The sequence below is a fragment of the Lissotriton vulgaris genome, chromosome 11 (genome assembly GCF_964263255.1).
Source record: "Lissotriton vulgaris chromosome 11, aLisVul1.2, whole genome shotgun sequence".
NCBI lineage: Eukaryota > Metazoa > Chordata > Amphibia > Caudata > Salamandridae > Lissotriton > Lissotriton vulgaris.
Window position 1 is genome coordinate 929,196,899 of NC_141699.1, and position 144,179 is coordinate 929,341,077.

A 144,179-nucleotide genomic window follows, 5' to 3' on the forward strand; every position below is an offset into this window, starting at 1 on the left:
TTAAAGAATAAGAAAGAAGTAGGATGAAGGGAAAAAAAATAGGTGAATATTGTGAGAACGAAAAAGAAAAAAGAAAGGAAGAGGGAGAGAAATATAAAATATTATCGATGTTAACTTGTATCTTATCTTGTGCATTCAGCATAGGACTATTCGACCCTGTGATTTGGGTACAATCAAAACTCCTCTATCCCTGTGATGCTACAAACATTATCTTACTGGTTTATACAGAGTCCCAGAAGAGTCTGGAATCTAAAAGATTGCAGTTATATTTATTTTATACTCTCAAGGTATTCTTTTGCTTTGATCTCTGATGTAAAGTATTTAGTTTGTCCACCATATATAACTTTCAGTTTGGCTGGATTGTTCAAGTATACCACCGCTCTTTTCTCTTGAAAAGGCTTAATTAGCTGTCTGAGTCGCCATCTCCTTTCTACTGTGAAGTGGCAAAAATCCGGGCGTACAAAGTATGAGATAGAGTCTTTACTGCGGTGCTTGTCTGGTGTAACTTTATCTGAGATGGCCTGTCGGAGCGTAAAATTCCCAAAATAGACTAAGACCGCTCGTGGATATTTCCCAGTTGTTGCTATGGTTTTTAAAGTTAGTGGTACCCTGTGAGCCCACTGTATCTCGTAGTTCCAATCCCAGCTAGCGAGTTCAGGGAGGGTATCGCGCAGCAGCTGTACAATGAATGATCGGCAGTCCTCGCCTTTAGATTTTTCGGGTATGCCAAGGACGCGTAGGTTATTTCTCCGCAGCCTATTTTCATAATCCTCAAGTTTCCATCTTATGTCCCGGAGTTCAGCTTCATGAACTTCTACGCGCTCGTTAGTCGTTGCTGCCTCTGTCTCATTCAAAACTATTCGATCTTCCATATCATTTATTCGTTCAGTGAAGGCACCTACGGTTTTAGAAAGTTTGCGTACAACACCTTGGACTTTTTGTAATGCAGCCCGTGCCTTGCGACCATCCTTAGATGTTTCTTCGCAGTGAGATGCAATGGCCTGTAGTACTGTGTCCATGACTTGTCGGGTCAGGTTGATCCGCTGTTGATGCCTGGGTTAGGAGTGGCGGTTGAGGCGTTACAAGAGTATTACTTTGGTTCGAACCCAGGTTTGTTGGGGTATAGTCCCATACCAAGTTGTTTGCCCCATGGTGCCCTCCTTTTTTCGTTTTTAGTATGGTCCTCCTTCTGTCTCGCGTCCCCTTAGGGGGATCTGAGTCAGTTTCTGAGCTTATGTTTGATTCGGGATCTTCTTCTGCTTCATCGATCTCTCCCTCTGTATCCCCCGACCAGCTGATGTCCTCCGAAAATGAGTAAAAGTCTGTGGGGTCTGTTAGATCTCTATCTGTCTCTGTTGTCTCAGCCAGATCGATCGCTATAGTTTCTGTCACAATATCAGATGCACTAGCCCTTTCGTTTACTCCTACATCTACCTTCAGTTCGGTGGTTGCTTGTTTGGGTTTAGTGCCTGGCTGTTCAGATGTATTTCCAGAAGTACCATGCCCCTTAGTGGTGTTTTGTGATAGTAGGGGGGATATGAGTATAGTTGTGAGCACTTCCATACTCTGTTGAGCGTTGCTATCATTAACATCACCAGTAGGAGCAACAATAGTTAGGGGGGTCTGTATTACAGGCATTTCTGACATATCTGTTATCGCCGCTGCAGCACCCGTTGCTACGATAGAAACCGTGTTAGACACTGCGCTGCCATCACCCCCTAGGGACATACCTTTCTCAGCTTGTGGCTCCAGAAGGTCCGTTGGAGCTGCTGCAAGGTTCAAAGTCCCGGGAGTCTCGGGAGCGGCCACGGCGAAGGTCCCTTGTCTCTCCATTTGTTCCACAGAGGCCGAGCCTCGAGGTGCCCCCATACACTCTGCAGCAGGTACAGACTCTATACAGACATCAGATATCCCAGTCAGTGAGCGATCTTCCGCCAGAGTAGGAATTTCGACAGCAGGGCCCGCTTTCAGAGATTCAGAGGGCATAATTATTAGATCCTGCTGTACATGTTTGTTCGAGGCTTTGTGGCGTGCTGCTCGCTGCATCAGTGATATCACAGTCGGGGCAGGAGACAGGGCAGTAATGGATTTTGCCATAGTTTTCCGAGCCGGTGTTCTTTCCGCTAGCCCTCTCGCGAGCTGCCTTCCGTATCACAGTGACCAGCTCCGTCTACTCATTGCTTCCTGATCGTGGAGAGCTTGTTTGGCCGCTCTCGTTTTTTTGCTGCTGCGGCTGCAACCGCGACTGAATTCTTCGGAGCCATGCTAGCGGGAAAAGTGGGGTCTTCCGTGTTTTCTGCTTGCTGCTGCCGCTGCTGAGAAAGCTGGACACCTGGAGAGGGGCGGTTACCGTTCAGTAGCCATATCACTGTGAAGCCGATCAAGGAGGCTAACAGTGAAAGTTGAGCTCTCAGTGCCGAGGTTTTACAAACGGAAGGTGAGTCTACTGACTTGGTGCTCTGTCCACTCTGCACCACGGACATACTTTCAGCTTAATTTCGCGTCGAACATTCTTGTTGATACAGAGGACAGCACGAGGTTATTTCAGCTTATTTATATTAGGTTTCCAGCCGGTAGTTAAGTTGAGGCTTTTTCATCCGTTTTTTCTCCCAAGATCGGCATGTTCATCTGGAGCCGGTCAGGAGCTGCTAACGGCGATATAGCCAGTCGCCGCCATCTTGCTGCCGGATGACCTCGGTTAAAATCCCTTTATGGTCACTTTCCAAGAAGACGGCTGAGCAAAAGCAAATTTTGTTTGCTGCTTTGTCGGTTTTTGATCAGTGAAAGATCAGGTAAATCTAACAATTTTATTGGAGAAGTTGAGTTCATTGGAAATTCCATAAATAAATAATTACATCCATTTTAACAGAACTACACAGAGGCCATTGGGCCAGAGTCTAAGTAGATAATGAAAGGCCCATATCAAGGAAAATGCTATTTAAAAATGCTTTAAAACAAGGTTATGTGCTTGCTCTAATTTAATTTGTGCTTTTTTTTAATAAAACCTCCCGGCAGCACCTGCCAATGCAGTATTATTTTCTCTTATTCCTTGACTGCTGTATGCAGATGATTTAGTGGTTATAGATGCCACTCAGGTCCGTCTGCAAAGTTGCTCTCTAATTTGTTTTATGCATTGTTCAAGTAATTGATGCTAGGAAATAATAGAAAATGCAAAGTTTTCGTCTTTGTTATGAAAGCTGTAGGAAAGTTATAGTCTTTGTTATGAATATGAGAGCAAACTATTTGAATGGAGTGGATTTGTTCAAGTATATAAAGACGTGGTTCTTCAAAATATGTGTTGGACCTATCACCTAAATGCTTTAAAGATAAGAATGTTATTAGCTGTTTCAAGGTGAAAAAATGAAACTGAGTTTTTGGGGCTACTCGTCTCGACTGCTAATTTTAGTTTACTCAGCCATTATATACCCCAGATTTTATATGGTGCCAAGCTAATATGTTTGAGTGCCACACAATCATTGGATGTAATTGAGAGATGTTGTTTGAGAAACTTGCTGAGTTTGTCTAGTTAATGGATTATAATTTGAGAGTGGCAGACAATCCTGCATGATCTGCTTCTAGTTGCCCACTCCATCCCCCCTTGTCTAAACATAGCGTTTCCACTTCCGGAACGCCGACGCGATGTGGGGAGATACCGATGGAAGCTTTGGCCAACGAAACTGAGCCGGTTGGCCCTACATTGAGTCCATGAAAAAATGCTTACCGGTGGTGCCTGGGGCAGAGACTGCAGATCAGAGGATGAAGGAGCAAAGGAGTTGCCTGCTGAAGGACTACGCCATAGACAAGAGGAGCCATCTTCCCCCATGCCCTGCATAGACTGCTGAGAGCGCATAGCAAGTGAGGGCCCCTCCTGGAGAGTGTCAATATGAGGGAACAAGGCCCATTGGCTGAGAGGTATGATAGGCAGCAACAGTGAATCTTTTCAGGTAGGAGCTACCATTGAGTCATAACCAACTTGGACATGCAGGTACAGGTGCTACTATTCCAATGGTGGGTGGCATATAATCTCTGGGGGATATCAGTTCCTTTGGCAGTGTGTCTGAGGTGGCATCCCTCTGGAGTGTTTTTTTTTTTAGCTCACCTCCCCGGATTTTCTTTGCCTGTTTCAGGCTGATGAGTGCGGGTCCGGCAATACTGAATAAGTGAATCATTGAGCTTGACGGCTTGCTGACAAAGTGGCAGGGGTTTTGTGTGCATTCAATCTTGCACGGTCTGAAGCTGTTGGAACTGTTCTACCCCTCATTAGGAAAATACTATTGTGGCTTGTTCTTTTTAGGTCTTGACTAGAGTAGGCTGCGCACATTCGCAGTCTCGCTGGCGAGATTGAATGACTTGGAGTAGCGAGGTGAAGCCCCGCCCCTCTTCTACATTGGCTGGCCTCATAAATGGTGGCCAGCCATTGGAGAAGAGGTCCCAGTGACAATCTTCTTTGGATCTAAGCCCCGTCCTTTTCGGATTGGGGGTGTTTTTTTAATTTTCTTTCTAGGCTGTAAACAACAGTCAAAAACACGCCCCCAGTCTGAGAAGGACGGGGCTTACAGGCAAATGGTGAGCGCTTGTTTTAGGAAGCTAACACAACGACGAATGCTATACTGTTTGAAGATTGGGCACATTGATGTTTAATTTGGGGCGGGGTTAGTTATTTCTGATGCTTTCACTGATATTGGTGTCCATTTAGGGTGAGTTCAATCAAAACTCTGCTTAGGCAGCCTGGATGACCCACCACTATTCTTCCTGCCCCACGCCCTGTGATTTCTGCCCTCTACTAGGCGGTGCCTTCTAACAACAACGAGCCACCTGCCACAAGGACCTCTCTCTGTTCTTCCATCCATGAGCCGCAGTGTTATGTGCACGTGCAGGCTGTTTTTGTGTTCCACCCCAGGCGGGGCTGCACTGTTAGGAGATCTGGTCTCCTGCCAACCAGGGTGGTGTAACCCGCAGAAGATATGCCTGGGTTTGGTGGCACCTGCGAGTGAACTGATTTGTTTAAGTTGTTGTGCATAAATCCCTGGAATTTCTTGCACAGTGTGATCTTCACGGCCGCCTGGATTGAGGACAGGCCGTGCCTGAGGGCCTGTTTTTCACGTATCCCTCACTGTAGGCTTGTGAGCCACGTCACTGACTCTGCCCCGGCCCCACTATGTTGATATGAGAATGGCAGGCCTAGAACTACTAGACTCTAGAACATAGCATGGCTTTTTTCTGCAACACAACCTTACACGCCCTCTAATGTGCTCTCAGTATGTACAGCAGAGACGTTTTGAGGCATGGGCAAAGTGGGTGCTGTCCCGGGCCCCACTGATAGAGCAATCTCTGTTCTGCAGACAGTCTTGTCCTGATGACCGTGGGAACATTTCTTAAACACCTTGTTTTAAATATCGTTTTCCTTCATTTATTTATTTTTATGTGGGTTTTGCTGAGAAATGTTGTCTTTCATGCAACATCCATGACAGTTTATTGTAGATCAAAAAAGAAACTTGCATGAGAAGTGAGAGGGCGTCACCGATTATTTGCAGTAATATTAATGCGCTGCTACTGTGTTACACTATTGCAAACGCACATCAATGTCCCTGAATATTCAATGTAAACACATTTAGAATTTGGATTAGTTTGCCTGTGCATTATCAGTGACCTGGACAAAGAAGGAATGAAAGAGCTGAAACTGGAGCAAACATTCAAAGCTGACAGCCCCAACCCCCTCCCCTAAATTCACTTGCTCGGGACCCCTAAATGCCTTAAGATCTCTTAGCCTGGGGTCAAAGACGAGGTCATGCGTGGGACCCAGGATGGGTACCCCTGTGTGTACCATACCAGGTTTCCAGCTCTTTGAATCTGTGTGTCCCATTAACTGCCTTCTGTATATGGACGCCTTGTGGCCTGGAGCCTCTCCTCCTCCACATGCCTGTGCATGTTGGGACAGGTAGGGCTTCGAAGAAGGTGCTCGGGGCTTCCCCATGTCAGATCTGGAGTGATAAGGCAGGTGCAGATGATAGCTGAGGTGCAGGGGAGTGGCCATGATGCTTCTTTAGAGAAGTCTTCTTCACGACCTGGAGCACGTACATAAGCCCAAAGGCACTGCAATGGGAAGGAAGCCATGGACGTGCATCACAATGGAGCCTCGATATGGGTGCATGCTCAACACTGGCCCCAGTGGTAAGATCTGTCATAAAGACACAATCAGTGGCCAGAGGTACCTTTTTGGAAGCCATTGTGGTTGGTACACACATCTTTCTTTGACGTGCATCTTTCTCAGGACTGCCAAGCCTGACAGCATAGTGGTTATTATTGTGATGAAAGTTTGCAGAGTCCTACGGTGTCCCCAGAGGTCCAGCTCCTCTGCTCCTGCGGGTATTTCTGGGGGGAACTTTTACTGGCAGTTTATATTTCGAATCCCATGCACCTACAGTGTCCAGAAGCAACCTGTCACTTGAGCAGGGCCTTTTTAAAATGACTGAGTGTACTCCCCAATCCGAAAACTAGAAGTGGGGGCCCTCCTCCGCCATGCCCCACTCAAATCTGTCTTCTAAGTAATTCCATTGCGCTGGGCCTTGAAGTGTCCTGGGCATGTTACAGTCGTGGGTATCACAATAGAAGAGGGCCACTGAAAGGGTTGCAGAGTGGGTCAGGTTTTGCGTCGACCAATAGAGCGCTCTCTGCATTTCAATTCATGGCACTGGCAAACTGACCAACCTGCAGCTTTGGTTGCATCCTAGGGTAGATGTCAATTCTGGTGCAGCCATAATCGTTGATGGAGGATCACAAAAGGTGCCTGAATTTACAGAGCAGTGCATTAAGAAGTCTAATTTCAGCAGAACGTACCAGACCACTCGGTGCCCCTTCTTGTTGGCAACCCAGGAGGGCTCGGGAAGGTGCTTGAGAAGGTACATTTTTAGTCAGTGGATGCTGCCTCTTAAGGAGGAGAAGCATGCTTTACGATAAGGTGATGGCTGTGTGCTCCACCATGGTCTGTGGCGTAGTAAGGGGTGAGCAGGAGTCACTGTGGCTGACCGACACAAAGTGTTTGGTGGGTGGTCCGGCATTTTAACGAGCTCATAAGGTGTGCAGACGGAGGATGACTTCCTAGGAAGGTGCCCTTATTGAGTAAAAAGCCTTCAGTACCACAGTTCTTCTCCAAGAGTCACCATATACGAGGCAAAGCACCCGCCCTCCGCCCTTGATACACTGGCATCTGATGTTCCCAAGATGGTCTCCGCGTGTGCATCTCTGCACATCCGCAGTGCTTACTGCATCAGGCTTAGCGCAGCATGCCAGCCTCCTTCCCAAGCGTATGTCTGCTCCATGAGCGTGTACCCAAGGCCCTACTTTCTCATCAAGGGACGATGACCCTAATTTGAGATAATTAGGGTACGGTCTCTGCTCGACCAGCCTTGACCATGGCAGTCAAAGGGGGTCTTTACAGTGTACATAGGCTGCTCGAGACTGTTTTTCTGGAAGGAGAGTGTTTAAAAAAAATATTTATACACACCATTCCTCTAGGTATCCAGACATGGCGATGGGATCGGTGAGTTCATAATTGATCGCTTGCCCGTGCAAGCTTCAGGCAAGGTTCGGCTGGACGAAGTCTCTGGGGATACTCGGGGGCTGTGGTTGAGGTGGGGATTATGGTGCTTCTCAACTTTGAAAATAGCCCAGCCTTCAATGTTTCCCTATGGGAATGGTGATCATTGGACTTAGTGTCATGGCGAGCGCTTGTTTAAAATATGGTCGCCCCTTAACGATGCAGGAAGTCCCACACCGATGCGGAGATGTGTCCTATGGATGGAACTACTGATCTTGGCACTGGTGAAACAGGCTCCAAACCTGACACAGTATCCAGTCATTCTGGACAAAATATGAATCCTCCCGCGTACCGGTAAAATTGTTTAATATGTTCTGGCGCTTATGTAAATTACTGTAATGCCCTCGGGCCACCTTAGCACTATATCGCATAGCAACATGAAAAAGGGCAGAAAGAGAAAGAACTCTGTCACACTGGGTGACTTCATCTTCCAGTCATTTTCTATGTAGGAAGCGTTGCTTAAAAATTCGTTGTACCAGCTGTGCTGCTGACGATTCTTTCACTTAGAGTGACCTTTCAGTATACTGTCTAGCGTTTTCCATTATGGTTGGCTCACGCGGCGCAAGATTTCTTTCTTACCTCATCATGATTGGCTGCAGCTGGAGACCATGTGTTTCTGGTTTGTTACTCGCTCTGTGATTGGTGGGCGTGGCCGGTGCTGCATGCCGGCCACTCAAGAATAATGGCAGAGGTCTACCGGAGGTTGTTGTGGATCCTGGCGCCCTGTAACCAAGTTGTTTGCATGAATGGGCCCCAGGAATATCATAGGGAAGTATTAGGGTTAACGAGTTCTATCGAGCCCACTCCGGTGAGCAGCTTGAATGGGAGTGGCACATGAAATGTAGACGCGAGGAGCTACAACGGCAAAAAAAGGGCGTCGGTGAGCGGTGGCAGGATAAAAGAATCTGTGGCTTGACTGTTTTCACAGGCGCTCCCGGTTGCTGCCTGCCAGGGTCCTGGCGTATGCTCCCTGAGATACTTCTTATTGCTGCCTGCCAGGGTCCTGGCGTATGCTCCCTGAGATGCTTCCTAAATGAAGGGTCCTTATGCACCTGTTATTTTAATGTTTGCCCTCTCAAAAACAATGTTACAAAATATCCAGGGTAGTATTTAAACGTGTTTCACTCTTCCCAATGACTTTTAATCCAACACTAGAGTTCTCTTATGAGGCGGCAATTGTATGCACAAATTGCACACTGTGCTGCTACGAATTGAATGAGTGTTAAAGCTTTGATTAGCAAGTGCTGCATGGCCTCCACTGTGATTCAGTGAGTGTGAGCTGCTACCGGCGGTGTGGGCTTGATGTTCTCTTGCAAAACAAGGTGATCTCAGTGACAGAAGCAGGGTGGTCTCCGACTCGTATCGTGCTCTCAACTTTTGTTCCTAGTTGGGGTGAAATTGAAAGGGACTGTTGACGCTTGTTTGCATCATAAACTCAAGGGTTCTGGACTATGGGGATTAAACATTTAAGGAACTACTAGTGTTGCTAAATGTTCATTGTAAACCCATTTGTATACTATTTTAGGTAAGAGTGTGTGTGGCTCTGTGGCTGTGTGTGGCTCAGTGTCTGTGGCTCGGTGCTCTGTGCTCTGTGTGTGTGGCTCTTTGCTCTGTGTGTCTGGCTCTGTGTGTGGCTCTGTGGCTCTGTGTGTGGCTCTGTGGCTCTGTGTGTGGCTCTGTGGCTCTATGTGGCTCTGTGTGTGGCTCTGTGTGTGTGTGTGGCGCTGTGTGTGTGTTGCTGTGTGTGTGTGTGTGGCTCTGTGTGTGTGTGGCTCTGTGTGTGTGGCTCTGTGTGCGTGTGTGCTCAGTGTGTGCATGTGTGGCTCAGTGTGTGTGTGTGTGGCTGTGTGTGTGGCTGTGTGTGTGTGTGTGTGGCTCTGTGTGAGTGTGTGTGGCTCTGTGTGTGTGTGGCTCTGTGTGTATGTGTGTGGGGGGCTCTGAGTGTGTGTGTGTATTTGGCTCTGTGTGTGTGTGGCTCTGTGTGTGTGGCTGTGTGTTTGTGTGTGTGACTGTGTGTGTGTGCGCGCAAATACAATAGGTCTCGCATTTTGGAGAGATTAAGCTATTGGCATTGTAAATGACAATGCCATTTATTTATTTGTTTTCAAAAACAACACATACATAAAAAGTTTGTCATTTACAATGCCAATAGCTCTAACTTTTGCAAAGGCGAGATTGTTGCCTTGTAAATGCTTGTTTCCTTCTTTTGTTTAGAATTTTTCTTTTTGTTGCTGCTGGCACAAGTTTGGGGGCAGAAACTGTCAATAGGGTTGCTGGCTTGATTTCTCCAACTCAATTAAAGTGTTGGGAGGAATAAGGAGAGCTATAATAAAACAAAGCATTATTGGAGCTTGATATGATGGGGAAGCACATAAAAATATCTAATATTATGGCTCATGTTGACACCACAGTGGGCCTTAAATCTAAATCACTAACAGCTCACATGAAGGTAGTGTCAGCTGCAGCAAGAGCTGATAGTCAAGGGTCAGCCGCAATTTCAAGTCCCTTGTGCTCAGAAGAGGACATGGTGGAGCATGAAATGGAGGCTAAAGCTGGGCGCCCAGTCATGGAAAGTATTCTGCAGGGACGCTCAGAAGAAGAAACAGGCTCTGATAGGCAGCCTGCTGCTTAAACTGTTCAAGATGGTGGATATTTCTAACAAAGGTCACTGGGCAGCAAAAAATAAGGACGAGGGGATGAACCAAGGGAGCCCAAATGAAGGCTCTACCAGCCTGATCCAAGGAAAGACTAAGGAATACCCATTATTTATGAAAGCAAAACCAATCCTAACGTCAGTAACTACAACACAAGTACAAGGGCCTGCCATCGAAATGCAATTTGGATTGTCACAAAAGGATCAATTTCTCACTTTGCCTTGGATTTCATTGGAAAGAGAAAAGAGGGGTCATGGATCTCTTGAAAAACAGAATGATGCTTTAATGGAATTCCAGCTATGGCCTTCGCCTTTTATCTCAGACAACAACCCAGGTGGGGGAAGCAAAAACAGGCTCAACAAGTATAAGCTGCAACCTCAGAAAAACAGGCACTAGAAATGTTTAAAAAAGGAGGGGGCGTTGTCCAATATGACATTAAAACTATGGTAAATCTTTTTATGGTCGGGATATGTGAGCTAAAGGCAACACAAGCAGTGAGATAGCATCTTTACATCATCGTCTATCGAAAATTGAAGAAGCAGTCAGCAGTTTTCCAGCCAGAATGCAAGAGGCCGAATCTCGGATCTCCCAGCTTGAAGATCAGATGATCGCAATGTAGCAGCAGGCTACTTTTTAAGTTGAAACCCTTACCAGAGAGTAAGCTGGAGAAGCTGGAAAATCATTCACGATGCTCCAACCTGCTTATGGTTGGGGTTCCAGAAGGATGCAAATGCTCTCAAGTACTTCAATGGGTCAAAATATTATTGAAAAATAATGTTTTGCCAGAGTATAAAGGAGACCTCACAATTGCAGGAGTACATAGGGTACCAGCACAGCAGCACCTGAATTCAAAGTTTCTTCAAACAATCTTAGTCAATTTCGCAGATTTTTGTGTCAAAGAGCAGATTCTCACCAGAGCATCCAAAAGAGACAATTTTCAACTCGCGAAATACCCAGTTGCTGTATTTTGTCCGACATATCAGCAGCAGCTGCACGTCTTCGAAAGGAATTTGTTTTAGGTACAGGGTGCTCAGGCAGCTATAGCTCAGCAATGTAAGTTACGGGTGTTGGTGCAAGGGAAGTTTCATATGACTGCACATCTTGATAAAGCCCATGAGCTGTTACAAAAAATTACTACCAAAAAGAAGATAATGAAGGATAAATCAGGGTGTTTTTTTTAAATTCTTTTTGATCAACAGGGATGAGGTGTTTATATTGTTAACACAAGGTGTCACCCAGAATAGGTGTTAAACACGGGAGGGAGGGCAGGGGTATGGTGGACAATTCTCCATTTGCCAGGGGTTGGGAGGGACATGGCGGTGGCGAGGGGGGTAGGGAGGGTGTGGGAGAGCATAGTGAATGGGAGCACGTATAGTAGTTAAATTGAAAAAAGAGCAGAATTATAGAGAAAAAGCCAATCATGAGGGGGAAAAACTACAAAAAACATTTTTTTCATGAAGAAGCTTCAATCTCAAAAATGTTGCTTGCTGTTTGTATTGTTAAAGTGGGAAGGCTCTTAAAGTACGTAGAGCGTCTGTAAATGTAAATGGAGTGTCCAGTAAGCAAAACTATGGGGGATTGATTAGATTGTTAACTTCCCTTTCTCCTCAAATTCCATTTCTTCAGGAAACCCATTTAAAACAAATACACCAAAGTTGTTTAGCACCAAATATTATTTTAAGGTGTATTTTGCCTCTGCAGCGCTGGCAGTAAGAGAGGGTTGCCATTTATTTTGGGCAAGGGATTGATTGGGAAATCTCGCGAGTTTCAAAAGTCCCCTAAGGCAGGGGGATTTGGGTTGTTGCTGGGGTGAATGGGATGTTTCTAATTTCGTGCATTACTATGCCCCAGTAGAAGATGATCCCAAAGCCTTTATGAAGACTAATGATCTGGTGGGAAGGACAGTGTGTCCCATTATTAGAGGTGGGGATTTTAACTTTATTCAAGATTTGAAAAGGGATGCTTCCAATAAAACAACATCAAAAACTGAAGACTAATACTAAAAAAGTACAGGTTGTGATGAAGCAGGACTACCAATTAATTGATCCATTGCATAGGGCCCATCGGGAAATTTCACAATTCACTTGCCACTCTCGCCGATGTCAGTCAGCTTCTCGCATTGATTTTTTTCGTACGTCTTGTTCTATTAATTGTCTTACCTCAGAAACTGGGGCTAATTTACTCTCAGATCATTAATTGGTTAGAATTGATATTGTAATAGAGGCAAGAAGGAGGGAGAAGTCCAGGTGGCAGATGGATCTTCTCCTCATCTCAAACACCCAATGGGTGGGGAATACAAAAAAAATATAAATGTGTTTTTTCAGGAGTATAAAGGCAAAGCAGCACTCTTCTCTTTCTGGGGGGCTTTTAAGGCTACAATGCAAGGGCAGATGATGGCTTTCACATCCTCACAGTTTAAAACTCGGGGCACGCATAGATGAACTTCAACAGGCAGTCGATACAGATTTAATGCATTGAAATAGTGGTTTGGAACAGCATTCAGTAATACAGGAGCAATTAACCAAACCTATGCAGGAGTTAAGAGAATATTTTATTCTTGAGGAGATAAATATTTCACGGATGTTTCAGCAGTGTGTATATGAGGAAAGTCAAATGGTGGGTACGTTATATTGTCTTGGTCAAGTAGGGTTAAGCAGGAGGCTGCATTAATAACAGAATTGGAGGTTCCAGGGACCGGGGCCTTGGCTGCCAATAAGGAACAGATTGCCACATTTTTTTAGAACATTATCATCAGCTGTAGGCAACAAAATATACTTCTTTAAATGAGGCAGTAAGCCAATATTTTCATGGCATCAAGCTTTTGCAGTTAGCAAATAGTCAGGTAGAGGAAATAGCAGCTGAGATCACAGTAGCAGAAATTAAATGCGCCCTTTCCTCAATGCCCGGTGGGAAGGCTAGTGGCAACAATGGCCGTCTAACTGAATTTTGTAAAGCATTCTCAGAAGAACTAATACCATTGTTAGTTGAGCTTTTTAATTACGTGAAAGCAGGAGGTGAGGTTCAATCTAATTTTAAAGAATCTACTATAGTCAGCTTCGTCAAGAAAGGTAAGAACCTCAAAGATGTTAACTTATACAGACCGATCAGGCTGTTGAATGTCATCTACAAAATATTGATGAAAATTTGAGGGAATCAATTAATTCCAGTAGGGCAGAAGGTGATCCACAAGGACCAGAACGCATTTGTGGAAGGGAGATAATTGTCAAACACCGGGTTTCTAGGTTCACGCACTTGATTTTTTTAATATCAACCAAATACCTACATTATTAATGATGGTCGATGCTGAAAAAGTATTTGATCTTGTAAACTAGGATGCTCTTTTTCATTGCCTTAGAAGGGCAGGGTTCCCTATACAAATAACCAACATGATCTGGGGCCAAGACTCATGTACCTACTACACAAAATCCGTAGAACACTCAATACAAAAGTAACATCCATGTTCCTGGACTTAGAAATGATAGTAGCCAAGAGGTTGATAACAAAAGAGAGCAGGCACCAGACCCCCCCACATGTAGAGGCCTGGCGTAATTCTTTGCTCAAGTGGGCCAAAGCGGAAAGTCTCACTATTAGGCGCGAAGAAGCCCTGAGACTGCATTAAGTTCTCATTGCAACATATTGGGATGCGCTCCTCACTGAGCAGCGGCGAAGTGTGGACGAGGCTGTAGGAGACTCCTCTGCTGAGTAGCCCATGGGTAGACACCATGTGCACATGCCACAGCTGCGTATACACCACAACATTTTTGCTAGCTGTTACACAGTAGTGGTACCAGTGGACAGATGCACACGTCAAAGCGGAGAGCTTACGAGCAGTCGATGAACACAGAAGCAACACACATGATCTATGTAGGGAAGCATGGGGGCACTATGGGCTCAGTGAATGTTTCTAGAGTTCCTTGGTATTTTTCTGGTTTTCTTTCCTTGTTAATCTATTATTGCCTTTCAGACATTTGCATTAACCAGTGTTTTTATTTCTTCTGTGTCTATGCAAGTATAACTACAAACAGCAGCTGGTATGCAATAATGAGCATAGTCTAAAGGATGGTAACGGTTCTGCACTAGTTGTAGCTGTTAAGATGTGTTGGGTAAACATTTAAAGACCAAGGATTAGTAAACCAGCTATATTGCCACCTGAAGTGTAACATAGACTTGCTAATGCATAGGTACCATACCAATTGCATTTACTATTAGAACAGCAATGTCTGTACGTGCAAATTTTGAAAAGACTGCAACATTTATGAAAATAGATTTTTTTTTTAAAAAGGTGGCCCAGGCCTAGTTTTTTTGAATCCTCGTCTAGCAGGGAAGGTCGATATAAATTAGGGAACCCATCAGGCTTGTCCTAAATCCCCGTGTTGTTTAACTTTTTTATTGAACCACTGGCTGCTAGGATTAGGGACAATCTGGGGATAAAAGCACCAACAGAGGGTATGCCCATTTTAAAACCGTTCGCAGACTATATTATTTTGTATCTTAGACCTGAAGAGCAGAATATAGAAATAATTATGACAGAATTCACGCAGTTTGAATCAATTGGGGTATACAAAATCAGTCATAACAAAACCGAAATCTTGCTACTTAATACCGATTGCAAAACCCTTCGGCGTAATCTTCAATGGCAGGTTTGTTCCCCAGAGCTGATTCGATACTTGGGGATGAATAGCACTCGTTACAACACAAGTTGTTACAGCGACGTATTAATACATTGCATGCCAGTACAACGCAAGTTGTTACAACCCCTTGCTGTGGGAAGGGGGGGGTTGCTGGAGTTTGGAATAGTATAATTTACTATTCCAACTCCAGTATGTGCAACAGTAGGGAAGGTGTTGCCTTCTGCCCTTACAGCAAGTCGTTGTAATGACTTATGTTGTAATGGCATGCTATGTAACAACGAGTCGTTGTAACAACTTGCGATGTAATGGCATGCAATGTATCACATGCGTTGTTAACAATGTTTCCCATATAGTTACTAATCATTATGCGGAACTCTTCAGATTGAATCTTGAGGCAATGTGTATTCAAATTAAAAACTTAATAGATTGATGGACACTTCTCCTGCCTACATTAATTGGTCACGTTGCTCTTCTCAAAATGTCTATTTTACAACTATTTTCTCTTTTAACAAATATCCCGATAAAATCAATATGTTTTATTTAAAAGAATTAGAAGCAATTTTTGGCCAATTTGTTTGGAGTAAGAAGGTTTCAAGGGTAACATTTTCAGTGCTTAAACTTGATATTATTCAAGGGGGGCTGGCAATCCCCCAAGCTCGTACTTACTATGAAGCTTCTTTTCTGGATAAAGTAGCTTATTTGATTGACTACAAGGGTTCTTTGGATAGTTTTTTTGGGATAAAGTGGTGCAGGAAGCAGGATCTCAGATTCTGGTTTTTATTAAGACTGCCAAGCTCCCAAAGAATTCTAGATACAAGACTCTACAAGAGTATGAGGTTAGATATCGTCATTTCCTTCTAAGAAGACTTATACTGCTGGATATGACTACTTGAAGCTGTCAGAAAGTTTGGGCTTTCATATTCAGAATAGCTAGATAAGGTTTTGGGAAAGTAATGTTATTAAGGAACTGGGCACCTTTATAGTAGGGGTATATCAATTAGCAGTAGATCTAGGTTAGGTGTGGAGTGTGGTGTAAGCTCTTCTTTCTAGGGTACCTTCAGATTATGCAATTGCTGAAAAATGATTGCCCCATCTAGTATGGCCTCTGTATCTGTACTGGCTGCCCTTTTCAGAACAAAGCTAAGGGGTGGGGTGGGGGGATTTGGTACAGACATTTACGGAGCCAAGTGAAGTGGTCTATAGTAACCAAATCTCTAGATAAAATCACTCAAGAAACGCAATGCACTTTCTAAGAGTTTGAGTGGTAGGTGATTTCGCAGCATTGTAATAAGTCATTACGAGCGACACATTTTAAAAGAATTTCATTTTTATCACGCTAGATGGAACATTATACTCCCCAAGCATTATGTAAAATGCATCCAGAAATAGAGGATAGATGCTTTCGCTGCCATCAATTGGGACAGGGTGGTTGGCTTCATAGTTTTTTCACCTGCCCGGTGTTAGCCCAGTTTTGGGAGAAAGTGTTTTCCGCCCTTTGATGTGGCCTACAGAGAAATTTAGAACCAGAGACAGAAATAGTGCTTTTTAGTTTAGTAAGGCAAAGGCAACATTTCCCTATTTCTAAGGGAGAGGAAGCATTCATAGCAATATCCTCTCTAATGGGATGGTCACTGATTCTTCAGAATTGGAGGACAACAAAAGTGCTAGATTATCTAAATTGGCATAATAAAATGATTTGAACAAAAACATTTGAGGAAGCCTATGCCAGAAGGGTGGGGGCTACTAAAAGATTTAAGCTGTATGGAAGCATATGGATAAAGTACAAAGTTAAGTAGTTGATTCAAGCTAGATTTTATGAGTATGACAATGGGGGAATTTAAAAAAGGGAAAGGGAAAAGAAAAAAAAATAGAATAAAGAGTAAGAAGGAGGAAGGGGAAAAAAAAAACCACACACACACACAAACACACACATATATATATATATATATATATATATATATATATATATATATATATATATATATATATATATATATATATATATATATATATATATATATATATATATATATATATATATATATATATATATATATATATATATATATGTGATGTGATCAAGGCTCCGCTGAGCCGAAACGTCGGTGACTCTTTCTGCTAAATAAAACCTTTTTATACACCTCGAGGTCCGTGTCCGGAGTCTGCTTGCTGTGTTGCACGAACGCGCGAGTTTGGAGACAAACGGTGTACAGGATATATATATATATATATATATATATATATATATATATATATATATATATATATATATAGTATAATAAAAGCACTGCACTTTATTGATAAAACCGTGTTTTCCCGAGTTCAGGTATGGTCAGGAGTGAGTTTTGAGTGAGACAGGGTATTGGATTATAGAATTAAGATCCGGATCAATCTTATTGAGCAACAGAAAGGAAAGCCCTTTATGGGAGTTAAATGTACAGCACTTTATCACAAAGTAGTATTTTGAAATTCACTCTTCCATATGGATTATTACCTAGGGATAAGAAGCAATAATGAACATAATATGGAAGGATTAGGAGATTTTAATTTTACAAATTGGAATGATATGTACAATGATGAAATCTATATCGTGATCATATATGTGATGGAATGGCCGTGTTGATGCCTTTTTTTTTCTAGTGCAAAGTAGGGCTAAACTCACTTTAAGGGTAGCCATTTGCACAATATTTTATCACTATTATATATGTTTCTCCGAATCAAGTAACTAATTTAAGCGAGCATCCCAATCAGTTAGTTCAGAATTTTACATCATGAGTAATTTATGGATAAGAGTGAAACATGAGGTGAAGCACTTTAATAAGGTACTGAATAATTTTTGGGGAGCCGTTACACTGTATGATGATTTAGATCTTTTTTTATTGGGAGATAAGAAGTAAAGCCGTTTATGGGACCTAGTCTGAATTTTGTAATTACCATGTTTTCAAATATGTGTTCACTAAGAATGAAATTGCCAAATGCTGGATCTACTTTTTAACCCCTTCGATGCGGCCGCGATTCCCCTGGTGTGCTGTAAACAGCAGAAACAGGGGCGGGCCGTGACGAACCCCAGCCGTCATCAGCACACGAGCACTGTAGTGCATGACGGCTGGGGTTCGTCATGAGCATGGAAGGGGTTAAGATAAAAAAATGTATTTGATTTTATGAGCGATAAATAGTTATGTTTAACGGTGAAACCGATTTTCTGACGATGTAATGGTTCTTGTTATGATTCTGTTCAATATTTTTTTAGACAAAACAAAAAAATAAGAGGTTGAAAAATTCTTTAATGGTTCAGGCAATAAGAATGGAATTAAATGGAACAACCTGTAGTTATCTGGCAGGTTCTTCTAATCTCTGTATTTGGATGAGGCTCCAAAGTGGTCAACTTCCATGCCTTTGTCAGAAATTAGGTCATCTTAAGTTAAAGGAGCTTGGAGAAGGAGGCAAGGAAAAATTTGCTTAGGATAGATGATTGCTTGAATATAAAACTTCATGTGCCCAAGTTGATTATGAGCATATACAAAAAATAATCGTGACTTAAAACAAATCTGGAATCAAGGCTAAATGATAAGAGATATTTAGATAATAACAACTTAGTTCACACCTTCAGGGATACATGGGAGGAGCACTCACAGTACCCCTATATAGGTGCTTTTACTTTGCTGGAAACTGAGAGAGCTGATTTTAAAACTTCACATTAGTTGTTTCCTCTTTTTGGATTTCAAGATTTGGTTTCCGCAATTTGGGATAATGGACGAAAATGTATTTGTGGATTATGTCATAACGTCAATCTCGCACATCTTCCGTTTGATTGTTTATTTTTAAAACATTCAAGAGTACGGATTTTAAACCCTATTTTATTCATTTATGGATAAAGGAAACTTTTTGAAGCTGTTGTTATAATGTTTAAAATCCAGTTTTTGATAGGACTACAGTGGGTGATTCTTAATTGCTATTAATAGAAGAGAGTTTTAGTTAACACTTAGAGGTTTTGTCAATTGATAAGTTATAGTATTGTTTTTACCTTGGCAGAAGACATACTCAGATTTTGTATTGCTGAATCGATTTTTTTTTCGATAGACAAATGCCTAAAAAACTAAGGCCATATTTACCAAAAATTCACACAACGCAGCAAGCCACCTTGCTGCTCTGAACTGCATGCAAGGCAGAGGGCAGGAATGCGCCGTATTTTACATTATACAGTGCACTCTTGTCGTTCCCAAGTGCTGGTGCACTTTTGGTTGCCTCGTGCCAATGCAGGCGCGCTTGCATCACAGTGCAAAGCTGTCTGCATTGTAGACAGGATTGTTTTGTGCAGGAAGGGACACCTTCCTGTACAAAAAAATCCTTAGAGGCTTGTCCTCCTTCTATGATAGAAAGAGGAAAAAACAAGAAGAAATAAACATACTTCACTTGTTTACTCCTCCCATATAGAGGCGTAGCATTTTGACGCATTGCCACTTTTACCACTAATGGTAAATCTGGGAATGCAGCAAAATACAAGGGTGAATGTGTGGGAACACCTATGCTCCAGCCATGTAACACCTAACTGGGGCACAATAACGCAAGGCAGCAACCTGCACTGCCTTGCATTACCTCTCATTTGCCAAGCCACTCAGGGCCATGCAAGGTGGCCTTGTGTGGCTTGGTAAATATCATTCAAGGGTTTGTGTTGCCCTTGCACACCCTTGCATGGTGCAAAGGCAACACAAAACCATATTAACCCCTCCCCTGCTGATGACGGAACCACTCCGTCATCAGCTGCCGTGGCGCTGTGCTGATGACTGAGCGGTTCCGTCATGGCCCTGCCACCGCGCCTGCGCAGCGCTGATTTCGCGCCTGCGCGGCGCATTCTATTGAGCGGGCGGGGCTGTGACGGAATCGCTCTGTCATGAGCACAGCGCGACCAACGCTGGTGACGGAGCGGTTCCGTCACCAGCATGCGCATGCCGCTCTGCCGCCCTCCCCCCTTAGCACTGCGGCGGAATAGCCGCAGCAGTGAAGGGGTTAAATATGGCTACAATTTTTTGACTGTCACAGTGACTGACTTACTGACCTTGAGTATTTGCCTTAAATACTGCAGCTTGCTTACTGCAAGGTCATATCTCCGACACAAGGGACCTCTATTGACTACATAAGGAACTGCAGCCTGATCACAGCAATTACATGTGTCTTGCTCTAAGGACTTCAAAAACCAGCCTAAGGTATTGTACTCTGCTTCATAAAAGACCTGACTCTGACCCCAGGTACCCCTATCATTGACATAATGTACTACAGCCTGCTGCAGAAAATATTTGATTCAAACTCCAAGCACCTCTAGAAATAACTTTAGGATCTGCAGCTTGGAAATACAATGATTTGACTTAAAAGACCTCTAGTAACGACCTCTGGAATTTGCACCTTGGTTTAACAACAATATGCTTTAACGTGGGGGGCGTGGCTTAGCGCCCGATGCGGATGGAGGTCCCGGGGTAGAGCTCCGTCTCAACCGGAGTTTCGTGGCGGTTCTACCCTCCGTAGAAGACAATGCTCTACACCGAACGACGTCGGAACACTCCGTCTTCCTCCTAAGCTGTCTACCGCTTCCAGACTCCCTCAGCCTCGCACAGCAGCTCCCGTTTTCTTTCGGTCGCGGCTTTGCTTCAGCCGCGACCGCCATTTTGTCGTTTCAGACGGCGCTCGTCTGAGGAGCGAGTCTGCGACGGTGACAGCCTCCTGACATCAGCGCTTCACCGAAAATGTCGCAATACACCAGGAAGTGAGGACAAATCACCAGAACCCTCACAGGTGACTTTATTCTTTTTTTTTTTTGAACCGTTTTTTCTTCTATTTTTACTTGGATTCCTGCCTTCTCATCAGTATTGGCTTGGCAGCCATTTTAGGCTCTCTGTTACCTCAGTTGTGAACTGCCTCTACTGCAACTTGACTTTCCTCAGTTTCATTGCCATAATTCACCGACTCCTTCGAGTATCTGTTGCATTTGGTGCTGGCTCCTCCTCCTATTGACTCTGTTGCGTCTTCCAAATAACTGCAGTGCTCACTAGCCCGTACTTTATTGCTGACTCTTTATCTTAGTGTTCTCATGGCGGAGGGCCCTGGTAAAACCCCTAAAAGGAATTTCATCAAAAATTCAAAGCTTTTTACTGCGTTGGCTAATTTAGACGCTTCTGCAGAGTCCTCCTCAGGTGAATCACCTCTTACCATGGAAGTACCTCCGCAACCAGGGTCGAAAAACACTATCAAGAGACTGAAACAAAATCCACCGTCTCCCCCAAAGTCAACATCAGCCATTTCTATAGAATTACTCCTCGAGGAAATAAGAGCGCTGCGCCCATTCATGGAGGAGACAAATTCCAAGCTGCAAACTTTGACTGACAATTGGTCCTTAATGGACACTAGGGTCTCCAAGGTGGAAAAATCTGTCTCATCCTTCCAGGAAGCTACCACCAAAGTTGTCCACATGGAAACGCAAATCTCGTCACTCCAGAAGCAGGTGGAGGACCTTGAAAACAGAAATAGGCGCAATAACCTACGCCTCTACGGCCTGAAGGAAGGTTGCGAGGGGAATTATGCCATTGCCTTCTTTACATCCTTCCTGCCCAAGCTTTTGCACCTTCCTGAAGGCACCTCTCTCAATATTCAACGAGCACATAGGCTAGGCCGAGCGCCTTCCACCATCTCCCCTACGACAAAGCCTAGAGGTGTAATTATGTATTTTCTTGAATACACAGATTTGCTGAAGGTTCTACTAGCGGCTAAAACTATACCTCATCTCAAATGGTCGGATTCCACCTTATTCTTCGCCCAAGACTATGCCAAGGCTACTGCTTCACGCCGCAAAGCATTTCTCGATATGAGACCGGAACTGCGTTCCATTGGAGCCAGATATGGACTTTTCCATCCATGCTTATTCAAAATCACTCATAACAACAAGACTATGACTTTTGAGGATCCTCTCCGACTTCGAAGTTTTCTGAATTCCTGTGGTACAGCTGACATGGAGTTTTCTGGCCCTTCCTCTTCATTTCCACCTTGACTCTTGTCGTTGATATTTTTGGATTACCTTGAAACTTATGGTTCCTAGTTCTTAATATATTATTATGTTCTTTTTTTTTTCCACAGGTTCCTCAGCTATCGCATACCTTTCATGTTCATTGCCTGTGTTGGTCCGTTCCTGTTACTCAACTGTTTAATCTTGTTTTCTCCTCGTTCCCTTTTCCTTATGTACCTGGAAATACGTCGTTCACCTGGTTCTAATATTATTGTTTTCCTTATCTTTCACAGAACACCTCCCTATGTTCCGTCACGTCTCTCCGGTTGGACGTCTTGTGGCCCCGTTTACCTACCCGCCGTTGGTTGGTCTTCCCCCCCTCCTCTCATCTCCATTTTTCCCCTTGTGTTCAGTCCTCTGAACGTATCCACTTCCCACCATCCCTTGTAAGTATCGCCCTGTTTTTTTTTTCCTCTTCCATTGTTGACATGCTTCCTATTGTTTTACATGTTCTTGTCTTGATTTTTACATGGTTACTGTTTAATCCTTTAACATCACTCTCTTACAAACCACTCTTCTTCTTCTTTTTGATCCTACTATTCCATTCTCTTATTGTCATTCTGCTCCTCCTCCCTTTTTCTAGTTTTACTCTGCAACTTTCTGCTACACCCTCTTTACTCTTGTGTAATATTCCATGGTTCTCTCCAACTTATCTTCTTTTTCCAAAACTTATGGCTTACTTCTCTTCTTGCCTTATGTTCTCTTCTGCTCAGTTTACTATTATCCTCTTATCACGATTTTCTTCTCATCTCCCAGCGCTCCTCCTCTCCAATGCCTTCTCTCATTCTCTTATATCTGTCCTTCTCTTCTTCAGGCTTTCTTATTCTTTTTTCTCGTGTTCCTCCTTTCTCGATTTATATGAGGCTTTCTTCCATTTCTTATTTACATTCTCTCTCTCTAATTATTCTTAATGTCAGTGCGCATTGTTTCTTGGAAAGTTAAAGGTTTAAATTCACCTATCAAGAGGCAAAAGATCCTTTCCCATTTAGCTAAACTGAATGTAGATGTTGCCTTTCTTCAAGAAACCCATTTATCTGACACTGAGGCTGCTAAGCTCCAAAGAGGTTGGGTGGAAAGGGTTTTTTCAGCTCCCGGTGATGGCAAAAGAAATGGTGTTGTTTTGCTAATTCGAAAGTCCTTTTCTCACTCTGTATTGCATTCTGAATCTGATCCCGAAGGTAGATGGTTATTTGTTAAACTTTCCTCTAAAGGTGTCCCTTTTTCCTTGCTTAATGTTTATGCCCCCACAGGTGGAAACCCTACTTTTTGGAGTGCGTTTGCCTCTCGTATTACTCAATGCATTGAAGACAACTTTATTCTAGCAGGCGATTGCAACCTGCCACTGGATCCCTTTTTGGACAGGAATTCCAAATCTTTTTTTGTCCCTAATAAATCCCATAAGCTCTTCACACACGCCATTTCTCAGCACAAACTGATAGACGCCTGGCGACTATGCAACCCAACCAGCAAAGAATTTACATTCTATTCCCCTGCTCACCACTCCCAGTCACGTATTGATTATATTTTTCTCTCTCACCATTTATCCCAATCCCTCACCCAAGCTGAAATAGGCCCCATTGTGTTTTCGGATCATGCCCCAGTTCTAATCAACATTGACATCTTACCCAAATCCACTGGTCCCAAACGGTGGCGTTTCAATAATGCCCTCCTTCTTGATCCCAAATTTACGGCCTCCTTTATTGAGTTTACTACCGAAGTTTTTGTTATAAATGATACCCCTTCCTTAGCTACCCACACTATATGGGACGCTTATAAAGCTGCAGCCAGAGACTTTATCCTCAGACATGTTGCTACAAAGCGTAGCCTTGCCCGTAAACGCACCAATGATCTTTTATCTCAGATCAAAGCTCTGGAACATGCCTTTTATACCTCTCACACACAGGAAAGTTTAACAGCTCTTGTTAATGCAAAAATGAACTATAACAAACAGTCTACTGATGATGCATCATTGTACTTATTGAAATCCAGCTCGAAATTTTATGGTGGGAAGAATAAGGCGGGGAAAGTTCTCGCTAACTATTTGAAGGTTAAACAAAATAAGCTGAATATTGAATCTGTTTTTGATGCTAATTTAGTTCTGCAACATAAAGATGCGGATATTTTAGAGGAATTTTCCCGCTTTTACTCTACACTTTACTCTTCTGGCACGCAACCTTCTGATCACTCTCTTTCCACTTTCTTCACAAGCATTCAACCTCCCTCCAACTTTCCCGTTGACCTAACCTCCCTTGAAACTCCCCTCACCGTTCGGGAATTACACACGGCACTTCAATCCCTTAAGAAAGACAAAGCCCCAGGTCCTGATGGTTTCACTGTCGAATTTTATCAACATTTTGCCACTCTTCTATTACCCAAATCATTTCACCTTTTGGAGTCTTTTAAAACTAACGGAGCCTCTTCAGGCACTTTTTCTGATGCTTATATTTGTATTATACCAAAAGAGGGGAAAGACACTCAACACTGTAAGAATTACAGACTGATATCATTGGTCAACATCGACTACAAGATATATGCCAAATCTTTAGCCATCAGATTAGACTCCTTTCTCCCAGAACTCCTTGGCCCTGAGCAATCTGGATTTGTTAAAGGACGCTTCATTTCAGACAACACTAGACTCCTCTTTAATGTCTTGTCTAAGTCATCACGCTTCAGTAATTCCCTAGCCGCAATTGCTCTTGACGCCGAGAAGGCATTCGATAGAGTAGAATGGTCATTCCTATTCTCCGCATTAAAATGGTTTGGGTTTGGCCCTAATTTTATTTCCCTCATCTCCTTTCTTTACGCAAACCCTAGAGCAGCGGTTTGTGCTAATGGTTTAATGTCCTCCTTTTTCAACCTTGGCAGAGGAGTAAGACAGGGGTGCCCCCTCTCCCCATTTCTTTTCAACCTTGCTCTAGAACCTTTCCTATCTAAATTACGTCAAAATCCGAACATTCACGGCTTCCCTCTATCCCATTCGCAAATCAAATTAGCTGCCTATGCTGACGACATTCTACTTTTCATTTCGAACCCGTCGGTTTCCATCCCAGCTTTTCTTGCCGAAGTTAATGTATATTCTCATCTTTCCGGTTATAAATTGAACAACGACAAATGCGAAATTTTACCCCTCACCAAATTCACCTTTAAGCCTGACTTTGCGGCTTCTAACTTCAAATGGAGCCCATCCCATATAAAATACCTCGGTTTGCATATTACCCCTTCTGTCTCGGATACTATCTCCTTATGCCTTACTAAATGCACTCAGAAGTTATCTGACCTCACCTCCAGATGGCATCCCTTATATCTTTCCTGGTGGGGTCGACTTGACACCATTAAGATGATGCTCTCCCCAATTGTCCTCTACACCATTTCGAATATCCCCGTTTCCATCCCTGCCAAATTTTTTGCCAAAATCAACACCACCTTATCCTCCTTTTTATGGTCTGGAAAGAAACCGCGCATGTCTTTATCAAGATTACGCCTCCCCAAAGCGGAAGGAGGGGTTAATTTTCCAAACTTTCCCGCTTATCATAAAGCCTTCCTTCTAAAACAGGCCGCTATCTGGCTTAAAGATCCTACCGAACCTCTTCCCCTTTGGGCTAACCTTGAGCACCTTTCTCTCTCTCCCTTCTCCTTTGCCGAGTATCTCTCCTTTTCTCGCAAACCCCAATTTGTATCCACTCCAATCCACAAATACACCACGAAACTACTTTTAGCCTTCACCCCACCTCCTCCCTCTTCTACCGCTGACCTTCTCACCTCCACGATTTGGTATAATAGCAGTATTCTTATCAAACTAAAACCCTTCTACTGGAAATCTTGGAGGCAACGTGGTTTAATATGGATCTCCCAACTTTTTACTGGTTCTGTCTTCACACCTTTCCCTGTTCTAAGTCGAACCTTCTCTCTCCCATCCTCTTTTACCCACAAATATATATTACTCAAGACTGCGGTCATGTCCGCGTACGACTCCCATTCTCACTCTCCTCCACTTACGAATTCTACTTCTCCGATTTCCTCTTTACATTCCCAATTGCGCTCCAACCCTTCAGCGTCTTCCATTTATCATTCCTTTCACAATCCTCCATTACCCCGGCCTAAAACTGCGGTGGAGGCGCAGTGGGAATCTGAACTCGAAGTCTCTTGGCCCACCTCTTTATGGGATAAAATTTGGATTAAGCTTCGCAAGTCTTCCAGAGCTGCTTCTCTTACACAAACACTTTTCTTTCTTTACAACCGACTCCTTTACACGCCATCTCTCCTTCACAAAAGATTCCCTACAACTCTGGACCTTTGTTGGTCTTGCTCCGCCCCCAATGCCACGCTTTTTCACATGCTTTTCCTTTGTCCTCTCACGCAAGCATTCTGGATCAGAGTATGGGACCAAATCAATTCTATCTTTCACACTTCTATCCCTTTCTCTATCACTGACATTTTCCTCGGTTCACTATCCTCTTCCTGGACTGAAGTTGAAATGAATATTCATATTATTGATTTGCTATTAGCTGTTGCGTTTCAACAGATTACTGTTAACTGGAAGAATTCTGAGGGTATTACGTTTAAAGCCTGGTGGTTCAATGTATGCTATAATCATAGATTAGATACTGCATTTGTTTATCCCATTACCCTGGCCCCGAAAAGACATGCGTTGTGGCTTCCTGTTACCCTCTACTTGAATGTTTGCGCCAAACGCTCATCTCACCTTCCCCCATTGCAGCAAGAGGTTTCGAAACCCCCATGAATTACCTTTTGTTCCCTCTTTTTCTTTAATACTTAGCTTCCCGCATATATTTGCATTGTCTCCTGTAGTACAAAGCCTGATCGAGTGTACACTTTTCATCCCAAGCCTCATTTATTATTTTTTGTTTCCCCTTTTCCTCTTTTTCCCCCTACACTCTTTAATTTGATGTAACTTATTGTTGTTATCCTAGCTTATTATTCTTATTGCTACTGTTGTATTACATATCACTTTTTGTAATGACAATTTTGTTTACCCTAATAAAACTTTATTTGAACTTAAAAAAAATATGCTTTAACGTCAAGGACCTCTAGTGATGACCCAAGTTATTGTAGCCTGCTATAGAAAGGATTGTGCTTGACTCCAGGGTAACATCTAAGGTAATCTCCCCGGCTTCAGGCCTATTTATTTAACTCCAGGTACCTAGAGAAACAATCTAAGATACTGCAGACTCAAACAGAAAACATTTGTGTCTGACTCCAAAAACCTGTAGCAATAAGTGCAGTCTGATTAAAGCAAGAAGGTGTGTCTCATTCAAGGAGCCTCCAATGCCAACCCTGCAGCCTGGATGAGGAAAGTGCAGCATTTGAAATCTAGAAGTACATTTTCTATTTGTATAAATCTTATACCTTTGACAACTGTAGAGTATGAGGATGCAAGAAGTGGGACTGAACACGAAATATGAATAAAGCATGAGCAAAGCTGATAGATCTGGCTTGCATTTTCAATTGTAGGCCAGACCGCTTAACTTTGGCAATGCTTGTTTAAAAAAAGGGAGACAGATTGGCTTTGCCAATGCTTGCTTCTTCTAAAATTAACCTAATTTATTTTGAGCAACCAGTGAATGAACATGTTAGGTATTGACGTGTCATGCAACCATGCACTGGCCTTTACACCAGAGGTGTATCTTGCTAAATGTAAATAGCTTTCTCAGTTAATCTACGTTTGAAGGGTCTCTCGAGATATAAAGCACCTTTTAATGGGAATAATAGCCTTGTTTCATATAAGTAGGTGTTTTTGGGTCATTTTGCCTATAGGGAAAATGGTCAACATACAAACAATTTTTAAAGTAACGTTGTGCAATGATGCTAAACACCTGCCACTAGGATTGTGGGACCGTTTGTCCCCAACCCATGACTGCAAGCCTGACTTTTACTCCCTTCAACATCAGTTATCGATGTAATATAATTTTGTTGACTTAACAATGATATATTTCAGGCTGGAGGCTACGTTGCATTTTGCATTAATAAACTATTTTGAGACGGGCTTAAGAGGTATTCCATTTTAAAAGAAGGGCAGCCATAAACCATGTGTTTGGTGGTCTGTTTCATCAATGTAGCTCTGGCCTATTTACGAGGACGGCATTTGTCAGGGTGACAGGAAGTATTGAGCAAGTGACAGACAGCTCGTACTTCTCCTGAAGCAAAAGTCCATGTTCTTCATATTCCTGAACCATGGGAAAAATGCACTTGGTATTTTCACTCTGTCAACTGCACTGCTGTTCATAATTTGATGGAAAATTGATTAATCACACTTTTAACTCAATGCAAGATCTTCTGCACTGTAATAAATTATGGCCATTAATCAATAAGTACAAAGTAATTCCGTGAGTCTGGAGACATGCTGGTTTCTAATAGAAAAACTTGTGCCTGGGCCTATCTGCCAGTGACCACTTCATCTGAGGTATTTCGCACCTGCCTCAATCCAATTAGATGACATAATTAATGAACCCGAAAGCCCTTGATAATTTGTTATACAAGAGAAAGAATGTTTTGGCACATCCATTAAAACCTGATGTACAACACACCGCAAACAAAGAAGGTGAGCGGGAGAAATAGAAGTCAGCGCGCGAGACATCTTTTGAGAGCGAAGCAAAATGCATTCATAAGGGAATTATTTATTGCAGATGTGCGCGGCCTATAAAAACCCGAGCTCGGCTTCAGAAAATTCTCGAAGCTTAGGAGCTGCCTGCAGCACGCGGGAAAATGCATTCATGTCTACGCGCTTCTTTTGTGACACATTAAATGGCAAGCTTAGTAAAAGAACCCCGAAGTATTGTTTCCCAGGCAATGTAGCCAATAGTCACCAGGCTAAGTATCGGTTGCAAATTATTTATTTTCGTTTTTTTTTTCTACATTGCAGGCGTCGTGCACCTGTTATATGTGACTAACAAACAGCCACTCAAAGTGCTGCAATGAGAAGCATCGGTGAAGGTAAAAAGAAAGGCAGGCAACTGCTAATTCTGTCACTAGGAGACGCCACGGGCAGATTTTTTGCTAAGGGACTTTGAAAAACAATTAGCCGAGGATTATAGGACTAAAGGGCCTTTTCTAGTTGTACCTGAAAAAAAAAACCTTTGCCCATTTAATGCCTTCTGAGCTGTCATTGTGCCTGAACTTCAGTCCTGGTGATTAATGAAAAGCTGCAGGGCACAGCTAGAAGCTAAAGTCTCAATTATGAAAAAGCAGTAACTAGCTTAATGTGCTGATGCTCCTATACTTACACTGACAGCTGTGAAAAATGGCAATATTTCCAATCAGCTTTTAATAATTTATCATTCACTTATTGGCATGTCCAATCTACTTTACCCCCACTGTTACCTCTTCCCTCCAGGGCCCGTGGCATTTTGACTTTGAAGGATATAATCTGTTGTAGACCCCAGAGGACCTTTTGATGAGTAATTGTTTTTTTGAAGTTAGTCTGGCGTTTGCACACCCGTCACACCATTGAAACCAACATACTACAAACTACTGCGATATGTTAAAAGTGCAGCGTAAACAAAATCGCCTCTAAGGTTTCTGCAATGTACAATGCAGCAATTTACAGCCATTGTTTAGGTTGCATGTTTTGGACCTCTTGCATAGTATTACATTTACAAAAAATCTGTGCAATCTTGGAAGCAAAAGTACAAAATGAAATGTTTTCGATTTTTTGTTCAGTTACCCAAACATTTAATAACAATTCATAGCTTTGCAATTCCCTTTCATTGTGATAATTTCCTTATGCTTTAAATTTACGATAGTGCAATCATATGTGTTGACACCAACATGCCACCACCCTCTTTTCATGGCGGCAAATGAGAATAATACAAGGTGAAATGCTGTGCTTTGATTGCATTACACTTTACTTCTTGATGTTTCTGCTTTTGTCATGATTTTCAATAAAGGTCCCATTCAACTAAGTAGTCCTTGCTGTGTTGGGAACGGTACTGGTTAGGCGCCTCAGTTGAGGGTGGCCCCTCAAATTCCATTACAGAGGTAAAACATCTGTCTGGGATTCCCATTGAAAGATGAATAGGCAATTGAATGTAATATTTATTTACTTCAAGGCCACAGCAGGAAATACTTTTAAACGTATTTTTAGAAGATTAAACAGGGACAGTGGCTCAGCTGGACAAGCTCTCTCCACTGCAATCAAGTATGGTGAATTGGAATATTGGCAACACTTTCTCAGCCTCTCATCTTTCTCAGGTCCACAACGTGAGCACCACTAAATAGTATAATTTGTATTTATTTATTTATAAGTTTTATATAGCACAAGCAAGACCAATTCTGGTGTCAGAGCGCTGTACAATGGGAAAACAACAGAAAATGTACACTAAAGGAACATATGGAATCACAAGGTGATATCATGAACAATATCAATTCGGGTAACTGGGTATTATAGTGCAGTATACATGTACGTGGTTATGACAGGAAAGTCTTTGAAGATCACAATTGGTGAGGTCATGAAGATAATCGATCGAACGTCAAACATGGGAAGCTAAAAGGAGATAAGTTATCAGGATCACTTCGATTCACAGCTGTAAGGATAAGAGGTATCACATGAGTGGGTTTTTAGTCTCTCCTACTGATCCTGCTTTCAGTGATCAGGAGAGAAAAGGACATGTAAAAGTTCACTCGACGAACATCTTCATGGCAGGCATCAACTTCTATCAGCTCCTCTGCACGTATCCTAGAACACATGGGCGTCTGTTATCACCAATGTCAGGATCCTCAGTAGGAGAGAGTAAAAGTAAATGAGATATCGGCTTTGGATTCCATGGTGATATGGAGGGATTTACCAACCATTGGATGTACAGGAGAGCCAATGAAGGTCTTAATAGTACATTAGAGGTTTTCGGAACTATAAAAGTTGATTGTAGACAAGACTTCCCACAAGTTGGAGTGTTGCCCTGAAAAAGACCCATGAGAACAGGGATGAAACGCGTAGGCTGTTCCCAACGTACATTTGTCTTTTTTTGTTTTATTATATGTTTTGAGAAATTCAACAATAAAGATGATAAAAAACAATCTGGCTGTCTTATTATAAGTTTTGAGAAATTCAACAATAAAGATGATAAAAAACAATCTGGTGATTTGAGTGTTATGGAAATGGTGCAAGTTGTCCTGCAGTCATTTATCTAAGCTTAAATGAGGTTGCTTGAACAAAAAGGGGAATAGAAGCATTACAAAATATTGGATTAATTCTGGACTCTTTGTGTAAGAACTATATTGTGCTCCTCAAAATTGTGGAATTTCATGAAGAGATTTGGGTTTTTTCGGTTGACCCAAAAGAGTGAGCATTTTTCTGAAAAATTACTAGGGACAAGCAGTGTGCAGGCAAAGTTTAGGCCAAAACCGGTTTCTTTTTGTGCTATAGCAATGTAATGTGATGTGAATCTACATATGTTCCATTCACTTTGTCGTAAAAAATGAAAGACCTTTATGTATTAGTCAATGTTGGACCTGGCATCCTTTGCATGGTATCCCCCACTTTTTTGCCTTCAATCCTCCTGTGTTTGTGCTGGCCTTAGAAATCGGCACACTTTTCCGCTGCTAACCAATGCCTGTGCTCTCTCCCTAAAACCTGGTGACATTAGTCTACACCCAACTAGCACATGTAATTTACTTATAAGTCCCTAGTAAAGAGGTCGTACATATACCCAGGGCTTGTAAGTTAAGTACAAATAGTGGGCCTGCATTTATGACCATCCACTAAAGTAGCCTGAAGCTTGTCATTCAAGCCTCTGTGTGCAGCTTGAAACTGCCACTTCTACCTGGAAAAAAAAAACCTTTTGCCAGGCCTAAGCCTTTCTTTTTAATACATATATGACACAGCTAAGATAGACCACAAGCAGCTCATAGGACAGGGTGCAGTGTATTTTCAAAGTTGGACATGTACTTTTTACTTTTTCAGTCCTGGTACTGAAACACTCTTAAATAGATGTTTAACCACTGCAAGGTGTACCTCACTCATAGGATAACATCAGCTTACATTATTACATTTAATAAGGGATGACTTTCAATTGACAGCAAGTAGGAATGTTGAATTTGATGTCTAAAGAATTGTAATTTAAAATCCTCTTTAATGGTAAAGTTGGATTTTAAGTCACAATTCTGAAAATGGTACTTTTAGAAAGTTGTTATTTTTTGTTCCAACCATTCGATGCCCGTAGCCTGCATCCTGGGTCACTCGCATGACCAGATGTAGCTGGCAGTTGGTCTTGGTGTATTGCTCCCAGACTGTAAGTCAAGGGGAGAATAGGTGTTGGCAGGATGTGCTATCTCTGACTTTGAAGGGGGGCGGAACTGTTACCTACCTCACTTGCACATCACAAAGGCTCTGCCTGAGCACACTCAAAAAGGATTTGACACTAGTCTTTTGCGTCCCCAGAAAAGCTGGGGCCAGATCAGGGAGGTAAAAAATTCCAATCCCCTCTGGGGGTGGAACCCCCTAGAATGTTCTCCGACTTCAAGGCTAGCACCAAGGATAAATAGTGGACCCTCAGACGCAGCCCTTCAGTACACCTTGGAACTGTGGTCACCAGAGAAGAAGGACTGCTGTGCTGCTCAGCTGCCAGAAGGATTGCTACTCTGCTGCCCTGCTAATTTGGTGCCCAGCTGCTTTCTACCCTGCTTTCTGAGAAGGAAGACTGGACCTGCACCCTTCATCCCAGGCTGAAGTGTCTCCAAGGGTCAGCTGACTGACCTCCTGCTCAGAGCTATAGGGATATAACAAGCTCCAGAGGTCTCCCTGCATCTGACCAGGTGACCTGCTGCCTATGCCTGAAACTGGACCTGCCAGAGCCTTATTGGCCTCTTCGGGAGTCCTGGACCCTTGGCGGGGCATCAGTTGAGCTCCTCCTCCAAAGAAAGGAGAAATCCTAAAGTTGTGGGTTCTCCATGACTCTGAACAGACCTGTTCATGAAAAATCTTGCCGCACATGACACCGGACAACGCGAAGGATGCACTTCACCCTACAGCATCAACAGCCAGTGGTGACTGCAAATGCAAATCTCCAACACCGACCATCAGCGATGCTCAACAGGATCTTCATGATACAACGAAGACCATCAGCAGCGCTCACCCTGCTCCTCACTGTCCCCTTCCACTGTCAACAGAACTGGGCATTATGAATTTGCTAGCTTTTTTTTAATATGTATGATATCTTCATGAGAGCAGATGCAGGTGTTTCATAAGACCTAGATGCACTCACATCTGTTCTAAGAGCATGTAAGATACCATACTGGAGTAATAATAAATTGGGAGGGTGACAGTAAATTGATCACTCATCTTTTTGATAAGAGCAATATGTGAAAGTATCTGGATGCCACTTGTATCATACATGTGTAACAGTAACGTGAAAGTCTCATGAAGGCAAACTATCTGGACACATAGGTCTTATTCAAGAAATGTGTGTAATTTATTATGTTATAGCATAATAAGTCTTGTTGAAGGCCACCTTTTAATAGTGTGAAATGTTAATAAGTAAAGAAACTGTTGTTCTGGGTGGAAAACATCACATTTATATAAGCTTTCAATGAGATTTTGTTCAATGCTATAAGTCTAATAGTTTATAAAGGTTACCTACTCAGGAGAACACTTTCTAAAAAAAATTCACCAACATGAATCAATAGCATTCACATTACCTTCACATTATAGCCTTTAAACAGTCTCACTGAACTATGAGTCAGACTGAAACAGGTGTAGGGTGAACAAGACATACAAATGGTTCCTATTCTGTTTGGATACACCTGAAATACGTTTTTAGAAAACATTATTAAAGTCAGAGAACAAATAATTAAAAAACAATTTATTACCTAATTGGATGATGAATTTCGGTGTCCAACTGCGAAGTGAGCTTAGATCTAATATCCTATGTGTTATTTAGAGTGCTTAGGAATGGCAAAAACGCTAGATGACATTTTGTATAAAAACAAAATGTTAATCTGAAATGCGAGCAGGCCACCGTTCATGAGTTCATTTTTTTTTTCAGCTGCTGACCACATCAGATTCATAACACTCAATATACAAAGCAAGAGTCACCCATAATCCTTAAAAGGACCTGGGCAGAACTGGGGGCATCAACAGTGACCTAAAGGTTTGATTTTTAGATAAGTTTAAGAATAATACAATACTGTACAACAGTGATACCCAAAGCATGGCCCGGGGCCGCATGCGGCCCTCCTGACCTTTACAATTCGGCCCACTGGGCAGCAGCAGCAATGGACTGCCATTTACTCGATTCAGCACTAACAAGGAAAAAAAAGTTAAATATACAGAAAACACTTATTTAAAGGTTAATTGATGTTAGGGAAAGGAAATAACTAGGCCCTTCACTTTAGGAACAGCTTCGTTTTTAAAGACAGCCTCTACATATACATGCTTTCTTCCCCTACACCCTCTTTACACCCCCGCTGGCATCAGTGTGGCCCTTAGTCACACCATAGACCAAACTTTGCGGCCTCTGGGAAAATGTTTGTGAGTGCCCATGCTGTTGAATGTTTTGTTAGTCACCACAAGTCTATGAAAAACAAGACACGGCTAAAACAATTGTCCAAAAAATGAACACACTTTTGTATTTAATTAGGTAAAACTATTACTATTAAGCAGTGATAGAAATGGGATTTCTGGTTGGCTGAGGCTTTCGCCAAAGCCAGGCAGAAACCACCAGTCTAGTCAGGGCAAGGGAGTTACAAGCTGAAGATAACCCCTCTCAGCCTCTTGGTAGCTTGGCACAAGCAGTCAGGCTTATCCCAGAGGCAATGTGTAAAGCGTTTGTGCAACACACACACACAGCAGCAACCCACTAGGCACACTACAAAAGAAACTCCACACAAGGTTATATAAAATAGCCTTTGTATTACCATAAATTACATATAATGGTAATCACACAACATACACTGTGCCAACTGGCACCAGGCAATATTTACAGGGGATATTATACACACAACAGGGCCAATTGGGCCACTGTCAGAAATAGCAGGAAATAGCAAATGTAGGACTTATAACAAATGTAGTACAAATACTAGATGTAGAACACCAGCAGTAATTCCTGGCAACCACTGTACTCAGGATTATCCTGCAACAGAAATCATAGTATGCACAAATCTCATAATCATACCCCCCCATAGAGGCATAAATCACGGTGCATAAACCCAGCACATAACTCACATGTCCTTTGCACCTACATAAATCACAGTATGCACGAATCAACTTGCCCAAGAATCACATTAGGCGTAAATCACATTTTGAAATAGGCCTCCCTAGCCCGATAACCTGCACACAGCACCTTATCAACTAACCCCAGGCCAACTGGCCTTCCTTGGGGCTCAAATGCCCTATGTCCAGAGAGTCAGAGTATAAGCTTTCAAAGTAGCAAAACAAAGTGCGCACAGGCACTGGCTTAAACGTTGCAGCTGCCCACTACTTGCTGGGCAGCTGGGGAAAACTCTGCAGCTGGGCTCAGCAATGAAGCCACAGGCACCCTGGTACCACTGGACCTCCACTGGGGCCCTAAGAATAAATTATGGGCACTGTTGCAGCTGCCTGCTATGGCGGTGCAGCTGTGGTGAGGAAATGTGCTCTGGAGCCCCGCTCGGAGACCATAAAGGTAAGCCAAAATGCCCAACTCTTGGCAGTTGTGAAAACGACCAAAGCACCAGCCCAGGGTGACGGGCACCGACAAAGTGCCCTGACAACCCCCTCAAGCAAGCTTTTCACTCAGCCCCCACTCACCGGGCTGTTGGGGGGACTCCTTCTGTGCTGCTCCTTGCGCGTGCAATGCTCGGTGGAGCCCTCCTCACCTGGGCTCTCTGGCAGCTGTAGACAGAACGCGGGGCTCTCCTTACAACATGGGAGCCCCGCTTCGATTCCCGCACAGTGCTACCTGTCTTCCTTTGCCCGGTCCCCTTCCTGGACCGGGACTGCGCAGGGACGCCTGCAATACTTGGGACGCCATCCTCCCGGCCAGGGGAAGCAGAAATGGAGCCTGTGAGGCTCCTCTCGTTGTCCCAGCAGGCCCCACCCACCGTCAGGGGCAGGCGCCGGCTTTGGTTCTTCCTTTTCTACGTGACAAGAGGGGGTGGGCACCCGCTTGTCAATTATTCCATCAACGCAGGGTGGGCACCCGTGAAGTAGCACTGCATCCGGGGTGGGCACCATCTCGTTGGAAAAAGAAAATCGCTACTTTGGGCTAGGCTCCCGTCTTCCGCACAGGAGGAGGAGAGGAACAGGATCAACATCCAAGCTCATCCTCCTATGCAGTAAATTTTATCACAAAAGGTGCTTGAATGAAAAAAGATAAACCTACAAAGAACTTCCTCAGTCATGATTTGCAGTAATTACTGTAGTCCGGAGGTATCCTAAAGCTGTAGGTGGGGACGCCTCACCCACAACTTATTGTGGCATACATCATCATAGACAGACATTCTTACCACACCACAGTAGGTGCATACCAGTGTGGCGGACTCAACCTATAATAAGTTCCTGTATAATTGTTACTCTGGACTTGAATATTGGTTTGATTCCTCCAGCACCTAAAGGAGTTACACTCGAGCCTTTATAATGAATTTCTTGGTCATAACCTTACATTGGCATGTGTATTTATTATATTGAAAATATGCAAAACGTATTTAAAAAAATTCTAATTTAATAATAGTAAAGCTAGACTTTAGGTCTAAACTTAGACCTTTGGTCTAATCTTAGACCTTTGGTCTAAGTTTACTTTTGTGAATCAGGCCCTGTATCTTTATTGGCAGGTGCTTATTACAAAACAATATTTAACAGGACCAAGTTTGCAATGTGAACAAGCAATGCCAAATCTGTTGGCTCTGGTTTGTATTTTCATTTACAGGTTAGATCTATTGACCTTGGCAGTGTTTGCTTAAAAAACCACAAGACCTCTGATATTTGTCAGTGTTAGTTTTAAGTGAGAGGGTTAGCTGTTGGGTCATCAGGACTGTATGGGTTGTGTGATGTCCTCAAGAATTTGCTGCAGGTTCACATCTCACCATAACTCAGTTAAACCAAAGTGAGGTTACAGTCAACACAGCACCTGCAAAAAAAAATAACAACCGAATCAAAAAAAGGAACAGCCAACAGTCGATCCTTGATGCCCAGGGCACAAAAATAATGACATACTATATTTAAGCAGTAGGTGACTGAATTTCAGTGCTTTAAAGGATGATTTCCAAGTTCATGACATTGAGTTTTTGTAATGAATTCAAGTTGAAGAAAAAGAGCTGGAAAATCAAATCACTGCATGATGAGTGGAACAATGGTTGCTGAAGAAAAGCAAACAACAATACATGGGAAGCAATTCATAAATCAGTTCAGTAATCAAAATTTTGTAACAGGTCCAGATGCCAATTGGTGAATATTCCGAGAGCACTTTCCCAAAAATTCGTAGATGATTTAAAAAACAAAACAAACCCAAAAAACATATTTCTTGCAAATACTGCACACATCCAGTAAATTAATCAATCACATAAGAGAAGACCGTGTTAAAGTTTAAATTAACTGTAAACTGAAGGAAGTGGCAGGCAAAGGATGAGGTAAACCTTAAGTAGAAATCAATTACATTATTGAGGAAATAGATTAGAAACCATAAGGAAAGTTTGAACCTAACTTAAGCATAACAGCGACACCACCTGTATGACCTTTTAGAATGTGTAGATAAAGAATAGTGTTAAACATGAAAACGCAGATGGACCGCGAAATCCGGCCTTCTTTTGTGACTGAAAGTGAAGATATACTTCTCACTATAAATCGGGTAATACCACCTCACATCATGGGGAAGCTAAGCCCATTAGCAACAGCAAACATTTAGTGCTACTCCTGTAGCTTTGAATGGAAAAAAAAGATACTCTTGCCTGTATTCCCTATTTAGAGCTACAGGGAAGGTGATACAATGATTTATGCGGTCAGTGACACTAATACTCAGTTGTGGAATTACCATACATTTTCCAGCCAACTCATAATTGGATAGCGCACAGGAATAACAAGTTGAAGAGTGCAGGTACAAAGTAGGCAAGACTCAGAAAATAAACAAGCATTGGAAGGGCAATAGGTCTAGGCAGTTTCAGAGCTATTGTCGTTGTCAATGTCAATGACTTTTATCCATGTTGAATAGCAGCACATCTGCTGTTCAGCATGGCTGAAAGTCAAGGAAAAAAGTATGAAGGCTGGGAGTAACAAAACTAGCTAGTGGATATGCAAATTGCCAATTTACAGCACTTCTAGCACTACGCAAATGTGTAGGAGAGAGTTACTGCTCACCAACAGTGATATGAGGCTCGGAGAGAGAGCCTTCTACACATTCCATGCTTGCCTCTCTCCAGTTCAGCTGTTTGTTGTTCTCGCAGTACTTCCCTTTTAGTTTAACGGAGGATTAAAACACACTACAGTAAAGAGGAAAGCTTTTAACAAGCTAGGATGCAATCTTTTCCCCTGCACACACTTATAACAAAGAGATGGCAGGGTGAAAATAAATATCGGAGGTGGTAAGCAGCAATCATTGCAAGAATGAAATGAACCCAAATATGCCCAGAATCACAGGATGTTGAGCCTCCCAGCGAGACACGAACCCGGTTCCCCAGCTTCAAAGTCCGCCACTCAAGCAGTTATGCCATATCCTCTCCCAGTGTTTATAAAATGAAGCATAGGGGAACAGTAAAGAGTTAAGCTTCTAACAAACTAGAGGGCAAGCTTTTCCACTGCACACACTTATTACAAAGTCCTGGTCGTGTGAAAATAAATATGGGCGGTGGCAAGAAGCAAACATTGCAAGTATAAAACGAGCCAGGAATAGAGGGAGCTGGGAACAGAGAAGCACTAAGGGTAGAGAGAGCAATAGGGGTTAAGGTGAGGGAGAGGGGTGAAAACAGATATTGAAAGCAAGCAGCAAACATTGCAAGAATTAAACGAGCCAGTGATTATGATGGAGCGAGGTGAGAAACAACATTTTGTATACCTCTCGTAAAATCGTAAAATCACTTTCTCATAAAAGTAACATGAACTAATCGTGTGGTTTTGGAAAAACTAATCAACATAGAATAGAATAGAATGCACACAAAAAATACTTGTGGGATACAAAATTGCTCATGTTGTAACCATAATCGACTAATTAAGTGAAAATGTCATGTCTTAAATTAAAGCAAAGGCTATAAGTTAACCAAGAGTTGCATATATGTGCTTATTGTCTGTTTATTTGTGTCAATGAAGACAGGTGAGCAAATTACGCATAAATGTAGCTTTATTCGCGAGGTAATAACTAACAGGGATACCTTAGTAAAGGGGGAGGTAAACAGAAGGGCTATAATTCAATAATTAACATTTAATTGTGTTTGTTTCTATGATAGTTCCTGTTGTGGCCTGTGAGGCCTACTTAAAGATGGACGATTTTTGTGACTCCGAGATTAATGTGAACTACGAATGTGCATACAGAATGAAGTCACAGACGCATATGAGCTGACTGTGCTGAATGGAGTGGGTCAAGGACGATACATTCTGAAAACCTGACTGACTTCCAATAAAATGGACACCAGTATTGTAAACCATGGGAAAATAATGAGATCTATCGACGAAAAGGACATAACGGAACTTGTAACCTTAAGGACAATGGACAAATTCATTCAGCTGACCCTTGGATTGACCAATGAAATGCAGAGCAGATCCTAAATGTTACAGATTTTAGACAGTTTAGCTAGGGGAAAAGGGTATAAAAGACTAGGTCCGGAGTTAAGAGAAAAAGCTCTCTTTTCAATTTCTATCTGCGTATCCTGACATGCTGCTGGAATGCTGATATGGCTGAGATACCCGCCACCCCCTCTCAACACAATCCCCAAGGATGGGAAACCGGAAACGGTTCTGAACTTTTGGAAGGCGGGAGGGAGTGACCCTCCCGGCCGTATTTATTAAAATATGAAACAAAATCAAAACATTAAAATAACAGTTTCATATTATGTACAATTTCATTTCCACATTACGATGTTTGGCTAACCTTAACAGATCTCTAATACAAAGGTTCTCCTAGCCGAACTAACATCCTACAAAACATTTGACTTGAAATTGTACATCCTAACGTTAAGGGCCAACGGCAAGGTCGTAACCGGTGTCAGATCCCTAAACCAGAAATACCACCCTCACTTGTGAGGGGACCAACCGCACAGAGGCGTACCTCAAGTGCATCTACCAATTTCCCTTGAACTTGACGGGGGCCCCAATGAACTCGACGCCATTTAACGGTCATCCGAGGACTCGTGTGAGGTGTCTAAAAGGTAGCGTAAACCCCCTCCCGAACCCCACACAACTTACCCATCTGCCGTCGCAGATGTCCTGGCCCCGGGAAATTCCACAGGAGGGCCCGTAGCCCCTCCTATCCAGGAAGGGGCCTTGAACACCTTTCCTTTCCTTCCGGCGGCCTATCCTTAGACGGGACCGCCTCCCCGTTGAGGGGCCAATGGCCACCTCCCCCGAGCGCCCCCATCCGTAATGGGTGACGCCCCCCCCATAGGGATCTTCCAATTACTGCTCACCGATCATGACCTTACCGCCCGACAATAAATACGACAAATCTACCTAAATTACTAAATTACAAAAACAACTATAACTTATTACAAGCATGATTACTGATCAACACTAGTGCAAAATACTTTATTTGCAAAACATACTGAAAGTGACCATCTTTATTGCATATTCAAAATTATCACGACAATCATCACAACCTGCAAGAAATAGATTTACCACATCAAAACTTTATTCAAAACAACTAGCTGTCCTCAGGGGCTGGTGGGTGGGTCAAAATTGGCTCTTCGTTCCGTCTCGAGCTCACGTGCAGCGGGGAGGTGCAGCTTCAGAGCACAGGAACAAGAGGATGCTTTCTTGGCTTGTTGCTCCTTTTATCCGTCTTCAGGGCGGGCGTAAACCCGCCCCCGCCTGCCTCCGAGGGCGTGGCCGGTCGCGTTAGTGTCTAGGACAACCCACTCCAGGGCGGGAAAAGGCGCGCCCCGGCTACGCCGCTTCGGGCATACCAGCCGAGACTCGCCTCCCGCCCAAGATGGCTTCCCGGGGGGGTCGTGGTACTCCACCATACGTTCGGGGGGACCGAATGGTCGCCCCTTTCCATATGGCTGAGATACCCGCCACCCCCTCTCAACACAATCCCCAAGGATGGGAAACCGGAAACGGTTCTGAACTTTTGGAAGGCGGGAGGGAGTGACCCTCCCGGCCGTATTTATTAAAATATGAAACAAAATCAAAACATTAAAATAACAGTTTCATATTATGTACAATTTCATTTCCACATTACGATGTTTGGCTAACCTTAACAGATCTCTAATACAAAGGTTCTCCTAGCCGAACTAACATCCTACAAAACATTTGACTTGAAATTGTACATCCTAACGTTAAGGGCCAACGGCAAGGTCGTAACCGGTGTCAGATCCCTAAACCAGAAATACCACCCTCACTTGTGAGGGGACCAACCGCACAGAGGCGTACCTCAAGTGCATCTACCAATTTCCCTTGAACTTGACGGGGGCCCCAATGAACTCGACGCCATTTAACGGTCGTCCGAGGACTCGTGTGAGGTGTCTAAAAGGTAGCGTAAACCCCCTCCCGAACCCCACACAACTTACCCATCTGCCGTCGCAGATGTCCTGGCCCCGGGAAATTCCACAGGAGGGCCCGTAGCCCCTCCTATCCAGGAAGGGGCCTTGACCACCTTTCCTTTCCTTCCGGCGGCCTATCCTTAGACGGGACCGCCTCCCCGTTGAGGGGCCAATGGCCACCTCCCCCGAGCGCCCCCATCCGTAATGGGTGACGCCCCCCATAGGGATCTTCCAATTACTGCTCACCGATCATGACCTTACCGCCACAGGCCGGATAGTTGACCGGCTATCCGGACCCCCCACAACCACTCCTGCCTAAAGGTCATGTTATAAACTCTTTAACCAAGCTATGAGGTCTCCTATGAGTAACTCATTCCCCACCCGGGACAAATGAACACCATCCCCCAAATACATACTGTCCCCTTTGATACAACCATGCGAAACAGAATGCAGTGTACTTGAACGAAACAATCTACTCACTTTGTTATTTATTTTCCTTACTGAATGATTCAGAGCAGAAACCGAAATAGCCCCCCGCCATACTTTTCGTGGGATCATATGGGACCACGCAATTGTGCACCCTGGAACTCTTCTTGCCAACCAACTTACTGTGGAAAGCATTGCCTCAAGAAGAAGTCGTCTACCAGTGGCCACCAAATCGTTGCCCCCAAGATGGACTATTATTATAGACGGCGGTGACCTTGTCCGCCCTAACAAACCCTCGAAAAAGGATTGAAACTGGTCAATACAGAGCCCGCCCTTTCCGTAGAAGGACACACTGTACCCGTATTCCCCAGCCACGTGAATCATGTCACCTGCTTTGAATACGTCCGCGGCACGCCTCACGTATGAGTGGCCCACGACCCACACCTCCTTTTTCACAGCCGGTGATGTCTGACCGCTGGTCCCCAGGTGTCGGGTCGACTGCACAGTCCGCCCCGCCTTCTAGGCTTGCGCAACTGAAAACCAAACAAAAACAAGAAGCGTGAGTACATCATTACAGCTTCACAACATGTGCAACCGCACATACCTTTTATAACAATTCGAGGACCAACGCCCCACACGTTTTACTTCTTCTACACTCAGACCCATGGCTGTAGCCTCTGTAGCAGCCCCTATCCGAAAGGAATGGGTCCCAAACTCGCCGGGGTTCAAGCCCGCGGCCGAAATCGACATCGCAAGCACCCGCTGGAACTGAAACCTCGTCAGTGGGGTGGCGTCAGCGTGTCTCAACAAGGCCCCCCCCCATGATGCCACCCTCTGCGCTAAATATTTCTCTACGCAAACAACAGGGCACATGGAAGACCCGGGATTCCTCTGTATGATTATGCAGTCCCCAACCGCACCCTGATCGGTTTTGGACCTGACAAACGAGACAGTCATCGTCTCCCCCTTGACCTGAATGTGTTCTCGGCACAGTCCCCCCATCGTATCCTGCTTGTTCCTCGCCACTAGTTCGCTTACCCGCATAGCTCCATGGAATGCCAGCGCAAAAGCGGCTCGGAATAACACTGTTTCATACTGGGATGAACACGTTGCAGGGAGTACGGATAATAACAGGGCCAACCTATCAAGACCTATCGGGTGCCTCTCATCTGCTCTGCGACCCTCAAGGCGTTGCCACCCACGTAGCGCTTTCTGTACCACGAAAGACGCTGTCGGGTCCTGGATCCCATGAGCCTTTGCCATAAAGGAAATGGCAGCCCGATGCCTCTGGGCCGTAGCTACTGATTTGCCTGCCTGATGTAAAGACAGCAAAAATTGTACGACAAGCTCATCCTGGCCCCATAACTCCCCCCTAGCAGAACCCAAAAAGGACCAATAGGAACGGAACGCCCCTTCATATGCTTTCCTCGTCCTGGGTGCTAAACTCTCTCCCACGAGGTTTTGTAGTTCGGGGCACCGAGAGACCAGAGAGCTTCGGGAAAGGGTGCCGCCACCGGGTCCGCTGTGGGCAGAAAACCCCAAAAGGCCTGCATACGGAAACGAGAAAGCGCATCAGCCGCTTGGTTCAGTACCCCCGGGACATGTCTTGCCCTAAAGAAACCATTCAATTGCATGCACAATAACACAATTTCTTTAAGCAGTCTCAGCATCCATTTGCAACGTGCTGCCTGACTATTGATACACTCAACCACGGTCATGTTGTCAGACCAAAACACCACAGAGTGATCCCGGAACCCCTCAGGCCAAGTTTTCAGGGCCACCAAAATAGGGAAAAGTTCGAGAAAAGCAATGTTACTCGTCAGTCCGCACTCGTGCCACCACGACGGCCATTTTTGAGCCAACCATTGTGTGCCGAATATGGCGCCAAAACCTATACTCCCCGCCGAATCTGTCCAAAGCCCCAGCTCCTCAGAGGAAACCGCCGGTTTGTTCCAGACAATTCGACCATTAAAATCCGCCAGAAATGCCAACCAAATGCGCATGTCCTGGCGAACCTCTGCCGAGAGCCTCGTGCGGTGATGACCCTCCTTCAGGCCGACCATGGCTTGTGCAATCGAGCGGGAAAAGGGGCGGGCCATCGGCATTACTCTCAGGGCAAAATTCAACTGGCCCACCACTTGTTGTAATTGGTGCAGTTTTACCTTAGTCTCACTAATACATGTTTCAAGGGATGCCCTGAATTTCAACACCTTTTCTCTTGGTAATCGAAAACAACCTTCTACCGAGTCGAGCTCGATCCCCAGAAACTCGAGGGAAGTCGAGGAACCCACGGTCTTACCTGGCGCCAATGGCACACAAAATTGGTTCATTAAGACACAAAATTCATTTAAAGCCTGTCCACATTCTGGATCCCCGGCTGCCCCCAGGAACAGAAAGTCATCGAGATAATGCATAACATGTTGAAAACCCGTCTTCTTTGTGAAGACCCATTGCAGAAAACAACTGAACTTTTCAAAATAGGCACAAGATATAGAACATCCCATTGGCATACATCTGTCCATGTAATAGCGACCCTGAAACCTGAAACCAAGGAGACGCTGATCGTCTGGGTGTACCGGGAGCAACCGGAACGCTGACTCGATGTCTGATTTTGCCATCAGCGCCCCGGGCCCCAGGCGATTCAACATGGCGATGGCCTCATCGAAAGATGCGTACCGCACCGAACACACTTCCGGGTCTATCGCATCATTCACGGAAAGACCACGTGGGGCTGACAAGTTATGTATCAGCCGAAACTCACCCGGGTCCTTCTTGGGGACCACCCCTAGAGGGGAACAAACAAAGTTAGCAACTGGTGGCAAATCAAATGGACCGGCGACACGACCTCGAGTCACCTCCTTCCCAATCTTTACCTGTACCACAGCCGTATGCTGCAAGACCGATAGTTGATTCTTACAGTTTGCTACCCCCTGAAAATTCCCCACTGGGATGCGGAAACCATATGAAAACCCTTTTCGCAACACCCCAGCGGAATCATGATCCGGGTATTCGCTGAGCCAAGGAATCATTGCCATGGTATCAATCGGAGTAGGTAAAGGCGCCCCTCGGATTATTTCAGACCTGTTTGGCGCTTCCCTTACCACCGTTATCACCCGTTTTGGCTCTGCACATGGACTCAGGATGGGATGGCTGCCCACACCCCCCACATTCATGTCTGAACTTGCATGACCCCTGGGGCCTCGTACATTTACCTCTGTTAAAATTCCAACAAATCCCCCTTTTACCTGCATTGCCACTCGGCTTCGAGTGGTACTCGTTACCTGCACCCATCCGAAAGGGTGTCCCGGAGTATTGGCGGGAAGATTCACCCCCGTTACTCCCCGACAATGGCACTTTTAACATTCCTGTACTCTCCATTTTTTGCCATGACACGGAGTCGTAACAATCCCAAGTCAGAACTGGGTCGTGTTCCTTAGCTTTTCTAAAAATATTGTCATAGCAGAACCACTGATTGCCCCCATACGCTACGGAATACTCCATGATACGTGATTGATAAATAGGCAACTCGGTCAGCAACTCGGGCCTGCGCTCGCCCATGATGGAGGTAAAAATGCCCCACGCTCTGCCCCAAGTACCAATGTTTTCGTCAACCTTAAAGGCGGCCATTTTTGCGCGCCAAACACTCGGATGCATGAGCTCCTTTTGGCTCTTAACATGCTCCATCTCGTAATGGTCGGTAAGCAAAGAAAAAATATTAACATACTTATTTGCCCAAATCTTTTCCTTAATTTCCAGTGGAACATGCTGAGCCACCTTCTCCCTTCGTGAAGGTACAGACCCCTCCCCCGCGATCGGCAATGGCCGCTTACCTGAACCAAAAGCTGCATTTGCCGCCGAACCTGGGCCTGTTGCATTTTCCGCCGCTGGAACCGGCGGGGTAACAGAAGATGGTGCCTTCACAGCCTCCCTAGATTCCCGCAGTTGTCTCATCACTGCCCGGGCGTCGTCAGCCGTGGTGCCCTCGCTATCTTTTCCCAACCACGCTGCCAATTGTGCCGCTAACTCGGGAGGCATATCATCCCCGGTCACGGGGGTGACCACCACGGGGATCGGATTCCCCTCTTTCGGCACCGGGGTTGGCTCCTCAAGTGGGGTATCGGGAACCGGGGTTTCCCCCCCAAGCGCCCCCCTTCTGGACCTCTTGCCTCTCCCACCGGGGACTACTCCCGGCAAAGGCCGTTTCGGTCCTCCCTCCCCGTTCTTAGCCGCCATCTGCTTCTTCAAATCGGCTACCTCCTTCATGAGCATGCGGAGCATCTGATCGGTACCGACCCGCTTTCCGACTTTCTAGGGCATTCTCAGACGGGATATCTGTAAGACAAAAGAAATGATTACAATGCTCAAAATTGGCTCTTCGTTCCGTCTCGAGCTCACGTGCAGCGGGGAGGTGCAGCTTCAGAGCACAGGAACAAGAGGATGCTTTCTTGGCTTGTTGCTCCTTTTATCCGTCTTCAGGGCGGGCGTAAACCCGCCCCCGCCTGCCTCCGAGGGCGTGGCCGGTCGCGTTAGTGTCTAGGACAACCCACTCCAGGGCGGGAAAAGGCGCGCCCCGGCTACGCCGCTTCGGGCATACCAGCCGAGACTCGCCTCCCGCCCAAGATGGCTTCCTGGGGGGATCGTGGTACTCCACCATACGTTCGGGGGGACCGAATGGTCGCCCCTTTCCAATTTCCTTGGAGAGTAAGAACTTAAAAAGTCTAACTTTAAGTTCAGTTTTGAATGAGCACGGAATCTTTAGATGAGGGTGAATATCTTGAGGGAATAGAGATATAGAGTTTGGGAACTATTTGTCTTTCACAATGTTTTATGCTTGGTAAATGTCGAATATTATATTCATTCCTTTCTGAACTTAAATTTTAAGAAAAAATAAATGTGCGAGTTAAAATTCTTTCCTTATGACTAACTGCAAATAAATGAATTTAAAGTGAATAAAACTGATTATGCTCGGAGAAATTTCTTTAAATAAAAATTAGATACATGAAGAATTAAGCTGGTTTTGTTCATCCTTAGCCTAATTCTTTACTAGCAGATTCGTCGCCAACAATGGTGGCGTGTTTCAATAAATATTTTTGCTGATATAAACCATGGTAAATGAAATTAAACTGCAGATGCATATATTAAAAATAGTTAGTTTGTTTAAACACTCCGCTAAAAAACAGCAGCTCTCCTTTGATTTATACCGATCCATGAAGTAGGGATAAAGTGTGAATGAATGATTCACAGTGTGATAGGCCCCACTGGTGAATAAATGTATGATTATATACTTTAGGGAAAGGTAATGGAGCTTTAGAAATTATTTCCGGAGTAGCGCTGCATCAGTTATTAGCTTGGTAGCAGAGCATAGGTTGCTATAGAATTAGCTAGGATAATGTATAGAGTGATCTATACAGGATTTGATGTACAGAATTTATGAACTAACATCTGTTGAGTTCGTATTATGTTATATGTAGTCCTGAAAAGGCTTCCGGAAAGTGTGGGAAGCTAGTCACACTGTCTGCAGGCAGAAAAAGTGTGGAAAGTGAAGTCGCACATCACATAGTCTGTTTCAAAAAGCAGTGGTACCGTTGTATATCACAGTGGTGTCGTCGTACATAATAAGTTTAGGGACTTTACGTGCAAATGGATAAATGTAAAGCGAGGACAGTCTAAAAATCTTAGCCTTCAAGTACAGGGATCATTGTGTATCCTGATTTAAAACTTACTGCTGAGAGAGTAATAGAGTTTAACCCGAGCTTGTGAGAAGGGTAAAGGTAGAGGTAAGCGCTGCTTTATCGGCGAGTGTAAAATTCTGTGGTAGAGAAGAGGTAAGCGCTGTCTACTGGAAATACAGAATACTTGTGCGATTGATAAAACTATCACTTTGGTTTAGCGAAACAGACAAATGGAGTTGTTTTGTTTAAGTTACTAACCGATTCAGTTGTATAAATTGTAAATACTGCTTCTCGAAATTCCTTTTAAAGGAAGGGTCAGTCGGCGCTGCAGACGTCAAAAATGTCACGCAGGGATTGGTCCACGTGACCAAGATGTAGTAAAGGCTGATTAGTGCATCACGAAAAGCAGTGAGCGTATTGGTAAAGCACTAATATAACGTATCTTGTTCTAATTGGTACGATAGTGTGAACCGCGCTAGGTTGGTGTTACGAAGCAGCATACGGAAGAGTGAGCGATCTTTTGACAGACAGGAAATTATCGGAAAAATGTAGTTTTATTATGGACAAGAAAAAGAGAAACCTTCATGGTTTAAGAAATTGAAATATATATTCAAGAAAGACAAGGCGATAGTAACCAGAGAGGGAAATGTACTTCCTCCGCCAAAAATGCCTACTTTCTATATGGTGACGAAATATGGTCATCATACATGTATCTGGTTAGAGAATTGGGCTAGATATACCAAGAATGATGTTGCGTTAGCATATCCAGAAGTAGGATCATTTAATTTGGCAGTTCTACGGAATTTGAGAGAAAAAATTATGAAACTTGAGCCAAGACCTAGACTAACTCAGTTTGAAGCACTAGCTGAATGGGAAGATGAGATGTATAAAATGGAACGAGAAAGATTTGAGAATCAGCGAGGAACAAGAGGCAGATTACGTAGATTGTGGGGAGAAACACATGAGAGTAGAATGCGGAGATAGAGAAATGTGTGATGGAATGTATCCGGTTAGATTAGTAGATGAAGTGGAAAGGCGAAAATGCACAGAGAAAAAGAATAATGTGGAGATAGGAAGAAAGGATTACCGTGAGAATGAATCAGAGGATATGGTGCTGGAAGAGATATTAACTAGAAGACCACCACCATATCAACCAGGTTCTATATGGAGCACTCCGAATGCTCCACTGATAGAAGATAGATTTGCTGAAACCCCGAAACAATATTCAAATTTCAAAGGTTTACCAGAAAGAGTAGAAATGAGGTATGATTCAAACACCCCAATGATAGAAACCAGACTTACTGGTACTCCTAAACAAAATGAAGAAAGTAGGAAAAATGTAGCCAGAGTAGAGAGACAAACTGAAGAACAAGCAAGTACTTGTGAATATATATGTTCAACAAATGAATTGACAGAAAAAATACAGGAACTTACTAAAAATATAGAGGCCATAACAGTCCCAGTAACAATAGGTCCTGCAATTCCAGTGTTTGAAAATCAGAAGATAAAAGAACCAACTTTAACAATACCTTTAAATCAAAGTTTGCAAAAGGTAAGAGAAAAGATTTATGCAGACTTATCAGAAATTAGACGAGATAGTAATGTAATTCCATCTGACTTGACTTTTAACCAAAATTTACCATATAAATATGCAACCGGAAGAGTATTCTGATTCCGCAAGACCCAAAATAAATGTAGAAAGAATACATTTGACAAAAACCCCAGTAGGACTGTCAGAACAAGAATTAAACGATTGGCCTAAAACACTGAAAGTAAAGGAACGTGAACCAAAAGTATTAGATGTGGTTAGATTAAAAATTGACATGGAAGAATTGATTTTTGGAACAAATGGAACAGATATAATAAAAACATATCAGGATGATGAGCTAATGTTTATGTGTAAAAGCATTACATGGAAAGCAAGGTCTATACATGATCATTTGGAAGAGTTAGCTAATGAATTGGATGTAGACTTTACGAAGCATAAACGTTTACAAAAACCTTATAGAGTAGATTTTACTAAAAAGGACATTAAAAATATGAATACTGCAGGAAGACTAACAAAAATAAAAGAACTGATTGTCTTACTAAGATGATGGGGAGATGTGAATAAATGGAAAGCCAAATGGGCAAAGAAAAAAGAAGAAGCCAGTGATAAATCTACATTAGTATTTCCTGTGAGAGAGAAAGAAACAGTAGTAAATGAATTTCCCATGAGAGAAATACCAGGAGGAGGGTATATACATGTCCCTTGGAGTAGGCAGGACATATTATTATTTACTAATGATTTTCCCAGATTGAGAGAGAAACCAGTAAAATGGTATAGACAGGTAGACAGATTTGTAAAAGTTTCAAAAGTATTATGTGAAGATTTACATGGATTGTTTAACATAGTGGTACCAGCAGATCTGTGGTCTGAATGTAAAATAACTGCGGATTGGCCGAAAACTGAATATCCCCGAGATAAAGTGACAGGTGCTCCTGGACCTGAAGTAATGCGGAAATATGAAAAATAAGATTCCCCCAAAGGAGACAGATTGGGTAGAAATCGGCAGGACATTGCAGGAATCGAAAGAATCTGTACATGCGTTCTATGAGAGATTGTTGTTGGTGTTTAAACAGTATAGTGGTTATGAAGAGCTAAATGAAAAAGATATGAGTCACTTTGTGTATCATTTTGTGTTTGGATTAAGACCAGAGATAGGTGACATGATAAAGCACAATTTGATAGGATGGCAAACCTGCTCTGTGGATGAAGTATTAAGACATGCAAAATATTGCGGTGATGAAATAGAGGCTAAGCAGAGAAAACTCAAAGAAAAAGCAATGTGGGCTCAAGTAAAGGTAGCAGAACATCAAGCCGCACAATTGGAGAACAACAATACAGTCAAGGGAATTTGAAAGGAAGCTTTAATAAACAAAAATTAGTAGGGAACATAGAAGGCTTAAGAAAAAATATCATAATTGCGGCAGGATAGGGCATTGGAGAAAAGAGTGTAAGTACCCACCAAGAGTTAATCCCGAAAATACATCATTGAATCCACAGGTGCAGAATGAGATAAATCAGCAGCAACCGCAACAGCAGCAGGTAGTTACTCAGCAAAGCCAGGTGCCACAACTGCCACTTCCAAACAGTGTAAATCTGCAGAGATACAGTGCAGAGACAGGATTCAGCGGAGGCGAACAGGTAAACAGATCGCCCAGAGTGAATGTGAGTCAGCAATATTGGTTACAAGAGGATGGCGGGAGTGAGTCAGATGATAATTTCTGGCGGTGCCTGAGAGAGGAAGAAGAGTGTGTGCTTGTAGCCACTCTTGAGGTAGATCAGTCTGGTCCGTTTGTGAATGGAAAAGTGAATGATGTAGAAGTAACTTTTCTAGTAGACACTGGTGCTACCCGTTCTACTGACAGATCAGTGGAAATTCAAAATCTTCCTCTCTCGGGTGGGAAAATCCAGGTTGTAGGTGTAGCAAATAGACATATTCAGACCTCCTTAACAAAACCAGTTGAGGTAGAAATTGGAGATTTTAAAGACATGCATCGATTTGTAGTGCACAATAGCAGCCCTGTAAATCTGTTAGGCAGAAACATTCTGTGCAAAACGAACTGTGCCATATATTGTTCACCAGATGGCATAGAGCTCCAAACTCCAGATGAAGATAGTTTGTATAAAATGACTATGGCCATGATTGAGTCAGAGAACAATGAATTGTTTCCTGTGTTCGACCGAGAAAGATACCTGTGGAACTGAAAGAAACAGTAAAAGAGCAAGTGTGGGATTTTACGGGAGAAGATATTGGATTGATGAAAGTTGTAGATCCTGGAAAACGTTTCTGTAAAAGAGGGAGTGAGCTACCCAAACATTCCTCAATATAAAATGACAGCAGAGATAATTGAAGGAACAACACCAGTGATAAATAAAATGATTGAACAAGGTATTTTAAGAGAAATAGAAAGCACCGATAATGGGATTGAAAAAGCCAAACGGAACATTTAGGAATGTACAGGACCAGAGAAAGGTTAATAAAATAGTTGTCCCATTTTGTCCGATAGTACCAAATCCAGCAGTGATTCTATACCAAATTCCACATGATTCAGAATGGTAAACTGTAATTGACCTGTGTAATGCGTTCTTTACTGTTCCATTGCACCCACAAAGCCAGACAATATTTGCATTCCGATTTGCAGATCGTATTTTGGCATGGTGCTGAATTCCTCAGGGGTATACTGAGAGTCCATTCATTTTGAATCAGTTGCTAAAAAAGACATTGGAAAGCTTGAACATGCCTTGAGAATCTGTATTAGTACAGTATATTGTTGACCTATTGGTGGCATCCAAGACTAAAAATGAATGCATATCAGATACTATTGCATTATTAAATTATTTGGCAGAAGAAGGACATAAAGTGTCTCCATCAAAATTACAATTTTGTCAGAAAGAAGTGCAATATTTAGGTCATGAGATTGCTAAGGGAACTAGACAAGTCACTGCAAAAAGAATCAAAATGATACAAGGAATGCAGCCCCCGAAAACACAAAGACAAGTTAGAATGTTTCTTGGATTGGTGGGTACTGCAGACAGTGGATTAGTGGATTTTCACTAATACGAAAACCCCACAGAGATTAACTAAAGCAGACATCAGAGATCCTATTGTACTGAACAAGACTGAAACAGAAGCATTTGAACAGATAAAAACAAGCTTATGTGAAGTTCCAGCTTTAGGAATGCCAGACTATGAAAACAAATTTGAGCTATATTTCAGTGAGAGAGAAGAATGTGCATTTTCAGTATTGATACAGGGACATGGAAAATTAAGAAAGCCAATTGCATATTTTTCAGCTGTTTTGGATCCAGTCGCAAAAGCCTTGCCAGGTTGCTTAAAAGCAGTAGCAGCTACAAGTGTGAGTCTAGAACAAAGTGAAGGAATAGTGATGGGATTTCCTGTGAGGGTATATGTTATCTACCTCATTCAGTAGAGATTCTCCTCACTAGAACAAAAACACAGTACCTTACGAATAATCGAATGACCAAATACGAAAAGGTGATTTTGGGAGCAGACAATGTGACAATTTCACGTTGTGTAAACATAAAACCGTCCACATTGTTGCCTGATGCTATGGAAGTTGAAGTAAGAAATGAGGTTGATCACAAATGCCTGGATGTTCTTGAGTATTGCACTAGACCAAGACCAAATATCAGAGATGAGCCATTGCCTGAATCAGACTATGTAATGTTTGTGTCTGAGAACAGAACAAGGTGCTTAAGTGCTGCATACACTGTGTGTACAGTGGCAGATGTTTTGGAAGCATCTTGTTTGAAAGGAATTCGTTCTGCCCAGATAGCAGAATTGATTGCTTTGATTCGAGCAAGTGAATTGGGAAAAGAAATACCAGTTACCATAGTAACCGACAGTCAGTATGGAATCCGGGTTGTCCATGATTATAGGCAACTATGTTCTCAAAGAGGTTATTTAACCTCTGCAGGATCCCCCATCAGAAATGCCGAATTTGTGAAATGTTGATTGATGCTATTCAGTTGCCTGATAAGATTGCAGTGGTGAAGTGTGCTGCCCATATGAAAGGTGATGACTATATCACCCGAGAAAATAGGTAAGTAGACTCAATTGCAAAATACTGTGCTAAAAATCTTGCATCTATAAATCGGGACAGGGAAGAAGAACATGTTTCAAGTCCTTAAATGCTAACCACAGTAGTTGAAACGTGGCAGGAAGTAAGACAGATGCAGGAAGAAGCAAGTGAAGAGGAGAAGAACATTGGGTTAAAAGCAGGATGTAGACAAAGAGAAGAAGATTGAATCTGGGTTTATAAAGATGAAACACCAGTAATGCCTGATAGCATGATCTCAAATATGGCCCGAATGTACCATGGTCAAGCCCATGTTGGGAGAGATGCGATGATTAGACTGTTTAGACAGACATGGTATAATCCACAGTTCAGGATGATAGTGGAGAGCCTGTGCCAGAGATGATTAGTGTGCCAACAGTTTAATCCAAACACAAAAACAGTTGTGAGCATGGGAACCATAGGACGGGAGGGAGGTCCATTTACATGAATGCAATTGGATTTTATTGAGTTGCCTTCTTGTAATAGACTCAGATATGTGTTGGAAATTATTTGTCTGTTCTCTCAGTGGGTAGAAGCTTTCCCCACCCAGAGGGATGATGGTCTAACTGTTGCCAAATTGCTTTTACGTGAGATTATACCACAATTTGGTTTTCCAGTAAAAATTGAAACAGATCGTGGGGACCATTTCCAGAATGAACTGTTACAGATGATTTGTGAAGCACTGGACATTCGTCAGAAACTGCATTGTGCTAACTGACCAGAGGCCTCAGGTGTAGTTGAACAAGTGAATGGAACAATAAAAAACAGAATTGCAAAAATGTGTTTGGTGAAAGGACTAAAATGGCCGGACGCATTACCACTCGTTCTGATGGCCCTAAGGAGTATACCTCACAGAAAAACTGGACTAAGTCCACATGAGATTTTGATGGGAAGAGTGATGAGACAAGCACTTGTACCAGTTAATAAACTGTTAACTATAACTGATGACACCATACTGGATTACTGCAAAAATCTGTCTGACGTAGTAACTTCTGTGTTCCATCTGGTGGGAACTGAAGCAAACACAAAAGAGAAAAATCCAGCTCATGATCTAATCCCTGGAGATTGAGTTCGGATAAAGGTACACCAAAGGAGAAACGGTTTGGTGCCTCGGTGGGAAAGACCAAGACAGGTCATTTTGGTCAGCACAACTACTGTTAAATGTGCTGGAGTAAAGAAGTGGGTGCATGCCAGTCACACCATTTGTGTACCTGAACCTGAAAATCCACACGAAGAAGGTGAAAGCACAACTGATTCTGATTCTGAAGGAAAACCAGTAAAAAAAACAGATACTGACGCTCGACAGGAACGTCGACATCTGAAAGTATCAGATTCTAGCTCTGCATCTGAAGGAGAAGGTGAAGTTATTGAAATACCACATTTTGAAGATCGACCTGAAAGTCGAGATTTGGTAAGAACTGATACCAGTAAAGACATTGAGCAAAGTGAAGATAAAACTGGTAATCAAGAAAATACAAAAGAACAGTCAGAAAGCTCTGAAAGCAGGAACCAGAATCCTGACACTGGAAAAGAGGAAAAAACTCACGATAAGGATGAGATTCCAAGTACCAGTCATGGAAATGTTCCTAACAGAGTTGAAGTACGGAGTAAAGAAAAAACAGATCCTGAAGGAGAAACAGACGTTATAAAGTTCATTATAAATGATACTGTTGAAAATACTGAAAGTGAAACCGATGACAGTGAAGATGAAACTCAATTGAGAAAGAGTTCAAGGAAAAGAGCTTGGAGAGTGGAATATAATACAACAGAGCCAAAAACAAAACAAGCTCGTAAAGGAGATAATTGGCCTTGAGAAATTGATGGACCAAGAGTCAAACTGGTTAACAGAGCAAGAAAACTAGAAGACCAAGGGAATGTGATAACAAGTCATGGAAAGTTATTGGGAAAGAAAATAGAAGTTGTCCAAAGGCCAAAAAGAGTGAGGAGACCAAATCAGAAATATAAATCACCTGAATGGACTTACATTATTTTGCCTCCTATTGAGGAAATAAACAGCAGTAAAGAGAACTTGAATTTAGCAAGTAAAAAAAAATGAAAGTGAGTAAAAGACTGAAACGTAAAGAAAGAAAAGAGATATTTGATCTGGAATTACCAGGTAAAATGGTAAAGACTTTCAGTACTGGTATATGAAAATTACTGAGCAGGTAAACTGAAACCTTTTTAGGCTAGATAAGTAAATAAAGTGATTAAAAAAATAGAAAAAATGGCAACTACTAATGAAATTATGAAATGTTACATTTTTAAAAGATGGTGTAAAATGTGTTTCATATGTACTGGGTTATTAATTTTAGTATGGTTAGTTTTAGCTATTATTATTCTATTTAGGGAAAACTTTGTGAAAATTAAATCCAATGTGACTATGAATGAGAAAAACAATGAGTTGAAATTTGATAAACCACCTGTATATAAGCCAGAAATTCATCAGGATAGGTTGATTAGCGACTTCTCTAAAAACACGTTTTCAAGATTGTTATCCAAGTATGTTAGGACCATGGATTCTCGAAGATAGTTATGTGTGTATGAAATTACCAGCATCCATGTAAAAAGGGGTGACCTATCACCACCTTCCACTTACATATGGAATAACTTGTAGTGTGATAGCAAGTTTGTTTTATAGTACAGGGAAATTAGAATATTATTATTCAAATTCTGATTGTGCTTTTGCAAGATTGAAAGTAGTAAACGCACTGAACAAAGTTAAACAAGCAAAAGTTATGGGAAAGTTTTTCTTAATAAAACAAGAACTGACGCATGATTATGCATTTAAACATATTTTGACTTGTAAATTAAGAAATGAGGAAAGAGCATTTTTAGATGTGGTGGAAGAAAGAGGGAATGTTTATAAAAGAAATGAAAAAGTGAAACGTGCCAAATGAAAATATTGGAAATTTGAGGATGAAAATTCAGAAGGAAGAAAGATAAACTTAGCTATAAATATAGATACTCCATTATTGGCAAAATTTTGTATTCGAAGAGATAACACTGTATATGACAATTATTTTGTGGGAGCAAGTCAGTGTGAGGACACCTATCGTATAATAGGGGGTTGGGGATACAAAGGTGGTAAAGATCCAATATATCCTGGTGTATATTTTATCTGTGGGAATAAAGCTTATTGCAAATTGCCAGACCACTGGTATGGGACATGTTATGTAGGTTTAGTCTTTCCTAAAAAATTTCATGTAGATAGGGGCACAAATGGAATACATGAGATAGGTAAAGTATTAAGTCATAGAAAAAGAGAAAGGGTAGCAGAAATAATAGGTGATATTTTTGGAGCACTGATACCAATGGTGGGGATATATTTTAATGCAAACAAAATTCAGAAATTGTCAACAATAGTAAATCGTTTGTCAACAGACACTACAGGAGGATTTTTAATGGTAAATACAGAATTAGTTGCTATGAGGGCTATGGTGATGCAAAATCGCCTTGCTCTTGATATTGCTGTACATACATTCCAGACAAGAGTCAAAACATTGAGAAATATATTGAAAACATTGCGGATTTGCATAAAGAAATTGGACCACTGGAGGTTGATGGTGTCCTTGAACGAATGGGAAAAAGTTTTTCAGCAGGTAAACATTGGTTGCATGAGTTAGGTAGTTCTATTGTAGGTAAAATATTTTTTCCAGTGATAGTAATAATAATAGTAATTTTGATATTAAGATTATGCTGTATGATTAGAAAGAGGAGTGTTAAAAGATCAATAAAGAAGGCAATCAAGGAAGTAGAAGATAGAAAAAGAGAAATGAACGACATAGAAATGGAAGAGGCTCAAGAGAAACTGTATGAGGATACCAAAGAAATAGACGAAACTAGAGTATAAAATGTCATACTAATCAAAAGAATTTGAAACATGTTAAATACATTTTTTTCCAAATGTTGGGAGGGATTTGGTGATAAATCACCAAAGAGGAGAGTTGATGGAGTGAGGTGAGAAACAAAATGTTGTATACCCCTTGTAAAATCACTTTCTCATAACAGTAACATGAACTAATCGTGTGGTTTTGGAAAAACTAACCAACATAGAATAAAATGCACACACAAAAAACATGTGGGATACTAAATTGCTCGTGTTGCAACCATAATTGACTAATTAAGTGAAAATGTCATGTCTTAAATTAACGCAAAGGCTATAAGTTAACCAAGAGTGGCATATATATGCTTATTGTCTGTTTATTTGTGGGAAGACATGAAGACAGGTGAGCAAATTACGCATAAATGTAGCTTAATTTGCTAGGTAATAACTAACAGGAATACCTTAGTAAAGGGGGAGGTAAACAGAAGGGCTATAATTCAATAATTAACATTTACTAGTGTTTGTTTTTATGATAGTTCCCGTTGCGGCCTGTGAGGCCTTCTTAAAGATGGACGATTTTTGTGACTCCGAGATTATTGTGAACCACGCATGCGCATACAGAATGAAGTCACAGACGCATATGAGCTGACTGTGCTGAATGGAGTGGGTCAAGGACGATACATTCTGAAAACCTGACTGAATGCCAATAAAATGGACACCTGTATTGTAAACCATGGGAAAATAATGAGAACTATCGACGTAAAGGACATACCGGAACTTGTAACTTAAGGACAATGGACAAATTCATTTAGCTGACTCTGCGGAAGTCAAGTAATAAGATGATGAGGTTATGTTCATCCACCCCTTTGATTGACCAATGAAATGCAAAGAAGACGCTAAATGTTACACATTTTAGACAGTTTAGCTAGGCGAAAAAGGTATAAAAGACTAGGTGCGGAGTTCAGAGAAAAAGCTCTCTTTTCAATTTCTATCTGCGTATCCTGACATGCTGCTGGAATGCTGAATTTCCTTGGAGCGTAAGAACTTCAAAATTCTAACTTTAAGTCTAGTTTTGAATGAGCACGGAGTCTTTAGATGAGGGTGAATAGCTTGAGGGAATAGAGAGATAGAGTTGGGGAACTATTTGTCTTTCACAATGTTTTATGCTTGGTAAATGTCGAAAATTATATTCATTCCGTTCTGAACTTAAATTTTAAGAAAAAATAAATGTGCAAGTTAAAATTCTTTCCTTATGACTAACTGCAAATAAATGAATTTAAAGTGAATAAAATTGATTATGCTAGGAGAAATTTCATGAAATAAAAATTAGATAAATGAAGAATTAAGCTGGTCTTGTTCATCCTTAGCCTAATTTTTTACTAGCAGATCCGTCACCAACAATGGTGGTGTGTTTAAATAATTCTTTTTGCTGATATAAACCATGATAAATGAAATTAAACTGCAGATGTATATATTATAAATAGTTAGTTTGTTTAAACACTCCTCTAAAATACAGCAGTTCTCCTTTGATTTATACCGATCCATGAAGTAGAGAGAAAGTGTTTGTGAATGATTCACAGTGTGATGGGCCCCACTGTTGAATAAATGTATGATTATATACTTCAGGGAAAGGTAATGGAGCTTTAGAAATCATTTCTGGAGTTGCGCTGCATAAATGGAGGGAGCTGGCACAGAGAAGCACACAGATTAGAGAGAGCAATAGCAGTGGTGATGAGAGAGTGAGGCAAAAACAGACGGTGAACCATTACATTTCATGCTTGGGTGCAGAGGAGCACACAGTGCTTCATCACAACACCATGAGTGGTTAGGAGTGCTTCACAAAAATGGAACAAGGCATTCAAAAATGATTTAGCAAATGAGTGCGGTAAGTTAAACATGAGCACTCATGTGGAGTGCTGAAAGACAAAGAAAAAATAGCTCCTAAAATGGGAGCAGTAAATGGAAACCAATACTTGGTTCATGCTCTGAGGGAGGGCTAAACACAAGAAGGGGCATGAGATATTCATGCCATGGACAAATGGGGAACAAAGGATATGAGTGTGACAATGGAGCAAGAAATTGTAAGCCTGTGGACGGGTTGAAGCCCACAGATTCAATACAACACGTCTTTTCGAGACAGCGCATGCGCTGTCTAGCCGAAACCTAAAAATAACATAATTACCAGACAAATCTAGAGCACAAATCTCAGAACAATCAGAAAATTTGGAGCTTTTCAGTGTAAATGCCTATTAAGTATCTTTAGTCAGCAGTACATTTTGGTCTGAACTTATAGTCTCAGGCATCTTGAGGCTTATGAGCGCTTCAGAAAACCAACATAAAGTTACACAGCATAGCATGAAGCAATGCAACTAAACAACACACAATACAAAGCAACATATGTACTGTTTGTCAGTCTACGCTTTAAAGTATTTCGGATGGGCATCTCCAGTCAGGGATTTTATGAGTAGAAGGCAAAATTACATTTTGATGTTTGGGTCCTCCGTTTCCGACTTAAAAAAGCCAATGTTTTAAACAATTGTTGGGATTTACCTTCATTAATGTTCATTTATAGAGGCAGCTTAAGGTTGCCTAATATGACCCTAATGTAGCACTGGCATGGATAACAGAGAAGAAGAGAACAATTAAATTGTGTGGCATGAAAAGGCCAGTCTTTACAGTTATCAACAAAGCTTCAAAGAGAGCATAATAAACTGAGCCCCCTACCAACCCTTACAAAGATATATTATATAATAATTTGCCCTCAATGAGACGTGCTTTAAGCAGATAACAAGGCAAGTACATCCATGGAATTTAAAATAGAAATTAAAAAAACACAATATTTGCTTGTATACATGATTTTATTGACCAAGAATTGTGACCCAAGATAGTGGAGGTTGGAGCCTGAGAAGAAGCCAGGAACCCCAACATTACAACCTACTGGTAATCCCTAGGACTAGGAGAATCCGTACGGGTGGTAGGCGTTTTTCTTTACAGGCTGCAAAACTTTGGAACAATCTTCCTGATGCTATTCGTTTGGAGGAGAACCACCTCAGATTCAGAAAAATATTGAAAACCTTTCTGTTCTGCTAATACAGCTGAGATGAATGGACCACTTAAGCGCTGGGATGCCTCAGGGTAGCCATGCGCTATATAAATGCGTAATCATTCATTCATTCATTCATTAAGCAAAGGAAGGTTTACAGAGGCGCAGCATGAGGACATGGCATACTAAGATGGTGGACATTTAAAAACATACCATGTCCAATTATACTGAATGGGAAAAATAAATGCAGACCCTCAATACTTTGACTAATAGCTAATACACTAAGTTGCCAGTTTCTAACATAGATACGTTGAAAAAGAAAGATAACATGCTCTTTTAGGAACCCGAGAGCATGCCAAGCAGCCCCAACCAGCAAAGCTACATATATACACAAGATTTTGTACAAATACAAGCACTATTTTAAAAATCTGAATAGCATATGGAAGACCAGACTGCATTAGGGAGTGGTAGCTAGGACACGTTCTTGCCCACACTGATTCAACAACATCCTCCTCCTATGAGGACATGAGAGAACAGTAACATGTGCATTCTGCAATGATATACCTTGCTGCAAGAGAAGTGGAGCAATACCTGTTCCGGTGTAATGGAGACTTTAACCCATGTGGAGAATGTGATTGTAGTAATTTTTGTGCAAGATGCTTATTTGTGCATGCCTTTGGGGCCACATCATGAAGGTGTGTGCTCATTCAGAACACAGCCGCACACCTGCATTTATGAATGCGCCCTTTCTTAAATGCACCTATTTAATTAACTAAGAATGTAACTGAATTATTGTATGGGCTGCAGACAGCATATCTTGGAAACAGTGAACCATGTATACCTCTCGCTGTGCTGTCTGCAGCCTAGGCACTAACTCGGAAACATTCCAAGTGAAATGTATAGCCTTAAGTCAGTGCATAAAGCAGACACACAGAAACACAGCTATGCCCTCCTAGAGATCATACATTCATGAGATGCCCCCAGCCCAGGGTTAGACTTTGGCATGGGCGAGCTGGGCTCATGCCAGGGCACCAATGTTCAGAGAGGCAAAAATAACTGTTTGCATAAGGGTCCTACAAACAATAATGTCCCCTACTTTGGCTCCAGTGATCCGTTTAAAGGGCTTCTAGTAGTCTTCAATGTGCAGTGGTCGCTGTTTTTAATACCCTATCAGTTCCCTACCCTACCCTGCCCTCCCAGCTATCTCCAACCCCCGTCCCCACACATCACCACCCTCTCCCAGGTAAACAACTTCGAACCAGCCTAACTTAGCTATGTGAATCAGGTGCGCTGAGGGATGTGTGGAGATGCGTGATCAGAGGCAAGTCACTGCTTTGATGTAGCCAACAAGAAACTGGCCTGTGAAAAGGGGCTGCTGTCTCATAATTTTTGTTCTCCAGTAGTAGCAAGGGTGGGAAATGTATTTCTGCCCAAGGCGCTATTGGATCATGACCTGGCCCTACCCCCGAGTCTAGAAATACAATGCTTCATGCTCCAAGGGCCATAACAGGATGGGGAGTTGTTGTAGCCTGTTTTATACGCTTGCAGGGTTTAAACTGAAATCATTTGACCCTATCTTTCTCTCAGTCACAGTCACGGCCAACATGGCCCGCAGGTAGCATGGTGGGCGTATCTTGCGGGGGTGGGGGGTGTAGGGGGTGAAAGGGTTGTGTATATTTTTTTTAATTAAAAATTAAATAAACTTACCGTTGTGCCGGGTCCTGCGCCTTCACTGCTTCTCTTCTCCAGACAAAGCACAGCCAGGCCCCACTAACCAATCACAACGCAGTGGTATGATTGGTAGGCTCCCAGGCTCCCCTGACCAATCATTACGCTGCAATGCAGCTTTGTGATTGGCTGTGAGCGATCTGGTTGGACGCTCAACCAGCGAATGGGGGCCTGGGCGTGTTCTCCACACAAGCTTTAATGCAGCCTTCATGGGGAACATAGAAAGTGCGCATGACTGGTTTGGAAGGCCTGAGAGGGCCGAACAAAGTCATTGTGCACTTAGGGGTAAGCAAACCACTCCTCCCCTGTCCTGCTCTGTGAGCAGAGCAGCCCCGCCCACCCGCCTGCCCGAAAAGCAGCAGAACACGTCAAGAAGCATACAATGATAATACCTTGACGTTATTATAATTTTAGGCTTCTTTGCACTGCTTAAAAGCAGAGGGGGTGGGGGGGGTGAACGTTCCTCCACCATAGCGGAGAAGCTGCCATTTCTCAGTTACTGCTTTATTTTCTGGGAAAAAAGCAAACTTTGCCCACTGTTTCCAAGCTGTATTATCTGAACATAAGCCACTAACTTAGAGAAATATTGGGTTAAATGAATTCACCATACTCCCAGAAGGCGCATAAATCAGGCGCTGCGTCAGGAAAGCCAATAATGATACTGTCACATACGGAAAGCCTAAAGCATGACTCAACGGGAACCGCTTCTATCGTGTCCTCGGTTTCGAGTCTTTTTGCAAAGCTCCCTCACCTCTTTCGAAAGTGCGCTGTCATGCTTTTGTAACATCTCAACAACAAAGTGAAGAAAGGTAATCAAACATGGAAGCCTCTGTATTTTTTTCAATTTCGAGTCTCTAGGCAATCTCAGAACATACCGCAATTTATCAATGGTAACTTGTCACTGTCACCCTTCAGTGTCTACCTGGCAGCTTCTCTTTCCGCACAAACATTATCTTCCCTTTCCACAGTTGCCAGGCTGAGATGAGAGGCCCTGCCCATCCATTACAGCAAGGGGAATTTCATGGCATACATTTTATAGCCTACACATATTGCAACAGCATCAGGGAAATGCCGAACTGTGCTTAAATTAATAATGAATAACGCGCCAGTATTTTGCTTATACTGTAATCATTTCCGTGAATCCATATTTCTTTTCATATTTATTCATGGCTTGCAGGACCGCATAACATCTAAATGTTACATGTGGTTACAGGCCATAAATCCCTCTTCTTTTTTAAAGTCTATGCTGATATGTCATTCTATGGTAAATTACACACTTGGACATGCCCAGTGCACCAAAGCAGCACAGATCTGCATGCATTCACCCCGCATTCTGGATTAGTTTGGTTGCAAGTAGAAAAGGCATATATTTAGAGCTTGCACGGCGGGTGTTGAGCTCTTGAAATATGTAGGCACTCGTTTATGTGTTTATTGCTACAACAGTTTTGATGTCGGAGTTTGCAGAAAATATCTATATTAGGGAATTGACATTTTAGCCGAGAGGGTGCAAACATTGCTTAGATGAAGACATTCAACAGAAAACCTTTCATAAGAAGTTGCCCACAATAATTCACAGAAGGAGAGTATTTATTTATACCAAAATGAGCAACTATCTGTAAATTAAGTATGAAAATGCTTTGGAACCATACATTTAAAACTATTGAGCCAGGTGTAGTATTAGACCAGCTGTTCTAGTAGTAGGTCACAATTTTCAGCCAGTATTTTTGTGGCCAATACATATTTTTTATGAAATGTTCTATGCACCATTAGGTCAGTTTTTAAAAAGCAGAATCGAATTGAGCCAAAATCTGACCAACCTCATTAATATTCATTAGGCATGGCGAAAATTGCTCCTCAATCTAATTGCCTATAGTCACAGGAATGGTGGCCTGCAAGGGTCAGAAAGACACCCTGTCTGTGACTGATTTTCAAGAAAAAGCATTAAGTAAAGTTAAGTAAACAGGGCTGTGTTTTAAACAGTTTTCATTATTTAACGTTTATTTAAGAATTGGCATTGCTCCCTTGGATCCCTGCCTACTGTTTAATAATATTTTTTTTATATTCACAAAGGGTAAGGGGTTCTCAGGGGAACCCTCCCTTTTGCCACTACGTTTGAGGTGTTGATATACTATTGAAGTTTAGCTACCTGATTTCAGTTGCAAAACACTGCTATATAAGATACCAATTGCTAGACCTGTCAACCTTAGGGTGATCTTCCCCAAAACATTTTGCCTTTACCCTCCCCTTTTTGCTGAAATTCGTTTTTGTTGGCCTTAGAACTCTGTGTGTGACCTTTACCACTGCTAACCAGTGTTAAAGTGCTGGTGCTCTCGCCTTCAAACATGGTAAAATCGAATTACGTCTGATAGGCATATTTAATTTACTTATAAGCTCCTTGTAGAGTGATATACCGTATCCCCAGGGCGAATATATTAAATGCTACATGTGGCCATGCAGCACTTATTGTGCCACCCACTTAGGTAGCCATTTCAAATATATCGCAGGTCGCCAATTGCAGCCTCAATGTTGTTTTAACCTGCAATAAACCCCCCTTGCCAAATAATAAACTCCCTTTTTATTGCACATAGGTCACCCTTAATTTAAGGTCTAGGTATTCTTTTGGGAAGGGTGTGGTGTAGTTAAAAAGTTGGACATGTACTTTTAATTTTCACAAGTCCTGGTAATGAGAAAACCCCCAAATTAGTTTTTCACAACAGTGAGGCCTACTTCTTCCATAGGATAACTTTGGGTTGTCTTATTACACATAATGAGTGCTAACATTTGATTAGGAACAGGTAAGCGTTTCATGTTTGTGATCTGAGAAATTGTAATTAAAAATCCTCTTTAATAATATCAGATTTTAAATTATAAGTTTGAAAATGCCCCTTTTAGAAACTTGCCATTTTCCTGCTCTAACCATTGGAGCCTGCAGACTGTCCTTGGGTCACATGACTGGGTGTAGGTGACAGTTGGAATCTATTTATTCCTCCAGACAGCCACACAAGAGAGGGGCTAGGTGTGCCTGGTAGGATGGTAGTGGAACTATCCACAACCCCACGTGCAACCTGATAGACTGAGCTCTGCCGTAACACAAAGTACTTGTCACCCCTGCTCTGTACTCCACAAGATTGCTTTGTTGCACCTGGAAGGACTGTTTTGCTGCCGGGACCGTGCCTTGAACCCTCGGAGGCCTGCCCTGCTGCTTGAGCCCTGTTCCATCACATGAACCCAGGACTACTAAAGTGTCTCCAAGGACTAGTTGATTAACATCCTGATCAGAGCCTCAGGTACAGAAAATGCTCCAACCATCTTGAACCCGCACCAGGACTCACTCTGATTGAGTCATGACCCCCTAAATGGTACTCCTCCAGTCTTGGACCCTTGGTGATGGTGCTAAAGGTATCTATATAGACAAAATCAAAAATGTGGGGCTTGGATATTTTTGTGATTGTAGTTACTCTTGGAACCGAGATAATAGCGAGACCATCATGCTCTTCTATCTACCCAAGGTGATTCTCCAGACAGCCTGACTTTGTGCAAGCTTCAGCTATGTTTTTCTCTGCAGCAGCAAATCCTGTTCAGTGGTCCTTTACCAAAGGGGCATCTGGTCTTCTGGAAGTCTCATCGTCTACAGGTTCCAGATTTTCAACTTTCAAAAAAAGGGACTAATTCCGAACGTACAAATCTTCACTGTGACTTCGGCTAGCACCTCCCAACTACAACGCCTCCTCCTTGGACACCTCCTGCTGCCTTGCCCCGCTGAACTTTAGCATCTTAGAAAATTCTCTACAAAATTGCTTCTAGGTTCATAGGTAAGCAGCGACTGGGCCCAATCCACTCTTTCTCTCTGGCCTACATTCCATCGCGCTTGACCGTATTTTTGCAACTTTGACCCGTTTTTTTTCAACTAGATATTTGCAGTTGCTGTTTTGATCTTTTAGGCACTAGTTTGTACCTTGTAATTTTGTGTTAAATAATTTATTAACATTTAGTTCATGTTTCTAAATTTGCGTGGTATTTTTCTTGTGTTGTGTTTTCACTTTATTACTGTTTGAGTGCTGCATAAATACTTTACACACTGCCTCTACGTTAAGCCTAACTGCTTTGTGCTAAGCTACCAGAAGGTCAAGAATTGGTTCATTTAGTGACTTATGTGGTTCACCCTGACATGGATTGCGGCTGTTGCTTAAGAAGGGTTAACACCCTACTCAACCAACACCCCAATTTCTCACACCAATCCTATATTTGGAAGGGGCACTTGATTCTTTTTTAGGAATCAGAAAATCTTTCCCAGCTCCTAAAACGGGAATAGCACTTAGGAAAAAACATTTTGCAACAATTTGCAAAGCAATTGGAACTTTTGCAAAAGTTAAAAGGCTTAGCTCATCTGACATGTTCTTTGCTAAATATATTTGTGAAGGCTCCCACAAGGCTGATTTTTGGTGTGATGAGTAAGCCTTTCACTTGAACAGTTGATTGTAAAGTACGACAATGACACCTGAATCAATTTACCATAAAGCCATATATTCCTCCGTTCACAGTTGTACTCATACTCACACATTAAGGGATGTATCTCTGTTCGAACTGATTCACAAAACCTCCAAGACTACATAACAAAACATTTACACATTTTGTATGTTTCCTGGCTTATGTTTCATTTCCATAGCCTTACCATGTTGATTCTCTGCATAGTGTTATGATATGCTTGTCTACAGATTGTGTGAGGTCAGTAGATAGAATGGCATGAGGTCATGGAGCGTTGTGAGCTCACAAGTGCAATGTAGGGTGGTGAACTCACAGGGACAATGTTGGGAGCATATTGAGGAGTAGGATGGTTGCAGGAAAGTTGTGTACATTCCTGCTGATGCCAGAGGTTGTCTGTTGAATAAACCACTGAACTGGATCTACGTGTTGCTTGGTTTATGGACATAACACATTGCATGTCAGTGTTATGCAAAGTAGAGCAGCTCTTTCCTCAAATAGCATGCTTATTTCTCAGAAGAACTTAGTTTTTTTACATGCTACAGAAGTGCTGCTGTCCACGCGAATATTGGAGATTTTGCAATGCATTTTTTGCGACATCTCCATTTTCAATATCTGTTCCTGCGCATAAACAATCTCAAACAGCTTTTGCTTGTGAAGGTTCACTATCCCATTAAGAGTGAAGGAAACATACTTGAGGGATGTACTTTTGAAAAATAGGATCCCAAAATACTAGTGCCAAGGTATTTGTGTTTATTGTCCATCCAGGCTCGCAAGTCTTGGGGCGCACATAGGGGTTCCCGGTTGCCACAAGAGACATTTGCTCAAAGTCTTGTAATGATAAAGCTAGGCTATCAGAATAGATGTTGGGAAACATGAAATTGAGCAACCTACTAGTTTTTTGATAACAGTGATGCATGCAAGATTACGCTTGGATACTAAATATTACACACACGCCTAAATACAAATTGCTGTATGTCTAAAGTTAGGCACCTAAATCTAGTGATTTCACCATATGGATCAGTTGTTTATTCACAGTTGTGCTAACTCCTCATAGGCTTTATCATCTTTTTTTTAGTATAGAGGGCTATTTGGCTATAGCTTAATTGTTCCATGCAATCTTACTATTCCTGATTCATTATATTTCTTCAAATGGTGGTGTAAATCGTTCTCCTGATGGTTTTCAGCGCTTTACCAAACTTCAAAATAAATTAAGTGACTTCCACGTTGCCCTCCGTCCCATACGCCACAGCCAAGAGAGGCCTTGCCTTCGTCACACATTGCCATCCATTCAAAGCAGATGGTAAATGTGTTCTGATTTGCATACGCTCTTTCCCGAGACGTGGGAAAACTTTCCGTGTCTAAGAATTATTCACCATTCTGGGGGAAATAACTCATAATACTTAGAAACAGGTGCTGGTGAAATTCTGTCCTCTGGTATCCGAACACCTATATCTTGGGGACTCATAAGGGGGCTGTAGTGTTGCCGTAGGTGGGCACAACCACGGTGGCCCAACACCAGAATTGCCTTAATGCTCCGCCCCCCCTTCAAGCGGGCGTTTGGTGGTTTGGCCCGACGTTGAGACGGAGGGCACACTCTGTAATTAATAAATAGCCCAGGACCCTGGGCGTGGCAGGCAGTGTACTGACCACCAGCATAGAAACGTGTGGTCTCCAAGTTATTTATAATTAGGCCAAAAGCAGTACACCACAGGGGCAAGAGTTGTGATGTAATTAGGATTCTCTAAGATTTTGCAATGATTTGCCACGCTTAAAACCACATTGGTCCAGGTGTACAGCGCTTGGGTAAGTTCACCATATGTCCATTTATGGAGGGACTGTTAGAAATAGAGAAATCCTAACAAATCTTTTTTACCCTCAAAGCAATATATTTTCATAAAGTTCTCCCTTTACCTATCCATATGCTTTGGTAGAGTATGCCCATCTCCGGGTGTGTAAACCGGCATAATTCATCATTCTGCGTGTGAATACCTTCATGTCTGCCAGTTTCAGATGACATGAATTAGCAAAATATTTGTATTTTGTAGCACTGCATATCTATACCCTTCGTGTGTCATAAGTTATATAGTTTGTGAAATAGGCATCCATGATGCGCTTTGGAAATGTCACATTATTAATATTTTTGTTATTCTATTGTGCATGTGTCTGCTGATGAGAGAAACGCTTTTTGCATTTCATTCCATTCGTTCACACGCTGCATAGTAATGGGGTTTTCATAATTACCCCTTGAAGAACACATGTGTTTGTTTTGTCATCAAGCACAGACCACATTTCCAGCCTGGTCCCTTTTGTGCCATTGCAACACAGGGCTAAATCTGCCGGCTATAAATCTTAACAAATATTTTGCAAAGTTCATATTTGCATTTCCTACCTTTAATATTAATAGAAGTGTATCTTTAAAGTGAGTAAATTGAGCTAGTGTCTGAGACTACAGTTTATAAAAGAAGATTAGTGGGTTTAATATGCACTGGAGAGTAAAAGAAAAATCTTATTACTATATGAAGAAATTACCTCATAAAGAAGCTAATACAGCAGGCAAGGGAGTAATTTTTAATAAGGTTTTTATGATGCACAAGTGTAGGCAAGTTAATGAACTTACTGCATCTTTCCAGTTATTTTCAGATTATAGCCTTGCTTTTCCTCTTCCGATTCTTATGCTGTTGAAAGTAAAATATATTTAATCACTCATAATAAAATGAATTCATTAGTTTAATAAATCAAGTGAAATTGTATGTGCTTAAATCTTTTATTGGTAACACTGGAAGCAGATCAGATAATAATGTTTAGCCCTGCATTGGCCAACAAAAGAAAATGTAAACTAATATTCTCTAGCTTTGTAGTAAGCCATATGCTCACACACATTTGAGTGTGTGTGGTTCACAGAGGGCCCTCCCCTGTATAGGGATTTGCTAATATAATGATGCAGTTTATTATTGTTGCCTAAAAAGTCTATGTGCATCTGTGTATGGTATTTATTAAGCACAGCTCTAGCTAGAATTCAGTGGAGCCCTGCACATGGAATCCAATATAAAGGAGGATTTGAGACAGCTAAAAAAGGGTAGGGAAAGAAAGGGGTGGCACCTTAGTCAGAAGGTACTGGATGTGAGAAGTTCCTTGTTAATGTATGTGGAGTTGCTCCTTGAAATGATGCACTTTCTACCTCTTTGTGAATTGTTGGTGGTACGTTCCAAGTCAGACTTGTGGTGCGATTGTTGTGTTCCGTGTTCTTGTTGCAAAGGTCCAGAAATCCTGGGCCAGGTTTACTAACCTTTCATGCAATGCAATGCAACAAGGAAACTTGCTGTTCTCCTTTGAAAGAAAGGGAGAGAGATGAAGTGCGTCATATCTATGAAGATATGGGGCACTTCTGCTCTCACGTAGCACTGGCACACTTCAGGCACCCTAGCGCCAACACAGGCACCCTTGACCCATGCTACAACAGTACCTGTATTACCTTCCTGCATAAAAACAATCCTTACAAGCATATTCCTCTCATAGATAGAGGAAGCAACAAGGAGAAATTAAGATATTTATTCTTGTTACTCCAGTCTCGGGTAGACGTAAACCCAGGTTTACTGCCTTTAGTAAATCTGGGTTTTCGTCAAAATCCATGGGTGGATGCATAGCAACTCACATGCTTTACCAAGGGAACACCTCCCCAACACAAAGTCATGCAGCTGTTTCCCAAGAGTATTTTACTTTTAGTTTTTTTACAAGTATTCCTTCGCAGTTAAGCACCTAATTGTGGTACGTTTTGTTTGTCAATCAATTTGGTGAGTGTTGGAAAATCTAAACCCACTGCTTTGTGATTTTGTTATAGCTCCTTCACAATAATGGGCTTATTACGAGTACGGTGAGCCATAGGACCACGGTACTCACGATGGCGGTCTGACCACCACAACACTGGGGGCCTGCCTGCATTATTGCAGGTGTGGTGGATGGATCACCACAGGACTGATGCATCTGCCAGGGATCCAAGATCCTGTATGGTGGCACAGCTGTCGGAAGCAGTAATATGCTGATGGTGCCGCTGTAGTACAGGTGAGCATATTCTGAGTTGCCTGTCCAACGCCCTTTCCAAGGCAGTGACCCCACCATGGAAAGGGAGATGGAGAGGCAATTAATGGGGCCCTAACAGGGCCCATGCCACTCATGGGCCTGGGAGTGCATTGGAATTACACCCCTGTTCCTGGGCAGTGTTGCATGCATGCCACACCGTTTAGGAACATGCTGCAGGCAATGTCACAGCGGCAGCCTAACAGCCCACCGCTGTGAGACCGTCACAGCACTGCTCCCCTGGCATACATTACGATTGTAATCTGGCGGGTGGGCCCACCATGGCTTTGGCAGTCCTCCTGCGGATGGCGCAGTGGTGGCACCACAGAAGTACCGCCAAACTCATAATAGGGCACTTGGTCATTTCATTATATTAGTGTTTTTCTTACTGCATTCACAGATGTAATTTGATTTGACTCCTGTATGGTGGATCCACAAGGACGTAAAATGTAATTCCAGACATAATTTAATATGTGGCTTTGCAGAGTATAAATCTCGCAGAGATCTATGTTTTACATATAAACTATGTTTAGTCTATTCATTATATTATTTGTTGAATACAGAAGATGCATAAAGAGGAGTGGGAATACGTTTTTTGATCAATACATTATTTGACTGGCCTATGGCTCTCCCTCCATAGATCCATACAACCCTTTTGACAGGTTTGGAAATTATCCTTGCTCTTTCTTCTGTAAAATAATGTGTTGGGCCCAGGTACATTTTTCATCAATTAGTATGCCTTAGTACCCTTAATAGTTTACTTTGTCAAATATTACTTTACCAATTTCTGATGAAAGCTCCGCAGCTTGCAGAACTTACCAAAACATGTTACTTCCACTTGAGACTGAATAATCATAAGGCTATTTGCAAGGTTATAGTCGTAATGTCTACATACATGGTGTTGAAGATCTTTCAATGTTAATGAGAAGATTACTACGTCATCTGCATAAGCTAGGTGGGTTAATGCTTGCTGCCCCAACTTCGATGGAAGACAATTAGTTGGGTCAAGGTGGGTGAGTAATTCAGAAATGTATTAAAAAAACAGTGGTGTCAGAATGCAGCCCAGCTTTAGTCCATCCTGTGTTTAAATTGTTGGTGATATGATATTTTCGCTTGATAACTTTGTTTGCAGTAATGAGGGGGTCAATTCCCCAATTCAGTAATTTGTTCTAAAGAGGATTTTGATTTACCTAATTAAACCTGGTATTTTATTATATGTAACACGTATGTAGGGGTAAAGCTTCTATCAATGGCTTGCATTGCCAACAGTGTCATAGTTGAATGTTGTCCTTTGATGAGCAACATTTCTGAAGCTCTGTTTGGTATAAATGTATTAATCTCCTTTCATTGGGCCAATTTTCTAGCTTCTCATAAAAGTATTTTGCAAACATTTGCCATTGCGATCTAAAAGAGCTATAAGGCATTATTTTTTGGGTCACTTCTTGATCCCTTTTTATATATGGGATGTATTATTAATCCTTTCGATAATAGCGGAATTACACTGAATAGTAAAACTGTGTAAAATAGCTGACATAAGAGACAACTCCATAGAGTAGGTTCATGCTTTATGGTGATAATAGGCAGCCCATTAGGACCTGGGGCCCTAGAGGTTCAGAATTTCCTTATCAAAGAAAGAATGTCCTTTTCTGATATGACTACTGTTGCGTTAATAAATAGTATATTGAGGCTTGATGATATAATGTTACTTGAATACAGTATCTTCACATGAGTTTCACAATTTCTCCTGTGAGATGACATTGTCTTTTGATGATCTGTGCAAAGTTGTTCTGTGTCTTACCAGGGGTCAACATATATTAGATTACGTTGAGTTGATTTAAGTGATAAGTTTGGGCCATGCTTCTTGCTGTTGTTTGAGATGTATCTCATTGAGAACTTGATTGTATAATCTATTTGGATGTTTAATGGAAATGTCACCTTCCAAGGAGCTTGAAGCTTTTATTAGCTGTCTTAGTTTTTTCAGATGCAGTTTCTGTGTTATTCTTCTGTCTGCAGGGTCATACCAGTAGTAATCGTTGGCTTTGCCATGTGTTTACGTTTTCTGGTGATGATTCCTATTCTGTGGAGTAGCAAGGGGCGCTGATCTCGTAATATAAATTGATATTTTGTCTTCTTGACCTGTGAGGCAGTGTTCAACATGAATCTCTGTTTGCTCCTCTAGCCCGCATTTTGTGGAGCTAGAGTCAGCTATCCAAGGGCCTCATTATGATGCCGGTCCGATGAGCGTCCGACCAGCATTGTGTCGGAAATGGACTGCCAGACAAGAAGTAGGGGGTCCCACTTCCCTAATTTGGTGCTATTTCCTATTGCGGTTTGTGCTGCGGGTTACAGCAAAAACTGCCATTGAAAAATTACACTTTTTAAACATACATGCACCGCGTGGCAGGTACCATGCGGTACCTGCAACCCAATGCAAGGACATTTTGTGCGAATACCACAGGTGCCCCCAGGCCTCATAGTGGAGGCCACTGAAGGATGGAGGCCTTACCAGGGGCTCCTAAATTCCGTTTCCGACAGTCTTTCTACAACAATCGGGCCACCACAGAAAAGCTGTCGGAAACGTGTATCACAATCCCCACGGCTATGCCTGAGCAGGCACTGCCTCCATTTTGGGGATTACGATCCACCCTCCCCCAGGACGGGCTTCTTGAGCCTATCTGAGGTGAAGCGGATTCCCCTTGAAGTCATTGGTCAGACCGCCTGTATCCTAATGTGGTGGTCGGAGTGATGCCTCAGATGTTGGGCTGACCACCACCGATGAGCTGTTACATGGCCTTCTGCCTGACATTGAAATAAGGCCCCAAGTTATATGTATGATGTAGCATCCAAATGATTACACTGTATTGATTGCACTCTTACCAAACTGTTTGAATTAATCTCCTGAAGTTCTGGAAGGTTCCCCATTATTTTGAATACATTCTATTGATATAAAATATCATTCTTTTTTCCTTCGATTTGTAGTTGAGGTACAAGTTGAGTGGCATTGTTTTCAGATTGTGGGGATGGTATAGTAGTTTTAGAATTGTCCTGTGTTCTCAGTGATGGAGGTGGAACAATAACTGTAGTGAAATTATCGTCTGGCAATTTTGATTTATCTGAAATTATTGCTAGTGTTGAGTTGAGGTGATCAAAGTCCTTTCTGTGTTCTGATCACAGCCCATCCTTCACCAAGTTGAAACTAGCAGGTACTGAAATTCAGAACTATGATGAGTTATAATCCTACTTCTTTACTCCTTCCCCCACCTAATTGTGCCAAGGCATATGTAGCACTAACCCATCTTCTGGTTCCCTAGTAGGTGGTAGAGCATATCCACTCCCGTTTTAGTGATGGACAACCCTCCCAGAAGGCCCTTGCCAAAATTAGGAGTCAGACTCCAGGGTCCAGTGTTCCATTCCCTGCAGAGGACAGCCTTCTGCAGTGAAACTATCAAACGCCTGGAAAACCTGCCGCTGGGAACTTGAGCAAGTGAGCAGGCACAGAGACATGGAAGCAGCTGAGGCTTGGGCCCGAGCTCAGACACGTAATCATGCAAACACCCCTGAAACATTAGTTAGTTTGAAAAGTGAATTTGAACTCCTAAAGTTCATTGCTTTGCCCAGCATGGTTATGTTTGTAGTTGGAATAATAACTCTAACCCTCTACAAAATCCATTTTCACTAATTTGTTGAAGTTTGGCGTGGTAGTCGTAAATGAGATTTTCCCCAAAGTATAGTAATTTCAACAATGTGCACGTTTTTATTGGGAATAGTAAATGTGATACCCGCATACTGTTAGCATTTGTTTATATGTTTAAAATGTATTGAATTCATTGTTTGTTTATTAATATTGATTTTAACTTCATTTTTACATTTTATTGTTATACACATTATTTAAACTCTTTTAGTATATACCATTTTTAATGTTCATTGTTTTTCAATAATTAAAAACATTTTGGGGGAATTTTTTTATTTGACTCTATATGTTTCAGGATTATCGAAAAAGGATTATTAAATGGGGAGAGACCAGAAAATGGAATACTTAAATGGCTAATTTAACCAAGCTGCGTATAACTACTGTCAATATCTGTTGCTCGAACGCTAGAGCAAAAAGGAGGAATGTTGCAGAAGGGCTGAAGGCTTTACGCACAGATATCCTTTGTATGCAAGAAATGCACATAGAGGGTTAAAGACATTTTTGGGGGGAGTCTTTATACTTCTTGTTGGTGGCATACACTACACAAGAAACAGGTATACCGGGTGACAATGTTTACACACTGGAATACTTGCATTTCTAAACGCAGTACTTCTGATAAATATGGGACGTAGGTGGTAGTAGAAATCCAGTTTGGTGCTGGAATGTTCATTCTTTGTTCCGTGTATGGACCAAACTCAGATGACCTCTATGTGTTGGATTATTTGAATATTGAATTAGCCTTGATGCCTTATGGCCCGCATCAATTATACTGTGTGGAAATTTAAACATGAGTCTGGGAGGTGGACTAGCTGATTTTACACAAAAACACTATTGTGGCAAGAAGCCTAGGTTCTCTTGTGCACTTTATCATTTAACAAATAATCATGGTTTGGTAGATACCTGACAGAAAGTCAATACATCAGACCAAGGTTATACTTTTTTTAAGCCGCCATACAAAGCATGCATGATAAAAAATATTTTACTTCTCTTAGTTTGGTCAATGGGATACAGATTGAGAAATATCCTTGAGTTATGTCAGATCTCAATCCCTTTGTCATTAAAATCCCTTTTCAGGGTTCGGAGAAAAGGGCGCAGACTTGGGCATTCAAAAGGGAGCTATTAGTGAATGAAGAGTATATCATCCATATGAATAAATGGATCCCTGAATTTTGGGATAATGACAGAGGGAGCGCCCCGGCTGGTGTAGTATGGGACACATTGAAAGTGGGTATAAGGAGGGACACTTCTAGCTTTAGTTTAAATTGACAAAACAATCTATCTCAGTTTTTGATGAGTAAATATAAGGAGCTAGGTAATTTAAAGGCACAGTTGATCGTAGTTGTTATGGAGGGGTGACTTGAAAGAAATTGGTGGTAGCGAAATCTGCTATTAATAATATATCAGCAGCAAGGTGTTTCAGTAGTTTTATAAGGATTTGTATCAAGCTGAAGGGGAAAGTGAAGATAATGAAATGTTAAAGTTCTTGTAGGGAAACATAGGATGTAGGGTTAACTCTGAAGAGTGCACATTTCTGGAGGCCGCCTTATGTAATGGTAAAACTAAAGAGGCATTTAAGGCCCTGCCTTCCAGAAAGACAGTGGGCATGGATACAATTCCTTCAAATAATTTATTCGGTCTTCTTTCTGGTTCAAAAGGTAGACATGGTTAAAATCCTACATGAGGTTATAAAGAGGCCAACCTGTTCCACTTTTTTGAGCCATTACTATTATAATAGTATTTAAAAACAAAGGGAAGCTTCCGCAAGACCCTGGGTCTTATAGACCTATTACTCTAATTAATAGTGACACTAAGCTCTACTCAAAATATTTAGTTAAAAGTTTAAGCCAGGTTATTGGTAAATTAGTTTCTTCAAGACAACACAGGTTTATCCGTGGGAGAGGAACTACTGATCATATCTGCTGAGTTATAACATTGTTCAAGGGGGTGGCAGTGTCAGGTGATCCCATGGCTTTGGCTTTGGTAAATGAGAAAAAAACTTTTTCACTGGGTAGCCTGAGATAAGTTGTGGGTGCTCTTAAAGTGGTATAATATCAGCCTGGTTTCATAAGAGCTATGCAACTAGTCTATAAACATTCTAAAGCCAGGTTACGAAACATGGGTGGGCAGTCTGATCCATTTTCATATAATGAGAGGCACAAGGCAGGGGTGTCCCTCATCATCCTTATTGGTTGCTCTCCATATAAAAACTTTTTTATGAAAGTTGGAATCTAAAGCATCGATTAAGCTGAAGGAATCTCCGGGGCAGCAACACGAAAGTGCTGGCATATGCGGATGATATTGCCATTGTGAATCCAAACCATGGAGAGGAGATTTAGGAAGTAGAAAGGGAAGCTTTAGAATTTGGGACATTTTCTGGCTACTCCCTGAAGACTCGGTTGGTTGTTAACGATTGGGTACAACTGGATTAGGGATAAATATTACTCCTAACATAGATTAGATTGTGGGATTAAATCTTGCCCCAGTAATTGACAAAGCAAGAAAGGATTTTAGGAGGATGGATAATCTTTATCTTTCGATCATTGATTGGTGCAATGTGATTAAAATGCTATTCCTGCCAACATCCCTGTACTTCCATAGGGCCAGCCCCCTAGAGTATGAAAGTAGGTAATTTAAGTCAATGGAGGATATGTGTAGCAGTTTTATTCAGTCCTATAATAAGAATTTCCTTGGGGAAGACAGAGCGATAAAGCCAATGCCTGTTATTTAAAGCTGGTTGAACCAAGCTACTATATAAATGTCAAATTTAAGATTCTAGAAGCGGTCTTTTAGATTTGGTAGATATAATTATTACACTCCTATTTGTAAATCTTGCTCTTTCCAGCAATATTGAAATAATCCTGCTTTCTAAAGCGGGAGGTGTTGGGATTGAGAAATCAGGTGACCTCTTTCTTGTAAATAAAATGTTGTTATTTGGAGAGCTACAATCAGTCTATGGGATTGATAAGAGGGATTTTTTTTTAATATCTTCAGGTTCAGGACTTTCTGGCAAAGAAACGTGGTGTGCCATTAGTTTCACTAAACAAACACTGATGGAACTTCTCTGTAATAAGGCTGACAGTAGCATAAGTTAAATTTATGAGTTTTTGAACGGCCTTACACCAGATGATCTGGAGAAGCACCTCTAAAAGTGGCATAATAGGCTAGATATTACTGTTTCACTTCCTCAGATCAATTGAGCTAGGGGGGTCCCTACTCCTGTCAGCAGGACCACAGGATCAACGTTATAAAGCTATTTCTGAATACCCTGGCAAAAATGACTAAGTGGGGGAAATGCAGGTGTTAGCTGCCTGTGGTGTCAGAGTCATGAGGCAGATGTAGTACATATATTTAGTGCGTGCCCAGCTCTAGATTATTTAAGCAATAGATATCTAGGTTTTTGATGACAGCCCTCCATCTTGACGTGAACTTAATATCTCAAATGATAATGCTAGGAGTCCATAACAAACAGGTAGTAGCTATGGGCAGCTGTTTCTTTTCATAGCAGTGGCAGTAGTGCTCATTTCCCTAGCAGCAGCATGGCTTAATCCAACCTCTCCCACATTTCAGCAATAGCTAGCAAGGCTACAGTCGATATGTAATTTAAGATGGAGCCTATGTCAATTGGAAGGCAAAAAAAGGGGTAAGCAGATCTGGGCCCCACTGCAAGGTTGGGTAGAAGGAATATTCCTCGGTCATTAGGTATATGTGTGATTGAACAGAGATATCTCGAGACGCACTTTGTATTTTCCGGGAAAGGAATTTGGTGAATTTCAATTTCCCTATGCTCAGTAATTATATTGATATATTAGAATTATTTCATGAAGTTAGATTTTCATTATTGCAGGATGAATTATACATTTAAATTTTTGGGGAATAATTTTTAAATTTATGTTTTTAATGATGTAAGTAATTATTCTCCTCTTGTGGGGAAAAGACTATAAAAAAAGTGAAAAAAGAAAAAACTTTTTTAAAATTCAGAATATTTACAGTTACATATACTTTATAGTTATAGCGTACATTTTTATGTGTAATTATACAATTATTTAAATATGTACAATAATTTTTAACAAGCAAACTTTTTTATGTTACTTATACTTTTTTAAACATTTTAATATATATAAAAAGGTCTGAAAACTAGTTTATATTTTTAATTAATATTTTTATGTAAAACATTTTTTACTGTAGCATATGTCAGGTAGGTTACGCTATTGTGGCAGACCATGGTTATTTGTATTTTATATGTACATTCTATGTGTTCTATATTGGTTCTATTGATTTTTCACTGTGATTTTCCATACTAAGGTTTTAAGGTTTTTTCATTTGGGGTTATGTGGTTTTTCTTTTACAAGTTTTAATTTCTGGCCGTCAGACTTTATTTTTGTCCTCTCTGCCTTTCGTTTTTATTCAACCAAAATTATGTTTGACTCTTTCCATGATTTTCAGCTTTCCAGAAGTGTTTATTTGTTTCAGTTTTGTCGGGTTTTGGATGGATTTCCCAAATTATTAGAGACATAGTGGGTGCTCTATGTTTGTACAGTTTATTCCTTCATCTTATTGGGGCTCTTTTCTATTGATTTTGTTTGGGAATTATATGTTGGGATTGTATTACACTGACAAGAACATCACCTATGAAATTGAATTATATTTATTTATTAATGCTATTGGATGGGCAATGCTAATTCTTTTGATGTTATGTTTGATTTTTTAAAATATATATTATTGTTATGGTGTTAGAATATTTGTATAGATAATAGAAAACGAAAAGTGTTTGTTTATTTAAAATAAGGATGGATATTTTGTATTGGATGTTCATTTTTAAATATTATTTATGGAATTTTAGTTCTGAATTCATATTTGTGTCTTTTGATTGAATTTTAATGCAGATTGGTGCTCTAAAGTTGCCTTAGCAATATTTATACAGTGTGAGAACTTGCGTTTTAGGGAACTTAAATGTTGTTGTGGTTTAGTATGATTTTTAAAGTGTGGATCTTGCTATTGAGTCCAGATATAATTGTCCTGGTTTGTTAGCAAATAGTCTTACTTTGAATGCAAGAAGTGTGTGCATTTGTTTAGTTTGTTGAAGAGTTTTGATGGGATATGTGTTCAGGCCTTTACTACTTATATCTATAAATTAGTAGAGTGTGGGATGGCTTCTTCCAAGTGTTCCTTGGAAGGAATTGTGTCACACTTTAATTGCATTAGTTGTCTTTGTCCTATAATACATGGTGTTGTCATAGTCATTCCTCTCTGAAATGTGATAGTTGGATTGGTGCCTATGGCCTGATCGATCCTAGTGACCAATACAAGTATCCTCAAAATTATCCGTTATTGGTGCTAGTTTGACTTCATGTTGTTTGTAATAGGGGGATTCAGTTTGCATAGCATAACGTTTATTGACTTCTGTTTCAGGGATGTGTGCCAAAGCTATTGACTTTTTATATTTCATATGTAAATTATAGGTTAGACGCATATTCTATACTCAGGTTGAATTTTTGTAGGTTCCTCCATATGCTCTGGTTAAAGTGATTGTGGCACCCCCGAATTGAAGTGTATGGCTGCAACCATTGCCTATACGAAATATATGATACCTTTTGAGGGCTATGGTTTCATCTAGTTGTTTTATATGTGTTCCTTGTAATTTTCACTTTGTTGGATAACAGTGCATACAATAATGGGATGTTGTAGGCATCCATTTCAAACACTATATCAGTATCTTATGCATCATAGTTGTCCGACTATAATCTTGTCGCAAAACATTGCATTTTACCTACACCTCAAAGGAGGTAGTAATGCATTATCAAAAGGGAAGGGGTCCCTTTAGGACACCCTCCCCCTATTGTGAATGTTAAAAAGAGTTTGTTGAAGAGTAGGAAGTGGTCCAGCGGACAACTGCCAACTCTTATATAAACAAATATGAAACCTTTTATTTAAATACATTCCTGTTTCCTATATGAAAAACAGTCTGCATTTAAAAAAAGTTTGCTTTCTTGAAAAACAATCAGAGACATGGTGGTCTGCTGACCCCAGAAGGCCTTTTAGACAACTTCAAGTAAAAGGTAAATAACATATCAACACTTTGCACTGGATTGTATCACTTTTGTTGGCTTTACAATGGCAGAAAATGTTTCTGTATGTAGTTTTTTTCATTTGGATTAAAGTTGTATTTACCCATTGTGGTAACTCAATTAATGAATTTTGGTATTGCTGTGCCGTAAGTAAAATTGCCAAATCATCCATCCACCAAAACAGTGTAACTCTGATCCATAGAATGTTTTCAGCCTATAATTAAATAGTTCTAGGAGTGGTAAAACATTATTCTTCAAGATATCAGTTAAATCTTAATCTTTTATCAGCTGTTGAACAGCATCCCGAAGCCTGGCTTTTGAATAGAGCCATCTTTTATTAGTCCACTTTAAGAAATCTTTTCCATTCACCACAGGACGTAATCTTTGAAGATCATCAATATCTGAGCAAACACATGAAGATGATGGACGGAGAACTTAAACTTTTCAGACACTTACCCCCAGCCACTATTAAATCTGGGTTAAATCCATTATCGTTCTTTTGCTCATTTCACCAACCCTGTTCAGACCCAGCCATATGCAAATCAGTCTTGACCCAGTTCATGATGGGAACAGTTAGCCTGAACTGCCAAGTCAGGTCTTCCCTGGACCAGAAATAAGCATTGTGGATCTGGTTGAGGCATAACACCCCATATCAGCTAAGCTGGCTTGAATCCAGTGGCAAGTGACCAAGGGACCAATGTTTGGGCATACCCTGCAAGCTTAAGGAGAAACAAAGTAAACACAATATGATGATGGACGGAGCACTGAAACTTTTAAGGCACTCACTCCCAGTCACTATTAAATCTGGGTTAAATCTATCATTGTTCTTTTGCTCATTTCACCACCCATGTTCAGACACAGCCATATACAAATCAGCCTTGCCGCTGTTCCTCATGGGAACAGTCCAGCCCGAACTGCCATGCCAGGTCTTCCCTGTTAATGTTAATGTTAATGTTAATGTTATATGTTAATGTTAATGTTAATGTTAACATTCCCTCCACCAGAAACAAGCATCCTGGGACCGGTTTCATAGTGACATCCCTCATATGCCAGACTAGCTTGAATCCATTGGCAAAGTGAGCAAGGGACCCACGTCTGGTCATACCCTGCCAACTTAGGGCAAAAAAAGCAGATACAATAAGATGATGGGGGTGCATTGAAACTTTTCAGACACACACCCCCAGTCACTATTAGATCTGGGTTTAATCCACCATTGTTCTTTTGCTCCATTCTCCACCCCAGTTAAGACCCAGCCATATACAAATCAGTCTTGACCCTGTTCTTCATGGGAACAGTCCAGCCCGAACTGCCAAGCCAGGTCTTCCCTGGACTGGACACAGGCATTTTGGGACCAGTTTCGAGGTAACACCCTCATCAGCCAGTCTAGCTTGAATTCAGTGGAAAAGTGAGCAAAGGACTCACCTATGGGCATACCCTGCCAATTTAGGATGAACAAAGCAAACACAATAGGATGATGGGTGGAGTGCTGAAACTTTTCAAACACTCACCCCTTGTCACTATTAGGTCTGGATTTAATCCATCGTTCTTTTACTCACTTCGCCACTTCCGTTCTGCCATCTCAACCATCATCTGTTAAAATATACATGCCTCATCTAAATTAAGAATGTTGAATTATTGTGTTACCTTGTCCTGATTAGATTGTTTCTGTCAAACATTTGCACCACAGATCAGGCTTCTGTTTTTTAGCAAGGATATCCCCTGGCAACACCTAATTGCTACAAATGTGTCTCGAAATTTTCTGAACTGTATAGCAATAGTGGCACAATCCAACTTGCATTAAGTCAAGTTGTACTTAATAAGTTACAGCGCTTGCTGTTCGTCGAGACCAGCACTCATTTTTTTGAAAGGAAATATATCTTTCATAAATCACACATTGACCAAGAGCAAGAGTGAACAATTCAGGAAAGTGATAAAGAAGAGGATGCAAATGGTAGAAAACCTGTGACAAGTGGAAAAAGCAAGGATGAAAGAGAATCTGCAAAAATCTGAAGGACAGGAGGGGTGAAGAAAGAGACTTGAAGTGTAATACAAACGTTATCCAGCAACTCTGACGTTTCACAGCACCAAAGTGCAGGCTCCTAAGAAAAACTTTGAGGTACTGTATTTACTCTTCTTGTAAATTCAGCACTGAAGTCGAGACCTTGTGTTACCCAAAAGGTATTTGTGCTTCCCCCCACCATAAAATGACACCTGGATTTCATTGATTTATTAGATGGAAAACTTTGTAAACTAACGAAAATGGCAAAAGAAAAAATCATATTTAGGACAAAGTTGGTTACTACATCAAAAACAACTTGGGCATATTTATGATCCCCTTGCACTGCCATAGCATCACGTTTTATGATGGTCCAGTGGCACACCTCACAAAATCATGTTTATGAGGCCATTTATGGCTTTAAATGGCCTCATAGATATGAAGTAAGGCAAGGCTATGCAAATCACTGCGTTGCCCTACTCTGCGTCAGGGACCCATTCCATGGCTGTTGCGGTGTTCCCATGCAAAACCCCCATGGATCTTGATGCTTCCCAAGATTTACAAAACCATGTAAACCTGGGGATGCTCCAAAACCATACACCACCACAGGGGAAGCACAGAGAGGAGAAATAATGTTATTTCTCCTATTTTTTCCTTTTTCCATATGTGCTGCATTCTGCAGCACACATAGCAAGAGAAAAAAGCTTCCCAGGATTGTTTTTCTGCAATTAGGTACCCCTTCTGGCACATAACAATCCTGTTGCCAATAGGGTTGGGCAGTGAACAGTACTCTACTGACCATGTTTGTGGAGTTTTGGCCATTCTGTGTCCCATGTAGAGCGCAGAGTTACAAAAATCTCCACAAAGCAGTGCAGAGCAGACTTTTCCCTCTAGCGCGGCTCGCCAATGTTAAGTTGGTGAGTGTGAATGAGAAAAATCAGACACTGGACCATGTCCCAGTGAGATTTCTCAATGCAGGCGGGCGCAGCAAGGCTTGTTTTTTTACATAACTTTCATATTTCCACACTCAGATCAGTAGAGCTGTTGCTCAAGTGATTTATCAGTATTCAATCAATTCAATGTCAAACTTTATTCGTTTTTAGCAAACCATAAAAGTCACCCATAAAAAGACAAAAAATACATACTCATGACAAAAGTTCATAGAACACATCAAAGCTGTCAGAATCAAGTCACTTAAAATGTATTATCCTTATTCAAACACAATAATCACTCTGTTGTATACAAATGTATAAGGTAAAAGACGTGATAACATTTTTCAATCGCGACACACAGCCCTAAAAGTAAACATTCTTAAAGTGCATAGTGCCATTAACAAGTGCCCAAAAAATATCAGGGCAAATGGGAGCCATTGTCCTTAATCAGATGGAATAAAAAGATAATTATTCAGGTGTTTCCAGGTAACTGAGATGCAAGACTTAGCTAATTAACAAATTTGTTCACACGTGGTACACAACCCCATAAATAAAACATTCTTACAGTTCATAATGCCTTTTGAAAATGCCTAAACGGATCAAGTCAATTGGGATCCATTATCCTTATTTGGATGGGATAAAATCGCTCGGGTATTTCAAGGTTGCTAGAGTGCAGGACTTGAATAATTAAGATAGCTCATAAGAATTTTGGACCCAGCATACAACCTTAGAGACGGACATTTTTAAAGTGCATGTGTCTTTTGAAAGTGCCAATACAATTTTAAATCCTCTAACAGTTGCAGGGGATCTATTTAAACAATTTTGGACCATCAAATACAGTACAAAACCTTAAAAACAATAGTTTTCCTACTAACCTCCTGTTAGTCCCGGGATTCCGGGTTGGCTGAGGAAGGTACCTTAGGCTGAATAGGGACCCTCGTTTTCACATCACAGAAAGGAAAGACACCTTCTTAGATAGCCCTCGCTCACCCCCTTGGTAGCTTGGCACGAGCAGCCAGGCTTATCTTCAAGGCAAATGTGTAAAGTATTTGCAACCAAGCTCACAGCAACCCAAAGATGACACCAAAAATGGACTCCACACGAGTTTTATTAAAACGAGAATACATTTTATATAAAAAGATATATGATAAGACCACACAATATAAATCCAACATATGAGTATGTGTAATATTCCTCCTGGCTGGTTGTTAGGCCACCCAGCCCTTGTAAGTTCTCGTGATATTAATGAGCACTTCTTAACATTCCACTGTAGTCCTAATACAATGGTATGCAGTTCGTAATTCTAGAATCAGGCACTTTGCAATGGAAAAGTAATGCAATGCGTAATGCAAGAATCAAGCACTGTGCAATGTAAAAATAATGCAATGTGTAACACAACAATCAGGCCCTTTGCAATGTAGAAAAAATTGCAATGCGTAACACAACATCCAGGTACTTTTCTATGTAGAAATAATGCAATGCGCAGTACACTAATCAGGTAGTTCATTATGCAGGAATAATGCAATGCATAATACGGTAATCAGGTAGTTCGTTATGCAGAAACAATGCAATGTGTCATACGACAATCAGGTAGTTTGTTATACAGAAATAATCCCATGCGTAATACACTAATCAGGTAGTTCATTATGCATAATTAATGCAATGCGTAATACACTAATCAGGTTGTTCGTTATGCCAAAATGATGCAATGTGTAATACGACAATTAGGTGCTCCGGTATGCAGAAATAAAGTAATGCGTAATACACTCCAGCACCGATCACGGTGCCTTAGGAGGTCGTCGCGCCACTTGTGCTGACTCACAGTTAGCCTCTGTCAACAGTTGCCCCCAACACGGGTATGGTACAACAAAAAGTGCAGCTCAGCAGTCCGACCCTGGTACTGCCACTCCCTTGACCAGTAAGGGCAGCGATACGAGCCGAAGCAGAGGCTCATGCTGCTGGACTGAGAGAGAGGACAAGAGCATCTCCCTCCGAGACTGCACCCCACCGCAGGCGTCAACACACTTTACCGGGGGAGCAATCTCACTCTCCTCTCCTCTTCCAGCGACTTGGGCCTCCGATGCAATCTTTGTGAATTGGCAACGGCTGGATCGGGCCGGTGGCTCAGCTCCTCCAGGGCTGCTGGTCTGGGATGCTACTGCTACGAAGATCTCAGGCTGCAACAGGGCACACGCACACAGCGTCGCTGAGACTCACTTGAGCTTCGGGTGCACAATCACCATCACTGAGTACTCCTCACGAAGGTCTCAGGCTGCATGAAGAACATGCACACATCGTCGCTGAGACTCACTTTAACTCCAGGTGCACGATAACAAGGCAATCCTCACGAAGGTCTCAGGCTGCACCAAGCACACACACACACAGCGACTCACTTGGATTCCAGTGTTCACGTTAACAAGGCAATCCTCACGAAGGTCTTAGGCTGCACAAAGAACATGCACAAAACGTCACTGAAACTCACTTGGATTCCCGTGCATTTGATAACAGGACGATCATCACGTAGGGTTAAGGCCGCACAAAGCCCATGCACACAGAGTCGCTGAGCCTCCTTTGGACTACCGGTGCCCATGATCACAGGAAAGTCCTTACGAGGGTCTCAGGCTGCAAAAAGCACATGCACACCATGTCGCTGAGACTTGCCAGGACATTTTTTTATTCCTGTGTTTCCGCAACAGGGAGCCAGCTCACCTTGGGCCCTTGGGGATAAGTTACTTCAGGACACAGCACAGCAACGTCCTTTCAAGCAGTCGGGCACAGCACACAGCAAAATTCCTTTAGCCTTTCCTTGGTTAAAACAGCAAATTACAAGCCTGCCCCAGAACACACTGCAAGGGTCAGTCCTTTCCTTCAGTCTCTTTAGGTGTTTCTTCCTTGGCAAAGGTTCCTCTTGACCACAAAGTAGCTTCAGGCTTGTTCAATCTTGATCAAGCCATTCTCCAAAGTTCAGGGGCTTCAGCTCTCATAGTTATGCCCCTCAATGGCTTTGAAGTATTTGTATTCAGGGGGGCACTGACCGCTGTTAAAATCAGTTCTGGGTGCCTCCCTGCCAGTGACCCCTTCTTCCTTTGATTAGAGGGGGTCTGGATTCTCAATCACTTAGCAGGAGATGGGACCATTGTTTTATGGCAGCAACCCAGGCCTCTTCACCTCTGGGGGCTACTCCTCCCCCTACACTCCAGATGCATGTCAGACTTTTGCTGTCTCGCCTCCTCCCTTGGGTCAAGACGTTCCCCAGATCCAATTGATTTCAAATCCAGACAGTCAATCCACAACCAGGCAAAGACACACAGAAATGTCAGAGCACAAAAACCTAGCCACTTCTAAAAGAGTTACCTATAAACACATAATGCAAAAACCACCTTCAAAGAAAGATGTGTTATTACATTGTGAGTTCAGGCATACTAAACTTCACCTCTCCATTTTAAGCCTTTCGGAAGATAAGCTGGAAAACATATTGCGCAGCCTCCCCATTCTTTCCTATGGGTAAGATGGCCTTTCCACAGTGAAAAATGAAATGGAGATTATTTCACTGTCAGGACATGGTACATGTCCTACTGTTTACATGCACTGCACCCTGCCCAGGGGGTACCTTGGGCCTACCATAGGGGTGTCTGATGTGCATAGGAAGGAAAGGGTAAGGTCTGGCAAGTGGGTGCACTTGTCAGAACAACATGGCAGTTTAACAAACTGTGCGCAGGCACTGCAATGGCAGGCCTGAGTTCCCTCTTTAAGGCTATTGGTGTGTCGGCACAGGTAGTGCTGCAGGCCCACTAGTAGCATTTGCATTACCAGCCCTGGCACACATAGTGCACTTTACTAGTAAGGCAAACATGAGCAATGCCAAATCTGAAACTTATAAGATACATTTTTATTAAATAACTAAAAGGGAACAGAAGATATGGTTTAATTTCTTCAGTGGTAACCAAAGGTAGATAGTCGGTGTGAGAAGTTAGCCTGGTATATGATGACCTCTATTCTAGTGGCCACATTGCACCAGTCCAATCGACCCTTATTGATTGAGGGAGTAAAGTCAACCTTATAGAAAGCTATCCTAGTGGTAGCTGTGGAGCGCATCCTTCAGGCTAAGACTTGGAGATGAGTTAAGCAAGTTGTGTTACCATTTATAATCTCTTGAGTACCAAATGAAAGCACACCACACAAGGTATATATCAAATATGTATGTATTTATTCTAAACACAACCCCTCTGCACTCTTTATGAGGTCAGAGGTAAAAGTACAATACAAGGAACTTAATTAGAATACGATAAGTTGCACAGTATACGTTTTGCCCTAGGGGCCTCACAAACCATATACTAACATAGAGGTATAAGAACCATGTGAGGATTAGAAAGCAGGCCTGGGGCCTGTGGAATCGCTGGGGCTACTCAAAACAACCAAAGGTTAGGATATAGGAGGCCCACGGGAGAAGCGTGCAGTGTCTAATCACAGCTGCGGGCGACCATTGATTTTCTATTGGGAACGAACAAGTTACAATTTTAAAGATTAATGGTACAAGGCGTTGAACTACGATGGAACCCTTTTAGACTAGGACACTTGGAGAGTCAATACCAACTGGAGCACCGGAGTACTCAGGTTACCTCACCCAGGGAAGCCGGGTGCATAGGTGTCTTTTCGTGTTGGGTTTCGTCGTCGATTCCTGGGGACAGCTGCGAAGAAGTGCTGCAGGCGACCAGAGGAAAAGTGTCCGGGTGGATCAGAGATGTGAAGAACCTGAAAGCAGAGTAAACAGAGTCTGGGACACTAGCCAGTGACCACGGCGGCGATAGAAAGATGTCACCAGATGTCGGGTGATTTCAGGTAAAAAGGTGAAGTTTGTCTCTTCAGCCACGAAGTCCAGGAGGTGTCAACGATGACCAGGAGCTGTATTCGAGCTGTCCCAGAAAGGATCTAGTTGACTGCAGCGTTGTTATCCGGATTGGTACCAACAAGCCTTGGCAACCGCAACCCATGCAGGATGTCAAGATTGGCTTTGGTGCAGACCAGCAAGGCCTGTGGAAATTCTCCTTTGCAGGGAAGTTGGAGCAATCGTGAAGCAACCAGGAAAATAAGTGAAATCAAAGGTTGGTCTTCTTGCAGACTCACTAGCCAATGGACTAGGATTTGCAAAGACTCATCAAGCAGAAATGCACAAAGCAGACCCATGGGACACTCGTGGAGTGTGGGCCTCTGAGCTTCAGTGCAAAAGGTGCTCAGGGCTGGGTCTTCAAGCACCCCAATGCAGAACTTGCAGGATGTCCAGGAGTTCCAGTCCCATGTCTCTCATGTCCATCACTAGTCTCAGCTTTGCTGGGAGTGTAGGTCGGGGCCAGAAATGTCTGGAAAACTGGGTCCTGTGTCGCAGAATCTTCAGGGTTTGGTGGGAGCCTCGAAAATGCAGACCAGCAAAGATGCTGTTGGTGCCTGTTTGAACAGGGTGGTCACTCCTTGACCACGAGGGAGATTTGTACTGTCTTCCAGTCTAAATGGAATATCGAAGGTCCAGGATATATGTTGCAGAGTTTCGTCCAGGGTAATCTAAAGTCCTAGGGACTGGGGTTCTATACTTATAGTAAGTTTAGGGGTTGTACTAACTCTAAGGTCCCTCCTATGGGTGGACCTGGGGAGGGCGTGGTTACACCCCTTCCCCTTTGTCCAGTTTTGCGCCAGAGCTGGGGCTGAGGGCCGAGGGCCCCAGCAACCGGTTTCCAATGGGAAATGTATGAAGCACCTTGTGTGCCCCAGGCAGTGTCTGGAAAGCATTCACTGGATGCAGCCCTCCCTGCCCCAATACACTAAGAGCCTGCCTGGGGAGGTGCCAGCACCTCCCTGGACAGGAAACCTATTGTCCAGGCCTCCCCTGCCGGAGTTTCGTCCAGCAGCAGGAGGGCAGCAGCATCCATTTTTTGATGCTGAGGCTCTGTTTAACTTTTAAAGGGTAAACCAGTAACTGCATGTCTTCTCCCTCTAGAAGGGTGGAATGCTACACCTTTCGCCAGACCTGGTGGGGGTGGTAGTAATCCAAATTGTTTGAAACCTTATATGACATGTTTTGATAAAGCCAAACCAAAGTTAGCATTAACTGCGAGGATTAGAATGCACTTAAGAGTATATGGTATGGCTATATCATAGAACAGCTATAAGGAGATGGTTCCGAAAGCTGCAGAGGGGCTCAGCTCATGATAAAAATCTCTTTTTAGTTGGGACTCAGTAACGGAGGTAATAAGATGGGGCGTAGTAAAATAGTCCTGCATTCCCAACAGGGCCAACTGACTCTTAACATAGCTAATCCACTGTATTTTGTGTGCATGATCACTGTTCAAACAATCCAGAATTATTGCTCGATTAAGGAACGGTTCTTCTTTTACCCAAATCGAGCCCCATAACGTGATTGGGGCACAGTATTCAACAATTTATTTCTAAGTAGAATAGCGTATAATTCTCTGGCCACCTTGAGCTGCTTGGAATGTGGTCAGCTGCAATTCATTATCTCTCATGTTACTGCAAGTCTTTGAGGCTCACATAGGAGATAATGTTTACTGGAAGCAAATTTTTGAGTTAAAATCTGTATTTCTCAGATCGGCTTAATAGGGGAAATTGTGTATATTTCTCATGGAGGTGAAACATCCTACTAACTTGTAAAATGATACTCAATATGTCTTAGGTTCAATGAAAAACTAAGGGAATCTTCAATATTTATTTAGGAGGCATTTGAAATGGCTTCCTATGTTCTTTATTTCCTGAAACAAAGCTCTACAAAAATATTCTAAACTGTGCATTATTATGATAGTCTGTTAAATATTTATTTCAGATACATTTTGGCCCTGCAAGTCATTTTTATAATGCAAAAGACATGACTTAGGTAATTTTATTTTAAATGGAATAGAATTAATTATCATTTACTTCAATGGCGACTATTATCAAGAGTGAAAGTTTAAACACATGATGCATTAATTAATCTCTCAATCTTTCTACATGAGCAATACAGTGAATGTAATCCATTTTAACTTATGTAAAATAAAAATGATTTATAATTGTGGGCTTAATGAAGACAGAGGCCCTCATCTATGGGTTTTGGCATAGGGCAGTGCAGCAAGTCTCCTTGATGTGAAGCTGTATACCAAAGTGAAAGGACAGGAATGCATTGTATTATCCAATATGTTGCATTACATTTCCCTTTTGCTGGTACCATTTTGGCAGCCTAGCACCAATGCAAGCACCTTTGCGTCATGGTGAAAGGTTGAATATGCTGTAGACAGGATTGCTTTTGTGCAGGAAGGTGCATCTTCCTGCACAAATACAATCCATGGAGGCTTTTTCTCCCTTCTATGTGTGCTGCTGATAGAGGAAAAATAAGAAGAAATAAAGATATGTCTCCTCATTACACTGGCCCTGGGGAGGCGTCAGATTTTGACGCATTCCCTGGTTTATAAGTCCTTGTAAATCTGTGAATGCTTCAAAACCCAATGGAGTTACGTGGGAATACCCACCGCAATGCCCATGGAACTTCTCCTGAGCAGAGTAAGCAAGGCAGTGATTTGCGCTGCCTTGCCTTATTGCATATCTATGAGGCCATTCAAATTTATGCATAGTGGCTTTGCTTAGCCTCATAGATTTGATTTCATGGTTTGTGCACTGGAGGTTCACAAAGAGTGAGGCTTCTTTGGCGCAATGAATTAATAAATACGTCCCAGAGTGCACACTTTTTGCATGGCACCAATCCATATCTGACTTCGGGAAATACTTGCATTTTTTTCAATTTTGGAAGACCCATAAATGATGGAAACATAGTTTCTGAATTGATAAACTGAGTCAATAGTCTAGGCCATGGGTTAATGCCCTACACTTGAAACAGGTGAATTAGAAGAACAGAAGATTATGGATTGAAGTCAGCATTAATGGGCTACCTTTATTTATTGCCCATTACTCAAAATTAGGGTGCTCATTAGGATGGCGGACAGACCTGCGTCCGTCCGCCAACCCAGAGGAGAAGTTACCGTCCGCAGGGGATGCGGCGGTCCCTCCAGTGCAATTAGGATGTGACCGCCACCCTGGCGGTCACATCCTCAATATTTAACATTGCGGCGGGTGCTGCTTGAAGCAGCACCCGCCGCAAGGTTAAACATGCATGCTTCGCATTTGCATGCACAAAGTGGCAGGCACTGCGCGGTGCCTGCTGCTTCGTGCCCGCAAATGCAGGGGGGTACCATAGGTATCCCCCATGTGCACCCCCCACCCCCACAGTCACCCTGGGGGGCCGCAACGGGCCCCCAAAGAAATCACTGTATGCCTTTCCACGGCGGAGAAGCCGCCGCGGAAAGGCATCTGTTTACCCCCATCCTAATGTGGCTGGCGGTGTCTGTTAGGCACCGCCTCCGTGTTAGACCTTTTCCGCCACGGTTGTAAGTCAACCGCGGCGGAAAAGCGGTGGACGGTCTTCCTGACCCCCCAGCCATCCTAATCTGGCGGGGGATCTTTAAAGCCTCCGCAGCGGTTTTTCCGCAATCATAATGACCCCCTAGATTAGCGACAGAAACATAAATGAGTTTTTAAAAAATGAAAATATGTATCAGTGCACACTATTACTGTTTTTGAGGGTGAGGGAGCTAGGCTAGGGAGCTAAACTTTGGAGCAATACAAGAGAAACAATTAAAGAATGAACCTGGGGAAAAAACACACACTAAGTAGCATTTCTCAGAGGCCCTGCACATTTAGGGCCCTATTCAACAATCAAGCACAAAGTGTGCTCCATGAGGAGACGTGATAAATCTAGGGGAAGCAAACTGCCTTATATTGTAAACTATCAGTTTCTATTTGATACAGGTTTTGGAAAATGTAATTATAAGCATTAAGTTCCACGAACCCATTAATAGTAGTGAAAACCTGGTACACATAATCTACAGCATCAGCAATGTCTGAAAACGTAATGGAGGTTGAAGTAAGATATCTTGAAGGTTCCAAATAAGAGGACTTTATTATACCTTGTACTGAGATTTTGTTATTTTTAAATTGTGAATATGTTACTTTATTTCGTTCTTTGGAGACTGCTGCTTGGTTTTGCAATTTTTAGGTCTAACTCCAGACAGCTTTGGAGTTTGGAAAATACCTCTTGTCACCCTACAATACCCAACAGACGATATAAACCATGCATAAAATGACTTTGTGTCAGCTCTCTTCAGCAACTGACTTGTTTGGCTGATCCTCTTCAAGTACTGACCGAATGGGTTGTCCCTCTTGTATTGCTAAAAACCTCGTGGTATTTGTCGGCTGTGCAAATCTTTTTAGTGATGGAATGATGACAGTCCTGATGTTCTTCAGCCTGCAAGCTCTCCTGAAGAGTCCTCCGGGTGCCTATTTACATTCAGAGCTCCCAGCTTCCCTGATGTTACTTTTTGGCACTCATTAAATTCAAGGCACAGGGATACCCTGATGCTCCAGCAGGTGCGTATTCATATAGACCTCATGCTCTTTTCAGTCTGCGCTCCCCTCATTGCTACATGCGAAAAAACTGGTACTTCTGTGCCTGCACAGTCTTCTCCTTGCACTGTGGGAAGTGTAGTCCAAAAGAACTTGACAGGCCTGTGATAGATGTCTGTCAATTCACAGGTGGGCCAGCTTCAAGACTATAAAAAAGCAGGGTACTAATATGCCAATCCACCACCACCCTTGACCTCCTAGTACTGGTGTGGAGCTGTCATCTTAGGACCAAAGCAGCTGGTATACTTTCCTATTGCTGGCTTTGTGTCTATTTTTAAAACGCATGAGGAGAATATTGATCTTGTTTGGGGTGAAACTAGGTGCACTATAACAATCACGGTTCCAAACATACACAGTGCCGGAAGAGCTCTTTGACACACCAAGCCAGAGCTTGCCTTCCAAAAATAATAATTTGGTGCACAGATGCCAGTATCTGCTGAATCTACTCACGCTGGTTTGCTGTAAGGGGATGGTTTTGGACCTATACCTGTTTTTGGCCACTTTCGTCTCATAAGAAGGGAATTAAAGTATCTTAAGTAGGGCATTGCATTTCCTTTAATAGCGATGATTATATGGTGTGCACTGAGCCCTTGATCCAAACAAAACATATAATTTAAAGGCCATGATGTTAATATATAAAATTGTGACGGGCGCAATCCATTATAAGGGAAGAGTCCATTTTTCTTCTATGCTTCTATGAGTGGGACTCCTGTCCTCATGTCAAGCTAGCAGCCATAATTCTCATCATTTCTTGCAGTGTAGGTAACAAAAACTGAAATCTCATTTGTGCGCGTTGGTATTGGGAGAATGGCAATTGTGAGTAAGACCAATGGTGGCTCCTCCACTAGGGCGGAGAAGCGTCACCCCACTTCTTTCTCGCAGTGCGAGAAGCTTTAACATAAAATGGTAATAACTTTCAGTTATTACAATTTCATGTTTGGTTGTGGGTGGACGGGGCTGTTCTGAGAGCAGGGCAGGGGAAGAGTGGTGTGCCTGCCCACTCCAGAGTGCGCAAAGACGGTTTGGTTGGCCCCCTGGGGCCACCCAAACAAGTCATGTGTACTCGGCCCTTCTCCATGCAGGCTGCAAGCAGCCTGCGTGTAGAAAATGTAGAAAATGGCCTCTTCATGCCTGGCTGCCTGCTTCTGTTTCATGTTCCTGTCAGAGGCAGGAGAGCAGGAGCAGAGAAGATGCTGGACCCAGCTGGAGAGAAAAGGCATGTACGTAAAAGAAGTGAAAGTAGAATGGAACGTGACTAGCATGAAACAAGCATATCTTTATGTTTTAAGATAGAAGCAAAACAGAATGTACACAGAGACGTTTTAAGGCATGGGCAAAGTGGGCTCTGGCCCAGGGCCCCAGCCTTTCAAGGGTCACCTGATAGACCCAGATCTCTTCTATCGAGAGTCTTGCCCTGATGACCTTGAATAATTCTTAAAAAGAGTGTTTCAAATAATACCGTTTTCCTTTCATTTATTTTAATCGAGGTGATGTGTGAGTCTATTATAGACAATTGGCAGAGACATTTTGTGTTTATGTTACATGCATAAACAAACTTTATTGTAGATCAAAGCAGGACCTAACATATTAGAAATGGGAGGGTATCACAGAGATTATTTTGAGTAATATTAGTGAGCTGCTGCTGTGTTACAATATTGAAAACACACTCCCTATTTCTGAATATTACATGTAAACACATTTAGAATTTGGACGAATGTGCCTGAGCACTGTCAGTGACCTGATCAAAGAGGGCATGAATGAGCTGAAATTGAATCATGAATTCAAAGCTGTTCCTAACAGGGGCCCCTATAATATATTTGGCCCAGGGCCCCCAAAATTCTTAAAATGTCCCTGAATGTACAGGAAAGAGAAGGCAGTGTTTCAAGCATAGGCACTCATGCTTTTTGTGGTCTCTCTGCAGACTAATAATCTCAAACATCACTTTACCAATTACTTTAAAATGTACTTTAAAAGTCAGCTTTGGTCTACCTCACGTTCATGACAGGATGGCCTGCTCGTCTTTTTCAGTTCCATGCTCCTGATTCAGTGGCTTTCCCCATTATTTTTATTTGTAACCTGCCCATAGAGTATTTAATGTATCCCCTCCTTTTTGATGGGTAAAGTGTATCCTTCCATGATAGATGATTTTTTTTTCTTTTTGAATGTCCCTGTTAAATGTCAGCTTAGTACGGAATAGAACTGCATGTCAATCTCCTTTCTCTATATCTCCTTCTCTTCTCCATTTTTTCTCCCACACCATCTGCACATTTCCATCTGTCCTAAGTACCTCAATACCCCAATACGCTCCTCCTCTGTACCGCCGTTGTCCCTTCCCTTCATCACCCTCCTACTCTGTTCATACCAAGCACTACTGCTTCTCGGTGTCTATATCTCCCACATCCAACTCGTCTTTCTCTCTCTGCCTCCTATGCCAACCACTCAGCTGGTCCCCTTGACAACTCACTACTGTCTGTCCATTTCCTTGCTGCTGCTATTGACTGCCAATGCGTGCAGAATTTTGTCGTAAATATTGGCAAAGTAAATAGTGGAGGGCACCCACCTTGGAATATTATTTTGTATACTAAGATAGCTGTCACATTGTGACTACAAAGGATCTGTCTCACACTGGTATAAAATTGTTATATTGTATACTGAATGTTATAATGTTCCAAGATAACCGTCACATAGTATCTACACTCAAAGTAATGGCTACCTTGGAAGTATACAAAATATCATTCCAAGATGGTTGACCACCACTATTGGGTTTGCCAGTGCTTGCATCGCAATTCTAAAAGGTTTGGAAAAGCCAATATCATCTTTGAACAAGATTGACAGGGTTTAACTGATTGGATTTCTTAAAATTAATTTTTATTTATAAAGTTTTGTATAGTGCGAACGTGACCCTTACGGGTATTAACGCGTTTCACAATTTTGGGTAAGAGGAATACAGTACTAATAATAATATTAATAAAGAGTTTGTAGAGCACCTGGTTACATTGACTAGTGTGTCCCCGCGCTGCGGTCAGAAAGAGCACAGAGAGAAGTCGAAGAAATGGGACAGTAGAGCTCATGGGAAAGCAATGTTTTAATCCTGGAAAAGCACATTTTTCGAATTTGCGTTGTATATATATTTCTGCATGCACAATAACCAAATTTATGCATACATATGAATTCAATAGACCACACATCAACATAAGCGAAAAAAATTAGTGTGTTAATACGATTTGTTTATTTGCAGACCAAATCAGGATTATTTATAACAATCAACATTTAAAGTGGCCTACAAAAAGAAAAGGAAGATTATTTCACTGAATCCACGGATCTACTCAAAAGACTGAGAGACACAGGGTACCCGATCAGGTTACTCAAGAAGGCGCAAAAGAGAGCCTGGTATAACCATAGAGAATTTCTTTTTACACCCAGAGAAAAAGCCAAAACCATAGAGAACAGACTGACGAGTGTCACGACTTTCTCTACCAAAAGCAACCAGATGAATTAAACGATCAATAAACATTGGCAGATGGTGGCCGATGATATCAACATGACAGAACCCCCTTTGCATGCTTTTAGGAAGGGCAAAAGCCTGAGAAACACACTTGTGAAATCATTACTCCCCTCGAGAAAAACAACTGTGCAAACACACTTGTGGAACATGCCTCCTATTGTAGGCCACTTTAAGTGTGGCAGTTGTAAGGCCTGTCCTCTCACCAAAGAAATTCAATCATTCACACACAACGACTTTATTCACACACAGAAAGAACATACAAACTGCAACTCTGCGGAGTAATATATGCCATCCAGTGCCCTTAGAATTTTTTGTACATAGGACAGACGACACAGAAGGTCAAGTGTAGGATCTTACAATACTGCAGTAAAATAAGATGCGCAATTCAAGGGGCGCCATTGGTTGAACATTTCACGCAATTTGGACACACTGTGGAAAGTCTCAGGTGGTGGGTGTTCGAAAAAGTGCACATCAATCAGAGCCACAACCTGAACTATAGAGAATGCAAATGGATACATATATTTAATACCATCTCGAAAGGATTGAATGAATATGAAGAAATTGCCCGCCAAGCGGCTACTTTGCGCACATAAAAAATAGATTCACCCCATACTGATGAACTCATGAAACACATTGGCAAATGTGTGCTCTCTCTATAAATAGGCCTTTTGTTGCTTGTATCTCATGTCAATATCGAATTATATATCATGTATGATGCTGTAAATAGGCGTTCCCACTCCACTATTGGTGGGCCCTTGTATATATTCAAAAACGTGTATTGTATATAATTTTGTCGGTTTTACTTGTACATAAATTGTGTTGTCTTTCACATGTATAGCATATGTTCATACACGCTTTTATTCACACATTACGTTTGCTGTAAATTTGTATACACATGCTTTTATTCACTGACTAAAAATGGCGACATTACTACTTGGTACCATCAATCAGTGACGCTGGTACCGGCGTCATGATCAGGGATGAGTTAGGTTCTCTTCCTCACCCCTGCCTGGCAATCGGAGCCTCGGGGCTCGATTACCGGCAGCGTGCACGTTACGCACGCTTTCCTGCTGGTTATTACCTGCCCCTCGCGACCTCTCATTCCTTGCTTGCATCTCGTCAGAGCAGCATCCGGATGACGTGAGGTCTCCTCGCTAAGGTAATGGATTTTGCTGCGTGTGTTCAGATGTTATCACTCTCACCCCCCCCCACCTTCCTACAGAGAATTGTGGCCCTTCAATAAGCGTGCCGAGTATGTACAGCGCTAGATAAAGGATCTTGCCGTGCTGGGACCGCGTCCACCCCCGTTTTCCTCTAGGGTCTGCCAAGCAGCCTTTTGGCCAACTAACTTAATTCGCTTGCCTAGATCGCCTATCCCCACGCACTCTGATAATTTTAACGTGCTTATTCCCGCAGTTAAGGCAGGTACCCCTCTCCCTCCCCTGACTGAGTTACATTAATGTGCCATAGTAATGAGCAGTTTAGGCAGGACGAACGCCTGATTGTTGTCCGCTTATACTTTTCAGACAGAAAATCTCCAGATTATGGAGTAATATGTGGTGATGCAGTAGTAGCACACCAGCTGAACCAGACCCTGGTGACTTTGGGCCGTGGATCCTTATAAATCCTTACTGGCGAGCCAGGCTTGGCTCCAGTTTTAAGTTTGTAGATAGAGTACTACTTGTATTGATCATGACCACACACACACAAGCCCTCCTTCTAACGCACAGTTTTCATCAAAGGTTGCATTACACACTCCTGATGAAGACTCGCAGCCAAGGCTTGACTCCTGTTTGCACAGTCGAGTCGAAACGTCGATGCTCCCTACTTGATCAAGACCTGTACCCTCATTGTTCTATTGTTCCTCCATTGTAGTTTGCATTGAATGCACATTTAAATGTACAGAATTACTTGTAAATCATTGATGGTCAGGCTTGAATTTACTGGTCTTCTTTACCAGCATCTGTAAATGACGAATTGAAAACCTTTACTTTGTGATTCACCCCTTCACTACCCAATTTCTCCACTTTCCTATCCTTTCTCCCTCTCCCTTTTGAGCGCAACCTATGTTGATAGTTATAAATAATCCTGATTTGGTCTACAAATAAACAAATTGTATTAAGTACACTCATTTTTGAACTTATGTTGATGTGTGTTATATTGAATTCATATGTATGCATAAATTTGGTTATTGTGCATGCAGACATTTCTCCTCTTTTTTCAGGTTATTGATTAACCTTGTTGTAATGGTATATACAACGCAAATGCGTAAATATTTCTTGTAGTGCTGGTGGCGGACCATTGTTTTCATTCCCGCATTGCGCCCAGGTCCATTCTGACTTTAAGGGCTACCCCATTATCTATAATGGAAAAGGCAAGTTTTCAGTTTTTTTCTAAAGGTGTTCTCTGACTGTTCCATATGGAGGTCTAGAGGAAGAGTGTTCCATTGCTTTGCAGCCAGGTAGCAAAAAGAGTGGCCTCCCATTCTCCTTTTTTTTATAACTGGGACTTTCACCAGTCCTGCGCCTTGGAAACGCAGGGCTCTAGTAGGCGTGTAAGGGGCCAGAAGATTGTGCAGGTACTCTGGGCCTTTCCTCAACATAATTTGTTGACTGATACACATAGTTTTTAATATAATTTTTTCACTTACAGGGAACCAGTGGAGAGTAGTTCGGGCCTTTTTTGATGAGGCTCTCCTGGGAAGCATCAGGACCAGGCGGGCAGTGGCGTTTTGAATGTACTGTAGTGTTTGCACGCTCTTTTTATTGGCCCCTATATAGAGTGCATTCCCGTAGTCCAAGCGAGAGGTGCCAAATGGGTGGACTAGAGTTTTCCTGGCCGCTACTGGGAGCACATCTAAGATTTTCCGAAGGGCCTTCAATATGCCAAAGCACTTTCCTGCCATCGTCCTGGTGTGGTGATCATAGGATAGGGTGGGGTCTAGCCATATCCCCCTCTTTGTATGCGCTTTATGTGGGCTGGAGGTAAGGCCCGCCGTGCCGGGCGCTATATGATCTTACCAAGAAATTTAGGAGGTTGGTCGGTACCAGACTTTACTCTTTATTATTATGCCTGCATGCTTCAAGGCATGAATGTTCTGTTAACAGGGATAGGTCCTCCGAATTTGGCAGAGACCCTGTCAATCTACCAGATGCTATTGGGCGTGAAGGCTAAAAACTGGCTGTTGTTGCACCGGGAATGGAGTTATTATAAACGTACACGTTTTGAGGTCCTGATGGCTGCATACAAGATTTGGAGAACACTAAGGAGAATGCTTGGTATAGAGAACATTTCTTGGTATACACCATTGACATCTCCTATATTCCTGCCAATCGACCTATGGGATCGGGTGGTGCATGTATGGTGGCAAAAAGGATTAAGGCTGTTGGGGGATTTTTATAGCGATGGCTGCTTTATATCCTTTGAGCAACTCCGTGAGCAATACCAGCTTCCCAGGGAGATTTTCGCGAAGTATTTGCAAATCAGGAATCTTCTGTCTCAGAAAGCAACAAATCTTCAAGCTAACCCCTTGATAGAAGACAATATAAAAGCTGCAAAAATAGGAGTGTTATATGGCCACATGTTAGGTACTAAGGCGAATGATTTAGAGCAACACAATTCTAAATGGGGGAATAAACTAGGGAGGCAGGATATACGGATAGAAACTTCTCTGGAGATGGCCATGAATCTATTCCTTTCAGCAAAGTTATCTGCACAGCATTATAAATCCGTCTTTAATTTATATTATACATCTGATAAGATCTCCAAATGGCAGGGAGATATCATAGGGAAATGTTTTCGGTGTGGATATCCATCTGCGGATGACCTTCATATCTTTTTTGGGTGCCCGCGGCTAACATCTTTATTAACACAGATGGAGAATTATTTATCAGTCATTCTGGGTATGCCATTACAATTAAGTGCGACGCAGATATTATTAGGTGAAGGAATGGGGCCGGCAGCGCCAGTTCTATTACAACAACATGCAAAGTTAATATTTTTAGTTACAGCTGTATATCGGCTTGTAATAGCTTTCTGGTGGCTACAGCAAGAACCGCCTTCTTTTGAATTATGGAGGGCACGCTTCTTTGCAGTACATAATATGGAGTATAGTCTATATGCCCTTAAGGGGCATAGAAAAAAGAAGCTTGGTCAACAAATTTGGGGCAGTGTCACTAATCATTTTGAGTCTGTCATTTGATTGTTCGTTTCATTATTCGCTTTTCCATGCAGTTTTATTGATACTTGTTGAATTTTGGACTATTTTACTGTATGGCTTATTCATTTTTTGGCATCCTTATGTATGTATTGCTATTGATTTTCCTGTGTTTCATTTATCTCGCTCCTGGTCTATTTATGCTATGATTTTTAACAGTGTATATGTACTGTGTAAATTATGACTCTTTACCGACTAATTCATGTATTCTGCAAAAATAAATAATTTAAAAAAAGTATAGTTGCACCTTCAGAGCGGAATTAGCATAACGGCTTAATAGTATACTTAAATACGGATGTACAGTGTACCTCCACTGCTCACTGTTATACTCCAAGGGAATTTACCTAATTACTACCCAGTATTGATCGTACCCTAATTGGTAATTAACCACTCCACAATGGCAGCCGCAATAACGGAGTCCATGACAAGCCCACTCATGAGCGCATTGCACGTGTGTGGCCGGTCACGGTTTCCCGTGCATGCCCATTGGTTACAAGCATAAATGTTGCCTTCTTGAGCACGTCTGGCTACAAGGTTGCCAGTATCAGCGCCACTCCACCGAGAGGTTAGGTAAGCAATGACAATTCCAAATTCTGAAGCTACTTGTAGTAGCATCCTCTGGGTTGTAACGTAAAAACTGTTTACATTTTGATATGCTTTGTTGAAGTAAGGATGTATTATACAACAGTTTTTTTTGTTTAAGTCAAGCAGGATATATTAGGTGCTTCAATAACTAATCACTCTATTGAAAAATGAGTTCCTTGTGAACATTATCTGAGCTGAACAGGCAAGAAGCAGAGCTTTTTTACGTTTGCGTGCTCAAGGTTTGTTTTGGCGCTCGCTATGTACTGTCGATCGTGATCAAAAAGCAGCTGAGAGGTTTTTTGAGTGGATTCTCTTCTCTAACTGGCAGTTGGAGTTGTTTTTTTGTGTATGAAGCCTTTTTTAACATTTTTTCCAATGGGAAGGAAGTACCCCAGAGATTCCAATTTCCTGTTCTTGTCCAGTAGGCTCCTCCCAGTGTTTTTTCCATCTCCCAGTCACTTTTCCTTGGGATTTGGAGCTGGAAGGATCACTCTCATTGTCTGCTGCATATACCATTGGATTTAGGGACTTTGTATTTGAGATTTCACAAGTAAGTTCAAAAAGTGGTGTGTAAGGGTGTTATTTGTTTAATTTCAGGCAAGCACTAGGATTCATTTGTACTTTTTATTTTATTTTTTCAAATGTAATGTTGTAGGGTGGCCTGCAGTTTCAGTAGGGGTCTAGTTACTTTTTTGCATGTAATTTTTCTTCTTTTGTAAAGGAAAAACTGTTTAGTACATTTTCTCTATGTTTTTTTAAAAACAAATTTACAATATTCATTTTATTCACTATGTGTCCTAGTCTGCCAATATGCCTTACCGCCAGTAGGCCCATTAGTAGTCATGGGTGCATGAAAAAACTCTTTATGTGGTGTCTGTTGAATTGAAAGATTGTTTAGACCATGGATGGCATTGGATTCAATTATAAAATGTATTGGGAGGTATTTCATGCTATTTTCCACAAACAGTGTATAGGTGGTGTAAATATATTTGATGTCTTTGGAGAATGTGTTTTTATTGAACATTTTGAATTTTTGGCATTGCTGAATTCATGCTGTTTTTTTCTGTGGTACCATGCCTCCTTACTCTGGCCAGTGTGTGAGTGTGTTTGCCATAGGCCACCATTTGTCTTTGTTCCCCATGCTATGCTGCCAGGGGCCATTTGTTTGTATTGTGAGTGTCCAAAGTCCTGTTTGTTTGTGTTTTTTGCTTTAAATGCTTCCTGCACGTTGTTGTTTGACCATGTGGCTGGTAGCCATTTTAAGTAGGCAGGCAGTGTGCTTTTGCCATAGACCTGCCTGCGTTCATTGTTGTGGCCATGCCTCTTTGCTGGTTGTTGTTTTTGTTGTGCTCATGTGGCTGGCAGCCATTCTGTGTAGGCAACCAGTGTGCTTTTGTCATAGGCCTGCATGTGTTCTTTGTTGTGGCCTTGTCTCCTTGCTGGTTGTTGTTGCTGTGACTGACCATGAGGCTGGCACCCATTTTGTGTAGGCAACCAGTTTGCTTTTGCCATAGGCCTGCATGTGTTCTTTGTTGTGGCCTTGCCTCCTTGCTGGTTGTTGTTGTGACCATGTGGTTGGTGGCGGTTTTGTGTAGGCAGCCAGTGTGTTTTTGCAATAGGTCTGCATGTCTTTTTTGTTCCCCATGCCTTCTTTCTCAGTGTTGCTGTTGACTATGTGGCACTAGCTGGCAGCCATTTTGTGCGTCCAGTCAGTGTACCTTTGTCTTAGGTTTGCATGGAAGGATGAGTCATCAGTTTAATAAAATGCTTGAGGATAATTTCAATTGATAATTTTTTTATTGTATTTTTTTTATTTCATTTTATTATAATTTATATTCTAAAATCTTTTGTTTTTGTTTAGACTTTTGCCTCAGTCCATCCATCCATCCATCCATCCATCCATCCATCCATCCATTCATTCATTCATCCATCCATCCACCATAGGCGCACATCAGCGCAACAGCATTCAGTTTTTTAGATATATAAATCAAATCCCTCCTTGACACCCTGGCTGTGGTGCACTTTAGACTTTAAGATCAGTCATTTGTGTCATGACGATGATTATTATTCCATTCCCCCTGGACCACATTGCCTGCCATAGGCACACACTAACCTCCGTTTTTTAACAGATTAGTATTACATTTAACCATTTAGTTCCCTGAGAGCCACAGGTGTCTCCTTTAGAATATGTGAGCATAAAGCAAAGAGCTCTATCATTCTGTATGTTGTGCACTATTCTGATGGTGAATTATGGTACCATAGTGCGGTTTGACTTTAAAGTGGTTACCTAAGTTAACAAAACAACCACAACAATATTGCCTTTGTCTGGACTAATTAAAACTTGAAACAATGTCACATTTCACACTTTGGGCCTAATTACGATGATAATTTCATCACAGTTTGAGTTTTGACTGTCGCATTGCCAAAGTGAAACCGGCTGGCCCCTCAGCCAGTTGGAAGCCTGTCCGCAATCCCTATGGACGGCATTTCCGAAGTAGAGATTACGATGTCAGTTTCCGACACACTTTCCATGTTGGGCTTTCCGACATGGAAAGCCTGTCGGAAAGCAATATTCTGTGGCCTCTGGTTGGGGGTTGAGAGGGCATCTATGGTGCTTCCTGTTAATCCCTGAATCATGTGGCAGGCACCCTGAGGTGCCTGCCACGTGGTGCAGAGATGAACAGATTCTCCCATTTCTCTATGGGAGCTTGTGCTACGGCCGTAAAACGGTGTAGCACAAGCTCCCATACAGAAATTGGTGTATGCGACTGCACCACATGCGGTTGCTCTCATTGTAATTGCAGTGTCAGGACCGCCGACCGGAGGTCAGTCGTCCTGAGACTGCGACGGTGTCAGTCAAAGGCAACTCTGATCAACATAGTAATGAGGCCCTCATTTTTTTTTTGCTTTTAGGTGCACAAGAGAAGAAACATCACCTGCAGTACAGAAGGCCTGTGCATTCTCAAGTCAATCCTCCAATCACTTCCGCTTGTGCAGCTTGGTGCAACTATCAACTGTGAGCTTTAAGATGGCCCCAATGAAAGATGCTTTCAAGAAAGTGGTCAGTGAGAAGAAGCAGTGTCCCACCAGTGGCATGTTGCCTCAAACCTATTTTGGACCACCACGTTGTGTGCCTGCTGCACCAGCCTCTGGGAAACAAGCTGAAAGCAGCACTCCTGCATCAGCAGCACCACTCCCAACCTAAGTGCAGGATCATGTCGTAAGTGAGGCAGCCACTGCAATTATGTAAACGCCAATGACTAGTGATGTTGAATTGGATTTGTCCCTTTCCCAAAATAGTACACAATCATTTCAGGAAACAGAGCAAATTGGACGGAAGCTGCAGCTAGCAAAAGTACATTTTACTGATGTTGGAGAAGAACAGGAGTTTGAGCTTCCTTCTGAGCAAGAACCTCCTCTTTTAGAATCTTTGACTCCCAGATCTCCAGCAAGGTATTTGAAGGGTACTACTCCACCATCTTCTCCAAGCACCATTTCTGATGATGATGATAGGGACATGGAGTGGACTCCGGCAGAGTACAGGAGAGGCAAGGGAAAATACATTTTTCTGAAAGAGGAGATGTATTTATTTATTTGTTTATTTATTAAGCTTGTTAAGCGTGACAGCTACCTAAAAAGGGTTTCCCGGCACTGGATGGGCAAAGTGCTTGGTAATCTAACGTTTAACACAGTGAACAGCGTTATTGGTTGAAAAGCCAGGTCTTAATGGCTCTGCGAATGCAGATGTAACTAGTTTCTTTGCCGATCACCAGGGGGAGAGAGTTCCAGAGTGTGGGGCCTAGGTAGGAAAAAGATCTGCCACCCATCCTAGAGAGTTTGATTCTAGGTACATTAAAGTTACCTTGGGATGAAGACCGAAGTTGGCGAGAAGGAGTGTAGGGACGAACAAGGGATTGTAGGTACAGTGGAGCTGAGCCCAATTTGATTTTAAACATGTAGCTTAGAGTTTTGAATTTAATGCGGCTCTCTACCCTGAGCCAATGCAATGCTCAGAGGCTGTTTTGGGATTGTTACACAATAGCCTTGCAGCAGCGTTTTGTGCCAACTGTAGTCGTCTTATCACTCTCTTGTTAGCACCTAGGTAGAGGACATTTCCGTAGTCCAGCCGGGAAGTTATAAGGGCATGGACCACGGATTTTTGGGTGTCGCTTGGCAGCATCCAGATGATTTTCCTGAGCCACCGCAAGATTGTAAAGCAGGTGGCTGAGACCTTGCTTACCTGTCGGTGCATGGCCAAGGCATTATCAATGGTAAAACCCAAATTACGTTCATGGTCTGATGGGAGAGGGAGGGTGCCCATCACGGCAGGCCAATGTCTAGAACTAGGTCTTGTCTTTGTCCCAGAATCAGTAGTTCGATCTTACCAGCATTCAATTTAAGGAGGTTGTTGTTCATCCTGGTGGCAATTTTCCCTAAGCCTGACTGTAGGAGGGAGGTGGAGTTAGGACCATGGTTTGAAAGGGAGAATGTGATCTGGGAGTCATCAGCATACATGAATAGGGTAAGACCTGCTTGTTCGGCGATATGAGCCAACGATCTGACAAACAAATTAAAAAGTAGGGGGCTGAGCACAGAGCCCTGGGGAACCCCAGAGGGTGAAGCATGAATATTGGAAGTTGACGTGTTAAAGAAGATTTGAAACGTGCGATGTGTGAGGAAAGAGGAGAGCCAGTTCAGTGCTGGGCTGCAGATGCCCAGTGAGGTTAATGTCTTTATGAGTATGGTATGTGAGATAGTGTTGAATGCTGCGCTGAGGTCAAGTAGTATAAGCACAGCTGTATCTCCTCTGTCAAGGTGGTGAGGCAGATTCTCCGTAACTCCCAGTAGTGTTGTTTCGGTGGAAAAAACGGTTCTAAAGCCGGATTGCGAGGGATGAAGAATATGATTAGATTCTATGAACTGGGAGAGATGGGAGTGAATGTGCCTCTCAAGAATCTTAGAAAAGGCTGGCAGAAGAGAAATAGGGCGGTAGTTGGATAGGACGCTTGGGTCTTTCGTAGGCTTTTTCAGGAGAGGTGTCACCATGGTGTGTTTCCAAGTAGCCAGGACAGTAGAATCTTGCAGGGAAAGGTTAAGGGTTTTACAAATCATGGATAAATGGGAGTTGTCAAGTTGTTTTAATATTGGGATGGGGAGTGGATCTTTGGGTGAACCAGATTTTAATTTACCTAAAATTTTTATCAGGGCATCCAAGTTGGGAAGTGGCCATGAATCCAGCTGTGCATTAATGCCAGGCAAGTCAGAAGTTGCGAAGCAGGTAGTGGTATTTGAAGTGGTTGTCTGTGAGTGCTGAGTCATATTTGAAAAAGAGTTGGCTATATCCTGGTAAATAGTTTCGATTTTTTTTGTGAAGAATTGGGCGAGCTCTTCGCACTGGTTGTTGTTCAGCGGAGGTGGTTTAGCTGTGACCTCGGAGCCCGCCAGTTCTTTGACCAGTCCAAAAAGAGTTTTGGATAGATTAGTGGCCTCAGAGATAGTTTTAGAGACAAAGCTAGCCCTAGCAAAAGCGCATATTTTGTGATATTGTTTTAATTTTCTTTTATAGGCATCCCTGGCTTCAGGGGAATGGTCTTTCCTCCAACTCCGTTCTAGGCACTTACATTTGGATTTTACAGCTTTTAATGGTTCGCTGAACCAGGGAGATGGAATTCTATGGGCATTCCGTTTTTTCTGTGAAAGAGGAAGACAGGTGTTAATGGCACCCTCGAGCCAATCGTCAACCTTTCCTGATAAAGTTTCTATATCGCCAAGAATGGTGTCTGTATTGGAGATAGTTGAAGGAGGATATGAGTCTAAGACCTGATTAAGGGTGCTTATATCTAATTTTTTCCAATCTTTTTTGCAGACATTAAGTGTTGAGCTGGGGGGTAGGGCGATAGGGGGGGGAAACTGAATTTGGATAAGAAGTGGTCCAACCAGTGCAGAGGAAGTGCGGGAGTGCAGTGAATATAGGGAAGGTTGGAAAAGATCGGGTCAAGAAGATGGAGGTGGGGCCTGAGTTACAGAGTATGATGTTCATGGCAGCTAGACCAGCTATAAGATTGCTGCTCATAGAGTTATGTGGGTCCTCTAGATGTAGATTTAGGTCACCAAGGATTGAGAAGTTTTTAGGGTTCAGGAGGAGAGAGGCTGTTCGATTAGGGAATGATAGAGCCCACGAGTTCAAAGGGCCAGGTGGTCGGTAAACTAACAAGCCTGAGAAAGTGAAATTAGAGTGTAGAGAAAGTTTGAAGAGGGCAGCCTCACAGTTAGGGAAATTTAGAGGGTCGAATTTACATTGTAGAGTGTTTTTAAAGATTATTGCTATGCACTATGACAATGAGTCATTGTGGAAGGTGACATTGCTATTCAACCTGCTCTGAGGGATGTGGCACAAGTAGCACTGACAGCTACCATATTTGCAAAGCTTTAGCTGAGACCTGCACAAACCCTACCTTAGGAGAAAGAGGGAGGCAATCAACAACATGCCCTTCTACCTCCAGGTCTATATCTGGCATTGGCAGGGGCACAGTAAAAAAGTACTCCTCTCCTGTTTAGGACTTTTTTACGCTTAGCAAAGGGGGGAGCATATTGCTGTATGCACCATTTGCCACACAAATTGTTCGTCGAGATAAGCCTGGTACACATTATGGTACTGGAGGCCAAACAAACCATATGAAAAAACACCAAATAATTAAGTGGGAGGAGCATCCTAAACAAATTGCTGAACATGGTTGAGGTGGTGAGGAGAGCTGGGGAACATCAGTTACAAGTCCAATCGCTGTGGAATGTGATGATGAGGAAGAAGAAGGTGACATCTTTACATAAAGCAGCCTTGTCCCCAGCAGTACATCAGGAGAATCACCCACCTCTGAGACTTCATAATGGCACAAGATCAGAGAGAGATGGAAACACCACAGCATACAGTGACTGCCTCACCACAAAGCTCATTGTGTCTACCACCACCATTTACTTATCAAAAGATGCCTGTGTCAGTACTAGAAAAGAAGAAAAAACTGGTTATTATTATGTGAATTTTTATTTTTAGGCTGGAGGGGTCCTACTAACGGAACCACTCAACCACACGTTTGTATAATGGGATGCTGGCAAAAATGTCAACACTGGACCTCCTCCCTTTTTTTATTGTGAAGCAGTCAGATTCCTAGAATAAGAGGCAGCCATTTGCCTGAAATGGAAGGTACCAAGTCAGACCTATTTTACCAGAGTTGCTATTTCAGCACTGCATCACAATGTGCTGCTGTTTGTTGGACAAGCTTTGCAGCAATGTGTTTTACACACTATCCACCCAACAATAGATATGTTGACCAGTTGACAGGTGACTGATTACATGTGCATCACTGCACACTTGATCTCTTTTGTGGGGGGTAAATAAATAGATATCTGCATGTGTTGCCCTGAAGAAAGTTTTAAGAGTGTTTTACTGCATACCCACCATGGAGAAATTGCATACAGCTGTAACGATCTTGGAGGAATTTAAAAGCGAGGTGAATGAATGGCTGTGACCGAGAGGTCTCAAAATTGATTTTGTTGCCACAGACAATGGCAGTAACATAGTCAAGGCCATATCAGACAGAGGCTATTTGAGGGCCCTGTGCTTGGCCAATTGCATCAACCTGGTGGTGCAAGACGTTCTAAAAAAAGAAGACATGGTCAGCAACATACTGACCACCTGCAGAAGAATCTACCCTCATTTCAGCCAATCTTTTAAAGTAAATAAACAGTTATCGATTATGAAGCATAATAACAGAGCACCAGTCATAGCCCTGATGCAGGAGGTACCACACATTGGAACTCAACCTATTACATGTTGCAACTCTTCTTTGGGCAGTACAAACAGATCAATAACTATGTCATTCTAAGAGGAGGGGAAGCAGTTGGGAAAGCTATGACCATGGATACAGACACATGGGGCCTAATCAAAAGCCTGACTATTCAAATGCTACTCCCCTTTGCGATTTTTACACAGGAAGTTAGCAAGGAGGAAAGTAGGGTGAGCCAAGCTATCATGTTGTTGCATCTCCCACAGGACATTTAAAGAAGGTGTCTGAAAAAAAGTAGCTAGTGGAAAATTATAATTTTTGTGTCAGATTTATGCTGACCCACCATTTCTTAGTCACATATATTGTGAATTGCAGTAGGACCAGGGTGCATGAAATAAGCCTCCACAATTCCTTCATGACATTGAGACAATGCCTGCCCCCCTTGCATGCCTATTGCCTATCCTTTTTTGCATGACTTAGCACTAGCAGGTCTGCCCAAGATCATTGATTTACAAGAGTGCCAAAACCAAATTCCAATGTGTTACCTTCATCAAAGATGGATACCTGATACCTAAACTACACATGCTTAGTTTGGAAGAAGTACCTACAACTATTGCAACAGTGAGGGAGTGATTATGTGAGTGATGATGATTGATGATTCATGTTGAGGCCTCCAGTGAGGGAGGGTGTTGAACTGTAATGTGGGAACTTTCCTGAGATGATTATTTTGCAATGTGTGCGGCCTGAGTGATAGGCAATCATTTTTGGCCCTGGATATGATTGGACTTTACAAACGTACTTAGTGAAAATTAATTAACCTGTACTGTCAACTACTATGAATCTTCTGTTTTTTTCATCATATAGGATGGTGGTTCCAGATAGCTGTTTGATTTACAAGACTGCCAAATTCCAATCTGTTGCGTGCATCAAAGGGGAAATAGTGTACCTACCACCATGTTTGAATTGGAACAGGCAACCATAGCACCAATGAGTGATCTGATTATTGAGTGATTGTGAGTGATGACTGATTATTCATGTGGTTGCAGACAGTGAGGGAGGGTGTTGAACTAGAATGTGGGAACTTTCCTCAGATGATCAATTTGTAATATTTGGGGCCTGAGTGATGGGCAATAATATTTTCTTTGATGTTGATTGGCCTCTTCACATAAAGCCATATTTACTTGCAGAGTCCTCTCCTTTATTTCTGGTTCTTCAGTGTGTAATGAATAGTGTGTATTTGTGTGGGTGTATTGCACTTGTGGAAAAAGTGAAACTCTGAGTCCTCCTGTTGTTTTTTTGCTCTGCCTCTAAGTTTTCTTGGGACACTGCTCATGAAGCTTATTTTTCTTTTGTCCTTCACCTTGACTCTAAAACACAGTTTCTATGTTACAACCTGCAGGCCTTCTAGTCTTCTGCACAAATGTAAGGCAAACTTTGAGCTTAACACTCCTGCTTACCTACCAGACCAGTCCAGACAGGCACCCAAGAGTCATGGACATTCCAGAGAAGAATGCAGATTCACTGCCTAATTTTGCAATACAGTGTAATTTTTATTTTAACAATCATATTTGTAGAACTGGGTGGGTGGGTTTACTCCAATCCTAGGATACAGAACATTTAGATATCTGATAACTTTGGTCTTGGGGGTAAAAGAACTGTATGCAATGCATTTAACTATCCTCTATCATACTCATTCCTTTGTTTCCTTCCACAACAGATTGATGATAAATGATGTGTTGCTCATTGCCCAGATTAATGTTGTTCTTGTGTAGGGTTTGTCTTTGTCAAACCTTTCCCCAAATCCCCTTTCTAATCCATTCATCAAACCCCTAAACCTCTTCCCCGGGCTGTTTGATTAATTGTGGTGTGGCTTACTTTACACCATCAATGGATCACACACTTGGTGGAATGGATGTGGTGAAAGCATCACCAACTCAGTGCAGTTTCTTCTAAGCAATAGCCCACGCTGGCCCCATTCACCCACAAGCGCATAAAAAGAGATCCAGATTTTGGAAGAACATCAGTCGTCAGCATCATCATATAGACCTTGTGTTGTGTAACTGTAAGCACCTAACTTAAGCTTGTCCACTCCAGACTTTGAGTCCATGTTTAATGACTTGAAGATTTTGTAAGTTACTAGTTGCTCTCCATTAGCCAAGTTACTACTATTGCTATTGATTGTTATTTTATCACTACTAGGAACTCTTGTTGTGTAATCATGTAGTAGTCAGGAATCCATTTTTTGAAAAGCTTTGACATAATTCACTAACTCAGAGTTGTTATTTCTATTTAGTTGCCTACAATGGATAATCCTTCCAATTAATCCTACAGTTGGAGCTCACCTGGCTGGAAGTGGGACTTGCTTGTGACAAATGTGGAGTGAAGTGAACTAGTTAAGTTGGTACTGATGGGGTAGCGCCATTTTAAATATTTACAATGTGGCGCTTAGCCCGGCTTAACGCCACCTTGTAAATATTCCCATTCCGCTGCAGTCCTCTGTGGCATATGGGCATGCAATGGGTGTTGCTGTGGCTGTTCCACAGCAACACCCATTGCCTTTTGATGCTTGCCCAGAATTATAAGGAGGTGTAAATCTGCGCACAGCTACCCGCAATGGGTTTCCCAGCGCTTGCTTAGGGAACCCGTCCTGGTATTCCCCTGTGAGATAACCCCAGCAGGGTATCCACAAGGTGAAAGCCAGGCATCCCGCCACGAGGGGCCATTGTGGAGATTAAGCAAGCTATTGCCCAGAGTCGCAGAGTGTGAACCCGTGAGTCGAGAAGGCACCGGAGTGAGAATTATCGAGTCCGTGGAATTTTTTAGCCCAAGACCCGCCGAGGCAGGGAATTGAACCCTGGTCCAGGGCCGATCTCAGCTTCCGGGTCTGCCGCCTCTAACCCCTGAGCCACACTTCTCCATGCAATAGCCATTATGGAATGTTTATTTGTAGTAAGGGACTGCTCATTGCTAGCCAGCACAACAGGTATTTTGCTACTGTCTGCAGTAGGGGGGGGGCTGTAGTTGACAATTTTCTATTTTCAGTTCTAATGGCCTTGCTCTTTTCCAAATTCATTTCTCTTTCTATCCTGACTCCAAAAAGGAATATGAATAATAAATGAAATACTATGTCACACACCTCATGTATGAAATGCGAATATTATCCTGTCTGCCGTAAGTAGATGCTGGAGAAAAGGATGGACTGCATTAAAGGGTAAGGAATGGGCTATATAGATTGTATTTGGCACGTTCTTCACAATGTATCCCATAGGACGAACTTGACATCAAATCATGTACTTACTCCCACTTTACTCACTTACCTCACCCACCACCACATATTATTTCCAACAAATTCATTTGCTAGGCAGTTAGCAAGGAAAGGAAACTTACTCAACTTCAGGGTAGGGTATAGGGATTATATTGCACTTCGGTCATTGGTGAAAAATTAGTTAGTAAAGGGAGTAGAATAAAAAATACCCCCACTTTGGACCATAGCTTTGATAACCCTGCATAAGCAAAGTAGGTGAGCAATATGCACCACTCCATAAGAAGAGCTGCATTGCTTATTCATCCAAACAATCCCAATATTCATTCATCCGTTTATTCTAATTTACCCATAGCCACCATGATTAATTTTTACTCTCTCTCATCATGTCTTTCATCAAAATTACCAATCCATTATCCATCCATTCAATATCCACCCTTTCTTCCAACCATCCTTTTGCCCAGACTTCCCTTTACCCACCCACGTACCCTTTCACTCATCCACTCTTTCACTCATATACCATTTTCCTACCTTTTTAACGTTCTGCTCTTACACGTTTCCCTCAAGCCATCAAGACTTATTATGTGAGCTTTTGGTGTATTGCAGATTGAAGAGGCTAAAATAGCTGAACCACTGCTGCAGCTGGGGGTTCACTGTCATGAGTTGATGATGCCCTGGTACTAGCTAGTGATTATAACACGAATTGTCAATAAGCAAACAATTATGTGACTTACCAGTGCCCTTCCTTTCTCTTTCTCTAACTAACTCTCCGTCTGCATCTGTATTGGAGCTGGCATCACTGATGGTCTGTGTGGTTAGAATAAATCATTATACATATTTTAGATGCCAAATATGCTACACCTTAATTTTTTAAATAAAAAAATAGAACCACAATACATCCCTACAGTTCGGTTAGCACTGCAGTATCTTCTAACAAAAATATCACTCTGGGTATTTGGTTTGTTCACAAGTTTAGACAAGCCAGGAGTTGAATAATAATCAATGAAAGGCATATGGTGTTGGTTGGCAAATGCAATGGGAGTGGGACTCATACTTTTTCAAGGCATGCCGCACTGTCAAAGAAAACTGCTGGTATACGGTATACTGTATAAGTGAAAGACACCCAACATGAAAGGGGGGGTCCATGACCAAGGCCACTCTCTCGTGAACTCAACTGTTAGAGCGTGAACAGGAAAAAGAAAACCTTTTAAGCAAACATACATGATGAATATTATTTATAATACTAGCTTACTTGGTCTTGGAATCTTCACGGTAGACAGTAGAGTAGCAACATGTGTTTTTCTTAGTCTTGCTTTTACAATAAGACATGAGGTATAGAAGCAAAGGAAAGATTACCAACAAAGCAGAAGATAAGTAAACTATAAACTAGAGACCAGAAAAAGTCAGCTACCAAAATAGAAAACATTGTAATATTAGGAAACAAAAAGATAATGCAAGGATAGCAGAAATGAAACAAAAATCAAATCCATTGTGCTGTCCTCAAATGGGTTTATATCACATCCTCATTGCCACATGGAAGGAAGATGGCCGGTAAGGGTGTCAGAAAAACTTTATTTCTCCCAAGCAACACCAGCCTCCAGACAGCAACTCTCATCCTGGAACCGAGCATCAGAATTCCAATACCTAAAGATGCTACCCTAACCCCACAATATTCATAAATCCCAACATTAGAAAAATAGTAATATTAAATATTAGGACTTACTTGGGTTAGCAGAGCCACCGCAGCGGTGCTGGTGGTCAGCCTCTCCTGCTGACCAGCTTCTCCCAAACCCTCCACAATGTCCCTCTTCTTGCCCTTGGATGCTGTTGTAAGAAAGGAATTATTTTGAAAGGCAAACACAGTCACACTGAAGGAATACAAAAATATTACATTACCATAGAACTATGGAGCTATTCTTACCAATAGCCCCTCCCCAATTACCAATAATCAATAATCAGTCAGTTGGCAGTGAAGAAGGGTCAATCATTTATTTTACAATAGAACTCTGGCCAGAGCAGCCCCTCACATCCTCACCCCTCAGGATGCGCGGAGAGACTGAAGACTTGCAGTGAAAACCAGACAGATATACTTTCAGTGAACACATGAAATCACCACACATGGCAAGTTTCTATTTCTTGTGAAGTCTAGAAGAAAACCCATATATGGCACAATAGATTCGAACGAAACTCAGCTCAAGCTATTCATTTCTGAGGAGGTCAGAAAGGGTGACTCCCTTTCTATCTCGGGCAGGGAGCACAGGAACAGTGTCTGAAGGAATGTGCTTATCGTAGTCTTAAGCAAGATGTGGCCTTGGGTCTCGGACGGTATACTTTCAGCTGCTCAGGCTGACAAGAAGGAGAGGGCAAACTGTGTGGAGCTGCAACGCAAGTGTCTGCATCAGAAGTCTCTCTATCATTAACAATCCTCTCTTTCTTATAGCAAAGTATACAGAAACATTCATATTGTAGGCCTAACCACAGGAAAGCAATGTACCACAACAGGTCTTTTACTGAGAAGGCATGAATAAGATAAAAGCTTTCACATTACAGGAACAATTCTACACTCCTGAAGCTTGCACCATACTAAGATAGCTTAGTGGATTGCAGCACATGAATAATAAGCTGCAACTGCATATTGATTTAGACACATGAGACCAATACTAAATATATATATATATATATATATATATATATATATATATATATATATATATATATATATATATATATATACTGCAAAGAATGGATAAGTACATTTATAAGTGAATCATTGGTCATTATATTACTATAATGTACTCTAATTGCACGATTATACAAACACAAGGTTATATTGATATAGTTAGGCCAATAAAACATATATATCGAATTTTAGATCCCAACAACATATCTGTACATCTCTAAAACAGATCACCTATAGACCTAGTTTACATTCTATCAACTATTGTTGAGTTGCTCATACTAATCTTAAAATCCCTATTGCAAATTTCCTTAACAAAAACTACATTTGGAACTAATGCATTGCAGTGAAAGGTCTATGAGACTATTCTCATTTCTCAATCCCCTTTATGGACCAATTCAGTGTCCCTTTTTTGCAATGAATAGATGTATACTACACTGTTATATTCCATATAGGTACCATATTATAGGCCCCGGTAACGTTATTAACCTTGACCTATATTCTTCCTTACATTACACTTGTCACAGTTTAAAGGGACTGACCTTTTACCTATATACGGTACTGCATTCAGAACACAGGTTTTACCTAGTTCGGGATCTCATATATTGTGCATATATTATGCATAAGGATTTTTGGAAGCACAGCAGGACGACCATCTCCTGTATAATATCTATGTATAAAGTTAATGCCTAACATCATCCTTAGGCTGACACAGTAATATACCAATCAAGACCCCTGGGGAGACTTATGGGTATATGTATATATATATATATATATATATATATATATATATATATATATATATATATATATATATATATATATATATATATATATATATATATATCACATCTTGCTAGGACAGGACAGAGGAGACCGAGACTTCCGGGCTGACACACTGACCAGAGACGCTGAGGATCCTGCATGCAGATCCTTCAGCTCAGAGTGGTTTAACATCTCTTTTGGGGTGTCCAGTTCGATACCAAGATGCGGTCCCATAGTCTCTCGCTTCAGGTAATGGGATTCTTGGCTTAACACCTATACACATGCTAGGTACATTTAGGTACATGTAGTTAGGGAAGCATCGTAGGAGTACGCATCTTTTTGTAAATGTGTTTTATATACTCGTGTGTATCAATAATCTTTGTAAGATGATAGAGCTATACCATCCTTTTGGAAAGGGGCGACCATTCGGTCCCCCCGAACGTATGGCGGAGTACCACGATCCCCCCGGGAAGCCATCTTGGGCGGGAGGCGAGTCTCGGCTGGTATGCCCGAAGCGGCGTAGCCGGGGCGCGCTTTTTCCCGCCCTGGGGTGGGCTGGCCTAGACACTGACGCGGCCGGCCACGCCCTTTGGGGCAGGCAGGGGCGGGTTTCCGCCCGCCCTGAAGACGGATAAAAGGAGCAACAAGCCAAGAAAGCATCCTCTTGTTCCTGTGCTCTGAAGCTGCACCTCCTCGCTGCACGTGAGCTCGAGACAGAACGAAGAGCCAATTTTGAGCGTGGTAATCTTTCTTTTTGTCTTACAGATACTCTGTCGGAGAATGCCTAAGAAAGTCGGAAAGCGAATGACTACCGACCAGATGCTGCGTATACTCATGAAAGAAGTGACCGATCTGAAGAAACGGATGGCGGATAGAGACGGGGAAGGGGGACCGAAACGACCTTTGGCAGGAGCATCTCCGGGAGGAAAAGGCAAGAGGCCCAGAAGGGGAGCAGCTGGGGGGGACATCCTGGTTCCCTGTGCCCCACTCGAAGAGCCAACCCCGGTGCCGGCAGAGGGGAATCCGATTCCCGTGGTGATCACCCCCGTGTCCGGGGGGGATATGCCGCCCGAGCTGGCAGCACAATTAGCAGCGTGGTTGGGGAAAGAAAGCGAGGGCGCCACGGCTGACGACGCACGGGTCTTGATGAAGCAACTGCGTGAAACGAGGGAGGCGGCGAAGGCATCATCGCCAGTTATCACGCCGGCTGCGGCAGTAGAAAAACCACCAGGAACAGGTCCAGCCGCAGATACAGCTTCCGGTTCAGGTAAGCGGCCATTGCCGATTGCGAGGGATGAGTCTGCACCTTCACGAAGGGAAAAGTTGGGTCAACATGTCCCTCTGGCTATTAGGGAGAAGATATGGGCAAATGAGTATATAAACATCTTCTCGTTGCTTACCGATCATTATGAGATGGAGCATGTTAAGAGCCAAAAGGAGCTCATGCATCCGAGTGTTTGGCGCGCAAAGATGGCCGCCTTTAAAGTTGATGAAAACATTGGCACCTGGGGGAAGGCGTGGGGAATTTTTACCTCCATCATGGGCGAACGTAGACCCGAGTTGCTGTCCGAATTGCCGATATACCAGACACGGATCATGGAATATTCCGTATCATATGGGGGCAATCAGTGGTTCTGTTACGATAATATTTTTAGAAAAGCAAAGGAACACGATAAAAACTTAACTTGGGATTGTTACGATTCTGTTTCATGGTCAAAAATGGAGAGTACTGGTATGTTGAAAGTAGGGAGTAGCGGGGGTGAATCCTCCCGCCAATATGCCGGGACCCCCTTTCGATCAGGTACAGGTAACGAATACAACTCGAGGCCGAACGGCAACACAGGTAAAAGGGGAATTTGTTGGAACTTCAACAGAGGTAAATGTACGAGGCCCCAGGGGTCATGTAAATTCCGTCACGAATGTGGAGGGTGTGGGCAGCCATCCCATCCGGAGTCCATGTGCAGAGCCAAAACGGGTGATAACGGGGGGAGAGGAGGCGCCAAACAGGTCTAAAATAGTCCGAGGGGCGCCTTTACCTACTCCGGTTGATACCATGGCAATGATTCCTTGGCTCAGCGAATACCCGGATCACGCTTCCGCTGGGGTGTTGAGGAACGGGTTTTCATATGGTTTCCGCATCCCAGTGGGGGAGTTTCGGGGTGTAGAAAATCAAATATCGGTCTTGCAACAAACGACCGTGGTACAGGAAAAGATTGGGAAAGAGGTTACTCGAGGTCGAGTCGCCGGTCCATTTGATGAGCCACCGTGTGCTAACTTTGTTTGTTCTCCTTTGGGGGTGGTCCCTAAGAAGGACCCGGGTGAGTTCCGACTGATACATAATTTATCAGCCCCACGTGGTCTGTCCGTAAATGATGCAATAGACCCGGATGTGTGTTCGGTGCGGTACGCATCTTTCGATGAGGCCGTGGCCATGTTGAATCGCCTAGGGCCCGGGGCGCTGATGGCAAAGTCAGATATTGAGTCAGCGTTCCGGTTGCTCCCGGTACACCCAGACGATCAGCGTCTCCTTGGTTTCATGTTTCAGGGTCAGTATTACATGGATAGATGTATGCCAATGGGTTGCTCTATTTCTTGTGCATATTTTGAACAGTTCAGTTGTTTTCTGCAATGGGTCTTCACAAAGAAGACGGGTTTACAGCATGTCATGCATTATCTCGATGATTTTTTGTTTCTGGGGGCGGCCGGGGGTCCGGAATGTGGACAGGCTTTGAATGAATTTTGTACTTTAATGAAGCATTTCGGTGTGCCATTGGCACCAGGTAAGACTGTGGGTCCCTCGACTTGCCTCGAGTTCCTGGGGATCGAACTCGACTCTGTGGAAGGTTGTTTTAGATTACCTAAAGAGAAGGTGATAAGATTCAGGGCTGCCCTGGAAGCTTGTATTAGCGAGTCCAAGGTCAGGCTGCATCAGTTGCAACAATTGGTGGGACAGCTGAATTTTGCCCTGAGAGTCATGCCGATGGCCCGCCCCTTTTCCCGCTCGATCGCTCAAGCCATGGTCGGCCTGAAGGAGGGTCATCATCGCACACGGTTATCGGCAGAGGTTCGTCAGGACATGCGCATTTGGTTGGCATTTCTGGCGGATTTCAATGGTCGAATTGTCTGGAACAAACCGGCGGTGTCCTCCGAGGAGCTGGGGCTGTGGACAGATTCGGCAGGGAGCACTGGTTTTGGTGCCATATTCGGCACACGATGGTCGGCTAAAAAATGGCCGTTATGGTGGCATGAGTGTGGACTGACAAGTAACATTGCCTTTTTGGAACTTTTTCCCATTCTTGTGGCCCTGAAAACTTGGCCCGAAGGGTTCAGAGATCACTCTGTGGTGTTTTGGTCTGATAACATGACCGTGGTTGAGTGTATCAACAGCCAGGCAGCACGATGCAAATGGATTCTGAGATTGCTCAAAGAAATTGTGTTATTGTGTATGCAGTTGAACGTACTATTCAAAGCAAGACATGTGCCTGGGGTAATGAATAAAGCGGCTGATGCGCTTTCTCGTTTTCGTATGCAGGCCTTCTGGGGTTTTCTGCCCACAGCGGACCCGGTGGCGGCACCCTTCCCCGAAGCTCTCTGGTCTCTCGGTGCCCCGAATTACAGAACCTCGTGGGAGAGAGTTTAGCACCCAGGACGAGGAAGGCATACCAAGGGGCGTTCCGATCCTACTGGGCCTTTGTGGGGGATGCTAGGAGGGAGCTTTGGGGCCAGGAAGAGCTAGTAGTGGATTTTCTGCTGTCCTTACATCAGGCAGGCAAATCAGTGGCTACGGCCCAGAGGCATTGGGCCGCCATTTCCTTTATGGCAAGGGCTCATGGGATCCAGGACCCGACTGCGTCTTTCGTTGTGCAAAAAGCGCTACGTGGGTGGCAACGCCTTGAGGGTCGCAGAGTAGATGAAAGGCGCCCGATAGGTCTGGATAGGTTGGCTTTGTTGTTATCTGTACTTCCTGCAACGTGTTCATCCCAGTATGAAGCAGTGTTATTCCGAGCCGCTTTTGTGCTAGCATTCCATGGGGCTATGCGGGTAAGCGAACTGGTGGCAAGGAACAAGCAGGATACCATGGGGGGACTGTGCCGAGAGCACGTTCAGGTCAGGGGGGAGACAATGACTGTCTCATTTGTCAAGTCCAAGACCGATCAGGGTTCGATGGGGGACTGCATAATGATACAAAGGGTTCCCGGGTCGTCCATGTGCCCGGTGGGTTGCGTTGAGGAATATTTAGCGCAAAGGGTGGCATCATGGGGGGGGACCTTGTTGAGACACGCTGACGCCACCCCACTGACGAGGTTTCAGTTTCAGCGGGTGCTTGCGATGTCGATTTCCGCCGCGGGCATGAACCCCGGCGAGTTTGGGACCCATTCCTTTCGGATAGGGGCTGCTACCAAGGCTACAGCCAGGGGTCTGAATGTCGATCAAGTAAAACGTGTGGGGCGTTGGTCCTCGAATTGTTATAAAAGGTATGTGCGGTTGCACATGTTGTGAAGCTGTAATGATGTACTCACGCTTCTTGTTTTTGTTTGGTTTCAGTTGCGCAAGCCTACGAGGCGGGGCGGACTGTGCAGTCGACCCGACACCGGGCCAGCGGTCAGACATCACCGGCTGCGAAAAAGGAGGTGTGGGTCGTGGGCCACTCATACGTGAGGCGTGCCGCGGACGTATTCAAAGCAGGTGACATGATTCACGTGGCTGGGGAATACGGGTACAGTGTGTCCTTCTACGGAAAGGGTGGGCTCTGTATTGACCAGTTTCGATCATTTTTCGAGGGTTTGTTAGAGCGGACAAGGTCACCGCCGTCTGTAGTCATAGTACATCTTGGGGGCAATGATTTGGTTACCACTGGTAGACGACTTCTTCTTGAGGCGATGCTTTCCACGGTAAGTTGGTTAGCGAGAAGAGTTCCAGGGTGCACAATTGCATGGTCCCATATGATCCCACGGAAAGTGTGGCGGGGGGCTCTTTCGGTTTCTGCTCTGAATCATTCAGTAAGGAAAATTAATAATAAAATGAGTAGATTGTTCCGTTCAAGTACACTGCATTCTATTTCGCATGGTTGTATTAAAGGGGACAGTATGTATTTGGGGGATGGTGTTCATTTGTCCCGGGTGGGGAACGAGTTACTCATAGGAGACCTGATAGCTTGGCTAAGGACTTTATGACATGACCTTTAGGCAGGAGTGTTGTGGGGGGTCCGGATAGCCGGTCAACTATCCGGCCTGTGGCGGTAAGGTCATGATCGGTGAGCAGTAATTGGAAGATCCCTATGGGTGGGCGTCACCCATTACGGATTGGAGCGCTCGAGGGAGGTGGCCATTGGCCCCTCAACGGGGAGGCGGTCCCTTCTAAGGATGGGCCGCCGGAAGGAAAGGAAAGGCGGTCAAGGCCCCTTCCTGGGTAGGAGGGGCTACAGCCCCCTCCTGGGGAATTTCCCGGGGCCAGGACATCTGCGACGGCAGATGTGGTAAGTTGTGTGGGGTTTGGGAGGGGGTCTACGCTACCTTCTAGATACCTCACACGAGTCCTCGGACGACCTTTAAATGGCGTCGAGTTTATTGGGGCCCCCGTCAAGTCAAGGGAAATTGGTAAATGCACTTGAGGTACACCTCTGTGCGGTCGCCCCTCACAAGTGAGGGGGATATGTCTGGTTTAGGGATCTTGACACCGGTTACGACCTTGCCGTTGGCCCTTAAACGTTAGGATGTACAATTTCAATTTAAAAGTTTTGTAGGATGTTAGTTCGGCTAGGAGAACCTTTGTATTAGAGAATATGTTAAGGTTAGCCAAACATCGCAATGTGGAAATGAAATTGTACATTAATATGAAACTGTTATTTTAATGTTTTAATTTTGTTTCATATTTTAATAAATACGGCCGGGAGGGTCACTCCCTCCCGTCTTCCAAAAGTTCAGAACCGTTTCCGGTTTCCCATCATTGGGGATTGTGTTGAGAGGGGGTGGCGGGTATCTCAGCCATATGGAAAGGGGCGACCATTCGGTCCCCCCGAACGTATGGCGGAGTACCACGATCCCCCCGGGAAGCCATCTTGGGCGGGAGGCGAGTCTCGGCTGGTATGCCCGAAGCGGCGTAGCCGGGGCGCGCTTTTTCCCGCCCTGGGGTGGGCTGGCCTAGACACTGACGCGGCCGGCCACGCCCTTTGGGGCAGGCAGGGGCGGGTTTACGCCCGCCCTGAAGACGGATAAAAGGAGCAACAAGCCAAGAAAGCATCCTCTTGTTCCTGTGCTCTGAAGCTGCACCTCCTCGCTGCACGTGAGCTCGAGACGGAACGAAGAGCCAATTTTGACCCACCCACCAGCCCCTGAGGACAGCAAGTGGTTTTGAATAAAGTTTGATGTGATAACGCTAATTTTTGCAGGTCGTGATGATTATCGTGATAACTTTGAATATGCAATAAAGAATGGATAAATGGTAGTATGTTTTTGCGAATAAAGTAATTATGCACTAGTGTTGACCAGTAATCATGCCTTTTTATAAGTCGTAATTGTTACTGTCTTTAGTAATTTAGTCATTTAGTAATTTAGTTAGAATTGTCGTATTTATTTTGGTCGGGCGGTAAGGTCATGATCGGTGAGCAGTAATTGGAAGTTCCCTATGGGTGGGCGTCACCCATTACGGATGGGAGCGCTCGAGGGAGGTGGCCATTGGCCCCTCAACGGGGAGGCGGTCCCTTCTAAGGATGGGCCGCCGGAAGGAAAGGAAAGGCGGTCAAGGCCCCTTCCTGGGTAGGAGGGGCTACAGCCCCCTCCTGGGGAATTTCCTGGGGCCAGGACATCTGCGACGGCAGATGTGGTAAGTTGTGTGGGGTTTGGGAGGGGGTCTACGCTACCTTCTAGATACCTCACACGAGTCCTCGGACGACCTTTAAATGGCGTCGAGTTTATTGGGGCCCCCGTCAAGTCAAGGGAAATTGGTAAATGCACTTGAGGTACACCTCTGTGCGGTCGCCCCTCACAAGTGAGGGGGATATGTCTGGTTTAGGGATCTTGACACCGGTTACGACCTTGCCGTTGGCCCTTAAACGTTAGGATGTACAATTTCAATTTAAAAGTTTTGTAGGATGTTAGTTCGGCTAGGAGAACCTTTGTATTAGAGAATATGTTAAGGTTAGCCAAACATCGCAATGTGGAAATGAAATTGTACATTAATATGAAACTGTTATTTTAATGTTTTAATTTTGTTTCATATTTTAATAAATACGGCCGGGAGAGTCACTCCCTCCCGTCTTCCAAAAGTTCAGAACCGTTTCCGGTTTCCCATCATTGGGGATTGTGTTGAGAGAGGGTGGCGGGTATCTCAGCCATATACCTTTATAGTACTGCTAATCATTTATATCTTATACTGTCTAATTGTTGTTGCAGCTCATCTATTCTACACCAGAATAACAACTGTACAATAAATACTTATTAAAAACACCCAGCCTTTTTATTCTGTGCATATCTCTGAGACAGACTAAGTAAGCACGAGTAACTGAGCGAAAAGTAGTATATTGTTTCCACAGTCCTGAGGGATCAGGGTTGTCATGTTCGTAGCCAAGAATGATTTTCTCCTTGGCAAGAGGAGAATCTAGTGGCACTGTGAGCTAGTTGGTACAAAAGGCTAACATACCCGATGGGGTGTTCAGAAACAGTCTGGCACTAATCCTACAGTGTATGTTGTCTAAACGGGCAGATCCTATATAATTATTATAGGAACTACACTTCATGGCGCCACCAACATTGGTTGGGTACTTATTTAATAGTAGAATCTGAGCAGTTTAGTTGTGCTATTCTTAGAAATCTCTATTCACAAAACACCAGAGACGTCTGGAGAGGATGGCCAAAACTTCGCCAGAGCTGAGTAGGCAAAATATCCTATTGATTGGCTGTTGGTTAATCAAGATTGAAGACACAGAATTCCTAAAATTGTGCAAGACATCTCATCTTAGTTCCCTTGAAAAGCTCTTCATTCTTTTTTAAAACAATGACTGAGGAAACGGATAGAGTTGTGCAAGAACTAAATCTCTCAGCAGATGAAGAAGATGCAGATTTAATTCACATTGCAGAAAATGTTAGAAATGCAATCACCCTGCAACTGCTTGCGCATGGTCTAACACCTAGGGGTGACGTAGTAGCTTTTGTGATTGAGGCACACGAATCATACAGAACAGAGGTATTTTATTCATGAGTTACATTCCCAGCAGCAAATGCATGGCCAAAAATATTTAATTCCTACACAGAAGATGAACCACCAGCGGAATAGTGTCCGTATGAGGACATTGAAGTTCCGCTCACATACCAGGAACACTTATATTGGTCTAAAGGTGCTCCTCCTCATGCAAGCAGTAGAGTAAGACTCAGTCCGTTCAGAAGAGAAGGAGCAACATGGCCAATATTTGCTACCTACACACCACATCCTGAAATCGAAACAATGCCAGGGGGAGACTTATTGATACTTCACAAAAATTAATAAAAATGTAGAGAAACATGACACAGTTTGTCTTGAGGACACTTACAGTGCAGCCGGCAATGGTTACGACAGATAAAACCCCAGCTCAAGCTACAGCAACTAAAATAACACCACACCTATTGCATGCAGTAATGGGTAAAATGGCCGCAAAATGTAAACAAATTCCATTCTGGGTCGCTCAGAAAATACCACAGCTAGAAGCAGTATTTCCGAACACTAGCCCATATGAAAAACACAGAATGCTAAAGATTTGCTTGCCCATGGGGATAACACCACAGATAGAGAATTGTACCTCTTGGTATAAAGAGGTACACAAAATAAGTACGGAGCAGAGCCTGCTCTGAACTTAGGGTTGAAATTACTAGGTAATTATGTCCAGGTATCAGCTATAATATTACCAAATATTAAAGGGGAGGCAGCACCAGTGGCTATCTGCCAATGCCTAAGGGGGTTCAGTCCTTTACAATAGGAGCACAAAATACCTAAAAAACTGCATATGCAGAATTAGGCAGGGACGTGTTGGGTGGAAAAGCATTAAAACCATAACTGATGAGTAGTCGCGTATAGGAGAACTTCAAGCAGACACCTACTTCCTCAAAAAATAAGTGGGACAATAACAACAACAAAAAAATAAAGAAAACAGATCTCAATCCAGAGGTAGATCTCCTCCACAGGAGCCTTGCGAAAGGAGGTATAACCTTAGAAATGGGGACAATATTAGGAAACCTGACAGGTATCAGAATACTGATACACTTTCCTTCCAGGGTTCAATGAAAAACTCAGAGAGGGAAGGCCGGTCAGACAGACAAGAAGAGAGTACAAAGTCTAGGGACAAGCAGCACGCTCAAGAATACACTTCCCAAAAAGAAGTTCAACAAAAGCCACAGTTCAAAAAGAAGAAGGTTGCAGGTCTAAAAATCAGACATTACCAGAATACTTAGGACTCGACTGTTGAACGGGGAATGGGCTCTGATGATGCTAGACAGTGCGGCAGAAGTAACAATAGCTTGCCAGAACCTGATAGAGTTTCTGGTGACAGAGGACTTGAATGATTATATCATGGTGGAAACACCTGATACTAGGGTAAGTGTCCAAAATAAATTGTATGAAATAACACTCCAAATGGAGGGGGACAAATGCAGGACAGTTAGAGGTTTCTTTTGGGAGAACCTGATGTTTGTCTATGACATTTTGTTAGCTGAACAGGATTGGCAGCCAGCATTCGTCATGGATTGCCTAGGGGAGAAACATTAATTTTGCCAGCATTTTCCAACCATGTTCTGAGATATTTAAAATAAACATATGCATGGGAGTGGGCGGTAGCCTAGCCCTGACATTATGCAAAAACCATGTTGGATGGGATGAGGATTCAACCTACCACATAATTCCATTATAAAATACTCCGACTCCACAGAGGCAGCATCCAATAAAGCAAGAAGCTCAAAAACAAGCCAGGGAGTTCTGAGATCAACTTAAATACCAAGGGGGGATTGAAACTTGCACCTCTCAAATGCATAACTTGTTGTTTCCCACATTGAAACTAGACAATTCATGTTGTTTAGTTTTGGATTACAAACATTTAACCACTTGCACTAAGACATTTACAGTACAAAATGCACACAGTGAAACAATATGGATATGTTGACATCTGGAGAGTAAGGTCAGGTTCCCAACAGGGCATCTCCTTTCGGAATTATAAATACCACCACCAGTCCAGAATTGATTTTGTATTAATTAGTCAAAGACTGGTGGACTCAGTCAAGAGTATAATGTATTTTCCACTACATCTTTCTGATCACTCTGTTGTGTTTATGGTTCTGATGGGGTTATCTAATGTTTCCTTTAGAAGTTAGTCTTTCGACCACTCTCTACCTACACACCCTGATGATATCTCTTTTCTCAAAACTGAAGTTCAAAGTTTTATGAGCATAAACATTGGTTTGGCGGCACCTGGGGTCGTGTGGGACTCTTTTAAGGCATTTTAAGGGGTCTTATAACTGGTAAGGTTTCTTACCGGTTTAAACAGTATAAGGAGGAAGTTGCCTCAATTGAAGCAGATATTATTAGAGCACAGCTAGTTTTTGATACTAATGCTGCCTCCACTGATGATGGATTTGGGCCCATATCTTTGGACTGGGGTGAATGTGTGACATTGATCCACATTCTGTCCATCACCTGTTTTGTTTGCAATTGCCGCCATAAGTGCGCTGGGGATGCTCAGACGTGGGTCCCAGGCACTCCACACCACTGGAGTCAAGCTAGCCGGGCTGATGAGAGGTGTTACCTCGAAACCGGTCCAGTCCTCGGATGCTTGATTCCGTTCTGGGAAGGACATGGCTTTTGTAGTTCGGACTGGACTGTTCCCATGGGGCACAGGGTCAGAGCTGATTTGCATATCGCCATTGTCTAACCCAGGGTGGTGTGGAGTGCAAAAAAACGATGGATTTGGGCCCAGATCTTTAAACTGGGGTGAATGTGTGACATTGATCCACATTCTGTCCATCATCTGTTTTGTTTGCAATTGCCGCCATAAGTGCGCTGGGGATGCTCAGACGCGGGTCCCAGGCACTCCACACCACTGGAGTCAAGCTAGCCGGGCTGATGAGAGGTGTTACCTCGAAACAGGTCCAGTCCTCGGATGCTTGATTCCGTTCTGGGAAGGACATGGCTTTTGTAGTTCGGACTGGACTGTTCCCATGGGGCACAGGGTCAGAGCTGATTTGCATATCGCCATTGTCTAACCCAGGGTGGTGTGGAGTGCAAAAAAACGATGGATTTGGGCCCAGATCTTTGGACTGGGGTGAATGTGTGACATTGATCAACATTCTGTCCATCACCTGTTTTGTTTGCAATTGCCGCCATAAGTGCGCTGGTGATGCTCAGACGTGGGTCCCAGGCACTCCACACCACTGGAGTCAAGCTAGCCGGGCTGATGAGAGGTGTTACCTCGAAACCGGTCCGGTCCTCTGATGCTTGATTCCGTTCTGGGAAGGACATGGCTTTTGTAGTTCGGACTGGACTGTTCCCATGGGGCACAGGGTCAGAGCTGATTTGCATATCGCCATTGTCTAACCCAGGGTGGTGTGGAGTGCAAAAAAACGATGGACTTGGGCCCAGATCTTTGGACTGGCGTGAATGTGTGACATTGATCCACATTCTGTCCATCACCTGTTTTGTTTGCAATTACCGCCATTAGTGCGCTGGGGATGCTCAGACGTGGGTCCCAGGCACTCCACACCACTGGAGTCAAGCTAGCCGGGCTGATGAGAGGTGTTACCTCGAAACCGGTCCGGTCCTCGGATGCTTGATTCCGTTCTGGGAAGGACATGGCTTTTGTAGTTCGGACTGGACTGTTTCCATGGGGCACTGGGTCAGAGCTGATTTGCATATCGCCATTGTCTAACCCAGGGTGGTGTGGAGTGCAAAAAAATGATGGATTTGGGCCCAGATCTTTAGACTGGGGTGAATGTGTGACATTGATCACATTCTGTCCATCACCTGTTTTGTTTGCAATTGCCGCCATAAGTGCGCTGGTGATGCTCAGACGTGGGTCCCAGGCACTCCACACCACTGGAGTCAAGCTAGCCGGGCTGATGAGAGGTGTTACCTCGAAACCGGTCCGGTCCTCGGATGCTTGATTCTGTTCTGGGAAGGACATGGCTTTTGTAGTTCGGACTGGACTGTTCCCATGGGGCACAGGGTCAGAGCTGATTTGCATATCGCCATTGTCTAACCCAGGGTGGTGTGGAGTGCAAAAAAACGATGGACTTGGGCCCAGATCTTTGGACTGGGGTGAATGTGTGACATTGATCCACATTCTGTCCATCACCTGTTTTGTTTGCAATTGCCGCCATAAGTGCGCTGGGGATGCTCAGACGTGGGTCCCAGGCACTCCACACCACTGGAGTCAAGCTAGCCGGGCTGATGAGAGGTGTTACCTCGAAACCGGTCCGGTCCTCGGATGCTTGATTCCGTTCTGGGAAGGACATGGCTTTTGTAGTTCGGACTGGACTGTTCCCATGGGGCACTGGGTCAGAGCTGATTTGCATATCGCCATTGTCTAACCCAGGGTGGTGTGGAGTGCAAAAAAATGATGGATTTGGGCCCAGATCTTTAGACTGGGGTGAATGTGTGACATTGATCCACATTCTGTCCATCACCTGTTTTGTTTGCAATTGCCGCCATAAGTGCGCTGGGGATGCTCAGACGTGGGTCCCAGACACTCCACACCACTGGAGTCAAGCTAGCCGGGCTGATGAGAGGTGTTACCTCGAAACCGGTCCTGTCCTCGGATGCTTGATTCCGTTCTGGGAAGGACATGGCTTTTGTAGTTCGGACTGGACTGTTCCCATGGGGCACAGGGTCAGAGCTGATTTGCATATCGCCATTGTCTAACCCAGGGTGGTGTGGAGTGCAAAAAAACAATGGATTTGGGCCCAGATCTTTAGACTGGGATGAATGTGTGACATTGATCCACATTCTGTCCATCACCTGTTTTGTTTGCAATTGCCGCCATAAGTGCGCTGGGGATGCTCAGACGCGGGTCCCAGGCACTCCACACCACTGGAGTCAAGCTAGCCGGGCTGATGAGAGGTGTTACCTCGAAACCGGTCCGGTCCTCGGATGCTTGATTCTGTTCTGGGAAGGACATGGCTTTTGTAGTTCGGACTGGACTGTTCCCATGGGGCACAGGGTCAGAGCTGATTTGCATATCGCCATTGTCTAACCCAGCGTGGTGTGGAGTGCAAATAAACGATGGATTTGGGCCCAGATCTTTGGACTGGGGTGAATGTGTGACATTGATCCACATTCTGTCCATCACCTGTTTTGTTTGCAATTGCCGCCATAAGTGCGCTGGGGATGCTCAGACGTGGGTCCCAGGCACTCCACACCACTGAAGTCAAGCTAGCCGGGCTTATGAGAGGTGTTACCTCGAAACCGGTCCAGTCCTCGGATGCTTGATTCCGTTCTGGGAAGGACATGGCTTTTGTAGTTCGGACTGGACTGTTCCCATGGGGCACAGGGTCAGAGCTGATTTGCATATCGCCATTGTCTAACCCAGGGTGGTGTGGAGTGCAAAAAAACAATGGATTTGGGCCCAGATCTTTGGACTGGGGTGAATGTGTGACCTTGATCCACATTCTGTCCATCACCTGTTTTGTTTGCAATTGCCGCCATAAGTGCGCTGGGGATGCTCAGACGTGGGTCCCAGGCACTCCACACCACTGGAGTCAAGCTAGCCGGGCTGATGAGAGGTGTTACCTCGAAACCGGTCCGGTCCTCGGATGCTTGATTCCGTTCTGGGAAGGACATGGCTTTTGTAGTTCGGACTGGACTGTTCCCATGGGGCACAGGGTCAGAGCTGATTTGCATATCGCCATTGTCTAACCCAGGGTGGTGTGGAGTGCAAAAAAACGATGGATTTGGGCCCAGATCTTTGGACTGGGGTGAATGTGTGACATTGATCCACATTCTGTCCATCACCTGTTTTGTTTGCAATTGCCTCCACTGACTCAGCCTCAGAATCTCTTCATAATAAACTATTAGTTTTGAAGGGAAATTTGAGCGCAGTTTTGGATAAGAGAGTTCACCAAAAATGGGAAGCTAGTAAAATAGCCCATTTTCAGTATGGTGAGGGGGCAGGGAAGCTACTGGCCTGGAAGGCTAAAACAGACAAAGCCCGTAACAACATTGAGTCAATTAATGTCAGTGATACTATATTTTCCTCCGATGAGGATATTAGCCGACTCTTTAGAGAGTTTTTTCAAGAAATATACCATGACGATAATAAGATCAATCCTGAGCACATTAAGGGCTGGTTGAGTGGAATTTGCCTCCCGGCCCTATGTGCAGAGCAATGCACATTTCTTGATAGTGATATCTCAGAAAAGGAAGTCAGGATGGCCATCCAAATTGATAAGAAAGGGAAGGCAGCAAGACCCGATGGGCTTCCAGCAGAAATCTTTAAAGCTTTAGAACAAGAACTAAGTACCCCACTTACCATTTTATTTAATCATATCCTACAGGATAGCAACCGCCCCGCTCTTTCATGGGATAGTGCTTCAATTACCCTCATTTTGAAACCCGGAAAGTCAGCCTCCAGTTGTGGGTCATATAGACCTATCTCAATCTTAAATGTAGATTATAAAATCTTCACTACAGTACTTGCATGGAGACTGGCGATGTTGGCCCCCGACCTCCTACATTACGATCAGAAGGGGTATGTAAAGGGGCGCCACCTGTATGAACTGAAATATGACCTAATAGGTGCCATTAATATGGCTTCAGCTGAATCTCTTCCCTTAGCAGATCTAACGTTGGATGCCATCAAGGACTTCGACAGGGTAAATTAGTTATACCTGTCAGAGGCCTTGGCCAAGATCAACATCGGAGAAGGTTTTCGGCGTGCGGTCAGCCTACTGTAGCAGAGCCATACAGCTTGTGTTCTGGTTAACGGTGCACTATCGGACCCCTTTAACATCACAAGGGGGAGGCGACAGGGTTGCCCGCTCTCCCCTCTCCTATTTGACTTATATATAGAGCCCTTCACGCAATGCTTGAGGGATGATAACAATATTAAACCTTTTATCTATAGAGGATGGGAGAGGAAAGTGGCCCTGTACACCGATGATGTGCTTATCTTTTCTTCTGAGGCCCATACTGCACTGTGATATTAGCATTCATCCTGGGTCTAGCATGCGGTATCTAGGCCTCAACATTGTGAAGGATATTAATCAAATAGTTACAACTAACTTCTCAGCTGTTGCAAAGGTCTGCCGCAAACTTATGCAAACATGGGCACAACTTCCTCTATCATTGATAGGAAGAGTCAATTTGATCAAAATGACTATCCTACCTAAAGTTTCTTGTTTATTTAATACTATTCCTTTACATTTTGATTATTCACTGTTAACGAAACTACAGGCAGAAATTACTTCTTTTATTTGGGATAAGCGTCTCCCTATAATAGCGTGGAAGAAACTTAGGAGGCGTAGAGAGAAGGGTGGGTTGGCAGTCCCGGACCTGCAGATGTTTCATGGGCTTTCCAGCTGTCTCATGCTCGGATGCTTTTAAAGATGCCTGTAGATCTGGGAATTGGTTCTTTATTTTCTGCCTTGCTTAAAGTGGAAGGAGTTAGCCAGTCAGGCTTTTTGTTCAAATTTGGTAACCCCAAATTTTTTAAGAAGATCAAATTGAAGATTTTTCAAGGCATGGCAAAAATTTGGGCCAAGTTAACGATGATAATAACATTTGGTTACTTCTGCAGTAGAACACCTCTATGGGGTCTTCCTGAGCGTCCTGTTTGGTTGGGTGATAGCCTAGCTGCCCCACTAAAAGTAGTAGGGTTGGAAGTTTGGGGGGACCTATTCATGGAAGGGGACTTACTTTCATGGGAATGTTTAAGGAATAGGATCGGTCCCAATCTCTCAAGGTTCAAATATATGCAAATTGCTAGTTGGGCCCATTCGTATGTCTCCCCGCCCACCAGACTAAATAGGTTCCCTATCGGAGGTCATAGCCAGTTAGCAGATCTACTACTAGACAAACCCCCTGCAAAGAAGGAGATATCCCTTTGGTATAACATGATCCTGGAAGAAGTTGATGGTGAATTCCTGTTACCGGAAGAACTTTGGGGTTATACGTGTGCAGATCGCAATGTACAGGATCTCTGGACTGCCTCATTTAAAACCTTGTGGGACATTGTCAAGCCAGCTTGGTTGCGTAGGAACCATCTTTTTACGCTCCACAGAGCTTATTATTCTCCCTTTAGACTCTCAAAGTTCTCTCAAGGGAGCTTAGTGGCTAGTGCTAAGTGTGGGCTAGTTGCTGCATCTGATGTACATATGTTCTTCGAATGTCCCTGCCTGGCTTCCTTTTGGGATCCCATAAAAAACACACTGTCTGTAGCACTTGGCGTGCAAGTACTCTTAGATCTCCCTCTGGTGATCTTTGGGATTTTGGATGGGGTTCAGGGTCAGGCAAAAAATCCACTATTTTATTCCATCTTACTTGCAAGAAGGGAGATTTGTAAAAAATGGAAAGACTCTTTACCACCATCTTTCATTGATTGGCAGATCTCAGATTTACAAGTCTCCAAACTCGGCCTAGCAAGATCTGGCAATTAAGATAAAAGAGCATTCTGGCATTTGTTGGTTCGGGACTATTAAATTGGCTGGGGTTTTTTTTTTCCCCGGTCCGATGATCTTCTGACCGGGTTTTCTGCCCATTTTTGGGTGAAGGTGACTTTAGCCTGCTATCATTCTAATAGGAGGATTAGAACCTCAGACCTGGCCTATTTACCAGGTGTTTGACATAATTCCCTATCCTTTTTCTTTATTCTAGGGCCTATAAACTTATGTTAAGGGATGGATTCCTTAGTATTAGTATTAATTCGTCCTTTTGTATGGTTGCTAGTATATTTCTAATGGAGTTATGCTTATTTCGGGCCTTGTAGGCCTCGAACGGGAGAGACTCCATCTTTCTTTCTGCCTCGGCTGCTTGAGATGCTTTTAGGTCAAATGTAATGTTTTAGTTATGAGGTGTTGTTCGCTTGGAGAGAACCGGTTCAGGCTGGCCCTTATCGAAGGATTGTATTTTTCTTCGTGTCGAGGACATAACATCAGGCCGGCCATATGAGAACGTGTCCTTGGCATGGAGTGGTACAAGAATTTGGTGGGCCGCAGGTTACTGGCCGTAAATTTCCATGCATGAACAAGGTTCCATATTAGTGAAAGCACAGAGAGTTTAGAGTTCAGTCCGTGAGTCAGTTAGTAGACGGCAGCTAGTCGTTAGCATTATTGCAGTTAATCAACTCAAGGCAGATAGTCGCCATTTTGAAGTCCGAGAAAGACCTAGGGCTAATACTCTCTCAGAAAGATTGAAGTTATTTTAGTTGGAGCAGCTGGCGAGCTTTGATACTAAGATCAGAGCATGCAGAGTGAAGTAGTTAGCGGAGCGAACGAATACTAGAGTGGCAGAACCCGATTTATAAGATTGAAGTTAAAAGGTGAAGATAGTCCGTGATTGAGAGGAGAGAGGAGTAGTGCAGAACAGCGAGAGTGAAGCAAATAAATTAGAGAATAAGAAGGAGATTCCAGTGACTTGGAGGGGAGCAGAGGAGACAGAGCATAGCGGTGCAGACGTGTATCCGTGACTGCAGGGGTGATCCTAAGATGAGCCAAGGCACAGACGAGAAGGGAACCCAGATGACAACTGAGTCCAGACTTCGTACTCATAAGGTGACGTCGACCCTTTCTTATTAGCGTGCACACACATTCTAATTCTTTCTTTTGCTTTTCAGGCTATGTGTTATATTGCAGTATTATATTGTTACTATTGTTTAAATAAAGGGACCCCAGTTCTTAGTGAACTATTGTGTAACTGTTGTTTTCTTATAATAAAGTTAACCTTTCTTCTAGTCAGATGCTGTTATTTGGACGGATGCATCTCCCGTCCAGGTAAATGGTAACTGAGCAAGGGAGTAGAGGAGCACTTACATCAGAAAATAACCTTTGCATATTGTAATTTGGCTAATCTTGTGTGAGAGGAAAATATAACAATTGTATATGAGACATCCCCAGTAGATATTAGATATATAGAGAAACTTCCCAGCAGAGAGAGAAAGAGCTGAAGGTATTCATAGGACAGTGATCATCGTTGTGTAACGGCGTTAATGAGAGCATTGATTGTGATCAATGTGTATACCCACAAGATTGTGGCTTGAGAGAGCACCGGAGGAACACAGTGTGTAATGAGATCGCCGCTAGGGAAAGTGGCGTTAGTGAGAACATTGACCGTGGTCAATGTGTACACCCACAAGATTGTGGCTTGTGTATGTGTGAAATAGTGAGAGCACTGGGGGGATACAGTGTTTATACACACAAGATTGTGGCTTGTGCGAACACTGATTGTGATCAGTGTGTAATGGTAAGTAATCGGAACTGCCTCAGGGTAGTCTAGTCTGGGCCTATGTTGCCGCGAGACTATAAGGTATGAGTGTGATGTGGAATAATCAGTGAGTATTTCTAGTAATCCCTATAGATTTAGTGGTGTTTTTGATGATATGAGCTTGTATATTGCTAATTCCCGATCCTCAGGTAGGTACCCAGGTGCCTTTGGTAAGTAGGTCCTGAGGAGGGAGGTGGTTACGTTTTGGCTGGGTTTGGTGGTGTTTTATGAGCTGATTCTACCTGGTCCGAAAATCCGGTCGTTACATCTGGCGTCACAAACTGTTTACGAAAGCCTGTTAGCGCGGTGTTGTTCCTATCTTGTTGGTTTGCGCTTGGCGCGTACGGGGTACATTTTTGTATATTATTTGTTTATAGTTGTATATTTCTTTTTCTTTTGGCACAATGTTTTTGAGGAGGTCTAAATCTACTTTAAAGTTGCCTGTTGAAATTCCCGGCTGGGAATCAACCCCTTACGAGGCATTGGCCCGTGAGTGGGGTGATTCTACTGGTTTAAGTGAGAATTGGAGGTCTTGTTTGGAACTGGCGGATCCGACTAATGTGATTGCTTGTTTGCAGAAAGCGCCAGTTGTGAAGGGTGATGAGCTTCCTATTTTGGGACGCAGAGGTTGGATTGTTTTATCTGCGTACAGGATTGTACATGAGAAATTTTTGAAATTACAGAAACAATATGTGGAAATGGAAGAGAAGTTTGTTGAAGTGCAAAATGCTCATACTCTTTTGAGATGTCAAAATAAATTGCTTGCCGACAAACTAGAGACTTATCAGACTATTGCAGAAAGAGCTGCTGTTCGTATTGCTAAATACAAATATAAGAATCGTTGTGGTCGTGTTTGCAAACGGAAAGTGCATCTGGTCGTGGCGAAAGCCGGACTGGATTGGAATCCTGATGAGTGGGATGGTAATATCTGGGACTAGAATGATTCTGGCTCCTCGGCTGAAGAGTCTGACAAACGCGAGTATTCTCGCACTGGACGTGACTGTAAATCTAATACTTTTGATAAACTTGATGGTTCCGGTGACAATGGTCGGTGTTCTAAATCTGATGACGTTTCTCAAACTAAATGTCCCTCTAATTCTATTGATCGAGCTTCTTCTGATGCTCGTACTGAAATTTCTGCTCATCCGGTTTTTCGACGTATGTTGCAGCAGGCTCCTGTTAATCCGAATGGTATTCCTTTGGATAGTTTAGAAGACTTTACTCAACAGGAAGTTAGTGATATTTTCCAATGATTTCGACAACGGCCCGGTGAGGCCTTGCTTACATGGATGGTGCGTCTCTATGAATTGGGTGCTGCAGGCATCATGTTAGATGCGGGTGATGCTTTGAAATTTTGTTCTTTGAGTTCCGATTCTACTGTTCAGGATCATTTCCGAAATTATAATGCTGCTGGTCAAATTAGTTTGCTTCAGTTAGCGACTGATGGTTGTAATCACAAATACCCTACTGAATCTGATTGGCCTCTGGATGACAAGCCATGGTACACGTTGCGTGATGCGGCACAAAGGCTGAAAGAGGAGGTAATGAAAACCACAATTTTTCTGAGTACATCTGACAGATTGTTGGATGGTTTATTGACATCTTCTGTGCGAAATCGCATTATCCGTTCTTCCCCTGTTGCGTATAAACAAGTTATGATGACTTTGTTATTCAATCAGACTGGTAATGCGTTGTCCTTAGTGCTTGAATCTGTACGTCAGCTTGGTGAATTGGGCGAATGGCTTAAACCTGAAAGACAACCAGACCTGAGGGTCGTACTGCTGGAAATTACAAGTTTTCTAGACGTGATATGTTTCTTGCTTTACTGGCTGATGGTATGAAGAGAGAAGACATTGATGGTGAACCTAATAATCGCTTGTGGGACTTATTTCGCAAGTGTGGTTTGGATCGGAAGGAGGGTGCACGACGTGTGCGAAAGAATGAATGTGATCGCGAATATTCTGATGACAATGGGGATGACAGACGTCGTAATGATTTGGATCGGCGTGATAGACGACGGAATGAGCGAGATGTGTCCCCTAGGCCTGAAGGAGAGAGGGGGAGAGAGGGGGAAAGAGAAAGGGGGAGAGATGACCATGTTGAAAGCAGATACAGAGATGAAAGGGATCAGTCCCCTGAGATGAGGAGAAGAGAGGATCGACACAGATTTTCTGAACGAAATTCACAATACTATGCAGATGACAAAAATCCATTTCGTAAAGGGGATGGATATGAACAGAACATTATATCGTCCAAGAAATTTGAGAGCATTTACCCTGATTTGTCTTGGTTGTCAGGACATAATAAAAATGACTAGGAAATAGGTCAAGCTCCAGCACGCAGTTGGGCTCACAAAGACAATAGACCCTATGTAGATATTGAAATTTTTTGGAGACATCGTAATATACAAAGGGCCCGAGCATTGGTAGATACAGGAGCGGAGGCCACTCTAATTCATGGAAAATCAAAGAAATTTAAAGGACAATTTTTCACAATTACTGGTTTAGGTGGAAAGGAAAACCCCGCAGTACAAACAAATGTTGAAATGAAATTAGGTAGAATTCCCCGAAAAGAATATTCTGTTTTAGTTGTGCCACTTTTGGAATATATAATTGGAATTGATCTTTTGAAAGGTATGACATTGCATTTAGATGATGGTTGCTATCAATTTGGAAGTAGAGGTTATATTTCATCCAGACCTGTATGAGTTGGTCGTCTGAGAATGCCTCCTATAAAAATTCCCTAGGCTACAAAAGTCGTTTCTCAAAAACAGTACCGTATTCCAGGTGGTCACGAAGAGATTAGTTCTACAATTCAGGATCTAGTGAATGCAGGAGTTATCACTCCGGTTACTTCTGCTTGGAATAATCCTGTTTTGCTTGTGCGCAAAAGTGATAATTCTTGGCGTATGACTGTTGATTACCGCAAAATAAAGAAGCATACACCCCCTTTGACTGTTGCAGTACCAGACATGATTACTTTAATTGAAAGAATTCAGAAGCATCCAGGAATATGGTATGCATCTATAAAGCTTTCTTTTCAATCCCAATTGCCTCTGAGTGTCAGGAACAATTCCGTTTTACGTGGAATGGACGTCAAATGACGTTTAGAAGTCTTCCCCAAGGCTATGTACATAGTCCTACGATCTGTCACCGGCTGGTGGCGGAACATTTATCTGAAATACCCATAAACCCACAAATACAAATTTGTCATTATATTGACGACATTTTGATTCAAGGTGAGACACAGGATCAAGTTCAGACTCAGCTAGATCAGGTTATCAATCATTTACGTGAAAAAGGTTGGGAAATCAATCCCGACAAGTTGCAAGGTCCGTCACAAAGTGTAAAAATTTTAGGCATCAATTGGCATAAAGGTAACAGAGAAGTGATTCCACAAGTGAAGCAGAAAATTCTTGACTTTGCGGTTCCTCGGAACCGAGGAGAAGCCCAGAGATTTATTGGTTTATTTGGTTTTTGGCATCAACACATCCCACATTTGAGTCAGATATTAGCCCCTTTATACAGAGTCACTCGTAAAAAGAATGCTTTTGAATGGAGTAAACCGCAGCAAGATGCGTTTGATTTGGCGAAAGAATCAATTCAGTATGCTTTGGATCTGTGGCCCGTGCGTGATGGTGAAGTGGATCTGAATGTGTCTGTGGAAGGTCCTTATGCAAATTGGAGTTTGTGGCAAAAACAAGGCAAAAATAAAGTACCGTTAGGTTTCTGGACTAAAATGTTACCCGATGCTGGTGAGCGTTTTACACCTTTTGAGAAACAGTTACTTGCATGTTATTGGGCTCTGGTGGATACCGAGCAATTGACTTTGGGACATGATGTGATGTTGAGACCTGAAATTCCTATTATGCAATGGGTTTTGAGATCGCCAAAAACTCATCGAATTGGACATGCTCGAGAGGCGAGTGTGATTAAGTGGAAATGGTACATACAAGACAGGGCACGTGTGGGACCGAAAGGTGTTGCGACGTTACATGAGCAAGTGGCGCTGGCGCCATCGAATGAGACTGGGAGTGATTGTTCCGTACCTTTAGTACAGGAATCCCCTGTTAAGTGGGGTAAGCCATTTGAAGATCTGTCCGCGGAGGACAGAAACCATGTGTGGTTTACGGATGGTTCAGCGAGGTACATAGGAGAGAAGAGGCATTGGAAGGCAGTGTCCTATAATCCTATCACACAAAAATTGCTGAGTACAACTGGTGAAGGAAAAAGTAGTCAATTTGCTGAATTGTATGCTGTTTACCAAGTTTTAAAACAGTAACTACCTGGTACATGTCACATTTTTACTGATTCCTGGTCCACTGCTAATGGACTGGCTGTTTGGTTACCAACATGGCATGCTCGTAATTGGGAATTGCATTCTAAGGAACTTTGGGGTAAAGAGTTATGGAAAGAAATTTGGGAACTTCTTCCGCAAAGTACTGTTACAATCTTTCATGTGGATGCTCATACACCAATAGACTCCCTTTACAAATTCTTTCACAACATTGCAGATGAGAAATCTAAAATTGCTGAGGCAGTGGTGGACATGCAGGATTCTGATTTGGCGGGATTGGCGAAATGGGCCCACAAGAAAGCAGGACATTTTGGAGAAAGAGCCACTAGCAGGTGGGCTGCTGATCGAGGAATTTATATTCCTTTAAATTTGATTAAAGATACTATACTGCATTGTCCTATCTGTCAACATTCTAGACAACGAAAAGTACCCCAAATTGTTAGAGGACATTTACACCGAGGAAAATTACCCGCTCAAATTTGGCAGATTGATTATATTGGTCCACTCCCTATGAGTAAAAATTGCCAATATATTTGCACCATCGTTGACACATACAGTGGTCTTTTGGTGGCCTTTCCCTGTAAACGAGCTACCCAAGTAAACACCGTTAAAACATTGGAATTGATTATGCTATATTATGGTGTCCCATTTCAGATTCAATCTGACAATGCATCACACTTCAAGGGGAGATTGGTGCAGGAATTTTGTGTGGAGAATAACATTGAATGGGTTTTTCATATACCGTACTATCCCCAGGCAGCAGGCCTTATAGAGAGAATGAATGGTTTGTTAAAAGATCAATTGCGTAAATTAACTGATAATAAATATACAAATTGGAGAGAATATTTGTTTCAGGCACTGTTGATTTTGAATAATCGTCCCTTTTTAAATGATGAATCTCCATTAATGCGTTTATTTTCTCCAGTTGTTGATGCTAAACCATACACAATTCAAAATACTGTAATGTATTGGGAGAATTCCCCTGGAGCCCTGGCTCCATGCAGAGCAACTCCAGGTTCCGCAGGCTTGGACCTGCATGCCATGCATGACATTATTGTAAAAGGCAGAGATCGAGTTATCATTGAGACTGGCATTGGTGTCTGTGTATACCAACTGGAAATTTTGGCCTAATAGCTCCTAGATCGGGCCTGGCCTTAAAAGGCATTCAAGTGCTTGGAGGAGTCATTGACAGTGATTATCAGGGAGAGATTAAGGTTCTCCTGCTCAATAGCAGTGAGATTGATTTACCAATTCAAAAGACTGACCGAGTTGCTCAATTGCTAATCATGCCTGTTTTCAGTGGTGACATTCAGAAAGGCACTGCCCCAACTTTGTTAACTATTCGAGGACAAAAAGGTTTTGGCTCCACTGACAATCCAGGAGCGAGAGTGTGGGTGCAATTGCCTAAAAATCCCCCTGAACAAGCTGAAATGATTGCAACCGGTCATGATAATACAGTACTTGTCATGAGACCAGGGAAAGATAGCTGGGAAGCTGTCCCAGCTGACAAATGTTACTTACGAGAATGAATAATGCCTGTATTTGATTTTCTTTCAAATCATTCTCTGGTCTGCTGTTGCAGGATGTGCCGGCGTTGGACTCCTTTTGGCTTGCTACGTCGGGAGAGGAAGGAACTCCCAGACTTTGGTTGATTCGATAATCAGAGTACAGCGTTCCTTTGCTGCGTGGGACTCATCATCTAACTTTTGGACTACCCTGGCACGAAGGGTGACAAATTCCCCACATTTCTGTTTAACACTGATGCGTTCGGTGACTGACATATTAGCAACCTGTTTGGTTGCCGTCCCGGCTTCTCTGGAGACACTTGCCCATATTTTCAATATATCAAATGCCCGTCCTAATATTATTCTTGGTGATTTTGCTACCCATGAGTACTGCCCTTTATGTACTGTGCTATTAGATCCAGTACCACCGATTCATTCTCAAATAACTACATATAATATCACGCAGGGTGATTTATGTTTCTTTCTTACCTGTGATCCAAGCGCCATAACTGAATGTGTTCGTTTAAAATTAAGAGGTGCTACTGCATTCACAGGGCATGAAAAAACTTTATGTTCTCGGAGGTCATCGAAGTCCTGTGTTTCTGTCAAGAATAATATGACCTGTAAAAGTCTTGTAGTTACCCCTAGAAATTATCGTACAATGCTATTACCTTCTGGATGGCTTTTCTCTTGTGGCAATACATCTTGGCCTTACATTCCTGCAAATATTAACGGAGGACCATGTGCTATCACTAGATTGAGCTTGCTAATGTTTTCTTCACATCCTAATGCAAATTCCCGTGTTGTCTGTGATGCAGTTATGTTGAAAGACAACTGTGATTCTACACTACATTTATATTCTAAGTCTGAATATCTTAGTTTGGCTTTCTCTATTCTGGGCGTCCCTGCCCTAGCAGTCTACAATGCTAAATCTATTGGAAAAATGGCCTGTTGGATGGTTAAATCCATTAATCACACTTCTACAATTTTATCTGACATGCTACTGGACGCTCAGGGTGAACGCAGAGCTATTTTACAGAACAGGGCTGCAATTGATTATCTTTTACTTAAGCATGGACAGGACTGTTCTGACTTTGAGGGCCTTTGTTGTTTCAATTTATCTGATCATACTAGATTCATTCAGGCTCACATTGACAAACTACACAACTTAACTACAGAAGTTAGAAAACATAATGACCAGGGCTGGTTTGACTGGATCTTTAATTGGTTACCAGATTTACATTCTTTACGTCAAATATTAGGGGGGATCCTGCTTACTATTTGCATTTTAGTTGCTATTTGTTGTTTTATTCAGTGTATTCCTTCTTTACTTCAAATTTGTAGATGTAATACTACAAATAGATCAGTTAGTTTTGTTTCATATTATTCCTCGACAGATATTAGTTCCATTTAGCGAATGATTAGTAGTCTAAAGTCAAGGGTGAAGTGTTCTGACCGGGTTTTCTGCCCCTTTTTGGGTGAAGGTGACTTTAGCCTGCTATCATTCTAAAAGGAGGATCAGAACCTCAGACCTGGCCTATTTACCAGGTGTTTGACATAATTCCCTATCCTTGAGCCTATAAACTTATGTTAAGGGATAGATTCCTTAGTATTAGTATTAATTCGTCCTTTTGTAAGGTTGCTAGTATATTTCGAATGGAGTTATGCTTATTTCGGGCATTGTAGGCCTCGAACGGGAGAGACTCCATCTTTCTTTCTGCCTCGGCTGCTTGAAATGCTTTTAGGTCAAATGTAATGTTTTAGTTATGAGGTGTTGTTTGCTTGGAGAGAACCGGTTCAGGCTGGCCCTTATCGAAGGATTGTATTTTTCTTCGTGTCGAGGACATAACATCAGGCCGGCCGGCTGAGAACGTGTCCTTGACACGGGGTGGTACAAGAATTTGGTGGGCGGCAGGTTACTGGCCGTAAATTTCCATGCATGAACAAGGTTCCATATTAGTGAAAGCACAGAAAGTTTAGAGTTCAGTCCGTGAGTCAGTTAGTAGACGGCAGCTAGTCGTTAGCATTATTGCAGTTAATCAACTCAAGGCAGACAGTCGCCATTTTGAAGTCCGAGAAAGACCGAGGGCTAATACTCTCTCAGAAAGATTGAAGTTATTTTAGTTGGAGCAGCTGGCGAGCTTTGATACTAAGATCAGAGCATGCAGAGTGAAGTAGTTAGCGGAGCGAACGAATACTAGAGTGGCAGAACCTGATTTATAAGATCGAAGTTAGAAGGTGAAGATAGTCCGTGATTGAGAGCAGAGAGGAGTAGTGCAGAACAGCGAGAGTGAAGCAAACAAAATAGAGAATAAGAAGGAGGTTCCAGTGACTTGGAGGGGAGCAGCAGAGGAGACAGAGCATAGCGGTGCAGACATGTATCCGTGACTGCAGGGGTGATCCTAAGATGAGCCAAGGCACAGACGAGAAGGGAGCCCAGATGACAACTGAGTCCAGACTTCGTACTCATAAGGTGACGTCGACCCTTTCTTATTAGCGTGCACACACATTCTAATTCTTTCTTTTGCTTTTCAGGCTATGTGTTATATTGCAGTATTATATTGTTACTATTGTTTCAATAAAGGGACCCCAGTTCTTAGTGAACTATTGTGTAACTGTTGTTTTCTTATAATAAAGTTAACCTTTCTTCTAGTCAGATGCTGTTATGTGGACGGATGCATCTCCCGTCCAGGTAAATGGTAACTGAGCAAGGGAGTAGAGGAGCACTTACATCCGAAAATAACCTTTGCATATTGTAATTTGGCTATTCTTGTGTGAGAGGAAAATATAACAATTGTATATGAGACATCCCCAGTAGATATTAGATATATAGAGAAACTTCCCAGCAAAGAGAGAGAGCTGAAGGTATTCATAGGACAGTGATCGTCGTTGTGTAGCGGCGTTAATGAGAGCATTGATTGTGATCAATGTGTATACCCACAAGATTGTGGCTTGAGAGAGCACCGGAGGAACACAGTGTGTAATGAGATCGCCGCTAGGGAAAGTGGCGTTAGTGAGAACATTGACCGTGGTCAATGTGTACACCGACAAGATTGTGGCTTGTGTATGTGTGAAATAGTGAGAGCACTGGGGGATACAGTGTTTATACAAACAAGATTGTGGCTTGTGCGAACACTGATTGTGATCAGTGTGTAATGGTAAGTAATCGGAACTGCCTCAGGGTAGTCTAGTCTGGGCCTATGTTGCAGCGAGACTATAAGGTATGAGTGTGGTGTGGAATAATCAGTGAGTATTTCTAGTAATCCCTATAGATTTAGTGGTGTTTTTGATGATATGAGCTTGTATATTGCTAATTCCCTATCCTCATGTAGGTACCCAGGTGCCTTTGGTAAGTAGGTCCTGAGGAGGGAGTTGGTTACGTTTCGGCTGGGTTTGGTGGTGTTTTATGAGCTGATTCTACCTGGTCCAAAAATCTGGTAGTTACAGATGATTACACAGCTTTTCCGGCTGGAGATTCGGAAACAAATGGCTGTACTTCCCACTCGTACGTAACCTTGATTTTTCGATCTTCCTGGTTTCATTAGTGTTAATCCCTGTGGAAACGTCATATCTGAGGGATATTGGTTGTCTGTCTCACCTAATCCCTGCCAGTTCGATAACTGTGACAGTTTTGTCATATCCCGTCGGTGGTTACACTGGAAACCATGGTGGAAAATGAGGACCAAAAAAAAAAAATGCACACAGTGCTGCATTAATGAATAACACTGCAGAAAAAATACAGAAGAACGCTTGATATCTCAAATGGATTTTTCTGCCAGAATATAGTGCCTGAGAGCAGGTATTTAACTGCATTCTCCTTGTTAGGCTCCCAGAAACACTTTTGTAGACTCCCCAAGGGGTATAAGAATAGCCCGTGGTTGTTTTCAGCCAGAGTAACTGAATTACTTCAAAACTAGATGAAGAGGCATTGTCCAATGTTGATGATATTTATCTAACGGATGATGACCTAGAGGGACAGAGTGAATACCATAATTTTGGGATTCGCCTCTGGGGGTTACAAATTAAACTTAAAAAAATTAAAGATAGCCCACCTTACTGTCTTTTTTCTAGGATATGAGCTATCAAATGAAGGGAAAAGCCTAGCAGCTAACTTTTTAGAAAAATGTGTGCTGCTCCAACCTCCAAAATCTGTAAAAGATTTACAATCGATCCTGGGATTACTGAATTTTGTCAGAACATACATTTTGGATTACGCCGAAATAGTAAAACCTTTCTAGGATTTGATTAAACCTAACTTTTAAGTTAGACAGTGGACACAGGAACACACAGATACATTCCTTACAAGTGAACATGATAGCTTCAAAACACTTACAGACACGCGTAAATGTACGCAACCTGGTGATACGTATAGTTGCAGGTTAATCAGGATACACCTACCTAACATATAATGAAGGTGAGACAGTACCAATAGCATACAAATCACATTTGTACACAAATGCTGCAATGCGTTTTGCATCAACAGAGACAATGCTGACATCAGTACAGACTGCTAAAGTGAGAAAAGACCAATGGTTAGAGGGAAGCATATAATAATAGTTACA